Source organism: Perca flavescens, chromosome 5 (assembly GCF_004354835.1).
Source record: "Perca flavescens isolate YP-PL-M2 chromosome 5, PFLA_1.0, whole genome shotgun sequence".
In the NCBI taxonomy this organism is placed as follows: Eukaryota; Metazoa; Chordata; class Actinopteri; order Perciformes; family Percidae; genus Perca; species Perca flavescens.
In genome coordinates this window covers 33,802,144-33,929,877 of record NC_041335.1, presented here as the reverse complement: position 1 = coordinate 33,929,877, position 127,734 = coordinate 33,802,144, and the positions used below count along the sequence as shown (strand labels likewise).

The following is a 127,734-nucleotide window of genomic DNA, read 5'->3' as shown; positions in this document are numbered from 1 at the left end:
ACCTATTCTCAGCCTACTGACAATTACTTGTTCTTGTCGGTTAAACCCACTGTAACTCATCCCTCCTTGGCCTACCTTAGCCTGAATCATATGCAATTTCCTCCCCTTATTTCCACCATCCCAATACTGTTGCCACTGTCTGGAAATTTCTTCCCACACAATGCTTTTCCCTTCTGACTTTGATAGTTTAGTATTCAGTTCCACAGCACCCTTCTTAACCGCCTAACTTTGCCAATTTATCCACTCGCTCATTACCTGGTATTCCTGCATGAGCAGGAACCCACATGAACACCACATTCACACCCTGATCAACAAACCTTGAATTTGTAAACAAAATTTCATACACAATTTCTTGGTGATTCCTGGCTGATCCTGACTTGAGACTCGACAGCGCTGACACTGAGTCACTACAAATGAGTACATTGCGCATCATCACCTCTTCCACCCATTGTACAGCTAACAAAAGACCTAACAATTCAACAGCATACACACTTAAATAGTCTGAGGTTTTCCTACTGACTCCAGTCTGATAACTGGGAATCACCACTGCAGCCCCCGTTGCCCCTGTCAGTAAATCTTTCGATCCATCAGTAAAAACCTGTACATACCCACCATAATTTCTATCTCTATAATCGTAATATTCTTGAACTATGTCAACTATCTTATTCTCGCGCTTAATATTCAACAACTCCAGGTCTACACAAGCAATATTCAGCATCCAGGCTGGCATCACAGGCCACAGAACAGTTGAGCAAAATTCAATGTCCTGGACTTTCATCTGCTCTGCTATTTCCTCACCTATCCATCCAAAACTTGCCTTTCTCTCTTTACCCCTCTCCCAGCAATTCTCCTCTTTGTAGGATGCCAGACATCATGGCCTTTTAAATTTATCCAATAATTGGCCATAAGCTACGGAGCCACAACGGCATTTCACCTGCCTCAACTTGCAAAGCACAAACTGGAGCAGTTTTCATTGACCCCAAACAAATCCTCAGTGCACGGGCCTGAATAACATCCAGGTCAGAGAGTACAGATTTAGCTGCAGATCCATATACAATACTGCCATAATCCAACCTAGATCGTATTAAGACTTGATATATATACTTCAGTGATGTAAAATCCGCACTCCAAACCTGCAAGACATCTCATAACATTGATCACCTTTTTACATTTACTAACCACCTGTCTAACATGTTCTTTCCACGTGAGTCTCATATCAAAATACACACCTAAAAAACGAAAAGTATCAACTCTCTCCAACTTATTTCCAAAATAGTGTCAGATTACACTCATGGAGTTTCTTCCTTGTAAAGAACATAGTTTTAGTTTTTTCCACTGAAAATTTAAAACCCCATTGTGTTCCCCAGTCTGCCACTCGCGTAACTGCATCCTCCATTTTCTTAATCAAATAGTCAATATTTCTCCCTCTTTTCCACATAGCTCCGTCATCAGCGAACAGTGATCTACCTATTTCCATCGGAATATTCACATACACATCATTTATCATAATAGAGAAAAGCGTCGGACTCACTACACTCCCCTGAGGCGTCCCATTTTTAACAACAAACATGCTGGATACCTCAGAACCTATCTTCACTCGTATGGTCCTTTTATCCAAAAAAACATTATCCAATTGAACATATTCCCCCCAACTCCAATCTGATGTAACTTTATTAGCAGCCCCTCAGTCCATAACATATCATAAGCTTTCTCCACATCAAAAAACACTGCAACCACTGTCTCTTTATTTACTTGGGCTTGCTGCTGCTGCTGCTGCTGCTGCTGCTGCGGACTGCTGCTGCTCTACTCTGCTGCTCTCGGCGCTGATCCGTAGACATTCAAAATAAAAGTGCGCAGTGTGACCGTTACAGTATGTTGTAATACGCATGCGTTAAAACTAAACTCTTAATTTTGAAAAGCCTGGCCAGCGTTTGCCTTTGTCAAAAACAATGTTTCTGCTCATAAACTATGGAGCAATGAATATGCCAGCACATGTCGTCAACAACAACAACAAAAACAACAACAACAGATTAATAATTCACAAAAAATGACAGGGGGCTGATCTTGGATCTTCTGAAATGTTTTTAAGAAACATAGTAAAATTTAAAGCAAAAACCTTGTCCCCTGAAAAATAATAACTAATTTTTATTAAAAAAATAGACTTTATTATATAAAATAAAATAAAAAGAATAATATATATATATATATATATATATATATATATATATATATATATATATATATATATATTATTCTTTTTTTTTATTCTTCTCTTAGTAAGGTAATACAATTATTACTGTGAAAATCTATAGGCTATCCAGTGGCTTAGGGATATGCTGTTGTAGACCTGCCTGGCCATTCCATTCCATTCCGCCCCACAGAACTGCAGCTGCTTACTTATTTTGTGTGTGTTTTTTTCCCCCGCAATGTGTGATAGATGTGTCAAAGGTAAGAGAGCACTAAAATTCTCAAACCATTCACCAGCAATCTGTCTACAGTTTGATCAGGCCTGTGCCAGCCACAGAACCAGCTCTCCTTACAAGCCTGTCCAACCACGGACATGCCACAGCATACAAGATAATGCTGATGGCAATGCTGTCATGTTGTTTTGCAAGTTTGACTGTAATATTGACTGTATGAATACAGAGCAATCCAGTCTCAGTCGGTCCAAAAAAGATTGAGGCGCATTTCACCTTGTTACAGCACACCTGACTTCTGCTGCTTTCATGTCTACAGTCACAGAGTTATTAAGAAGGAAAATATAGCCTGTAGATTTTAATCAGGGTTTATACCCTGTTTTATTCTGAACTGAGAATGCTTCACATCTCCATGTATCATCATGTCTGTATTTACGTTAATTATGATTATAAATGATAGTCCACCAATGTTTAACTGGGATTTTGATGTTTTTAAGATGCAAACAATAAATGCAACAGAGTTCAGCAGAAAAAAAAACACATCAAAAAACACAGCATTAGAAAGCTGTCTAACCTTTGGCCAGTACTGCTTGAACACCCTTTGTGCTCTAAAAAAAGAGGAAAATGTTTCCCCAATATGTACATGCATCAAATTTGGTTTGTCAACTCTTGGGGCCAAGAGTGGGGTCCGAACTGCAGCCCTTTAAATTTTTACAAAATGTGTGCAAATTTGGGGTGAGCATAACTGTAGAAAATACAAAATAAAATTACTAAAGCAACATGGGCCCCAAATATTATTACCAAGGTCCACCCCATGCCAACTTTGCCCAATTAGGTCCCTTGTGGGGCCCATATAGTAGGCCCACATGGGCTTCCCATGTGGGGCACATGTTAGAGAACCCACATGGGGTCCACATAACTTGCCTACTTCCAGCCAATGCCCACTTAGCCCAATCTTATCCCTTACAGGGCCCACATGGGAAGCCCATGTGGGCCCCCCATGTGGGCCCATGTTGAAGGAACCATATGGGGCCCAAGAAATGATACCCAGTTCCACCTCTTGCCCACCCTGCCCACTTATATCCCCTATGGGGCCCCTAGAGTTGGCCCACATGGGCTTACCATGTTGGGCCCATGTTACTGGAACAACATGGGCCCCAAATAGTATTACCAAGTTCCACCCCATGCTGATTTTGCCCAATTAGGTCCCTTGTGGGGCCCATATAGTAGACCCACATGGGCTTCCCATGTGGGGCACATGTTACAGAACCCAAATGGGGTCCACATAACTTGCCTACTTCCAGCCAATGCCCACTTAGCCCAATCTTATCCCTTACAGGGCCCACATGGGCTTCCCATGTGGGTTGTTGTTGAAGGAACCATATGGGGCCCAAGAAATGATACCCAGTTCCACTCCATGCCCACCCTGCCCACTTATATCCCCTATGGGGCCCTTAGAGTTGGCCCACATGGGCTTTCCATGTGGGGCTCATGTTAGGTAACCCACATGGGGCCAACATAAATTGCCTACTTCCATCCCATGCCCACTTTGCCCGCTCATATCCCATATGGGGCCCAGACAATTTGCCCAGTTCAAGCCCATGCCCACTTGGTACCCATGCAGCCCCTTTGTAACCCATATGGGGCCCACATGTACATTTTTGCTGGGGGGTGAGGCAGTCAAATGCTGATTAGTGTATTTTATTAGATCTAGCAAGTACATTGTTTTCAAAACAATAGCCGAGTTTTAACTTTTTAACTTCAACAGTTGACGACTGGAGTGAAACCTACCTATCCCAAGGAGCTCGGGTACACAAGTTATCCAGAAACTCTCCCCAAAAGTATCCTCAGGAATAAAAGAAAAGGGAGGAAGTCTTGCAGAATAAATCCCTCTCACTGTCTGATAACAGATAAAATACTGTTAAATGAACATGAATAAAAAAATAGATTGCCAGTATACATTGTATCCCTATTGTACACATTAGTCCTGTCTTTGTTTAAATTTAGCACTCTGTACTCTCTGTACTTTATTGTTGTATTTTGGCATGTAACTTTAAAAAAATGTCAGATAAACAAGTTCAGACAAAGTTGCTCAAATAAATGTTTAATCAGCTGTACTTTATGCATGGTGATCTGTTGAGCCAATTTAATTAAACTCTGGTACCAAGAAGGCATGCTGTTGAGTGGATTAGACATATTTTTTATCCAGATATTTAGTAAATCTAAATCAATTACTACCAGATAATTAGTAAATCTGAATTATTTTTGCTCAGATACTCACTAAATCCAACATATATGAACTGTTACTTTTATTATTATGTACTTAATTGTCTTGTTAAAATGTAGTTAATTTATTTAAATTATTTTTAATGAAAGTGGTAGTAATTAAAATCTATTCAATTATATTACGTGTCACTTTGTTGCCATGATTTTTTTAAGTAACTATTGGTCACAGTGTTTGCAGTGTAGATGTCCGTGCATGAGTCACCTCGACCCACTATCCATGAGTCACCTCGACCCACTATCTCACTCTGAATCACAAAGTACTCATAACTGCTGCTGATGCAAGGTTTGCACCCTTGGACTATAGAGGCAAAGAGAGAACGTGGCGAGGCCGACTAAAATAAATACTGGGAGGATAGGACATGTCTAGGTTCGTGCCTGAAAACATTATGGAAAGGATCCCTACAGAGATAGACATTTTTGATAAAGAGTAAAATTTGTGTTTTTTAACCAGAAACCGCTCCAAAATCGCCACCGCCAAACTTTCCGGACTAAATAAAATCAATAAACAACACTTTTAGTGTTTATAGAGCCAGCATATTATCACATGTAAATTTGTGAATTAGGGTTTTATTTCAACCTCGTCTATAGAGATTTAATTTCCAGGATTGTTCAGTTGCTGCCAGAAATTCCGGCAGATGTCCCTAATTTTCGGCCAGATGTCCACCACCTTCCGCTTTCTTTGTGTTGCCGTTCTAAACTCCGGTGGATTTCTGAGGGCTATGGTTAACTGCTCCTCAGATCTCTGCAGGCTAAATCCAGACAGCTAGCTAGACTATCTGTCCAATCTGAGTTTTCTGTTTAACGATTAAAACAACTTAAAGGAACATGCAGACTTATTGGGACTTTAGCTTATTCACCGTATCCCCCAGAGTTAGATAAGTCCATACATACCCTTCTCATTTCCGTGCGTGTTGTAACGCTGTCTGAGGCCCCCACCGCTAACCTAGTTAGCACAGATCCTGGAGGTAACCGGCTCCAACTAGCCTACTGCTCCCAATAACTGACAAAATAATGCCAACATTTTCCTATTTACATGTTGTGATTTGTATAGTCACAGTGTGTACAAATAACAAGGTCACATGAGACACAGCCATCTTCTAACCGTATACATACTGGGAACTATATTCTCAGAAGGCGAAGCCCCAATAAGTTGGTGTGCTCCTTTAATGCAAACGTTCCACCAAAACAATTTTCTTCCCGAGGCTATTTGGAGAGGCACCACTGCTCCGTCCAGTGCTTAGCACCACCCAAGACTCTTGTGCTTGGTTTTAGGAAATGCCAATGAACCAGAGAAAATTTTTCTTCTATCCCAGAATGCTGTGTGGACTAGCCATAAAAGCAAGCCTAATTTTAACCAAACCAAATTGGTGATTGTTAGAGCAGTGGAAAGTGTGTTATCTGATGATAAAATTACTGCTTATTTAAATGGAGCCTGGTAGGTTTGGCCATAGCAATTTTGGGGATGTTTCATGTTAAAGAAAAAGGATCTTACTATTTAACAAAAGGGTCGACCTCTGTAGGGATCCTTTCCACAATGTTGTCAAACACTTATAATATATAATAATAATAATCTGAGTCGGTGGCAAAACAAGCAGTTTTTGTGGATGTAAACAATTAACCATTAATGTAACATTGTACTATAGCTTGTTTCGCCACTTCTGACTGCAGCAGTCTTGCTTAATACTGGACCGATTTTACAGATTATTGTTCCCATAAGTCAGACTCAAAAGCAATGGAAAATAGGTTGCCAGGTTAAAAAAATTACTCTTTAAATTGAAATGACTCTTTAGCATACAATTTGATTGAGGTAACATATATTGGATTAACCCAGGCTGTTAGGGAAGTGTACTGGCAGGTGACAATCCATGATTCACTAAAGTGTTAACATTTAAAAAACAACAGTGTGGGATGTTGTGCCCTTTGATTTGTTGAACAACAGCCAAACAGATGTGATGACATTCATTAAGGTAAGGATCATTATTTATCAAAGAATAGACAGGAACACTGAAGTTCTTCTCAAAGTTAGTTTTTTACTTGTGCAGGAGTCAATTTTACAGCACTCACAGCAAAGTACAGAAACAAAATGACTAATGATAGCTTCAGCAGCAGCTTTTTTATGATGTCATAATACCCACAGAAGGGGGTGTTGATCTCCCAGACATTAGAAAATTCTAACTGAGTACTATAGCTGACTGGCTGTGTAGTGAGGCCACATCTCTCTGGCTGGATGTAGAAAGCTCAATGTCCAGATACCCTTTAAGTAATCTTTTGTTTATTAGGAAAAATACATCTTTGAAGTTTGCTTGTACCAACCCAATTACAATTGCCATTAAAAAATTAGAGGGCAGATCTCGATTCACCTCTGTCTTTACTCCAATATGCGATAACCCTGATTTCCCTCCTGGAGTGATGGACAATGACTTCCGGATTTGAGTAAATAAAGGAATATCTACTTTACACAAACTACTGGAAGGTTCTACCATGATGTCCTTTAATCAGTTGAAAAGGAGATATGACATTCAGCAACAGGACTTCTTTCAATATTTGCAAGTAAGAAACTTCGTTACAAACGATACTACAATCCCTCAGTGTCAAAATATTACACATGTAGAGAGACAGCTCTTTCTACAGAAATCTGGTAAGTCTATCAGTTTATTCTATAATATCCTATATAACACCACAAACACCTATTTTCTGAAAGGCTTATGGGAGAAAGAACTTAATATTAATATAACAGATGATGGTTGGAGTGATACTTGGAAGAGTGCAAAAACGCTGTGTGTTTGTAACTGAGTGAGATGCAACTAAAGCTCCTGGACAGGGCCCATATATATCTCCCTCTCAATGCCATAAATTCAACTCTAATTCATCTCCACTGTGCCCCAAGTGTAAAATAGAAACTGGTAATCTTACACATTGTTTGTGGTATTGTCGAAAAGTGCAGCAGTTCTGGCAGGTCATTGGGCAGGAAATCAATAAGATTCTATCTACTAATAGAAATAATAATCCCTTATGTCTGTTACTTGGCCATTACTGATACATTTAGAAGAAAACTTCATCAAACACTTGCTTTCTGTGCCAGGAAGTGTATTCTCTTGAATTGGATAACAGATAAAGTTCCATCCAAGGTTCAATGGCAAAGGGTGACTCTTGAATATGTTGCTTTGGACTACCTGACGTGTAAACTACAAAGCAAAGATGATGTGTTTTGTAAAACATGGGAACCCTTTTTGTCATATATCAGTTTGAATATTTCTACCATTCTTGCAAGAGGGTTTGTATCATATCTGAGAACGCTTTGCCTCGTAAATGATGTCCCAGCATTTAATTAACATGTTTTTATCTCTGTGTACCTTTCTTTGACTATATGAACGTATTATGCACGGCAATGTACACTTGGTTGATTTTACTTTTATTTTACTTGATAATTTTATTTGTATAGGATGACTCCTGAATCTCTCGTCTGTATAAATTAGAATTTAAATGTACTGTATGTGTGAGCCAAATGTATGTTTATGTTATATGTAGGTTATGTTTGTTTCTGTCATATGTGTTCTTGTTTTACCTTTGAAAATTTAATAAACATATATGAAAAAAACAAAAAAAAAGATATAGTCATAATACAAAAGGCGATGTTGTCTATTATCTCTGGTCAGGCAGGGCATCTAAACCGCATTCTCTGACCTCAGGAGCATTCTGTGCTTTTCACAAGGTCAATATAATCTCGTGAGAACGCCAGAAGTATTTTGGCTTTCTACCATGTAAACAGTTTAATATTAACAGAAAAAAAAAGAGTATCATAAATTGCCTAACAAACATGTATATAAAAGCTAGTTTTTCCACTTCAGTTCAGTATCTCCACAGAGGAAGACCACAGGCTGAATCTGAGAAAGAAGAATTATCTGCATTATCTCCGCCACCAAGATGCTGACTGTGTCTCTACTCGTTTGTGCCATGATGGCTCTGGCTACAGCTGATGGTGAGTATCAGTGTTTAACTTTGTCTGAATAAGAGAAGTTGAGTAAATACAATGCAAAATGTGAGAGCTTGTAGACTTGAGTAGAACCTGGTAAGTTAGAACAAAAACCTGAAGTTGTGTTTCTGAACTTATGGCTATGTTTAAATATTTTTAAATAAATATTCACATGCATCAGCTGAATGCAGGACTTTGCCTTGCGGTGGCTACAGGACATAGAGCTTACCGCCTGCTTCCCTGGAGCCGACACCAAGGTGCTGAAGGCATTGTTTCAGAAAGTACTTAAGAAAACATACTGCTTACCTTATAGTTCTTAATATAGTTAATGTATGCTATAAGGTAAAAGAAAATATGAACATATTGGACTCTCTGTCACAATTCAACCCAATGCAGGGCAATGTTTTATTTAAACCAGGCAAGATGGATGCAGGATTCTAAATATGGCTTAGTACAGTAGGTGAATAGGATTCTAATGACCTCTCTTTTAAATATCTCCAAGTGAGGAACTTTATTTCTTCTATGCAAAACCAATCAGTCAGGATTCCTGCACTTTTATCCTTATTATAACTAGATTTGATCAATATATACAGTAACTGGCTTGCATCTAGCTCTAAAGAAACATCAAATAACCAGACTTTAGACATGGAGGGCGGACTTAAAAGAGGACAGAAAAGCGGTTCAAAGAAAACTTGTGACGCATCAACCGTTTGTTTTAAATGCAATGAGGCTAAAGGAAGATGTATGCACTCTTTCTGGGAGTGTGACAAAATTCAAACATTCTGAAGGGAGGTGATCAATAATCTTGTCTGTGAACATTCCACGTGTAAAAATTAAATAATGTAAATTTAGTAAAAACATTGCCACATCGGGCAATAGCAACCCTGCTTCCCCTGCTCTGTTTGCTCAGAGCTCCACAGCCTAACGTTATGTCCACCATAGATCTATGTCCACAGCTACTAATTAGTTTTGCAGAAATCAAGGTGCGCAGGTTGGCCAAATTGTGATACAGAGAGCACATGTTGCAGTGACTGATTTGTGGGGTTGGAATCACTGAGTTGTGGTCATACTGGAAAATTAACTCCAGTTAAAAAAAAGAGTAAATGTTGCAGCTGAAATTGTATTTGTGTAAATATCAATCTACCCTTTGGTGAATATTTTTGGGGACTTTACATTTAAATAGGCGTGTGAATATTTTATGATTGAAAATTTCAAAATACAAGTTCAGATTTTTGTTCTACAAGTACTCAAATCGTATTCTATAAGTCTATAAACTCTCACGTTTTACACCATTTACCTTCATAACTAAAAGTGAAGGCATATAAACATGTAGATTAAGTGCTGACAAACATATAATTAATAACTCAGTGAAATCAGCTGTTTATGATTCCCTGTCTTCATAGACGTAGATGTCGCTTCCAACAACACAGATGTCACTTCCAGCTACGAAGAGGGCCCTGCTTGTCCTGCTTCTTGGCATAAGTACAATGATCGCTGTTTCCTCTACGTTCCTAGAACAGTGGATTGGTCTGACGCTGAGGTAATCAGAAAGTATATTCTGCTGGTATTGAATAACCTTTCCACCCAATTTCCTTTAAAATAGATTATATAGTATTTGAGAATCTTCCCAACTAACGGACAAACAAGACATGGGCGCGTCAGAAAAGTCACAAGAGTCACCGGGATTCATCATCTGTGAATGTCCGTGCACAAGTACACTGTAAACCCAAATAAATAAGCAGTACTCAAAAAATATGAGGCAATCAGTTGCCACAATTTTTGACAAAGTCTGAGGTTGTTAGAGCTTAAATATCCTGCTCTGCGTTTGAGAAAATGAAAGCTCAGATGGGCCGATCTGGAATCTTCTCCTTATGAGGTCATAAGGAGTAAGGTTACCTCCCCTTTCTCTGCTTTGCCCGCCCAGAGAATTTGGCCCACCCATGAGAGAGAGACATCATGGCTTTGAAATGAGCAAAGTGGCAGTTGGTCAAGCCCACACCCCCACCCTCCACTATCTCTTCCTCAATAGCTACAGACACAGAAATGGCACATACTAAGGAAAGCTCATTGTGGGACTGGCTCTAGTGGCTGTAATTCTGCACCAAGGCTGAATTTCGGGAAAGAGACTTCAGATACAGTATTAGGGGACCATTAAGGTCTATATAAAAGAGACTTCAGATACAGTATTAGGGGACCACTAAGGTCTATATAAAAGAGACTTCAGATACAGTATTAGGGGACCACTAAGGTCTATATAAAAGAGACTTCAGATACAGTATTAGGGGACCACTAAGGTCTATATAAAAGAGACTTCAGATACAGTATTAGGGGACCACTAAGGTCTATATAAAAGATATTTCAGATACAGTATTAGGGGACCACTAAGGTCTATATAAAAGAGACTTCAGATACAGTATTAGGGGACCACTAAGGTCTATATAAAAGAGACTTCAGATACAGTATTAGGGGACCACTAAGGTCTATATAAAAGATATTTCAGATACAGTATTAGGGGACCACTAAGGTCTATATAAAAGAGACTTCAGATACAGTATTAGGGGACCACTAAGGTCTATATAAAAGAGACTTCAGATACAGTATTAGGGGACCACTAAGGTCTATATAAAAGAGACTTCAGATACAGTATTAGGGGACCACTAAGGCCTATATAAAAGAGACTTCAGATACAGTATTAGGGGACCACTAAGGTCTATATAAAAGAGACTTCAGATACAGTATTAGGGGACCACTAAGGTCTATATAAAAGAGACTTCAGATACAGTATTAGGGGACCACTAAGGTCTATATAAAGAGACTTCAGATACAGTATTAGGGGACCACTAAGGCCTATATAAAAGCATCCAAAGAGCACCATGTCATGAGACCTTTAAGTATAAAAACCTCAGTATTTCATGTTCACTAAACTCAATATTTATTAGTTTCTTGTCTATCGTTTTAATTATCCATAACTCAACACTGACTTCATAAAATTCAAAAAATCCTTCACATCAAAACTTCAAATATTTGTTGCAAGTGATTGCCTTAATCATATTGGGTATTACTAACTTAAAAACACCAAGTCAAATTAAAAGTACAAGTCAATCTTTTTTATTAAAAAAAAATATTCAGACCAAGCTGTTTACATGGCAAATAAAAGAGTATATTCCACTAATATTGTAGTTTACATGCAGCCATGCAAAATATGTTTTCCAGCGGTGGTGGACTTGTTCGACCGTGCGAACACAGCGCCCTTCTTTTATTCCTTCAACCACCTTCTTGAATAACCTGTTGACAGTCTTTGATAAAGTTTGTGTTTCTCCTTCTTATCTTTTGGGCATGCATCTTTACCGGGTCTGCAGCTATTTTTTGTTCACAGTCAATGGTCTGCAGCCTTGCAAAGTGGTGGCTGGTTAGTTTGTGTACAGCAACCATAACAACGCACAGAGCTGACCGTAAGCTGTAAACAGGCAAGAGGATGTAAACTGTGGTAAAAACCCAGATTGAGACGCATATTCCGAATGCACAGAATTTATGTCCAAAGAATGCCTCTAAAACCAGAATAATACCGGCATATCCCACGTCTTAATCAGAAAAATACTATATTCGGAAAAAGGCCTTCTTCGGAATATCCAAACGGAATATGCTGTTTACATGACCTGAATCAAATTCTGAATATTGTCATATACGGAATAATAGTGGAATATATGTGCATGTAAACATAGTGAGTGTATAAATCCTTTAACCAGCTAAACTAGCTTACAGGGCCACAAAAACTAGTTTATGGGTGTCCCCAGCCCCCACTCATGCTGACATGTAAATCATTTATCAGATTTGTCATTTGGGATGGTTGTGGGACGGTAAGCAGGTGTAACTGTGAAGACTTTTAGTGGACACAACAATGAAATGTTTTGAAAAAAATTTCAAAACTACTGAAAATTATAGCCTATACAACTAAACACCCTCTAAACAGACAATGTAGACAATAACTGTTTAAATAAATGTTAATTTGAATTCAGCGGTGTTGTCACATTTTTTTTTTTATTCTTATTAATTTGTTGTTATATTGTCAGATGCAAAAAATATGATATCGGCATTACGTATTGGCCATAGGCCGTCCTGCTCTCTAAATATTGGGTTCTGCATTGACCAATGAAAAACCAATATCCGTCAACTAGTCTGAACCACATTTAGTGCCAAAAATAGTAGTAGATGTTGAGATATTTTGCAGTTCAATTGAAATTTTCAACTGCTTGTGGTGCTACAGAAGTACACAGTGTTGGTGAAAATCAAACAAATGCAACCAAAGACAAAACCTCCTAATTAAAGCTGCCAATGTAGCAGAGACCACAGTACAACAGTGACGTTAAACCCTGCAAAACTACCATCACCTCATCAACAAATATTTACTGAAACCAGCTCAATATTTGAGCCAAACCTCCGTCCTCCTGCTGGTGGAGGAGACCACATTAAAATGCAGTTTCACATCTGTCTGTCTGTCTGTCTATCTCCCCTGTAGAAAAACTGCCAGTCCTCGAAAGGAAACCTTGCATCAGTGCACAGTATTGAGGAGTATCAGTTCATTCAGATGATAATCACACAACAGACTCATGCTAATCCAATGACCTGGATTGGAGGCACTGCCTGCCAGAAGGTAATATATCATACAAAAGGTCTGATTAGGGATAAGATGTCACGTTTTAACTTCTACATCTTTTCTACAGCATAGTAATTGGTTCTGGAGTGATGGCAGACCTTTCTCCTTTACATTCTGGTGTGCAGGGGAACCCAACAATGCAGGTGGCAACCAGGGTTGTCTCCGGATGAATTATGGAGGTAAATCACAACAAATGAATTACCAGGATGTCTGTATGGAGTTAAATGACAAAAGTCATAAATAACAATGTTGGAGTTAAACTCTGAAGTGATGCATAATGAATGGGTGATGAACACCGCAAATTGCTCCATTTGCCAACATGTAAATATTTTATACTAACTGTCGTGAAGCTTCCTCTGTTTTGTGAAGAGATTTTGGCCTTTAGTGTCACTGATATTCCTTCTGTTGAGATAGTAAAGCTCTTAATGACTACTGTGTTTCTTGTGTTCACAGAGCACAACTGCTGGGATGATATCCAGTGTTCTGACAAACTTCCATCTGTCTGTGCCAGAAACCCATAAGAATCTCCGGAGCTGACACAGAGATAAATTGTGCCTACCACACACACAAACATCTTCTTAGCGTGTGACAGTGTGGATTTATCTGCGTCATCAGTCTTATGTGTAATCATCTTTAATTCTCTTTTAGGCTGTAACCAAACTTCCTAACTTCCTGTTTGGCCTTTAATAAAAGAAGAATGAATATGTTGTGAAAAGAACACTTTTAGCACAAACTAATCTTTGATGCACTTTGAATTAAAACTCTGGAGCATTGAAACAAGCTAGTCTCAGTCTCTTCTTTTTTTAATCTAATCTTGTTGAATTTCACCTAACAGCAGATTTTGTACTATATGTTAATGTCACAAAACAGAAAGAATCTTCACAGATAGACATCTGACAATAGAGCAGGTTGGTTTCCAATCCCATTTAGTGGAGAACAAGGGTGTGCTCCCTCCCACGCTGTTTGCCATTATTTTTATCAATGATCTAGAAATTAAGCAAAAGCAATTGGGAAAATAAAGGAATAATGAATTAATTACATTATATATAAAACATGTAAAGATTAATAGATATACTATTTATGATTTATTTTATTTTACAATTTATTGTTACATATTTTATTTGAATACTTTTTTAATTCATCCTTTTTTTTAGTGTTCACTATATGCATGTTGAGAGGTCTTATTGTCATGTTCTCTATGCCCTTATATTGTAAATGAATTCCTTTTCAATAAAAAAATAAGTAAACTACAGTACATGCAGATCATGGATGTATTAAGAGATGCAGATGAACAAACGCCACATTTTAGCGTTTAGCTTAGCACAGCACTTACTCCATAGATATAGAACAATAGATATGAAATAACGTGAGGTTTACAATGGATCATAATGGCGGCTCGTTTGGAATACAATCTCATATTTTACGAAGATAGTTCACCGGAACTTGTTTCTGAAAACATTTTAAGTAAATAGGTTAAATAGGCCATACAGTTGCTGAATCTGTCTTCATGTCAGATTGACAAAGATTTAAAGATTTTCGTCCGATTTTGAGTCAGGTTAGTCAGACTCATCCCGCTCGTCATTTCCAGGTTAACGCTCCACCAATCAGATTGGTCATTGAGTCATTGGTGTGTCAGGGCCTTCAGTAACCTCCTGAGCTGACACACAGAGACATGTTGTAGCTACCACACACACACACACACACACACACACACACACAAACATACACACAAACTGTCTTTGTGTGATCACAGCTTTTATTCTGTTTGGCTGGAACGCTGCTGAAGGGATGAAGCAACAAGTAAACAGGAGCTGGACTTCCTCTTTGGCCTTTAATAAGAGAAGACTTGATATTAAAATCTTTTTAAGCACAAACTAATCTTTGATGCACTTTAAATTAAAACTCTAGAGCATTTCAAGCTGGTCTGTTTCTTTTGTTGAATCTAATCTTTTAAAATTTCACCTTTTGTACTAATTTCAATGTCACGAAGTGTTAGAAATATTTTGATTTACATGCTTTTCATCTTGTTATAATTAGTTAATTAGTTTAATTCATGCGCCTTTTATGAAAATGAAATGTATTAACGACCAGCAAAATACACACTGTATTCACACTGCATTAACGTTGTGAGATAGGGCATGCCTTGGCAAAGGTCTGTACTCAAGTTTTTGGCTGACAAAATAGCACTGCTTTCAGTGACATATACTGGATCCCATCTGGCCTGAGATGACCAGATGTCCGTAATGGAGTCACCTCGACCCACTATCTCCCTCTGAATCACAAAGTACTCATAATTGCTGCTGATGCAAGGTTTGCACCCTTGGACTGGAGGTAAAGCGAGAATGTGGCGAGGCCAACTAAAATAAATACTGGGAGGATAGGACACGTTTAGCTTCATGTCTGAAAACATTATGGAAAGGATCCCTACAGAGATAGACATTTTTGTTTATAGAGTAAAATTTGTGTTTTTTAACCAGAAATCGCTCCAAAATCGCCACCGCCAAACTCACCAGACTAAAGAAAATAAATAAACAATTAACAGTCTCACTCCCTACTCGTCAAATGTCTGACGCATGGTCAAGGATCCCTGGCCTCAAGTTCCAACGAAACAAGTGTACCTTTTGCGTTGTTTTTCGACGGGGGGGTCCGTCAGATAAACATTCATGTTAATCTCTCTCCGTCGGATATAGACGAAAGAGAAAACACGGCCCCTTAACTCGAAATCTGTGGCAGTTTTATTATTGGTATTTTTAGCTCAATAACCACTGTTTTAATCAACAGTTATTCATGAGATCTTATCATGGTTTATATGTATTATTATTATGTCGGTCTATTTCGGCCAGGGAAGCTGGGTTGCTTTGTTGTTTATTTATATTTTTAAAACTATAACGCTACATCTATCAACATTTATTTTTTTAATTTTCATTTATTTTATTTTTTTCCTTCTCCATTTTATTCAGAATCTAATACGTACAACAAATTAGGAATTACAAAAAAAGACAAAACAAACCCCCCACCCACCCCTACCACTCCCCCATGCATTCATACCACAATCACAACCACAATCCACTCCACATTCATAGTGTTTTGACAAGAAAGCAAACTATAAATAAAAAGAAGCACAAAGCAAACAAAATTAATAACAAAGAGAATAAAAAATAACATAAATCAATACTACAAAAAAACAATACAATTAGCCAAACATTTATAATATTACATATGGTACTCCTTTAAGAGAGTACACCTAATATTTATATCTCTAAATCAAGTAAACAGACATTCCATTTCTTTTCATGCTCAGTTATTCTGTTGTTATTTGATGCTATAATTGTTTCTATCATATGCTGATGATAAACTCTATTCTTAAAGTGTTTTATACATGAATTTGATGTAGTTTTCGCTTTAAAAATAAACATTTTACCTATCAAAATAATCATATTCAAAAAGTGTTTGCATTTACCCTCAAACACACATAACAAAATATTCTGAGGTGTGATTCGCAGAACAATCTGCCATTTAACCAGAGACTTTTTTGTTGCAATAATTTTATAAAAGATTTTAAATTGAAATATTCTGGAATATGAATCAATTGTAGTTCTGTAGATTGTTTTAAAGTAATCTTTCCACAAAATAGGTTCATTAAATTCATCTTCCCAAAACAGGCAGGTTCTGTGTGGAAAAAGTGCAGTACCTTTGATATTGATATTTATCTTTAAACCAAATAACCATTTTAAACATCTTATTGGTGGGAGACAAACCATTAATTTATTCTTCTTACCATTTTGCAATTTTATTTTCCAAATTTTGGGAATTGCAGAAATTAGCTTGTTTAAATGTAACTGATCGAGAGAAATGCTAAAAAATTTCTTCAGTTTTCATAGGAAATGAAATCTCCAGATAAGTCCAAAAGGTCATTGACAAAAATTAACCCATTTTTGACACATTCCTCCCACAACATCAACATTTATTTAGATGTTATCATGGTATTCATTTCTTTATTTAAATAATATTATTTCGGTCTTATTACCGGTGAAATATTACAGTATGATGTAAAACAGAACACTATAATGTGATCCGAGCGGGGTGCATTTGAAGCCCATATCCCACAATGCAATGTGGGCAGAGAATCGAACAGTGATCAATGGTTTTGTCACCAGCAACAACACGTTGCTCAGCTTTGTTCCAGTAAGTTATACACCATAATAATGTTTAAAAAAATCTAACTAAATCATTAGTTTGAAGTTTTCCCCCAATTAGGAAATAATCAACAATAATCATCAATTCAATCTAATAATCAGGTTGACAAGTAAACGTGTGGCTGAGGGGGCGCCCTAGGATGATCATGTTTAATAAACATTTTATTTCGCTTGTCATTCTAATTCCATTATTAATGGGAAGAAGACCTAAGGGCAACTCGGCGCACAAACACATTTGACGTCTTAGGCAATCGCCTAGTTTGCCTATAGCAATCTCCGGCCCTGTTTATAAGTCAGAAAGCATGGCAATATCTAAAAACATCTCATTTAAAGCTTAATTGTCAGGTTACTTTCATGAAGGTTGTGTAGAGGAATAGAATAGACTCTCCAGGCAAGCACAGGAAATATGGTCCCATTCTATCTTTATTCTCCATGCAAATGAGCTCTTGTCCTCTGGCAGAAGATATAGGGTAGCCCAATGTAAACCAAATATTTCTAAACTATAGGCCTAATTTGGACTTACCTCATTTAAAACTTTAAATAATGTTGCTTGATGCTGCAGTGGTTGTGCAATAGCTTCATTATATGATGCATATAGGGTTGTGTGTAGGTTGCTCTTGTCACTGTTTGTGAAAGATGAGCAATAGATTGTGGCTGTGTGATGTGTTTCAGTCTGGCTACATTTCACTTTGTTTATGTTGTTTTATTGTAAGTAAATGTCAACTGTATGATAAAACAATTTGTCTTATGTGTGAAGCATTTGAACTCGAGGCAGATATCCCTCTGCGGGCAATACAGTATCACCTGCAACGTGGTCTCCATGATATGTAAAAATGAAAACACTGTCGTAGAACTATAGCAAACACATCGTTGGAAAGGTCTCAACCTCGACAGTAACATATGTCAGTCTGAAGAGGATACATTACTCCTGCTTTGAAATATTGACCTCTGAATCTTGAACCCAGTCCATGTTTGAAGGCTTGTCATTTAGCAACAGAAGGTTGTGCTTTCTATACACATAGAACCAGCTGTTATAGAAAGCTCTGGACCTCATCTGTCATGTAGATATGGTCACCAAAGTTTACCCACTGTAAGCACTGTCAAATATGGTAATAAGCTATTTTTACCTATTTAACGGTGGAAGTTTCTATGTAGCAAAGTGAGTACAGATGTCATAAATAATGAAAGATGAGGAAAACCAAACTGTCTTTGTTTGTTTCATTACTTTCAAGCAGAAACACAACTTTCACAAAACATCAGAGTGCAATGTAGAAGAGTCATAAGTATTAATGCTCGCGAGTGGACAGCTGGTTTCACCGCACTGCTGCAGAATGCAGAGAAAGAGCTCTTAAAGTGCATGCAGAATGTCAGCATCCTTTCTACACAGAAAGAAGAACACTCAAAGAGGAATACCCAAATTGGTCACTGATGAGCTGAAACTTTAAGAACAGGAAACTCCTAAGCACTCAATTCAATTCACTTTTATTTATAGTATCAAATCATAACATGAGTTATCTCGAGACACTTTACAGATAGAGTAGGTCTAGACCACACTCTATAATTTACAAAGCCCCAACAATTACAGTAATTCCCCCAAGAGCAAGCAGTGCGACAGTGGCGAGGAAAAAGTCCCTCTTGGGAAGAAACCTCGGACAGACCCAGGCTCTTGGTAGGCGGTGTCTGACAGGCCGGGTGGGGATGTGATGAACAGTGGCAATAATAGTCACATTAATAATGGAAAAGTGACTTCAAATGGTAGTCGTAGTAGTTCATGTCATATCAGGGCGCTGCAGGGCGTTGCAGGGTGTAGTGTGGCCCAGCAGAGCATGGATGGACGTAGCAGGAAGCTGCAGGGTTCAGCAGGAAGCAGCATGACATTGCAGGGCAGAGCTCAGCAGGGAGTGCAGCAGGACCACGGCGACAGCTGCAACCAAGATCTTGGTGCCAACGTTCTCCGAGGAAATACGCTGGTTGAAAAAACATAAGGACTCCGGGGAGTAAACTCCCCAGAAGCTAGGTTAGTAACAAGCATTTCTGGGACGGGATGCACACAAATAGTAATAGAAAGGGAGAGGAGAGAGCAGCTGAGTGTGTCAAAGGAAGGAAGTCCACCGGCAGTCTAGAACTATAACAGCGTAACTAAGAGAGACGGGTCATAAGGAGAGGTAGCCTGTCCCTGCCGGATCGGGCTGTGCCGGATCGGGCCGTGCTCGCCACCATCCTGTTCCTACAACCTAAAAATACTGTCTTCATGACCCTAGCTTAAACCACAATACATGCAGTGTCTGTTATACAGTTGCTGGCGTGATAAGATAACACAAAAATAGTTTCTCGTTTGGCTCTTAGTAACCATTTTCAATACAACAGTGTTCATGTGTTCTTGTTACAAGTAAGAATAATTCATAATTATAAAATTTTCCATTACGCAATTCGATTTTTAAAATCTGATGACAACAGTGTGTAAATTGAAGGTAAACAATTAACCATTAATGTAACATTGTACTATAGCTTGTTTTGCCGCTTCTGACTGCAGCAGTCTTGCTTAATACTGGACCGATTTCACAGAATACTGTTCCCATAAATCAGACTCAAAAGCAATGGAAAATAGGTAGCCAGGTTGAAAAAACTCTTTAAATTGAATTGACTCTTTAGCATACAGTTTGATTGAGGTAACATATATTTGATTAACCCAGGCTGATAGGGAAGTGTACTGGCAGGTGACAATCCATGATTCACTAAAGTGTTAACATTTAAAAAACCAACAGTGTGTGATGTTGTGCCCTTTGATTTGTTGAACAGCCAAACAGATGTGATGACATTCATTAAGGTAAGGATAATTATTTATCAAAGAATAGACTGGAACACTGAAGTTCTTCTCAAAGTTAGTTTTTTACTTCCAAGTGGGAGTCAATTTTAGAGCACTCACAGCAAAGTACAGAAAGAAATGACTAATGATAGCTTCAGCAGCAGCTTTTTTATTTTTAAGATAAAGTCATAATACAAAAGGCTATGTTGTCTCTTATCTCTGGTCAGGCAGTGCATCTCAACCGCATGCTCTGACCTCAGGAGCATTCTGTGTTTATCACAAGGTCAGTATAATCTCATGAGAACGCCAAAAGTATTTTGGCTTTCTACCATGTAAACAGTTTAATATTAACTGAAACAGTGATCATCACTGTTTAAAAGCTTTTTCTGAATAAGGAAGACCACAGGCTGAATCTGAGAAAATATCAATGCAAAAGATGTGAGTGTCTTGTAGATGGCTTGAGTTGAGCCTGTTTAACTTTGTCTGAATAAGAACAAAAACCAATGCAAAAATGTTCCCCTGTTTAGAACAAAAACCTGAAGTTCCGTTTCTGAACTTATGGTTATGTTTAAATATTTTTAAATAAATATTCACATGCATCAGCTGAATGCAGGACTTTGCCTTGCGGTGGCAACAGGACCTAGAGCTTACCGCCTGCTTCCTTGGAGCCGACACCAAGGTGCTGAAGGCAGTGTTTCAGAAAGTACTTAAGAACACATACTGCTTACCCTATAGTTCTTAATATAGTTAATGTATTCTAAAAGGTAAAAGAAAATATGAACATATTGGACTCTCTGTCACAATTCAACCCAATGCAGGGCAATGTTTTATTTAAACCAGGCAAGATGTATGCAGGATTCTAAATATGGCTTAGTACAGTAGGTGAATAGGATTCTAATGACCTCTCTTTTAAATATCTCCAAGTGAGGAACTTTATTTTTTCTATGCAAAACCAATCAGTCAGGATTCCTGCACTCTTATCCTTAGAAGAAATTATAACTAGATTTGATCAATATACAGTATACAGTAACTTGCTTGCATCTAGCTTTAAAGAAACATCAAATAACCAGACTTTAGACATGGAGGGAGGACTTAAAAGAGGACAGAAAAGCAGTTAAAAGAAAACTTGTGACGCATCTCAGAAAAAGAAAAACTCTTTTTTAAAGCTAGTCCAATAAAATTGGCTAATGCAAACATATACAACTCCTGTCAAAGTAAATAAATACAACAGTAATCTACCTGACCTTTGTTTTAAATGCAATGAGGCTAAATGAACATTTATGCACAATGTGTCTGGGAGTGTGACAAAATTCAAACATTCTGAAGGGAGGTGATCAATAATCTTGTCTGTGAACATTCCACTTGTAAAAATAAACTAATGTAAATTTAATAAAAACATTGCCACATCGGGTGATAGCAACACTGCTTCCCCAGCTCTGTTTGCTCAGAGCTCCACAGCCTAACGTTATGTCCACCATAGATCTATGTCCACAGCTACTAATTAGTTTTGCACCACATCGCAAAAAGTGTTGCAAAAGTCAAGGTGCGCAGGTTGGCCAAATTGTGATATAGAGAGCACATGTTGCAGTGACTGATTGGTGTTTTTTTTTATTTCTTTCTTTCATATAACCTGTCTTTAACAAATCAACAGCTTTGTATGTTGTTATACTAAAAACTAAATAAAAAGATTTTGATTTCAAAATACAAGTTCAGAGTTTTGTTCTACAAGTAATCAAATCGTATTATATATACAATAAGCTCTCACGTTTTACACCATTTACCTTCATAACGAACAGTGCAGGCATAGAAACATGTGTAGATTAATGCTGACAAACATATTATTAATAACTCAGTGAAATCCGCTGTTTATGATTCTCTGTCTTCATAAGACGCATATGTCACTTCCAGCAACTCTTCCAGCAACGTTTCCAACAACTCTTCCAGCAACTCTTCCAGCTACGCAGAGGGCCCTGCTTGTCCTGCTTCTTGGCATAAGTACAATGATCGCTGTTTCCTCTTCATTCCTAGAACACTGGATTGGTCTGACGCTGAGGTAATCAGAAAGTATATTCTGCTGGTATTGAATAACCTTTCCACCCAATTTCCTTTAAAATAGATTAAGTAGTATTTGAGATATCTTTGAGATACCAACTAACGGACAAACAAGACTATGAGTCTACTGTCTGGGTCTGCCGAGGTTTCTTCCTAAAAGGGAACAGCCACTGCTAATGCTTTCTCTTGAGGGAATTACTGTAATTGTTGGGGTTTTGGAACTTATAGAGTGTGGTCTAGACCTACTCTATCTGTAAAGTGTCTTGAGATAACTCTGTTATGATTTGATACTATCAATAAAATTGAATTGAATTGAATTGAACTGTCATGCTAGGAGCTTTAATTAGACATGGCAGCTTTGAGCAAAATGCTAACATCAGGATGCTAACATTGACAGTGCTAACCTGTTAGCTGTAGGGGAGAGCCGGGACGATTGAAACGCGGGACAGATGAAACATTCCAGTTTTCTCCGAGTGCAATGATGATAGACAGACTTCCTTAGGTCAAACCATAGAGCATGTTAACCTCCTTCTATCAGCCAAATATCTTCCTGTTATTTCCTTTTATCACAGAGTTACAGGCAATAAAGTGTTTTGATGGTCAAAAGTAAACTTCATCAGCGATAACATTTTTTCAATTATTAATGAGTGTTTTTCATTTAAAGACTACATGCTTTTTCGGCAGACTATTTAGTGTTCTCCACAATCCCAGACTTTCATATTGCATGCTTGTTTACATGGAAAGCAAAACAGGTTATAATGGCATATGTCTATGTCGGGACGGTTGAAACAGCTGTTTCAATCGTCCCGACCTGGCTGTAACTCCATGTATTTTAACTAAATGCACAAATATCTGTGTTTATTCTATAATTTATGGAGGGGAGACATGGAAAAGCAGTTTTAGAAAGATGAAAATATATTTGGGCCCCACCAGGTAGGGGGTCAAGTTCTCCCATGTTATGGGCTGTGGGTCGTTAAGGGCACTTATTTGGATGTGCAGTGACCTGACCCACGTAAAAACCTAGTGATATGCCATTTTCCACAATTGAAACATGATATAAATGCAAAAAACTACTGTTCTAGCTATAAAAATGGTAGAATCATCCACAGTGCATGCTATTTCAAAAACCGCTTCATACACACTTCAAGGTGACGGCAATGAGTTGTTAACAGATATTCACGAAGACGTATAGCCCAGCAACAATTTATCTAAAATAACACCTTTTGGGAGTACCATTCATGATATGTAGTAAAATATTTAAGTTGTGGGAAGTTAGGTTGCTAGTGACAAAATATTAGCTTCATCATCTCTGATTGTCTGAACAAGGGCACTGTAAACCCAAATAAATTGAAACTTTGGCAAAAACATGTCCCACTAAGAAAAGTGCCATTTCTGTTGGAAATTAATAACATTTTCATGAATGAAAAGAATCAAGGTTATAATCAGGGAGTCCTTTGCACATATGTAAGGGTTTTTATAGGATTATTTTTTAATTTGTATTAATTTAATGATTATTTGCTGGCCCATTGCATACAAAATCCATTGTCCTCAGATCATTTCAACTTGATTAAAAAAACAAAAAGAAATAATTGAATTGAATAATATCTTTACCACGTGAAATAGTAAATTGTAATATGTTTTAAAAACTACAAATAGTGAGTTTTTAACAATATTTTTTACAAGTGAAAATTTTAACATACAAGTTCAGATTTTTTGTTCTGCAAGTTCTTCTACAAACTCTCACCTCTTGCACCACATTTAACTTCATATAATACCCGCACATCCCACGTCTTAATCAAAAAATGCTATATTCGGAAAAAGGCCTCATTCGGAATATCCAAACGGAACATGCTGTTTACATGACCTGAATCAAATTCTGAATGTAGAAATGTAGTGTAGAAATCCTTTAACCAGCTAAACTAGCTTACAGGGCTACAAAACCTAGTGTATGAGTGTCCCCAGCCCCCACTCTTACTCAGAACATGTAAGTCATTTATCAGTTTTGTCTTTTGGGATGGTTGTGGGTTATAGCCTATGACTAAACACCCACTAAACACACAATGTAGACAATAACTGTGTTAAATAAATGTTAATTTGAATTCAGCATTGTTGTCACATTTGTTCCATCCATCCATCTTCGTCCGCTTATCCGGTGTCGGGTCGCGGGGGGAGCAGCTCCAGCAGGGGACCCCAAACTTCCCTTTCCCGAGCAACATTAACCAGCTCCGACTGGGGATCCTGAGCGTTCCCAGGCCAGGTTGGAGATATAATCCCTCCACCTAGTCCTGGGTCTTCCCGAGGCCTCCTCCCAGCTGGGCGTGCCTGGAACACCTCCCTAGGGAGGCGCCCAGGGGGCATCCTTACCAGATGCCCGAACCACCTCAACTGGCTCCTTTCGACGCAAAGGAGCAGCGGCTCTACTCCGAGCTCCTCACGGATGACTGAGCTTCTCACCCTATCTCTAAGGGAGACGCCAGCCACCCTCCTGAGGAAACCCATTTCGACCGCTTGTACCCTGGATCTCGTTCTTTCGGTCATGACCCAGCCTTCATGACCATAGGTGAGGGTAGGAACGAAAACTGACCGGTAGATCGAGAGCTTTGCCTTCTGGCTCAGCTCTCTTTTCGTCTGGCGGTGCGATAGATTGAATGCAATACCGCACCCGCTGCGCCCGATTCTCCGACCAATCTCCCGCTCCATTGTCCCTCACTCATGAACAAAACCCCAAGGTACTTGAACTCCTTCACTTGGGGTAAGGACTCATTCCCTACCTGGAGAAGGCATTCCATCGGTTTCCTGCTGAGAACCATGGCCTCCGATTTAGAGGTGCTGATCCTCATCCCAACCGCTTCACACTCGGTTGCGAACCGATCCAGTGAGTGCTGAAGGTCGCAGGCCGATGATGCCATCAGGACCACATCATCTGCAAAGAGCAGCGATGAGATCCCCAGCCCACCAAACTGCAACCCCTCCCCACCCCGACTACGCCTCGATATCCTGTCCATAAATATTACAAACAGGATTGGTGACAAAGCGCAGCCCTGGCGGAGGCCAACCCTCACCTGAAACGAGTCCGACTTACTACCGAGAACCCGGACACAGCTCTCACTTTGGTCATACAGAGATTGGATGGCCCTGAGAGACCCCCTCACCCCATACTCCCGCAGCACCTCCCACAGTATCTCCCGGGGGACCCGGTCATACGCCTTCTCCAAATCCACAAAACACATGTAGACCGGTTGGGCATACTCCCAGGCTCCCTCCAGGATCCTTGCGAGAGTGAAGAGCTGGTCCGTTGTTCCACGACCAGGACGGAATCCGCATTGTTCCTCCTCAACCCGAGGTTCGACTATCGGCCGAACCCTCCTTTCCAGCACCTTGGAGTAGACTTTACCAGGGAGGCTGAGAAGTGTGATACCCCTATAATTGGCACACACCCTCTGGTCCCCCTTTTTAAAAAGAGGAACCACCACCCCTCACATTTGTTATTCTTATTAAATGTCAACTAGTCTGAATCACATTTAGTGCCAAAAATGTAGTAGATGTTGAGATATTTTGCACTTCAACTGCTTGTGGTACTACAACGAGTACACAGTATTGGTGAAAATCAAACAAATGCAACCAAAGACAAAACCTCCTAATTAAAGCTGCCAATGTAGCAGAGACCACAGTACAACAGTGACGTTAAACCCCTGCAAAACTACCATCACCTCATCAACAAATATTTACTGCAAACAGCTCAATATTTGAGCCAATCCTCCACCCTCCTGCTGGTGGAGGAGACCACATTAAAATGCAGTTTCACAACTGTCTGTCTGTCTATCTCCCCTGTAGAAAAACTGCCAGTCCTCGAAAGGAAACCTTGCATCAGTGCACAGTGTTGAGGAGTATCAGTTCATTCAGATGATAATCAAACAACAGACTCATGGTAATCCAATAACCTGGATTGGAGGCCATGACTCCCCGAAGGTAATATATCATACAAAAGCTCTGATTAGGGATAAGATGTCACGTTTTAACTTCTACATCTTTTCTACAGAACAATGTTTGGTTCTGGAGTGATGGCAGACCTTTCTCCTTTACATTCTGGTGTGCAGGGGAACCCAACAATGGATATGGCAACCAGGATTGTATCCAGATGAATTTTGGAGGTAAATCACAACAAATTAATTACCAGGACGTCTGTATGGAGTTAAATGACAAAAGTCATAAATAACAATGTTGGAGTTAAACTCTGAAGTGATGCATAATGAATGGGTGATAAACACCACAAATTGCTCCGTTTTGCAACATGTAAGTAATTTTTAGTAACTGTCGTGAAGCTTCTTCTGTTTTGTGAAGAGATTTTGGCCTTTAGTGTCACTGATATTACTTCTGTTGAGATAGTAAAGCTCTTAATGACTCCTGTGTTTCTTGTGTTCACAGAGCACAACTGCTGGGATGATGTCCAGTGTTCCATCAAACTTCCATCTGTCTGTGCCAGAAACCCATAAGAATCTCCTGAGCTGACACAGAGATAAATTGTACCTACCACACACACAAACATCTTCTTAGCGTGTGACAGTGTGGATTTATCTGTGTCATCAGTCTCATGTGTAATCACATCTTTAATTCCCTGTTTGGCTGTAACCAAACTTCTTGACTTCCTCTTTTGCCTTTAATAAGAGAAGAATGAATATGTTGTGAAAAGAACACTTTTAGCACAAACTAATCTTTGATGCACTTTGAATTAAAACTCTGGAGCATTGAAACAAGCTAGTCTCAGTCTCTTCTTTTTTTAATCTAATCTTGTTGAATTTCACCTAACAGCAGATTTTGTACTATATGTCAATGTCACAAAACAGAAAACATCTTCACAGATAGACATCTGACAATAGAGCAGGTTGGTTTCCAATCCCATTTAGTGGAGAACAAGGGTGTGCTCCCTCCCACGCTGTTTGCCATTATTTTTATCAATGATCTAGAAATTAAGCAAAAGCAATAGGGAAAATAAAGGACTAATGAATTAATTACATTTTATATAAACCATATAATGATTAAGAGACATACTATTTATGATTTATTTTATTATGTCATTTATTGTTGCATATTTTATTTTAATACTTTTTTTAATTTATCCTTTTTTTCAGTGTTCCCTTTATGCATGTTGAGAGGTCTTATTGTCATGTTCTCTATGCCCTTATATTGTAAATTAATTCCTTTTCAATAAAAAACAAAAAGAGATGCAGATGAACGGTTAAGCACATGTTAAGATTTTCTTTTCTCTTTTTGTGACTTTAAATTCAGATCACGTGTGTGAATATTTCATACAAGTTAAGAGTTTCATTCACATCACGTTTAAAAGCTTTCGCATTTGACACCATATTTATCTTTTATAAAGAACAGTGCATAGATACATGTGTAGATACAGGGCTGACAAACAAATTAATAACTCAGTGGAATCAGCTGTCTTCAACTTTGTTTAGTCTATTTGCAAAAATATATAAATTGCATAAACATAAACAAGCAATTACAGTGCAAGAGAGGAAGGAAGTCTTAACAGCTCCCCTTCTCCTCCTCTCTTCATAGAGGCTTCCAGCAAGGCAGGGGTGTCTCAGAAAGAAAGATGGTCGCTGTTTTCCTCTACGTTCCGAGAGAAATGGCTTGTAGCTTCCTCCTCTGTATGTGAGGTATCGGCCTGTAGTGTCACTGATATTCACGGCGGGCAGCAGAAAGAGGAGCCAAACGAGTCCCCCCACCCACCCCGGAAGAACTACAAGTTCTCAAGCTTTGTAACAGCTTCTGTGGCGTTTCTTATGGGAGTTGTAGTTTTAAAGTATATTGTTATATTTCTCATAATTAGAAGTTGGCAGTGTATAATTTTGGATACACCCTGGTTTTTTTTTGGGATGGAGAACACACTGGTGTAATCATATTTTAAAAATCAAATCGCTAAATAGGTGAAAATAGCTTATTAAGATATTTGACAGTGCTCACAGTGGGTAAACTTTGGTGACCATATCTACATGATAGCTGAGGTCCAGAGCTATCTAGGACAGCTGGTCTTATGTGTGTAGCACCTTCTGTTGCTAAATGACAAGCCTTCAAACATGTGCTGGGTTCAAGGTGTCAATATATCAAAGAAGGAGTAATGTATCCTCTTCATACTGACATATGTTACTCTCCAGGTTGAGACCTTTCCAACGATGTGACAACGTTTACTCTTTTACACATCATGGATACCACTTTGCAGGCAATACTTTATCGTCCCCATGAATAACCATAATAAAGTTTAAACAAATCCGCAGAAGTGACATTGTAATTCCACACCTCATCTGTGAAAGAATGTTGCACGTTGTACATGAGAATTTACACAATAAAATACTAATAATGAAAAAATGGTGTTTGATGTTTAGCACTTTGATTTGCCTTATAGGGCCTACTATATAAAAAAACCTACAGTTGAGTGTTTAGAAATACAGCCTAATGGCTTGTTTGACTAATTTGCATTTGTTTTGACTTGTACTGTTGTGAAAAACAATAAAGAGAAGCATTTTTTAAAACATGACTATATTTATGTGAGGAACTGAGTTTGATTTAAAATCACACTGCATTAAATGACTTTTTTGAAATATCAATTTATGGTAGGCCTAACATATTAATTATTATATTCAGAATATGATCCTCATATCAAACACCGTGGTTACAGCTTGTAGCCATCCTAACCTATAGCCTTTACTGAGACTATATCAAAATTAAGAAGGGACTAGTTTTAGGAAGCATTTCCAGGAAATGAAAAGGATAAGCAGATTCACAGAGTAAGATGTATGTAGCTTTGTTTGGGTATGTGTACATATACAACATGTTTTGGCATTTTTGGCACACTTCTACCTTAGCTGAGAAAAGGGTCATGACACGGGCCAGAGCAGTGGTTCTCAACCTTTTTTCCTTGGTGCCCACCCTACTCATAAGAAAAGAAGCTGAGCCACCACCCCCCCAAGTACGAGCTATCCTCTGGCAGAAGATATGGGCAAACTTAACATTTCTAAACTATAGGCCTTATTTGGACCTACCTCAATTAAAACTTTGGGGACAATAAAGTATTGCCTGCAAAGTGGTCTCCATGATGTGTAAAAATTAAAACGTTGTCATAGGACTATAGCAATCACATCGTTGGAAAGGTCTCAACCTGGAGAGTAACATATGTCAGTATGAAGAGGATACATTACTCCTTCTTTGATATATTGCCCTATTGACACCTTGAACCCAGCACATGTTTGAAGGCTTGTCATTTAGCAACAGAAGGTGCTACACACATAAGACCAGCTGTCCTAGAAAGCTCTGGACCTCAGCTATCATGTAGATATGGTCACCAAAGTTTACCCACTGTAAGCACTGTCAAATATGGTAATAAACTATTTTCACCTATTTAGCGATTCGATTTTTAAAATCTGATTACACCAGTGTGTTCTCCATCCCAAAAAACCCCAGGGTGTATCCAAAATTATACACTGCCAACTTCTAATTATGAGAAATATAACAATATACTTTAAAACTACAACTCCCATAAGAAACGCCACAGAAGCTGTTACAAAGCTTGAGCACTTGTAGTTCTTCCGGGGTGGGTGGGGGGACTCGTTCGGCTCCTCTTTCTGCTGCCCGCCGTGAAATGGCTTGATTCCATTTCAGATTGAGGCCGCCGGCCGGCCGGCCGAGCACACAATACATGAGACAAACACATGAAACTGTATTTTATTATTATTGCTGTCTTTATTGTTTAACTCCTCAAATGCAACGTTAGAAAAAAACATCAGTATTACGAATATTGTATATTTTTATCTTCATATCTGCTGAGCGGGACGTACAACGTCACTTCCGGAGTTTTCCGCGGATTCGTTTAAACGTTATTATGGTTCATAACTTACTGGAACAAAACTGAGCGACGTGTTGTTGCTGGTGACACAATCACTGACTGTATACATGTATATTGCAGCGATCCTGGCATTAAATACCCGCTGATCGCTGCCCGATTCTTTGAAATGAATGGCCGCATTGCATTGGGGGATATCGGCTTTGAATGCGTCCAGCTCGGGTCATATCGTAATGTTCTATATTACAGCATATACTGTAATATTTCACCTGTAATACGACCGAAATAATATTATTAAAATAAAGAAATGAATACCATGATAACATCTAAATAAATGTTGATAGATGTAGCGTTATAGTTTAAAAAATATAAATAAACAAAAAAGCAACCCAGCTTCCCTGACCAAAATAGACCGAAATAATAACATTAAAAGAAATACATATAAACCATGATGATATCTCGTGAATAATGTTGATTAAAACAGCGGTTATTGGGCTAAAAATACGGAAATACGGACCCCCTCGTCGAAAAATAACGTCAAGGGTACACCTATTTCGTTGAAACTTGACGCCAGGGTTCTTGACCATACGTCATACATTTGACGAGTAGGGAGTGAGACTGTGTTGTCTTATCTGCCGAGCGGTACATACAGCAGCAGCTTTTTTATGTTTTAAAGATGAAGTCATAATACAAAAGGCTATGTTGTCTCTTATCTCTGGTCAGGCAGGGCATCTCAACCGCATGCTCTGACCTCAGGAGCATTCTGTGTTTATCACAAGGTCAGTATAATCTCCTGAGAACGCCAGAAGTATTTTGGCTTTCTACCATGTAAACAGTTTAATATTAACAGAAAAGAGAAGAGTATCATTCTTTTCTAACAGACGTGTATATAAAAGCTAGTTTTTGTTCACTATCTCCACACAGGAAGACCACAGGCTGAATCTGAGAAAGAAGAATTATCTGCATTATCTCCGCCACCAAGATGCTGACTGTGTCTCTACTCGTTTGTGCCATGATGGCTCTGGCTACAGCTGATGGTGAGTATCAGTGTTTAACTTTGTCTGAATAAGAGAAGTTGAGTAAATACAATGCAAAAATGTGAGAGCTTGTAGACTTGAGTTGAGCCCTGGTAAGTTAGAACAAAAACCTGAAGTTCCATTTCTGAACTTATGGCTATGTTTATTTATTTTTAAATAAATATTCACACACATCAGCTAAATGCAGGACTTTGCCTTGCGGTGGCAACAGGACCTAGAGCTTACCACCTGCTTCCTTGGAGCCGACACCAAGGTGCTGTTTCGGAAAGTACTTAAGAGAACATACTGCTTACCTTATAGTTCTTAATAAAGTTAATGTATGGCAATAAAGGTAAAAGAAAATATAAACATATTGGACTCTCTGTCACAATTCAACCCAATGCAGGGCAATGTTTTATTTAAACCAGGCAAGATGGATGCAGGATTCTAAATATGGCTTAGTACAGTAGGTGAATAGGATTCTAATGACCTCTCTTTTAAATATCTCCATGTGAGGAACTTTTTGTTCCTCTATTTTTTGTATGCAAAACCAATCAGTCAGGATTCCTGCACTCTTATCCTTAGAAGAAATTATAACTAGATTTGATCAATATATACAGTAACTGGCTTGCATCTAGCTCTAAAGAAACATCAAATAACCAGACTTTAGACATGGAGGGAGGACTTAAAAGAGGACAGAAAAGCAGTTAAAAGAAAACTTGTGACGCATCTCAGAAAAAAAAAACTAATTTAAAGCTAGTCCAATAAAATTGGCTGATGCAGACATATACAACTCCTGTCAAAGTAAATAAATACAACAGTAATCTACCTGACCTTTATTTTAAATGCAATGAGGCTAAATGAACATTTATGCACAATGTATCTGGGAGTGTGACAAAATTCAAACACTCTGAAGGGAGGTGATCAATAATCTTGTCTGTGAACATTCCACTTGTAAAAATAAACTAATGTAAATTTAATAAAAACATTGCCACATCGGGTGATAGCAACCCTGCTTCCCCAGCTCTGTTTGCTCAGAGCTCCACAGCCTAACGTTATGTCCACCATAGATCTATGTCCACAGCTACTAATTTGTTTTGCACCACATTTATCGCAAGAAGTGTTGCAAAAGTCAGTGTGCGCAGGTTGGCCAAATTGTGATGCAGAGAGCACAAGTTGCAGTGACGGATTTTTAATTTTTTAATTTATTTATTTCATATAACCTGTCTTTAACAAATCAACAGCTTTGTACGTTGTTATACTGAAAACTAAATAAAAAGATTTTGATTTAAAAAAGAAAATTTCAAAAAGTTCTGAGTTTTGTTCTACGAGTAATCAAATCGTATTCTACAATAAGCTCTCACGTTTTACACCATTTACCTTTATAACGAACAGTGCAGGCATAGAAACATGTGTAGATTAATGCTGACAAACATATTATTAACAACTCAGTGAAATCCGCTGTTTATGATTCTCTGTCTTCATAGACGCATATGTCACTTCCAGCAACTCTTCCAGCAACGTTTCCAACAACTCTTCCAGCAACTCTTCCAGCTACGCAGAGGGCCCTGCTTGTCCTGCTTCTTGGCATAAGTACAATGATCGCTGTTTCCTCTTCATTCCTAGAACACTGGATTGGTCTGAGGCTGAGGTAATCAGAAAGTATATTCTGCTGGTATTGAATAACCTTTCCACCCAATTTCCTTTAAAATAGATTAAGTAGTATTTGAGATATCTTTGAGATACCAACTAACGGACAAACAAGACTATGAGTCTACTGTCTGGGTCTTCCGAGGTTTCTTCCTAAAAGGGAACAGCCACTGCTAATGCTTTCTCTTGAGGGAATTACTGTAATTGTTGGGGTTTTGGAACTTATAGAGTGTGGTCTAGACCTACTCTATCTGTAAAGTGTCTCGAGATAACTCTGTTATGATTTGATATTATCAATAAAATTGAATTGAATTGAATTGAACTGTCATGCTAGGAGCTTTAATTAGACATGGCAGCTTTGAGCAAAATGCTAACATCAGGATGCTAACATTGACAGTGCTAACCTGTTGATGCAAATACTGTAGGGGAGAGCCGGGACGATTGAAACGCGGGACAGATGAAACATTCCAGTTTTCTCCGAGTGCAATGATGATAGACAGACTTCCTTAGGTCAAACCATAGAGCATGTTAACCTCCTTCTATCAGCCAAATATCTTCCTGTTATTTCCTTTTATCACAGAGTTACAGGCGATAGTGTTTTGATGGTCAAAAGTAAACTTCATCAGCGGTAACATTTTTTCAATTATTAATGAGTGTTTTTCATTTAAAGACTACATGCTTTTTCGGCAGACTATTTAGTGTTCTCCACAATCCCAGACTTTCATATTGCATGCTTGTTTACATGGAAAGCAAAACAGGTTATAATGGCATATGTCTATGTCAGGACGGTTGAAACAGCTGTTTCAACTGTCCCGATCTGGCTGTAACTCCATGTTCAGCATGGTGGCCCAGTGGTTAGCACTTAGCCTTGGCTGTATGAAGCTACCCGCACTGCAAGACAGGATTGTCGAAGAGCTGAACGAAAGTGGAAAAAGGACAAATTGCAAGTGTCTTTTCAAATATTGACGGATCGCTGGCGTCATTACCAATCCACAGTGAAAGAGGCTAAAAGAAAATATTTCTCTGACATTGTTCTTTCTAAACTGTTGTAAACCTCGCGTGTTGTTTAAAGTTATTAACTCTGCTTTAAATGCACCACAGAATGTCATTGAGGCATCTCCTGCTGTGTGTGAGAATTTTCTTCACTATTTTATTGATAAAGTCACGTCTACCAGATCACTTAGTTCACCTGCTTTTCTGATCCTTCGGTGTTTGTCCCCTGCCCTGCTGTGTTTGACACACTTCAGCCTGTGACCCTGCCTTTTGTGCAGGAGATTGTGGGTCATCTGAAGCCCTTGGGTTCTCTGGATGATACTGTCCCGCGCCAATTTTTTAAGGAGGTTTTTTCTACTGTTGGGCCATCTTGTCTCACGGTTATTAATAGCAGTCTGTCGTCTGGAGTAGTTCCTGTAATTCTTAAACATGCAGTTGTACTGCCTTTATTAAAAAAACCTGGGCTGGATCCTACTATTTTGGCAAACTTTAGGTCTATCTCCAAATTGCCATTCTTCTCTAAAATCTTAGAGAAGATTGTATATTCCCAGCTCATGGACTTTTTAAATGAACAAAGTATTCTGGAAATTTTCCAATCCGGTTTTAAAACATTGCACAGCACAGAATCAGCGCTTTTAAGAGTTTTTAATGATATATTTTTAGCTACTGACTCTGGTCACTGTGTTATCCTTGTACTTTTAGATTTGACTGCAGCATTTGATACAGTCGACCATGATATCGTCATTGCTCGTTTGGAGCAGTGGGTGGGCGTCAGTGGCACAGCACTGGAATGGTTCAGGTCCTACCTGTCACATCGGACTTTCTGTGTCGGCCTTGATGACTGGGTATCCTCCACTGCTCCTCTTTCATGTGGGGCTCTGTGCTCGGCCCTCTTTTATTTTCTATTTATCTACTCCCTCTTGGTTCCATTATTAGGAAACATGGGATTTCCTTTCACTGTTATGCTGATGACAGCCAGCTCTACGTCCCCCTCAAAAAGACAGAGTCCTACTCTGTTAACCCACTGCTAGAGTGTTTACACGACATTAAAGCTTGGATGTCTTTGAATTTTCTAAATTTTAATGAAGAAAAGACAGAAGTCATGGTCTTTGGTGGTACTTCTGTGACCACTCCTCTAGTTGATCTGGGTTCTCTGGCACAGTATCGCAAGCCAATTATAAAAAATTTCGGGGTTAAAGTGGACTGTGATCTCAAATTTGACAGCCAGATTAAAGCTGTGGTGAAGTCTAGCTTTTTTCAGTTAAGGCAGCTGGCAAAAATAAAACCAATCCTTCAGAGACAAGATTTTGAGACAGTAATCCATGCCTTTGTGACTACTCGGCTGGATTACTGTAATGCACTTTACATACAGTAGGGGCTAGTGGGTCCTCCATTGCTCGTCTTCAACTGGTTCAAAATGCTGCTGCACGTCTTTTAACTGGCAATAGAAAGTATGAGCACATTTCACCTATTTTAGCTTCACTCCACTGGTTGCCTGTCCATTTCAGGATTCATTTTAAAATTCTTTTATTTGTTTTTAAAGCCTTGAATGGCCTTGCCCCATCTTACCTCTCTGTGCTGCTGCACCCCTACACCCCTAGCCGATCTCTCAGGTCAGCTGACCAGCTGCTCCTGATGGTGCCTAAAGCTAGGCTCAAGCTCAGAGGGGATCGAGCGTTTGCCGTTGCAGCTCCAAAACTTTGGAACGGACTGCCTCTGCTCATTAGACAGGCCTCCTCTCTGTCTAATTTTAAAACTCTTCTTAAAACCTACCTCTTTTCTTTGGCTTTTAACACCAATTTGCATATTTTAATTGATGTTTACTTATTTAATTCAATTTAAATTGTTTTTTATTGCATTTATTTTATAGTGGGTACCTTTGCTTTTATTGTGTTATCTATTTACTTTGTTTTATCTTTTGTGCAGCACTTTGGAAACCTTGTGTTTGTTAAAATCGTGCTATATAAATAAAGTGGATTGGATTGGATTGGATTAGCACTGTGGCCTCACAGCAAGAAGGTTCTGTGTTCAAATCCAGGTCGTTCCGGGGCCTTTCTGTGTGGAGTTTGCATGTTCTCCCCATGTTTGCGCGGGTTTCCTCCGGGTGCTCTGGTTTCGCCCACCATCAAAAACATGTACTAGGTTCTCCAGGCAGTGCCCTTGATCAAGGCACTGGCTCCGATCTGGAGTTGGTCCCCGGGCGCTGTCATTGGCTGCCCACTGCTCCCTTGAGGGATGGGTTAAATGCAGAGAATGAATTTCGCTAAAGCAGTTTTAGAAAGATGAAAATATATTTGGGCCCCACCAGGTAGGGGGTCAAGTTTTCCCATGTTATGGGCTGTGGGTCGTTAAGGGCACTTATTTGGATGTGCAGTGACCTGACCCACGTAAAAACCTAGTGAAATGCCATTTTCCACAATTGAAACATGATATGAATGCAAAAAACTACTGTTCTAGCTATAAAAATGGTAGAATCATCCACAGTGCATGCTATTTCAAAAACCGCTTCACGCTTCAAGGTGACGGCAAGTAGTTGTTAACAGATATTCACGAAGACGTATAGCCCAGCAACAATTTATCTAAAATAACACCTTTTTGGATTACCATTCATGATATGTAGTAAAATATTTAAGTTGTGGGAAGTTTATATGGTTTAAACTGTATGTTTCATCCGTCCCCCCATGTTGTTTCAATCGTCCCGACCAGGACGGACGAATGAAATATTATGCACGCCCCACTTTTCTTGTAATAATTCCTGAACGGTTTTGTTCAAAGCTGAAAATGCATCTGTATTTGACAGATGACAGGTGTAGGTTGCTAGTGACAGAATATTAGCTTTCAGTGCAATATGATCGCTTTCTAAATTACGTTTAATTGAAAAGTGTTTCAGCTGTCCTGGCTCTCCCAATGCTTGTTCACTCTTTGTTTGAAGCTTATATGTTGCTAACATTTGCTAATTAGCACCAAACACACAGAACAGGAATGTCTTTAGTTCTGCAGATATTTGGTCATAAACCAAAGTAGCCTATTGGACACATTAAAATTTTACTTGATTATGGCGCTAGATGGCCAGAGGGAACTCCAGGGTTTCACTCAGTGGTGTTCTGATAATTTTCTTGAAATAAATGTGAAGAAAACAAAAGAGATGGTCATAGATTTTAGCAAAAACAGAATTATAGTCCCCCCTTCTAAGATCAATGGTGAACTTGTAGAGAGAGTCTCAACCTACAAATATTTGGGAGTTGAATTTGACTCTAAATTAATTTTTAATTTATTAATTAGTAATTAAAACTAAGAAAATGCACCAGCGGATGTTTTTCCTTAGGAAACTAAACACTTTTAGACTAGACAGACACATCCTTGTAATGTTTTATAAAAGTATTCTCCAGAGTGTTCTGTCTTTTGGCCTTATCTGCGTGTTTGGTAACATGCATGTTAAGGACAAAAGAGACTGCAGCATATGATCAAGATGGCCAGTGGGATCATAGGACTTGATCAGGTGTCAGCAACTCAGCTGTACAATGAGCTTATCCTAAAAAAGACCGACCAAGTTCTTAATGACCCCACTCACCCTCTTCATCATAAATTTATGAGAAGCAATAGGTCAACTGGTAGAATTTTACAACAGAGAATCAAAACGGAAAGGTACAATAAATCATTTGTGCCCACAGCGATCAGACTGTATAATGACCATGCACATCGCAAGTACTTTTATCCTGCACTGGCACTTTAACTGGATCGTAGATCCAATTTTCCTTTTTTGACAAGCACTCCTAGTTATTTTTATATATATACGTTTTTTATTTTTAGCTACTTTAATGTTTCGTAAACGTTAGATGTCAGATTGTCTTTGTCATTTCTGTAGTATTGTTTATTTTTTGTATTGTGATTGTTGACTTCTGTTATTGTCATTCCCATTGTACTGTTACTTTTTTGTTATATACATGTTTATTGGTCTGTCTGTGGTGTCTATATGTTTAGAGAATATGTTGTGACAAGAGTGCAAAATGAATGACCACATGAATTTCCCAATGAAGTTTACCTTGACCTTCACCTTGATGAAAAGTCAGAGATCACCAAAGTTGTTAGTTAATCCTGAGGGGAACATAAATGATAAACCACATATCATCACAATCTATCCAATAGTTTGTTCAATTTTATTCATAGACACAAACTTGAACCTTGTGGTGGCGCTTCAGAAAAGTCACAAGAGTCACTGGGATTCATCATCTCTGATTGTCTGAACAAGGGCACTGTAAACCCAAATAAATTGAAACTTTGGCAAAAACATGTCCCACTAAGAAAAGTGCCATTTCTGTTGGAAATTAATAACATTTCAAAGGGAGTCCTTTGCACATATGTAAGGGTTTTTATAGGTTTATTTTTTTATTTGTAGTAATTTAATGATCATTTGCTGGCCCATTGCCTACAATATCAGTTGTCCTCAGATATGAGATAATCATTTCAACTTGATTAAAAACACAAAAAGAAATAATTGAATTGAATAATATCCTTACCACATGAAATAGTACATTGTATTATGTTTTAAAAACTACAAATAGTGAGTTTTTAACAAATATTTTTTACAAGTGAAAATTTTAACATACAAGTTTAGATTTTTTGTTCTGCAAGTTCTCACATTGTCTTCTACAAACTCTCACCTCTTGCACCACATTTACCTTCATATAATACCGGCATATCCCACGTCTTAATCGGAAAATGCTATATTCGGAAAAAGGCCTCATTCGGAATATCCAAACGGAACATGCTGTTTACATGACCTGAATCAAATTCTGAATGTAGAAATGTAGTGTAGAAATCCTTTAACCAGCTAAACTAGCTTACAGGGCTACAAAACCTAGTGTATGAGTGTCCCCAGCCCCCACTCTTACTCAGAAAATGTAAATCCTTTAACAGATTTGTCATTTGGGATGGTTGTGGGTTATAGCCTATGACTAAACACCCACTAAACACACAATGTAGACAATAACTGTGTTAAATAAATGTTAATTTGAATTCAGCATTGTTGTCACATTTGTTATTCTTATCAAATGTCAACTAGTCTGAATCACATTTAGTGCCAAAAATGTAGTAGATGTTGAGATATTTTGCACTTCAACTGCTTGTGGTACTACAACGAGTACACAGTGTTGGTGAAAATCAAACAAATGCAACCAAAGACAAAACCTTCTAATTAAAGCTGCCAATGTAGCAGAGACCACAGTACAACAGTGACGTTAAACCCCTGCAAAACTACCATCACCTCATCAACAAATATTTACTGCAAACAGCTCAATATTTGAGCCAATCCTCCACCCTCCTGCTGGTGGAGGAGACCACATTAAAATGAAGTTTCACAACTGTCTGTCTGTCTATCTCCCCTGTAGAAAAACTGCCAGTCCTTGCAAGGAAACCTTGCATCAGTGCACAGTGTTGAGGAGTATCAGTTCATTCAGATGATAATCAAACAACAGACTCATGCTAATCCAATAACCTGGATTGGAGGCCATGATTCCCCGAAGGTAATATATCATACAAAAGATCTGATTAGGGATAAGATGTCACGTTTTAACTTCTACATCTTTTCTACAGAACAATGTTTGGTTCTGGAGTGATGGCAGACCTTTCTCCTTTACATTCTGGTGTGCAGGGGAACCCAACAATGGATATGGCAACCAGGATTGTATCCAGATGAATTTTGGAGGTAAATCACAACAAATGAATTACCAGGACGTCTGTATGGAGTTAAATGACAAAAGTCATAAATAACAATGTTGGAGTTAAACTCTGAAGTGATGCATAATGAATGGGTGATAAACACCACAAATTGCTCCGTTTCGCAACATGTAAATATTTTTTAGTAACTGTCGTGAAGCTTCCTCTGTTTTGTGAAGAGATTTTGGCCTTTAGTGTCACTGATATTACTTCTGTTGAGATATTAAAGCTCTTAATGACTCCTGTGTTTCTTGTGTTCACAGCGCACCAATGCTGGGATGATGTCCAGTGTTCCATCCAACTTCCATCTGTCTGTGCCAGAAACCCATAAGAATCTCCTGAGCTGACACAGAGATAAATTGTACCTACCACACACACAAACATCTTCTTAGCGTGTGACAGTGTGGATTTCTCTGTGTCATCAGTCTCATGTGTAATCACATCTTTAATTCCCTGTTTGGCTGTAACCAAACTTCTTGACTTCCTCTTTTGCCTTTAATAAGAGAAGAATGAATATGTTGTGAAAAGAACGCTTTTAGCCCAAACTAATCTTTGATGCACTTTGAATTAAAACTCTGGAGCATTGAAACAAGCTAGTCTCAGTCTCTTCTTTTTTAATCTAATCTTGTTGAATTTCACCTAACAGCAGATTTTGTACTATATGTCAATGTCACAAAACAGAAAACATCTTCACAGATAGACATCTGACAATAGAGCAGGTTGGTTTCCAATCCCATTTAGTGGAGAACAAGGGTGTGCTCCCTCCCACGCTGTTTGCCATTATTTTTATCAATGATCTAGAAATTAAGCAAAAGCAATAGGGAAACTTAAGGATTAATGAATCAATTGCATTATATATAAACCATGTAAAGATTAAGAGATATACTATTCATGATTTATTTTATTATATCATTTATTGTTAAATTTTTTTTTTAATACTTTTTTTAATTTATCCTTTCTTTCAGTGTTCCCTTTATGCATTTTGAGAGGTCTTATTGTCATGTTCTCTATGCCTTGATATTATATATGAATTCCTTTTCAATAAAAAAAAACAAAAAGAGATGCAGATGAAGTTGAAAATTGCCATATTTTAGCATTTAGCTCAGCACAGCACAAACTCCATAGATATAGAACAATAGATATGACATGACGTGATGTTCTATATCTATGGCGAACTCATACACGACCACACTTTTATTAGCCGCCGCATGACCGCATCATCATTCCCAGCTCCGCTTGTTACAAAATACCAAGATGGCGACAGCTGAAACGTAAACTGCTGGCTTCAAAACGGCAGACCACAAACTAATGGGCGACGTCGCTGATGCTACGTCCTGCTCGCTTTACTTCAGTGTCTTTTAGGATTATTAACCTGTTTTTTTCCCCTCTTCAACATCTGCATTTTCTCCGCCACCGTATGGTGACTTTTTCTCTAAAGGCTCTGACACACCAACCCGACGGCCGACCGTCGGCAGAAAAGGAAGTCGGACTGATCAGTCTCCCAGAGTCAAAAAAGTGCCTTGGAACACACTGAAGCGACGCCGATTTGAGCGTACGTTCTGCGCGTGCGCAAGACGTAATACGTCTCCATAACAGCAGGCGCCGCTAATCTGTTTTGTCGCCCAAAAAATGAAAACCGGCAACTGATTGGACAAACGCGTCACGTGGGTCTGGCTGCTCCTGGATTTTACAACAGAGCATAATGGTAGCTTGTTCGGAATACAATCTCATATTTTACTAAGATAGTTCACCGAAACGTGTTTCTGAAAACATTTTAAGCAAGAAATAGGCCGTGCAGTTGCTGAATCTGTCTTCATTTCAGATCGACAAAGGTCAGATTAAAAGATTTTTGTCAGATTTTGAGAAGCGTTAGTCAGGCTCATCCGCTCATTATTTCCGGGTTAGCGCTCCACCAATCAGATTGGCCATTGAGTGATGTGCTTTCCTACGCTAAAAGCAGTCCAAGCTCAGGTGCTATGTCAAGTTTTGCATGCCTGTCGAAGTTTGCATTCGGAAAGAAAAACAAATCTATTTTGTAGGTTAAATTTAATCAGTGGTGATAAATGGTTTAAAGTGTAATTGTTGAACGTTTAGAATCAATGTTTTATTAGACTGATTAGTAATGTTAGCATTTCCTTGCTACCCGCGACGTGGATGTAACTCGGCCGCAGCCATAGCCTGACTAGCCAGGCTATGGCTGCACACATCAAGATGTTGGGTCTGGGAACTCACCATTGACAGGGCTCAATCCAAGGGGTGGGATAAATGGTTGTCTTTCAAATTCTCTCTGCACGTAATAGGATAGCACTACAACCAACCAGAGTAACGAAGAAGGTAGCGAAGCTAGTTGATAGATTAAACTTTTGCCATATCCTTTTTCTCAAAGAAAAACTGAACTCCAAGTCTTCCAGAAGACCGCTGTTCCCAGCAGCAGCAGCCATAAGCCCCACCACCGATTCTATACACGGTGTGAGTGGCCTGACCAAAATTAATTTTTTCCAGCTCGCAAGTAAATGGAGAGTGCCTAGACCCCCCTGGCTGCAAAATAAATTTGCTGCCACTAGGTGCGTCTAGATTTCTAGGCTACCGCAGCCATGCAAAACTCGGCACAAAACCGGCTGGCTGACAAGTTAAATGATGCTACCCTAATCTGGCGGTGGCAACTTTGCTCGCAGCTCCACTTAACTTTATGTCCACCATAGCTCTATGTCTACAGATACATATCTGTTTTAATCCACATTTATCGCATTTATGCCGTGTGTCTGGGAGTGTGACAAAATTCAAACATTCTGAAGGGAGGTGATCAATAATCTTGTGAACATTCCACTTGTAAAAATGAACTAATGAAAATTTAATAAAAACATTGCCACATTGGGCGATAGCAACCCTGCTTCCCCGCTCTGTTTGCTCAGAGCTCCACAGACTAGCGTTATGTCCACCATAGATCTATGTACACAGCTACAAAAAATTTTTGCACCACATTTATAGCAAGAAGTCTTGCAAAAGTCAAGGCGCACAGGTTCGCCAAATTGGTGATGCAGAGAGCACATGTTGCAGTGACCGATTTGTGGGGTTGGAATCACTGAGTTGTGGTACTGGAAAATGAACTCCAGTAAACAAATCAAGTATATGTTGTGTTAGGGCTGTGGAGATAGGTGTGGCAATGCGAGACAACAAGTTTTCAGCTGCAATTGTATTTAGGCTCTGTTCCGTGACTTTACATTCACAACAGGTGTTAAGTTAAGAGTTTTATTCACATCACGTTTAAAAGCTCTCACATTTGACACCATATTTATCTTTTATAAAGAACACTGCAGGCATAGATACATGTGTAGATACAGGGCTGACAAACAAATTAATAACTCAGTGGAATCAGCTGTGAAATATTACAGACCCATTTAGTTATGTCCACTTATTTCTTATTTTTAACTGAACGAGCTTATACAAGTTGTGGATTTTGAACTCAACTCTATGAGTTTTTGAAAGTTAAACTTGCATTTATTCATTGGGTTGACTATTTACAAAAATGTATGTGTTGATTGAACTTGGGTATGTAAGTTAAGTTATCAGTTGAAAATAAAGCGTGTGTGTGTGTGTTGCAACAAAAAAGAGCTGCCTTTTGAGTTTAAAATAACCTGTCTTCTTCCACGGCAAAGTTAAAGCATGGACACAATAAATTAATTATACACCGCAGATAAGTGATGTAGCCTATTCAAATTTCTACTAAAATATAACATGTGTTATATATAACACAAACAAGAAAGCACTGGAGCCCGGCGGAGGGAGTACCTGTCAACGGCTTGTGAATTTCACTCTTCTCAAATTGAAATGGAAAGTTCTCTTCAAAAGTCAAACGTTTAGCTCCGCCCACATTTAGCCCAACCCCGATCTGAGTACTGCAGTCAGGACTGCAATTGGTTCATTGGTTGGCCAATTCCCATGATGCAAGGCGGTAAATAGAGTTGTGTTAAAATTTGCTGAAAAGTTTGCAGTTTGTTCGAAATACAAATGTAACTTTATGAATTCCGTTTATTAAACGTGTCTGCTTAGAATGTAGTGTTTTGTTGCCTGGTAATTGTCATTGTTGTGCTGGTTTACATTTGTAACCATGAGTTAAGTGATGTTACGTTTGATAAGAAGAGGTGGAGTATTACAGTGTTGAGTGGTAATACGTTTCTTTCAGCCGTTAATGTGTAGCGTGTCACTTGACTGTTGGCCATTTTGTGCCAAGTGACGCAAGATCAGCAGAGGGACCCCTATTTTTCACGGGACCCTGGGGTGGACCCACCAAAGCACCTGCGCTGTCTCTGCTATAACTGTGGTTATGTTGTTTTAACTTGAAATTGTGAGTTGAATAAAGCAGAAAGTTATGTCTGTTAAACTAACATGAGATTTATTACAGTGCTGTCTTCAATTCTGTTTAGTGTATTTGCACAAATATATAAAGTACATAAACATAAACAAGCAATTACAATGCAAGAGAGGAAGGAAGCCTTAACAGCTCCCCTTCTCATTACATGTCATTTTCGTCCTCCTCTCTTCATAGTGTCTCAGCCCATCCTGCCTCCTCTTGTCCTGTTCATTGGAGAAAGAAAGATGGTCGTTGTTTCGTATACGTTCCGAGAGAAATGGCTTGTAGCTTCCTCCTCTGTATGTGAAGTATCGGCCTGTAGTGTCACTGATATTCCTTCTGTTGAGATATTGAAGCTCTGAATGACTCCTGTGTTTCTTGTGTTCAGTGGAAAACGGCTGGGATGATACAAATTCTGCTGACTCACTTCCATCAGTCTGCGCCACCAACCTGTAGTAACCTCATGAGCTGACACACAGAGACATGTTGTAGCTACAACAAACAAACACACACACACACACACACACACACACACACACACACACACACACACACACACACACAAACATCTGCTGGATGTGTGACTGTCTTTGTGTGATCACATCTTTAATTCTGTTTGGCTGGAACGCTGCTGAAGGGATGAAGCAACAAGTAAACAGGAGCTGGACTTCCTCTTTGGCCTTTAATAAGAGAAGACTTGATATAAAAATCTTTTTAAGCACAAGCTAATCTTTGATCCATTTTAAATTAAAACTCTAGAGCTTTTCAACCTGGTCTGTTTCTTTTGTTAAATCTAATCTTTTAAAATGTCACCTTTTGTACTAATTTCAATGTCACTATAGAACCAGTTGGTTTCAAACTCATATGATGGCATTTTCTCCCACGCTGTTTTCCATCTATATGGCTAGTACTAAATTATGCAAAAGCAATAGGGGGAAAAAATATATATAATTAAAAAATATATATATACAGAAACCCATAGCCTATATTAAATAAATGAAAAATGAAAATAACGATTTCACTGTACAATAAATGATTTTACTTTTAATACTTTAACTAGTTTTGCTGATAACACTTTCATACTTTTTCCTAAGTTTTGAATACAGGACTTTTACTTTTAGCGGAGTATAGTCAGTGTAGTATTAGTACTTTTACCACAAACCTACATCACAACTCTGCCCTCTGCTGTGTATAAACTCTGTCACACATGTTTCCTTTTCCCAGAGAAATTTCTTATTAATGAAGATTATATAACTTTCATTTATAAGAGAAGACTAGGAGACTAACCTCACTGTAAAAGTATGTATAACAGCCTGAAATAAAATGACTTCTATTTGTGACTTCGATGTGATCTATTCTTATGATTTTTTTTTTTTAATTCAAATTCTAAAATGATTGTATTAAAGAAATACATAGTGTACATGTGGAACGTTGTGCACTATAAGCAGTAGGCCGCTGGAGCAAGAACACACTTTTTATTCCAGGTGACCGGAAGCAGCAACCCTCCTCTTTTTTTTGGACTTTGGCCGTGTAGCTCCTACCCATGGATGTATTAAGAGAACGCTCCTCGGGGAGATTTCCAGAAACACACAACAGGTATGCAAACGTTTTAATAAATGTGTATGATGTGTTCATGTGTTTTGGTTTGGACTTTATCTCATTTATGAAATAGTTTTTTTGATTTAAATAAAAAAAAGGGTTAGCCATCCACCATGTGGTCTCTTCTAACAAGTTCAAGTTCAAGTTTCAAGTTTCAAGTTTATTGTCATATGCATATTAGTACAAAGTACCACAGCAATGAAATACAATGTGCCTTAGCACTCTCTCAGCACCAATCAATAATAACAATTTTAAAAAACATAATAGCATTAAAAACATAAAATATTCAACATAATATACATAAGTGACTAAGTTCAGACCACAGCCCTTCTTACTGTTGTGCTATCATTCAATAACCTTATTACCTGGGGGTAAAAACTATCCCTAAAACGTGTTGTGCGCGTTTGGATGCTCTGCAAACGTCTCTCCGATGGAAGATGGGAGAAGAGATTGTGTGCAGGATGACTGGAATCCTGTATAATACCTTGTTTCTTTTTAGTGCTGTGTTTCCAGTAAATTTGTTGGAGCGATTCAAGGGGGACCCCGATGATTTTAGATGCAGTCCTGACCACTTTTGTCAGTAGATTAAGGTCATGTGAAGTAGCCCTACCAAACCACACTACAATATTACCTGTCAGTATACTCTCAATTGTACAGCGGTAGAAGTTCAGTAACCACATATACAGTATGTTCCCCCCCTAGGCTCTAACGTCAAATCAAATAATGCAGTGAGTGCTCGCTTTATGTTTTATATGATTTTTGTAGTGTTATAAACATCAGCTCACCCCATGTTCACGCTCGGAGTCACGCTCCATAATGAGTTTCATTCATGCGCCTTTTATGAAAATGAAATGTATTAACGACCAGCAGACACTGCGCCGCTCTGCTGCCACACACTGACGATGTTTAGGAATATTAATATCATAAATCCAAAGGTTGAAAAGTGACAAACTTCCCTGTGTCTTCTGTACCTACATTAATTTTTTTAAATTTTTTTTTATTTCAGAAGCTTTGCTGAACTTGTGAAGATATATATAAAGAGTAGAAATCTCTGCATTTATATTTCAACTAGGGCTGCATGATATGAGGAAAATATCTGATTGCGACTGTTTTGACTGATACTACGATTGCGATTTGGGAATGACAAGTTTTGTCTCATTCTCATTTTCATTGAAAAATATTAAAATGAAAATGATTATAGTGTGATTTTTGCGAGGATCTGTACCAAACAAAGATTTTTTTATTTATCTTTTAAGATAATCTTTGGGGGGCTTTTCCCTTTCGATAGTGACAGTGGATAGACAGGAAAGGGGGAGAGAGAGAGAAAGGGGATGACACGCAGGTCGGATTCGAACCCAGGCCACTGCAAAGGACTCAGCTTACATGGGGCTTAGGCTCTACTGGGTGAGCTAGAGTTCACCCCACAAAGACGCTTTTCTTTAGTGTGTAGGATAGGGCTGGGCAATATGGAGAAAATCAAATATCACAATATTTTTTACCAAATACTTTGATATCGATATTGCAAAGATATTGTAGAGTTGACAATTATTGCTTTCCCAAAATATTTACACAATGAGGTGTGGGATAAATAATCATCAGTAATGTGGATATAATGATTAAGTGGGTAAAGAACAGCTAGAACAGTCTGGTAGGTTCAGAAAATGACATCACCGTACTGTAATGCAGCTCATAAAACCAGGAAAAGACAACACTTAAGCGATTTACAATATAACGATATCCAAAATCTAAGACGGTATCTAGTCTCATATCACAATATTGATATATTGCCCAGCCCTATTGTAGGATAGGATTTGTAGGCTGGGACGTCTCTGCAGCACCACACTACTTCATTCAGAATGGTTTGACACATATTTTGCCTTAAAGGAACATGCCGACTTATTGGGAATTTAGCTTATTCACCGTAACCCCCAGAGTAAGACAAGTCCATACATATCCTTCTCATCTCCGTGTGCTGTAACGCTGTCTGACGGTTCCAGCATTAGCTTAGCCTAGCACAGATCCTGCAGGTAACCGGTTCCAACTAGCCTACTGCTCCGAATTGTGACAAAAGTGACAAAATAACGCCAACATGTTCCTATTTACATGTTGTGATTTGTATAGTCACAGCGTGTACAAAAACTACTATATTCTTCCGCCTGAGAATATAGTTCCCGGTTTGTTTACAGTTAGAAGACGGCTGTGTCTCATGTTATGTTGTTTTTTGTACACGCTGTGACTCTATAAATCACAACATGTAAATAGGAACATGTTGGCGTTATTTTGTCACTTATTCGGAGCAGTAGGATTACTGGAACCAGTCACCTGCATGTTCTGTGCTGGGCTGATGCCGCTGGAGCCGTCAGACAGCGTTACAGCACGCACGGAGATGAGAAGGGTATGTATGGACTTGTCTTACTCTGGGGGTTACGGTGAATAAGCTAAATTCCCAATAAGTCGGCGTGTTCCTTTAACAAATGTGCCCACCCTGCGATTTGGATATTGCAGTAGTTCATATTGCGATTTCAATAAAATTGCGATTAATTGTGCAGCCCTAATTTCAACTCAATTTAAATTGAATATACTTATTGTTTGGGGTCCCACAGACCACATTACATTCACTCAAGTACTGTAAGTACACATTTAAGGTTCTCGTATTTTACTTTTGAATTTCCATGTCATGCAAGTTTATACTTATACAATTTTCATGAACTTTAAACAACATAATGAAGCTAACAGTTAAAACAGTGTTAGTATATTTTTGAGCTGTTAACCAGAACAATGGGTTCTTAAGTTAAGTTAAGAGTTAAGTGCATGAAATATTTTCTTTCTTTTTTAAATTACTTTTCATACAGCTTTATTTGTATTTTTATTTTAGAGCTCCAGGATGCTTAATGAGAAGGACAGACTGTCCCAGTGTGGTGCCTTCACTGTCCTGGTTTTTCACACTGTTGTCTTCCTCACCCTGATACACTCATGTAGAGGTGAACTACACACATCACTAACAGTCTATTTGATGTTAACCTGATTGTTTGTTTATTAAGATCCCCATTAGCTTCTGTCTGTCTTAAACAGAAGCTACTCTTCCCGGGGTCTATTATTTCATAAGAATATAAGATAAGCTGGAATACATCCATCTGTAACATTTATACTCACAATACATCTAAAGAACAACAAAATCAAAGGTACAACAAAACATAAACTTATGTACATAACATTCATACTCACAACATCAAAAATCAACAATACATCGGACAACACTCAACACAAGCCCAAAACCTGTCCAGTACATACAGTTGCTCACATAATCATTTAATCATTACATAACATGTAAAGTTAGTGGATACATGTTATGCTGAAGAATGTCATCTAAATGCATGCACAATTGTCTCTATGTTGCAGAAATGACAATCAGAAACCTGTTTGTTTTCAGGACAGTCTGAGGTGATTGGTCCATCTCAGCCAATAGTGGCATTCATTGATGAGGACATAATTCTGCCGTGTCACCTGGAACCGGCCATGAATGCCTTCGACATCACCATGGATTGGGCGAGGTCTGACCTGGACCCCAGGTTTGTCCATGTGCGGCGTGACGGCGTGAAACTAGAGAGTAAAAAACATCCGTCCTACAGAGGTCGAACATCTCTGACTACGTTTACAAGCTGTCAATTTTCGGGTTATGGTCGGGTTAAGGTCACTATTCGGGTTTCTGAAACATTCGGAATAACCCGTTTACACGCGTGAGCATAGAGAGTTACTCCTGTATACATGGAATTTGTAATCAATTGGCAATATCCCGATGTAAACAACGACGCACGGTTAGCGTCTGGACGTACGGACAACCTTAAGACGCAATAACTTTTCGGTCACCTTCTTATAAATCTCACTATCTCGGTACTTTCTGCCGTCAACAAAAGACATTATATTCATGGTTTTCACCACACTAATAAAGAAATTGGTTTATATATATATATATATATATATATATATATAACTATATTATTATAGTATATAATTATTATTATAACTATGTTTTCTGGCGCATACAAGAAGTTCCTCTACTCAAAAGACCAAGATTCCTTGCGAATAGAACATGCACAGAACACAAATCAATGTTCCTTTTGATGGGGATATGCCGATACGCGTTTACATGACCAAAATTTCGGGTTAGAAAAGGGGTAACCCAGGTAGCGTATTTGGGTTTTTAGAAAGCACTCGACGGAGACTGCTCTCCTCAGAGTGTCTAATGATGTTCAGATGGCTACTGACTCGGGAAGATACTCAGTATTGGTTTTATTGGATTTATCAGCAGCTTTCGATACAGTGGACCACAAAATACTGTTACATGGATTGGAAAAAGAGTTTGATGTGGTTGGGCCCGATTTAAAATGGTTTTCCTCTTACTTGAGTGATAGAACTTTTTCTGTATATGGTATACTGTCTGAAGCCACTCCATTCTTGAATGGTGTTCCTCAGGGCAGCTTTACTTACTTACTTACTTACTTACTACTCACTACAACCTCTCATATACAACCAAGTGAAATTAATTTCTAACGCGTTTCAAATTAACCTAACAGAAATTATTAAACATGTTAAGTTTGACTGCACTAAATGGCACGATCATTTTCATAATCATGATGCACACTCATGTTGAGCTGACTATGCAATTCGCTAAGATAGGGATGAAGGCAGCCTATTATAATGTGTCCTGCTCCTGGCACTTATCAGTACTTCTTGCTGATGTGAAATTAACTCTGCTGTCTGTCCCTCATCATGACCATCTGTGGATTGGTGATAGCCAGACTAGTAGGCCTACTCTTCTTCCTCAGTTATTTTACATGTAGCATATGCAGAAAGCAAGACTTCAAACGTGTATTGAGGATATAAAATCCTGGATGACCCACAATTTCCTAATGTTAAACTCAGACAAAACTGAAGTTATTGTGATAGGACCAACGCACCGCCGAACTTCGTTTTCGAAAGATATAGTTACTCTGGATGGTATTACCCTGGCCTCCAGCACTGCTGTCAGAAATCTAGGAGTTATTTTTGATCAGGATATATCCTTCAACGCCCACTTAAAACAAACCTCAAGAATAGCCTTTTTCCATCTTCGTAACATTGCCAAAATTAGGAATATCCTGTCTCAAAACGATGCTGAAAAACTAGTCCATGCATTCGTTACTTCTAGACTAGATTACTGCAATTCCTTATTATCAGGTTGCCCAAATAAGTCCATTAAGACTCTCCAACTGATCCAGAATGCTGCAGCACGTGTTCTGACGAGAACTAAGAGAAGAGATCATATTTCTCCTGTATTAGCTTCTCTGCATAGGCTTCCAGTGAAATATAGGATTGAATTTAAAATCCTCCTCCTGACTTACAAAGCTCTAAATGGTCAAGCACCATCATACTTAGAAGAGCTCATAGTACCTTATTGTCCCACTAGAGCACTGCGCTCCCAGAATGCGGGGCTACTTATGGTTCCTAGAGTCTCTGGAAGTAGACTGGGGGCCAGGGCCTTCAGCTATCAGGCTCCAGTATTATGGAACCAGCTCCCAGTCGGGGTTCGAGAGGCAGACACCGTCACCACATTTAAGAGTAAACTGAAAACCCTCCTCTTTGATAAAGCTTATAGTTAGGGACGAGGAGTTGAAGCGTCCACCTAACCCGGCCACCTGCTTCTCCTCGTAGTCATCAGTTTTTTATACTGTATAATTAATAATCGAGCGAGAGTAGAGGGAGTAAGTCCAGTACAGCCCGATCCGGTTGGGGGGAGTTCTAGCCCGACCAGGCACCTCTCTTTAACCTGCCTCTCTTAAGTTATGCTATTACAATTCTAGACTGCCGGGGAGGCTGTTCCTCCCTAAGACACACTGAGCTGCTCTCTCATCTCTACTTGTTACTTTTGTATGCATCCTGTCCCAGAAATGCTTGTTACTAATCTAGCTCTGGGGAGTTTACTATGCTCTGCGATTCTCTGCATTTCCCGGCCGCATCCTGCTGCGTCCTGCTGCATCCGCAGCCTCCACCCGTGCTCTGCAGCGCCACGTTACATCCCGCAACGCCCTGCTGTGATGTTCATACGCACAGAGTAGTCAGGATCCGGTATAGGAGACTGCACTACTCAGTATGACACGATGTGCCCTGCTATGACATGAACTTCCACGATAACCTTCGAAGTCAATGTGACTTCTAATGTGACTGTTATCACCACTGTTCATCACGCCCCCAACCGGCCCGTCAGACACCGCCTACCAAGAGTCTGGGTCTGCTGAGGTTTCTTCCTAAAAGGGAGTTTTTTCTTGCCACTGTCGCAATAGCCACTGCTAATGCTTGCTCTTGAGGGAATTACTGTAATTGTTGGGGTTTTGGAATTTATAGAGTGTGGTCTAGACCTACTCTATCTGTAAAGTGTCTCGAGATAACTTTTGTTATGATTTGATACTATAAATAAAATTGAATTGAATTGAAATCGTATTAGCGCCCCCTGATGTTGGCTGTTATTTATTGCTTTATTAGACTTTTTTTGGGCCATTCTGGACTTTTCCCAAACGCACAGATTGTCAGTCCTTCCCTGTACATGGGTCGCTTTGACCCACTATCTCCCTCTGAATCACAAAGTACTCATAATTGCTGCTGATGCAAGGTTTGCACCCTTGGACTGGAGGTAAAGAGAGAACGTGGCGAGGCCAACTAAAATAAATACTGGGAGGATAGGACATGTTTAGATTCATGTCTGAAAACATTATGTAAAGGATCCCTATAGAGATAGACATTTTTGTTAAAGAGTAAAATTTGTGTTTTCTAACCAGAAACCGCTCCAAAATCGCCACCGCCAAACTCACCAGACTAAATAAAATAAATAAAAAATCAACACAGTCTCACTCCCTATTCATCAAATGTCTGACGTATGGTCAAGGATCCCTGGCCTCAAGTTCCAACAAAAGAAGTGTACCTTTTGCATTGTTTTTTGACGGGGGGGACCGTCAGATAAACATTCATGTTAATCCCTCATTGTCTGATATAGAGATAAGAGAAAACACGGCCCTTTAACTCGAAATCTGTGGCAGTTTTACTATTGGTATTTTTAGCCCAATAACCGCTGTTTTAATCAACATTTATTCACAAGATCTTATCATGGTTTATATATTTCTTTTAATGGTATTATGTCGGTCTATTTCGGCCACAGAAGCTGGATTGCTTTGTTATTTATTTATATTTTTAAAAGTATAACACTACATCTATCAGCGTTTGTTTAGATGTTATCATGGTATTCATTTCTTTATTTTAATAATATTATTTCGGTCTTATTACCAGTGAAATATTACAGTATGATGTAAAACAGAACACAAGCGGGGTCCATTCGAAGCCAATATCCCATAATGCAATGCGGGCAGACAATCGTATATATATATATATATATATATATATATATATATTACCGCTCCTCTTCTGTGAAAGAATGTTGCACGTTGTACGTGAGAATTTACACAATAGAAACACCAATAATGAAAAAGTTGTTTTTTATGCCAAGAACTTTGATTTGCCTTATATATACTATATAAAAAAACTACAGTTGAGTGTTTAGATATACAGCCTAATGGCATTGTTTGACTAATTTGCATTTGTTTTGACTGTTGTAAAAAACAACAAATACACCATATACAAAGAGAAGCATTTTTTATTTTATTTTCCATGCATCCCTCGTTATTTAAAACACATTTTTCTATTTTTGCGGTTGATGAATGTTAATAGCAAAGACTAAAGGGAAAAGAAACGAGCATATTTATGTGTGGGACTTAGTTTGATTTAAAATCACACTGCATTATTAGTTGTTTTAAATAAATGACTTTTTTGAAATATCAATTTATGGTAGGCCTAACATATTAATTATTATATTCAGAAGATATATTTCCTCATATCAATCACCGTGGTTACAGTAGTTTTAGGATGCATTTTCAGGAAATTAAAAGGATAAGCAGATTGTTGTCGAGGTTATTGTTCACAGAGTAAGATGTATATAGCTTTGTTTGGGTACATTTGTACATGTACAACATGTGTTTTGGCATTTTTGTCATACTTCTACCTCAGCCTATTCTGCACACAGACACAAGTACAAGCATATTCTGCTGCCAACAATGTCATTCAACCATTTCACAAACTGAGGAAAGGGTCGTGACATGGGTCAGAGGGTATCAGAGGTCATAAATGATGAATTTGATGATGAATCATTTAGAGCAGACACTCACGGTGAATCAGAGGGTTTATGTTACTCAGGGCTGCATTAAAGAGCATATTAATATGCAGGGCCGGCTCTAGCCCTTTGGTTGCCCTAAGCGAGATTGAGTTTTGCCAACACAGTCTCACTCCCTACTCGTCAAATGTATGACGCATGGTCAAGGACCCTGGCGTCAAGTTTCAACGAAATAGGGGTACCCTTGACGTTATTTTTCGACGAGGGGGGTCCCTCAGATAGACATTCATGTTATTCCCTCACCGTCGGATATCGACGAAAGAAAAAAACACGTCCCCCGCCCCTTAACTCGAAATCTGTGACAGTTATTGGTATTTTTAGCCCAATAACCGCTGTTTTAATCAACAATATTCACGAGATAGTATCATGGTTTATATGTATTTCTTTTTATGTTATTATTTCGGTATATTTCGGCCAGGGAAGCTGGATTGCTTTTTTGTTGATTTATATTTTTTAAACTATAACGCTACATCTATCAACATTTATTTAGATGTTATCATTGTATTCATTTCTTTACTTTAATAATATTATTTCGGTCGGCGGGCGGCCTCAATCTGAAATGGAATCAAGCCATTTCACGGCAGACAGCAGAAAGAGGAGCCGAACGAGTCCCCCCACCCACCCCGGAAAAACTACAAGTGCTCAAGCTTTGTAACAGCTTCTGTGGCGTTTCTTATGGGAGTTGTAGTTTTAAAGTATATTGGTATATTTCTCATAAGTAGAAGTTGGCAGTGTATAATTTTGGATACACCCTGGGGTTTTTTGGGATGGAGAACACACTGGTGTCATCAGATTTTAAAAATCGAATCGTTAAATAGGTGAAAATAGCTTATTACCATATTTGACAGTGCTTACAGTAGGTAATTTGGTGACCATATCTACATGATAGCTGAGGTCCAGAGCTTTCTATAACAGCTGGTTTTATGTGTGTAGAACCTTCTGTTGCTAAATGACAAGCCTTCATACATGTACTGGGTTCAAGGTTCAGAGGTCAATATTTCAAAGCAGGAGTAATGTATCCTCTTCAGACTGACATATGTTACTCTCCAGGTTGAGACCTTTCCAACGATGTGTTTGCTATAGTCCTACGACAACGTTTTAATTTTTACACATCATGGAGACCACTTAGCAGGAGATACTTTATTGTCCCCAGAGGGATATTTGCCTTGAGTTCAAATGCTTCACAAATAAGACTTGACATATTGTTTTATCATACAGCTGACATACTTAAAATAAAAAACAATATGAACAAAGTGATATAGGCTAGACTGAAGCACATCACACAGCAAAAATCTATTGCTCATCTTTCACAAACAGTGACAAGAGCAACACAACCATGCTTCATATCATGAAGCTATTGCACACCCTCAATCTCAAGCAACATTATTTAAAGTTTTAATTGAGGTAGGTCCAAATTAGGCCTATATCATCATCAACGTTTTTATAGTTTAGAAATGTTAAGTTTACCCATATCTTCTGCCAGAGGATAAGAGCTCATACTTGGCATGGAGAATAAAGATAGAGCAGACCATATTCTGTGTGCTTGCCTGGAGAGACTGGTTTCTATTCCTTACACAACCTTCATGAGAGTCATAATAAAATTCTCTGTAATGCAGCCTTGTATAACATAAACCATCTGATTCACCGTGGGTGTCTGCTCTAAATGATAACACACACTTTCAACACGGGCCTTCCAGCCAAAGGTGCATGTTGTCCATATGAACACCATTGGGCCTATAGGAGCAGAGCCGATGATTGGTTCATCATTTATGACCTCTGATATCCTCTGACCCAGCTCTATCTCCAGAGTTACCTCAACTTCAGTTTCAAAGGTGTGTGTGTGTGTGTGTGTGTGTGTGTGTGTGTGTGTGGGGGGGGGGGGTCAGCTTTTCTTAGACATGAGTGTGTGTGTGTGTGTGTGGGGGGGGGGGGGGCACCAAGGAAAAAAGGTTGGGAACCACTGCTCTGACCCATGTCATGACCCTTTTCTCAGCTTGTGAAATGGTTGAATGAGATGTGTGAGTTTTGTCTTTGTGCAGTAGTGCTGAGGTAGAAGTGTGCCAAAAATGCCATATATATATATACAAATGTTGTATATGTACACATACCCAAACAAAGCTATATACATCTAACTCAGTGAACAAAAACCTCGGTAACAATCTGCTTATCCTTTTAATTTCCTGAAAATGCTTCTTAAAACTAGTCCCTTCTTAATTTTGAAAAGGTAGTCTCAGTAAAGGCTACAAAGGTTAGGATGGCTACAAGCTGTAACCACGGTGATTGATATGAGGATCATCTTCTGAATATAATAATTAATATGTTAGGCCTACCATAAATTGATATTTCAAAAAAGTAATTTATTTAACACACCTAATAATGCAGTGTGATTTTAAATCAAACTAAGTCCCACACATAAATATACTTATGTTTTTCCCCTTTAGTCTTTGCTATTAATATTCATCAACTGCAAAATTAGAAAATTGCGTTTTTAAATAACTATGTATGGAAAATAAAATAAAAAAATGCTTCTCTTTATTGTTTTTCACAACAGTACAATTCAAAACAAATGCAAATTAGTCAAACAAACCATTAGGCTGTATTTCTAAACACTCAACTGTAGGTTTTTTATATAGTATATATAAGGCAAATCAAAGTGCTAAATATGTGTAAATTCTCACGTACAACGTGGAACATTCTTTCACAGACGAGATGTGGAATTTCCACGTCACTTCTGCGGATTCGTTTAAACGTAGACAAATACATGAAACTGTATTTTAATATTATAACTATCTTTATTGTTTAACTCCTCAAATACAACATTAGAAAAAAACATTAATATTATGAATGTTAGGCCTATATATTTTTATCTTCGTATCCGCTGAGCGGGACGTACTACGTCACTTCCGGAGTTTTCCGCGGATTCGTTTAAACGTTATTATGGTTCATAACTTACTGGAACAAAACTGAGCAACGTGTTGTTGCTGGTGACACAATCACTGACTGTATACATGTATATTGAAGTGATACTGACCACTGACTGTATATATGTATATTGAAGCGATCCTGGCGTTAAAGACCAGCTGATCGCTGCTCGATTCTTTGAAATGAATGGCCGCATTGCATTGGGGGATAGGCCTATCGGCTTTGAATGCTTCCTGCTCGGATCATATCGTAATGTTCTATATTACAGCATATACTGTAATATTTCACCGGTAATAAGACCGAAATAATATTATTAAAGTAAAGAAATGAATACAATGATAACATCTAAATAAATGTTGATAGATGTAGCATTATAGTTTAAAAAATATAAATCAACAAAAAAGCAATCCAGCTTCCCTGGCCGAAATATACCGAAATAATAACATAAAAAGAAATACATATAAACCATGATACTATCTCGTGAATATTGTTGATTAAAACAGCGGTTATTGGGCTAAAAATACCAATAACTGTCACAGATTTCGAGTTAAGGGGCGGGGGACGTGTTTTTTTCTTTCGTCGATATCCGACGGTGAGGGAATAACATGAATGTCTATCTGAGGGACCCCCCTCGTCGAAAAATAACGTCAAGGGTACCCCTATTTCGTTGAAACTTGACGCCAGGGTCCTTGACCATGCGTCATACATTTGACGAGTAGGGAGTGAGACTGTGTTGGTTTTGCACCCCCCCTCCCAATCATAACTGGTGTAATCATAACTGGCTTGGCAACCCAAAGGCCAGTGTTTTGTTTCCAGATTTGTGTGCACGGTGAGTTATAATGGGGGGGATCTGGGGGTCCACCCCCTGAAAATGTTGAGCATTAAACACTTCATTTTCTGCATTCTGGTGAATTTTTATGCACCTATTTCTACCTTTTTCTGAATCAATTTATGCTGTAAATATCTTTATGTAAAGAGAAACATAGATTACAATCCAAAAATAGAAACATAATGGAATATTTGGCAGTAAGGCTCTTAGGCATTCTGTATTGCTTTCATCTATTTATTCTCCGGTAGATCGACTTTTCTAAGTCAGCCCACATGTAGCCTAGCATCATTTACTCTTCCCTCCTCTTTTGCGTCTTTTGTTGAGAAAGTAACTTCCTTAAATGTGTACATGACAATTATTCACCTCAATGATACATTAATTCATTTTAATGAATTAATAAACCCCTGGACTGTAATATTTCAGATGTGTTTGAGCAAGCAAGATTTCTGCTCATGTTCAAAACTTTGTGCACATTCAAAATATATCTCATCTGTTCTCTCTGAGATTTGGAGGAGTCGTGATATTTTGAGAAAAATAAAGTGATAATAGGTTATTACAAGAATAAAGTCACAATATTTCAGAAAATAATCTACCTGCACTGTAGTCTGCTATGCAATACATGATTGCTCTACTGATATGGTAGATCTCAGGCCTTCTGACAGACTCAGTGCCCCGTTTGAGACTCTGGTCTCTGAATGACACAAAAGTTTAGGGAAGTGGCTGTACGCTGCTATACATCGGAGGTGGAAAACCGACATACACGGGGTGGAAAACCGAAATACACGGGGTGGAAAACCGAAATACACGGGGTGGAAAACCGACATACACGGGGTGGAAAACCGAAATACACGGGGTGGAAACCGAAATACACGGAGCACAAACGGGACACATCTGCCACAGCATGCCCACAGCAGAGCGCGTCCATTCGAAACCCTGAAGTTGCACAGACCATGGAAGGCGCTACAGCAGCTCCGTGGGCTGTGCCGCTGCAAAAGTGGACACTAAGGTCTGCTTCAGAGCTCCGTGTGTTTGAGTCTGAGCCATAGACTGGAAACTTCACGTCACAGGAACTTCAAACTAAATCATTAGTTTGAAGTTTTCCCCCAATTAGGAAATGATCGACAATAATCATCAATTCAATCTAATAATCAGGTTGACAAGTACACGTGTGGCTGAGGGGGCGCCCTAGGATGATCATGTTTAATAAACATGTTTTATTTCGCTTGTCATTCTAATTCCCATTATTAATGGGAAGAAGACCTAAGGGCACCACGGCGCCCCCAACACATTTGACGTCTTAGGCAATCGCCTAGTTTGCCTATAGCAATCTCCGGCCCTGTTTATAAGTCAGAAAGCATGGCAATATCTAAAAACATCTCATTTAAAGCTTGCTTGTCAGATTACTGTCATGAAGGTTGTGTAGAGGAATAGAAACCAGTCTCTCCAGGCAAGCACAGGAAATATGGTCCCATTCTATCTTTATTCTCCATGCCAATGAGCTCTTGTCCTCTGGCAGAAGATATAGGGTAGCCCAATGTAAACCAAATATTTCTAAACTATAGGCCTAATTTGGACTTACCTCATTTAAAACTTTAAATAATGTTGCTTGATGCTGCAGGGGTTGTGCAATAGCTTCATGATATGATGCATATAGGGTTGTGTGTAGGTTGCTCTTGTCACTGTTTGTGAAAGATGAGCAATAGATTGTGGCTGTGTGATGTGTTTCAGTCTGGCTACATTTCACTTTGTTTATGTTGTTTTTTATTGTAAGTAAATGTCAACTGTATGATAAAACAATTTGTCTTATGTGTGAAGCATTTGAACTCAAGGCAGATATCCCTCTGCAGGCAATACAGTATCACCTGAAACGTGGTCTCCATGATATGTAAAAATGAAAACACTGTCGTAGAACTATAGCAAACACATCGTTGGAAAGGTCTCAACCTCGACAGTAACATATGTCAGTCTGAAGAGGATACATTACTCCTGCTCTGAATCTTGAACCCAGTCCACGTTTGAAGGCTTTTAATTTAGCAACAGAAGGTTGTGCTTTCTATACACATAGAACCACCTGTTATAGAAAGCTCTGGACCTCAGCTGTCATGTAGATATGGTCTCCAAAGTTTACCCACTATAAGCACTGTCAAATATGGTAATAAGCTATTTTTACCTATTTAACGGTGGAAGTTTCTATGTAGCAAAGTGAGTACAGATGTCTTAAATAATAAAAGATGAGGAAAACCAAACTGTCTTTGTTTGTTTCATTACTTTCAAGCAGAAACACAACTTTCACAAAACATCAGAGTGCAATGTAGAAAAGTCATAAGTATTAATGCTCGCGAGTGGACAGCTGGTTTCACCGCACTGCTGCAGAATCCAGAGAAAGAGCTCTTAAAGTGCATGCAGAATGTCAGCATCCTTTCTACACAGAAAGAAGAACACTCAAAGAGGAATACCAAAATCGGTCACTGATGAGCTGAAACTTTAAGAACATGAAACTCCTAAGCGTGCTTGTGTCTAGGTGTGATAATGTCTCGCCGCCATCCTGTTCCTACAGCCTGAAAATACCGTCTTCATGACCTTAGGTCAAACCACAATACATGCAGTGTCTGTTATACAGAAGCTGGCGCAATAAGATAACACACAAATAGTTTCCCGTTTGCTCTTAGTAACCATTTTCAATACAACAGTGTTCATGTGTTCTTGTTTCAAGTAAGCATAATTCATAATTATAAAATGTTCCATTACACGATTCGATTTTTAAAATCTGATGACAACAGTGTTTTCCCCATCCCAAAAAAACCCAGGGTGTATCCAAAATTCTACACTGCCAAGTTCTACTTATGAGAAATATAACAATATATTTTAAAACTACAACTCCCACTAGAGACGCGCCCCAGAACCTGTTACAAAGCTAGTGCACTTGTAGTTCTTCTGGGAAGGGTGGGTGGACATGTTCGACTCCTGTTTGTCTGCTGTCGGCCATGAATGGGCTTCATTCCATTTCGAGCGAGCAAACAGTACATGAGACAAATACATGTAACTATATTTTATTATTTTTATTGTTATCTTTATTGTTTAAATCCTCAAATACAACTTTAGACAATTTCCGGAGTATTCACGTTTTTTTTCACCAGCACAAAAACACTGATTATTACTACATTATTACATACATTATTAGTACACTGAAGTGCTCCTGCCGTTAAAGACCTGCGGATCACTGTCCGATTCTCTGATATTAATGCCCTCATTGCATTGTGGTTTTAGTAAATGCCAATGAACCAGAGCACATTTTTCTTCCATCCCAGAATGCTGTGTGGACTAGCCAGACAAGGTCTGGCAATGCAAGCCTAATTTTAACCAAACCAAACTGGTGATTGTTAGAGCAGTGGACAGACGAAACAAGATGGCTTTTAATAGTTTTATTTAGTTTCTGTCGACTTTGAATGTGTTATCTGATGATGAAATTACTGTTTATTTAAATGAAGTCTGGTAGGTTTGGCGATAGTAATTTTGGGGATGTTTCATGGTAAAGAAAGAGGATCTTACTATTTAACAAAAAGGTCGACCTCTGTAGGGATCCTTTCCATAATGTTGTCAAACACTTAGAATAATAATCTGAGTCATTGGCAAAACAAGCAGTTTTTGTACATGTAAATTAAAGGTAAACAATTAACCATTACCGTAACATTGCGCTCCCAGGGGCGGTTCAGTGAAAAGAGAAAACGTGTTCTGGCGCAAACGTTCCCTGGTGCTATTTTGCAGTTTCAGAAAACAATTCCGGCACTGACCAGGAAAAACCTGGTCTAAAGTCAGTGACACTAGTCAGTAGCGCGTTATTCAGATGCTATTTTAGGGGCGCATGTTAGGCCATAATGTAGCGTGGGCACAACGCGCATACACTTTGCTTCTCTCATCTACACGGAGGCAGCAGGTCCCATTTTTGCAAACCATACATAATTACAAAGGAAAATATTACTGAAAATGCGCTTCAGGTGTTTGGATAGATCAGGAGGCACTTTACAGTACAGTCCTCAAAAAGTCGCAGCATTCTTTGTGGCTTGTTGTGTTTTACACATTTCCATGAATGATGGATGTGTTGATGACATAAATGAGGAAATATTAGAGGACTTAAGGAGACGTGATGTTGAACTATGGTGGGATTGGACACTCCGGCGGGATCTGCTCCGGGATGCGCTCCTGGTGGAGCGGGTGGACGGAGATGGAGTGGACGGAGGAGGAAGGGGCACAACAGGTGCAGGTGGTGCGTTTGGAGGCCCGCGCTCCATGGCTGCAGTAATCCTCTCCAGACTGTGGAGCAGGCAGGCGCCAGGATTCCAGTTTTGGATGGGCCAGACCAATTGTGGGTGGGCTTTAAATTAAAAACGTTATCAAATCCCTGTTTAACCTAATACAAATGACTGGCTAATATACTGTTATATTATATATATTATTTGTGCTTACATAATAAAGATTGTAATAGCTTGATGCTATTTATATGTTGTTGCATTGTAAAAAGTTTCGGTGCAAAGGACGGACCTATTCGAGATCGCTCTCCTTGGTTCTGACCAAAAGAAGAGTGCTTTGGACTCTCCATTACGCACCATACCTGGCTGGGCTATAGCGCATCTCTCCTAACCTAAGGCCTATCGACTGTAAAAGTGGTCAGGAATGTAATATTTCCCCAAAACATAGTTTAGTTCTAACATGAGGCCGAATATTTCACAATTCTTTTCAATTGTTTTAAGTTTTCAACAATATACAGATCAACAACACTGCCCGACAGTTTCAATCAATACTCGACCACAGACTGTAAAACAAGACTCAAGTTATTTCCTTACTTTAGTGTGATGATTCATGTTATAAACATGTGTAGCGCTCCCCTCAGTATTTATATCGATGAGGGCAGGGCTTTTGGGTTCTTTTAAGATATCATCAAATGTGTTTTAACCCTGATCAACTCAGTTTTAAATTTTATCTTGGATCTCTCTTTTGTTTTTTTAGTACACCATGAAATGTTTTTTCCAATCTATGAATTCACCTTTTATAAGTTTTAATAAAGATTTTAACCATATGTGTTCACATGTCTCTCTTAGAATAAAAGATAACCTCTTTCCAGGTAAATAATAAAGTAACACAACACAAGGTTTTAGAAAATATATCTCAATTATTTACTCACTAAAGAAATGATTATCTCCAATGAAATAAGAAAATGAAATAAAGATGATTGTTTTTCCTTATAAACCTTCAACACAAAATGTCCCTCTATTTCAAAAGGATAATACTGCAATTAAATTGTCCCTCTATTTATGGCAACGGTAAATGAATTATCCCTCTTTTAAGACAACTGTAAATACTGTACCACATATCAACAATACATGCAACAATTTAAACACTATTAACCTGCAATTCAGCAGACCTCAATGTACAAACTTCAAAGTCACTTAAACCAATATAATTTGTGGGCCCACACACACCTTAACGCAGTCTAAAGCCGGCAACCAAAATTATTATAAAACAAAAATACCGTAGCAGGCCTGATGCGGTGCTTGTGTTCGTTGCAGCCCAAACTTACTGGCCGTTTCCCTCGTCGGCGAGCAAACAAAATGAAGGATACCTTGAGTTAATGTTTCTGTCTGTCCTTTCTCCAACAGTCACAGGAGCAGGCTCAGCATCCGATCAGCATTTCAACACGAACTCCGTCGGTTTCTCTTTTCTCCTCCACGTTTCAGTAAAACTCACGAGTGAAATCCTGGTTGCTCCAAGCTCTGTCTGAGTCTCTTCCCGTCTTCAGGTCGAAAACAACAGATAAACCCCTCAATCAGTTCAACTGAGGGAGTCAAAAGTTAACTAGAAAATGCCGTTCACTTGTAATAAACGGACTCCAGCCTATACTTCAAAGTGTCTAAGCGTTATCGTTAGCGTTAGCAGTATCGTTAGCATTAGCACAAAAGTAAACAGTCTCTGAACATCGTGTAGAAATTCCTCCTGTTTCGCAATATGCAGCTTGTCACTCTTCTCAGTGGTTGTTGTGCAAACAATCATAAGATACAAGTTACACATTGGTTTGTGCACTATTAGCTACTTCACAATTTAACTCAGAAAATCTCTGTGTCACGCTCACTCTTCTTTTTTCACTCTCCCCTCTCTCGTTCGTGCTAAAAAAAAAAACCCACCAAGACCTGACTTTCCGGCCGATCGTCATTAACCCCATAAATGCTGGTTTAGACATGTTTCAGAAATACATTATCTTTTACATAAAACAACAAACATAGAATACATTTTAAACTGCTTTTAACATTTTTATCATAACTTTTTAAATTAATTTTAACCTTTTTAATTACACTATTTATATGCTCTGTTTTTTAAATGATATTACAAGCATCACTTATTACATGCTTTTTTTAACCAGGTTACACATGTTTAACAAAAATAAATAAATCGCATTAACAAGCCCTAAAGCATCATTGACCATAACAAGAGAAAACCATGAGGGAACAACAACTTGACAACAGTAACAAGCTGTTATAGAAATAGAACTGCGCCTGCAGCTTCTGTAGCGGGTTATGAATTGATTATTTTAATCCATATATCTCATATAACGACATAATACAATACAGGCAGAGTAGCCTTCACATACCTTACTGTTATCCTCTGGCGGTCCCACACAATTAAACTCCCTAAAGCAGAAGAAGTGACCGGATACTTTAGCACTGGTTGAGTTGCGGGCTCATCCACGGAAGACCGATCCACAGGGCTATATCCATAGGGGCTATATCATCCACTCGCGAGGCAGAGGCAAAGGCACTATAGCACCGGCGCTGGTCGCGCCGGTCGCGCTGGCCGCGCTAACCTCGCAATCATCCTGCAGTGGCCGAGACAAAGATGTGCTCGGCGTTGTGGATCTCAGCTCTCCTTCATCTCCTGGTTGCAGCGATGACTCCGAGACCGTTCGTGCACGTTTAAGGTACCTAAACAACGACTGTTGCCACCTTGTCCTTTACTGGAAATGATTTTCACACTCTCAGATCACTTTGAGCTAGCCTAGCATACCGACAAGCTACATCTGATCCGAACCTCACTGTATGCTGAACTTGCGCAGAAACATAAAAATAGACATTTAAAAATGTAAAATAGTTTTTGAAAACTAAACATTTAGACAATTTTAGCACAAATTATGAGATTATTTGCCGATTTTTAATAATTCTTCACCAAATTATAATATATTAATTAATTAATGTTTTTGAGGAAATGTTTTGGGTGGGCCTGTTGAAAAGTGGGTGGGCCTAGGCCCGTCAGGCCCACCCATAACGCCGTGCCTGCTGTGGAAATGCGCCCGAGAGGCCGCAGCAACATCGCCACCCGGCCAAGACGGGCATTTATTTCTTTTCCGCATCCCGGACAGCTCCCGCTGGAGTGCGCCAGGCAAATCCGCCGTTATAATAGCAATCCACCATGGAACAAGCGCGCCTGCTCTTAAAGGGAATGTGAGATGACGCTCTGGATGGTATATTGCATGTTACGCCCAAACCACACCCAGCTACTTCAGACCAACCCATTTTAGATTTGCGTCGGGCGCAAGACTCATTTATCCCGTATAATAGCAACAGCGCCCGAGATCCGCCCACAAAGCTACTTGCTTTTGATACTTGCGTTTCAGATCGTTAAAATAGGGCCCTATAGGTTGCCAGGTTGAAAAAACTCTTTAAATTGAATTGACTCTTTAGCATATAATTTGATTGAGGTAACACATATTGGATTAACCCAGGCTGATAGGGAAGTGTACTGGCAGGTGACAATCCATGATTCACTAAAGTGTTACCATATAAAAAACCAACAGTGTGTGATGTTGTGCCCTTTGATTTGTTGAACAACAGCCAAACAGATGTGATGACATTCATTAAGGTAAGGATAATTATTTATCAAAGAATAAGAATAAAAGTTCTTCTCAAAGTTAGTTTTTTACTTCCAAGTGGGAGTCAATTTTACAGCACTCACAGCAAAGTACAGAAAGAAATGACTAATGATAGCTTCAGCAGCAGCTTTTTTATTTTTAAGATGAAGTCATAATACAAAAGGCTATGTTGTCTCTTATCTCTGGTCAGGCAGGGCATCTCAACCGCATTCTCTGACCTCAGGAGCATTCTGTGTTTATCACAAGGTCAGTATAATCTCCTGAGAACGCCAAAAGTATTTTGGCTTTCTACCATGCAAACAGTTTAATATTAACAGAAAAGAGAAGAGTATCCTAATTTTCTAACAGACGTGTATATAAAAGCTAGTTTTTCCTCTTGTTCACTATCTCCACACAGGAAGACCACAGGCTGAATCTGAGAAAGAAGAATTATCTGCATTATCTCCACCACCAAGATGCTGACTGTGTCTCTACTCGTTTGTGCCATGATGGCTCTGGCTACAGCTGATGGTGAGTATCAGTGTTTAACTTTGTCTGAATAAGAGAAGTTGAGTAAAGAGTTGAGCCCTGGTAAGTTAGAACAAAAACCTGAAGTTCCGTTTCTGAATTTATGTTTAAATATTTTTAAATAAATATTCACATACATCAGCTGAATGCAGGACTTTGCTTTGCGGTGGCAACAGGACCTAGAGCTTACCGCCTGCTTCCCTGGAGCCGACACCAAGGTGCTGAAGGCAGTGTTTCAGAAAGTACTTAAGAACACATACAGCTTACCCTATAGTTCTTAATATAGTTAATGTATTCTAAAAGGTAAAAGAAAATATGAACATATTGGACTCTCTGTCACAATTCAGCCTAGTGCAGGGCAATGTTTTATTTAAACCAGGCAAGATGGATGCAGGATTCTAAATATGGCTTAGTACAGTAGGTGAATAGGATTCTAATGACCTCTCTTTTAAATATCTCCAAGTGAGGAACTTTATTTTTTCTATACAAAACCAATCAGTCAGGATTCCTGCACTCTTATCCTTAGAAGAAATTATAACTAGATTTGATCAATATATACAGTAACTTGCTTGCATCTAGCTTTAAAGAAACATCAAATAACCAGACTTTAGACATGGAGGGAGGACTTAAAAGAGGACAGAAAAGCAGTTAAAAGAAAACTTGTGACGCATCTCAGAAAAAAAAACTCTAATTTAAAGCTTCTCCAATATAATTGGCTGATATATATATATATATATATATATATATATATATATATATATATATATGACATATAGCCTACAACTCCTGTCAAAGTAAATAAATACAGTAATCTACCTGACCTTTGTTTTAAATGCAATGAGGCTAAAGGAAGATGTATGCCCTGTGTCTGGGAGTGTGACAAAATTCAAACATTCTGAAGGGAGGTGATCAATAATCTTGTCTGTGAACATTCCACTTGTAAAAATTAACTAATGTAAATTTAATAAAAACATTGCCACATTGGGCAATAGCAACCCTGCTTCCCCCGCTCTGTTTGCTCAGAGCTCCACAGACTAACGTTATGTCCACCATAGATCTATGTCCACAGCTACTAATTAGTTTGGCACCACATTTATTGTAAGAAGTGTTGCAAAAGTCAAGATGCACGGGTTTGCCAAATTGTGATACAGAGAGCACATGTTGCAGTGACTGATTTGTGGGGTTGGAATCACTGAGTTGTGGTCATACTGGAAAATTAAGTAAATGTTATTGAAATTGTATTTGTGGAAATATCAATCTAACCTTTTGTGAATATTTTTTGGGACTTAACATTTAAATAGGTGTGTGAATATTTTCTGATTGAAAATTTCAAAATACAAGTTCAGATTTTACTACTCAAATCATATTCTACAAGTCTATAAACTCTCACGTTTTACACCATTTACCTTCATAACGAACAGTGAAGGCATATACACATGTAGATTAAGTGCTGACAAACATATAATTAATAACCCAGTGAAATCAGCTGTTTATGATTCTCTGTCTTCATAGACGCAGATGTCACTTCCAGCAACTCTACCAGCAACGCTTCCAACAACTCTTCCAGCACCACAGAGGGCCCTGCTTGTCCTGCTTCTTGGACTAAGTACAATGATCGCTGTTTCCTCTTCGTTCCTAGAGGACTGGATTGGGTTGACGCTGAGGTAATCAAAAAGTATATTCTGCGGGTATTGAATAACCTTTCCACCCAATTTCCTTTAAAATAGATTAAGTAGTATTTGAGATTTCTTACCAACTAACGGACAAACAAGACTATGAGTCTACTGTCATAGGAGCTTGAATTACACATGACAGCTTTGAACAAAATGCTAACATCAGGATGCTAACATTGACAGTGCTAACCTGTTGATGCAAACACTGTATAATGCTTGTTCACTCTTTGTTTAAAGCTTATATGTTGCTAACATTTGCTAATTAGCACCAAACACAGAACAGGAATGTCTTTAGTTCTGCAGATATTTGGTCATAAACCAAAGTAGCCTATTGGACACATTAAAATGTTGACCTGATTATGACGCTAGATGAAAAGTCAGAAATCACCAAAGTTATCACAGTTAGTCCTGAGGGGAACATAAATGATGAATCACTTATCATCACAATCCATCCAATAGTTTGTTCAATGTTATTCATAGACACAAACTTGAACCTTGTGGTGGCGCATCAGAAAAGTCACAAGAGTCACCGGGATTCATCATCTCTGATTGTCTGAACAAGGGCACTGTAAACCCGAATAAATAAGCAGTATACACTGATTCTTGAAACTTTGGCAAAAACATGTCCCACTAAGAAAAGTGCCAATTCTTTTGGAAATTAATATCATTTTCATTAATAAAAAGAATTAAGGTTATAATCAGGGGGTCCTTTGCACATAAGTAAGGTTCTTTTATAGGTTTATTTTTTATTAAATTATTGATTATTTGCTGGCCCATTGCCTACAAAGTCAGTTGTCCTCGGATAGGAGATAATCATTTCAACTTGATTAAAAAAAAATTTTTTTTCAAACCTTCATCTCTACTGCATGCTTCAAGATCACTCAAGCTCCCTTAAGTTTGCTATTTTCTCTTAAACTTGTTCATATTTTTTGACAATGCTACTGTCGCAACCATAACATGTCAACACCGTCTCTTTTGTATGAAAAATATTAGATTATTACATAAATGTATACTTTTTAAGAAGAGGTCTGAAGTAGCTAGAAATAGAGGGGAAACAAGATGGCTAAAGTGAACAACTCATGCGTATCATGTGAAAGATTAGGTTTTTGTCACCACCGTCAGACGTCACCACCATCAGGTTTTCGTGGATATCCTCACACCTTGAGGCTGTGGCCGAACCACAGCCGTGAAGCCGTATTTATTGTGATCAACAATTATATTCTAGCCTCCGTTAAGGATTATTTGGAGGTTTCTGTCACCACCGTCAAGACTGTACGTCACAGAAAACCTGACAGTGGTGACAAAAAACTAGTCTTTCACATGATATGCATGCTTAGGATTGTTATTTTTTTGGACCCAATAGTTAAATGAAGTTGTTAAGCAAGAAGCCATCTTGGGTGGTATACATTTTGGAATTGTATGTTGTTATGAGGCCACTGTCACCAGATTAGTGTCACCACCGTCAGTTCTAAAGTCACCACCGTCAGAGGGAGTTTTATTTGTTTAAATGAATATGCTTACAATATGTTTCTTCAGTGCTGTTGAGTTGTTAAAGTAATAGTCTCTTTTAAGACAAATATATGTTTGTTAAATAAAAAAAACATTACTTAACATTCAACATTTACAGCATATGTGTACTACGAATGCCAGATAATATCTATCATATCGATCTTAATACATATTAGACCAAATAAATAAAACATAATTTGCTTTTTATTGTGTCTGACGGTGTTGACAAAAACAAAGTAATAAGTGGAAAAATGTCTATTTTATGAAAGAAATACAAAATTAGGAGGTTGCACCAGTACAATGCTGAACAGCCACTAATCTTCAATCACTAATTTTATCAAAATTCCCAAGAATCAGTGAGTACTCAAAAAATATGAGGCAATCAGTTGCCACAATTTTTTTTAGTTTATAAACTCAAGGTTGTTACAGCTTAAATATTAAAAGTAACGTGAACTTGCATTTTTTGATTACCATTAAATTAAAATACTAATTAAGCCAACTCAAATATTATCAGTATATGTAACTAAAAAAAAAATTACGACATTAACATAACTGAATAGTTTTAAATATAAAAACTCAGTATTTAATGTTCACTAAACTAAATATTTATTAGTTTCTTGTCAATCGTTTTAATTATCCATAACTCAACACTGAATTCATAAAAAAATCCTTCACCTCAAAACATTTGTTGCAAGTGATTGCCTTAATCACATTAGGTATTACTAACTTAAAAACACCAAGTCAAATTAAAAGTACAAGTCAATCTTTTTTATTCAAAAATTGGGTATAGAAACTTTCACATGCTTACTAAACTAATCTATCAGTCAGGATATTCATCCCATTTTGAGATCGGCTGATGCCTGTGCTCACAAGACCGATTAACAAAAAATGTCTGCAGACACTTCTGCAGAGAGCCTTGTCAGTTGCTATAGAACCAAGTTAGCTCTCTCTTAATTTGACCATTCTACAGGCAGACATCACGACTATGTTTATATGCACATAATATGCCGGTTTTTGACCATTTTCCTTAAAAGAAAATATTCTGACTAAGCTGTTTACATGGCCAATAAAAGAGTATAATCCACTAATATTCCCTTTTACATGCAGCCATGCAAAATATGTTTTTTTCAAAGTTTTCCAGCTGTGGTGGACTTGTTTGACCGTGAAAACACAGCGTCACTCTTTTATTCCTTCAACCACCTTCTTGAAAAACCTTTGATAAAGTTTGTGTTTCTCCTTCTTATCTTTTGGGCATGCATCTCTACCGGGTCTGCAGCTAATTTTTGCTTACAGTCAATGGTCTGCAGCCTTGCAAAGTGGTGGCTACGCACAGAGCTGACCGTAAGCCGTAAACAGGCAAGAGGATGTAAACTGTGGTAAAAATCCAGATTGAGACCGAATGTGCTGTATTTATGTCCAAAGAATGCCTCTAAAACCAGAATAATACCGGCATATCCCACGTCTTAATCGGGAAATGCTATATTCGGAAAAAGGCCTTATTCGGAATATTCAAATGGAATATGCTGTTTACATGACCTGAATCAAATTCCAAATATTGCCATATATGGAATAATAGTGAAATATATGTGCATGTAAACATACTGAGGGTAGAAATCCTTTAACCAAAAGAGCAAAAGAGGAACGATTGAAAGTCAGCGCTCAGCTTCAAACGACAATGTTAAAAACAACAGACAAAGCAAGAAATCTTGGTTTAGTCATGGACTCAGACCTAAATTTTAAAAGCCACATTAACATAATTAAAAAATCAGCCTATTATCACCTTAAAAATATATCAAGGGTTAAAGGACTTATGTCTCAGCAGGATCTGGAAAAACTTGTCCATGCTTTTATCTTCAGTAGACTTGACTACTGTAACGGTGTCTTTACAGGTCTCCCTAAAAAATCAATCAGACAGCTGCAGCTGATTCAGAACGCTGCTGCTCAAGTCCTCACTAAAACCAAGAAAGTGGATCACATCACTCCAGTACTGAAGTCTCTACACTGGCTTCCAGTGCCTCAAAGAATTGATTTCAAAATACTTTTCCTGGTTTATAAATCACTAAACGGTTTAGGGCCAAAATACATTTCTGATCTGCTACTACGCTATGACCCACCCAGACCTCTCAGGTGGTCTGGGACAGGTCTACTTGTTGTCCCCAGAGTCAGAACTAAACAGGGGGAAGCAGCATTCAGTTTTTATGCTCCAAATATCTGGAACAAACTCCCAGAAACCTGTAGGTCCGCTGCAACTCTGAGTTCTTTTAAATCTAAGCTAAAGACTTATCTTTTTGATGTTGCTTTTCTTTAAATAATCTATTTTATTAACTTTAATTTCTTATACTGCACTGTAACTTTTATTCTTATACTGCACTATCAATTTTATTCTTGTCTTTTAATGTTTTTAATTTGTTTATTATTGTTTTTTAATTGTTTTCTAACTGCTCTTTAATGTTTTATGTAAAGCACTTTGAATTGCCCTGTTGCTGAAATGTGCTATATAAATAAAGCTGCCTTGCCTTGCCTTGCCTTGCCTTGCCTTGCCTTGCCTTTAACCAGCTAAACTAGCTTACAGGGCTAAAAAAGCTAGTTTATGGGTGTCCCCAGCCCCCACTCTTACTCCGGACATGTAAATCATTTATCAGATTTGTCATTTGGGATGGTTGTGGGACGGTAAGCAGGTGTAACTGTGAAGACTTTTTGGGGACACAACAATGAAATGTTTTGAAAACATTTTCAAAACTGCTGAAAGTTATAGCCTATGACTAAACACTCACTAAACAAATAATGTAGACAATAACTGTTTAAATAAATGTTAATTTGAATTCAGCAGTGTTGTCACATTTGTTATTCTTATTCTTATTCATTTGTTGTATATTGTCAGATGCAAAAAAAGGGCAACAACATGATATCGGCATTATGTATCGGCAATAGGCCGTCCTGCTCTCTAAATATTGGGTTCTGCATCGACCAATAAAAAACCCATATCCCTCAACTATAGTGAACCACATTTAGTGCCAAAATTGTAGTAGATGTTGGGATATTTTGCAGTTCAATTGGAATTTTCAACTGCTTGTGGTGCTACAGAAGTGAAATCAAACAAATGCAACCAAAGACAAAACCTCCTAATTAAAGCTGCCAATGTAGCAGAGACCACAGTACAACAGTGACGTTAAACCCCTGCAAAACTACCATCACCTCATCAACAAATATTTACTGCAAACAGCTCAATATTTGAGCCAAACCTCCTGCTGGTGGAGGAGACCACATTAAAATGTCTGTCTGTCTATCTCCCCTGCAGAAAAACTGCCAGTCCTCGAAAGGAAACCTTGCATCAGTGCACAGTGTTGAGGAGTATCAGTTCATTCAGATGATAATCAAACAACAGACTCATGCTAATCCAATGACCTGGATTGGAGGCCAGGACGCCCTGAAGGTAATATATCATACAAAAGGTCTGATTAGGGATAAGATGTCACGTTTTAACTTCTACATCTTTTCTACAGAACAATGTTTGGTTCTGGAGTGATGGCAGACCTTTCTACTTTACATTCTGGTGTGCAGGGGAACCCAACAATGGAAGTGGCAACCAGCATTGTATCGAGATGAATTTCGGTGGTAAATCACAACAAATGAATTACCAGGACGTCTGTATGGAGTTAAATGACAAAAGTCATAAATAACAATGTTGGAGTTAAACTCTGAAGTGATGCATAATGAATGAGTGATAAACACCGCAAATTGATCTGTTACGCAACATTTTTTTAGTAACTGTCGTGAAGCTTCCTCTGTTTTGTGAAGAGATTTTGGCCTTTAGTGTCACTGATATTCCTTCTGTTGAGATAGTAAAGCTCTTAATGACTCCTGTGTTTCTTGTGTTCACAGAGCACAACTGCTGGGATGATGTCCAGTGTTCCATCAAACTTCCATCTGTCTGTGCCAGAAACCCATAAGAATCTCCTGAGCTGACACAGAGATAAATTGTACCTACCACACACACAAACATCTTCTTAGCGTGTGACAGTGTGGATTTCTCTGTGTCATCAGTCTCATGTGTAATCACATCTTTAATTCCCTGTTTGGCTGTAACCAAACTTCTTGACTTCCTCTTTGGCCTTTAATAAGAGAAGAATGAATATGTTGTGAAAAGAACGCTTTTAGCCCAAACTAATCTTTGATGCACTTTGAATTAAATCTCTGGAGCATTGAAACAAGCTAGTCTCAGTCTCTTCTTTTTTAATCTAATCTTGTTGAATTTCACTTAACAGCAGATTTTGTACTATATGTCAATGTCGCAAAACAGAAAACATCTTCACAGATAGAAATCTGACAATAGAGCAGGTTGGTTTCCAATCCCATTTAGTGGAGAACAAGGGTGTGCTCCCTCCCACGCTGTTTGCCATTTTCTTTATCAATGATCTAGAAATTAAGCAAAAGCAATTGGGAAAATAAAGGAATAATGAATCAATTACATTATATATAAAATATATAAAGATTAAGAGATATACTATTCATGATTTATTTTATTATATCATTTATTGTTACATATTTTAATACTTTTATTTAAATACTTTTAATACTTTTTTTAATTAATTCCTTTTCAATAAAAAAAAGAGATGCAGATAAACGGTTAGCCACATGTTAAGATTTTCTTTTATAAACGCTTGGGTTTTCTTTTTGTGACTTTGAATTTAGATCACGTGTGTGAATATTTCATACAAGTTAAGTTGAGTTAAGAGTTTTATTCACATCACGTTTAAAAGCTCTCGCATTTGACACCATATTTATCTTTTATAAAGAACAGTGCAGGCATAGATACATGTGTAGATACAGGGCTGACAAACAAATTAATAAGCACTCAGTGGAATCAGCTGTCTTCAATTCAGTTTAGTCTATTTGCACAAATATATAAAGTACATAAACATAAACAAGCAATTACAGTGCAAGAGAGGAAGGAAGTCTTAACAGCTCCCCTTCTCCTCCTCTCTTCATAGAGGCTTCCAGCAAGGCAGGTGGTGTCTCAGCCCATCCTGCCTCCTCTTGTCCTGCTCATTGGAGAAAGAAAGATGGTCGCGGTTTCCTCTACGTTCAAAGAGAAATGGCTTGTAGCTTCCTCCTCTGTATGTGAAGTATCGGCCTCTAGTGTCACTGATATTCCTTCTGTTGAGATATTGAAGCTCTGAACGACTCCTGTGTTTCTTGAAAAACGGCTGGGATGATACAAATTGTGCCGACTCACTTCCATCAGTCTGTGCCACCAACCTGTAGTAACCTCCTGAGCTGACACACAGAGACATGTTGTAGCCAGTGTTGGGAGTAACGCGTTACAAAAGTAATGCAATTACAGTAATGTATTCCTTTCTGCTGTAACGCAGTAATATAACACATTACTAATCAGGCATGAAATCAGGTCAGGGGTGAAAAAGGTGAGAAGGATATTACCCCTCTAGGGGGTTCCGGGGGCATGCTCCCCCGGAAGAAAATTTTAAATATTCCATATTTTAAAGCATCAATCTGATACATTTTGAGATGCATTTTTTGCCAACTAACAGTGTAATATTTCAATATGCACTCATTAAAGTTAATTTGACTGGCAACACAGTTAAAGTCCTTCTGACATTACACAATAATAAAAAAGCCATAATTTTTAAAAACTAAAACGTTTTGGATCAATTTTTACTTCTTCCCACCATATGTTAAATAAAGAGTCAATGTGGATTTACATATTGCAATAATATCATAATCCTAAAATGAATCATTGTGAATACTAAACTTTACTACTTTGGCCAGGTCATCATCAAAAGAGCGAATTAGTACATTCAAGATTTGTCCATGTTGATATATAGCTGCTTTATTTACATTTATTAAAAACATTGCATTGTTTATCTTTTCATATAGCTAGATGTCTAGACACTGGGACAAGGCCGTTATGTTTAAATACCTGCCATGCTGATTCCAAACAGACAGCTTTGTCAAGGTGGGCTTCACATAGCTTTTACAAATCATGTTCCGCTATGAACGTGCACACACGTATTGTTTGTATCACGGTCGGTCAGTAAAGAAAAAGTCGCAGTCTTAACGGTAGAGGTCGTTTCCGGTAACATACTCGTATGGCACGGACCGAAGCTTTGTGACTAGCATTTAGCACGGTTTCCTTTTCTTAGAGAAATAACTTTCATTACAGTTTCTCGATTGCTAAGACACATTTCTTGAAAGCTGCTCTCCTTTTCTCTAAACTGTGAACACAAAACCCAATTTTCAAGCTACATTCACAAAACCTCAGACTCTTCTTGCAAAACCAAACTTTCACCTCAAAACAGTTCATTCGGTGCTCAAAACTGAACCATGTTGTCAAATCGTGCCCCGAGTCAATCAAAATTAAAAACACTACTGAACAGTCAAACATTTCGTAGAAAAATAGAAAACAATGCTCAGGACATGAAGCTGGAGAAATAAATGTTTGTTCACTGTAGGCTAAATGCAGGTTGCAAAAAAAAAAAAAAAAAAAAAAGTGCATTTAGCATTGAGCAAAAACAAATCTCGTGCATTTACACGTAGCACTTGTAAAAACAAACAGAAATCTTATGCGTTTGCCACTTGTGTACAGTAAGCCCATGTAAAAATAAAGTACAAAAATAGACAAATCAGTGCATTACTAAGCCACAGCATCATGTCTCCGTACTGGGTCAGGCCACAGGACTTCATCCACATGCCGTATCCAGGCTTGGCATGCCTCCACAGGCAAGTCCCATGGCTTGCAGGAGATTTACCCTGGTGTAAGGTTGGCGTTCATATACCTTCCACCGCCATGAGGAGAAGAATTCCTCAATGGGGTATAGGAAAGGGGAGTACGGTGGAAGGCAAAGATTGATAAAGCCTTGGTTCATATTGAACCACTCTCTAACCTGGAGGGCTCCGTGAAAACTCACATTGTCCCAAACAACAACATAGATGGGCTGCTCATCCTGCTGCCCTAACAGAGCATCTTGCATGTGATTGAGGAAAATGAGGAGCTGGTGAGTGTTGTAGGGCCCCAGGTTGGCATGATGGTGGACAACTCCATGATTGCTGATGGCAGCACATAATGGGACATTGCCACCACGCTGCCCAGGAACACCAACAATGGCCAATCACATTGCATCCAGTTGAAAAACCCTCTGTAGAAATAGATATAGTTTTGTAAGTGATACGGAAGAAGTGATTTAGGCCACTACAGTAAATCACTACTTAGAGTAATCAACATTGAATGTGTCTGGATATATGCCAACCTGTACATACTGGAATCTTTGCTCTTTAACTCTGAGTTGCAGTCTGTTGCGCTTGACGACACGATCAACAGTAGAGAGGCTGACACTGTTGATACCCTCAAAATTTACATGGTCCTCAATGATCTTCTGCTGAATTTCACTCAGTTTAATGGCATTGTTCTCACGGACCATATCAACAATTAGGGTCTCTTGGTGTGGGGAGAACATACCTGTCCTCCCACCCCCATGTGGCAGTCTTTCAATTTTACAAAAAGAGAACATGGAGTTACAAAAAATTATACATGGAATACTAGGCCTACAAACCCTCCATTACAATACTACAGTACATTGGTACAGTGATGTACTGAAACTTATACTGTGTACAGTATACTGTGGTACAGTATATATAGTATGTGATACAGTAATTGCTGTCAACATTTACATACTGTACTATAATGTCAAAAAAAAGGTAATTACCTGTTCTCTTCTCTAAATCTTTGGATTATGGTGGACACAGTGAATCTACTGATGTTTGGTTGTACCCTTTGTCCAGCCTCCCTCATGCTCATACCATGGACAAGAACATAGTCAATCACAGTAGCTCTGATTGCATCAGATATTACTGTTCTTTGTCTTCGCTGACCACCTCGACCACCTCGACCACCTCGACCACCTCGACCACCTCGACCACCTCGACCACCTCGACCACCTCAACCACCTCAACCACCTCAACCACCTCAACCACCTCAACCACCTCGACCTCGTCTCACACGAACTCTTCCTCTCAGATTTCTTTCCATTGTAGGGCCTCACAAACCAGTGTTCTCTGAACTGGCTTATATGTTCCCTCACATCATTAGCTACAAGTGTGATCAATTTTGAGTTGTTGTTTTCAAGTGGTGACACCTGTGCTTTAATTGTATTTGACTTTTGTCACCTGTGCTCACCATTATGCAGCACGGGTGCATCACAATGAAAATGTGTTGGCAAGTTGTGTCTAAACAGGTGAAAAGTGCTTATGGTTTTGCCAAAAGAGTGATTGATTCAATCAGTGGGTTCAGGCAACTGAGCATTTGGTTCAGACAACAGGGTTTAGTGTTTTAGCAATTGAGAAAAACTGTAATAGGAGACTAAACTCACTGTTAAAGTAAAAATCCCTTTCATCACATCAACAGCCTGAAATAAAATGACTTCTATTTGTGACTTTGAGGTGATCTATTATTATGAAATTTTTTTTAAATTAAAATTCTAAAAAGATTGTATTAAAAACATAGATAGTGTAGGACATGTGGATATTAGCATCGTTGTGCACTGTAAGCACTAGGTCGCAGGAGGAGAGCACACCTTTAATGCTGCGTTCATGCCAACTCGGAATAACAGGCACCGCCCCCCCTGGTTACATTGTTTTTCCGACTGGCAGCGTTCACATGGTCGGGATGCGTGTTCTTCTTCTGTTATATTGGCGTTTGGCATAACAACTTTTTGCATGACTGCCACCAACGGTTGGCCGTAGTCTAGAGCATCAGGTGTGTGAAAACATGGAGGCCACAATAACAAAAGATTCTCTGCTGTTTTCTTCTTCTTCTTTCTCAAACAGCACATCGCCAGGTGTTTGCTTGTGTTATCTGCAGGACAACAAACGTGAAAGGACACGGATAATGTGTTGTTGTTTTATACATAGGCCTATTTATGAATAATTTCAAACATGTTATGTCTGTGCATGTTTCTTGGCAGAGGCATTTGTCCACAATAAACAGTTTATTGTTACTGAAATATGTTCAGTTCACCAAAGTCGCCTCCATCAAACGTCAGTTGTCAACAACGCGTCACCAACTGGGGAACTCGGTTAGCAAAATTCAGCCCGAGTTTCCCACCTCTGATTCCCACAGGACGTTACGTGAATGGTTTTTCCGATGTCCATGAACGCACGGTTATTCCAGGTGACCGGAAGCAGCAACGTACCCTCCTCTTTTTTATTGGACTTTGGCCGTGTGTAGCTCCTCGGGGAGATTTCCAGAAACACACAACAGGTACGCAGACATTTTAATAAATGCGTATGATGTGTTCATGTGTTTTGGTGTGGACTTTATCTCATTTATGAAATATTGTTTTTTAGATTTAAAGAAAAAAAGGGTTAACCGTCCACCGTGGTCTCTTCTAACCACATATACAGTATGCCCCCCCAGCTCAGGGAGTGGCGTAACCACGTTTATCAAAATTACACTGTGTAGGAAATTATACAGAACGTATAATGAATTGAATAACTATATATTGCAACTGGATAGCTCCGACCTTTAGAGCATGTACGTTACTTTGAGTTTAACATAAATAGCCTCTTTTTATTCAAAATGAAAAATGTCACAAATGAAAGTGAAAGTACCCTCTAATAATAATAATTAATTTATATAGCGCTTTTCATAGACTCAAAGTCGCTCTAACTCTCTAATGTTTTATATGATTGTTGTAGTGTTATAAACATCAACTCACCCCAATGTTCACGCTCGGATTCACGCTCCAAAATTAGTTTCATTCACGCGCATTTTTATGAAAATGAAATGTATTAACGACCAGCAGCCACTGCGCGGCTCTGCTGCCCCACACTCACGATGTTTAGGAATTTTAATATCATAAATCCGAAGTTTGAAAAGTGACAAACTTCCCTCTGTGTCTTGTTCTGTACCTGCACATTCATTTTTATTTATTTATTATTATTTCAGACGTTTTGCTGAACTTGGATAAAGATAGATATAAAGAGTAGAAATGTCGACATTGATTGTTGATATTTCATCTAGGGCTGCACGATATGAGGAAAATATCGATTGATGATACTGCAATTGCGATTTGATTCACGATATTGGAGGGAATGATCATTTTTGTCTCATTATTCTCATTTTCATTGAAAAATATTAAAATGAAAAGGATTATAGTGTGATTTTTGCGAGGATCTGTACCAAAAAAAGATTATTATTAATTTTTTTAAAGATAATTTTTTTGGGGGGCTTTTCCCTTTCGATAGTGACAGCAGATAGAGACGGGGGATGACACGCAGCAAAGGGCTGCAGGTCGGATTCGAACCTGGGCCGCTGCAAAGAACTCAGCCTACATGGGGCGCAGTACTGGGTGAGCTAGAGGTCACCCCACAAAGAGGTTCATCTTTAGTCTGTAGGAGAGGATTTGTAGGCTGGGACGTCTCTGCAGCACCACAATACTTCATTCAGAATGGTTAGACACATATTTTGCCTTTAACAAATATTGATTTGGATATTGCACTAGTCCATATTGCGATTTCAATAAAATTTTGACTAATTGTGCAGCCCTAATTTCAACTCATTTAAATTGACTATACTTATTGCTTGGGGTCCCACAGACCACATTACATTCACTCAAGTACTGCACTAAAGTACACATTTAAGGTTCTCGTATTTTACTTTTCAATTTCTATTTTATGTAACTTTATACTTATACAATCTATCTATAAATTGCAGGAACGTCTGTGTGTGTGTGTGTGTGTGTGTGTGTGTGTGTGTGTGTGTGTGGTGGGTGTGTGTGTGGGTGTTAAGCGCATATCTCTTGAAACGTTAGTCCGATGGATTTCAAACTTGACAGGTGTCTTGCTACGGGCACGAGTAAGTTTGACGTTGTTTAGATAAGAAACGCAAAAGATATCGTTAAATATAAAAGGTAAAAGAAGCACACATTGGCTTTTGCCGCTCTAGCCGCTCTACACCGTCTCTCTCGCTCTCTCTACACACACACACACACACACACACACACACACACACACACATACACACGTTCTGGTGGTGATTAACGCAGATATGTGCTGTTTAGCTCTCATAACGGGCCAGGTGGGTAGCGCACTGCCATGAGTCCATGAGCCTAATGTCTGATTACTCCACATTTTCATTGTGATATTTTGTGATTACATTCTGAATCTGCAACGTTCTGTGTCAGGTAAATCAGTAAGTTAGTAGTAGGGTATACAGGGGGATTGCATTTGAAGTGGTTTAGGGTCCTTCTGTAAGTAATTTTGGGGTAGGCTACAATTTGTTTTTGATGAATTCTACAAGCAGCAATACCACAGGCCAAGTAATCGCCCGTTCCAAACAGGCACATTTTCAACGGGCACTGCACTAGTTCTCATGAACTTTAAAAAAAAAACATAATGAAGGTAACAGTTAAAACAGTGTTAGTATATTTTTGAGCTGTTAACCAGAACATTGGAGTTAAGTGAATGAAATATTTTCTTTCTTTTTTTTTCACACAGCTTCATTTCTTTTTTTTTTTTTTTTTTTTAGAGCTCCAGGATGCTTCATGAGAAGGACAGACTGTCCCAGTGTGGTGCCTTCACTGTCCTGGTTTTTCACACCGTTGTCTTCCTGACCCTGATACACTCATGTAGAGGTGAACTACACACATCACTAACAGTCTATTTGATGTTAACCTGATTGTTTGTTTATTAAGATCCCCATTAGCTTCTGTCTGTCTTAAACAGAAGCTACTCTTCCCGGGGTCTATTATTTCATAAGAATATTAGATAAGATGGAATACATCCATCTGTAACATTCATACTCACAATACATCTAAAGAACAACAAAATCATACATCAAAGGTACAACAAAACATAAACTTGTGTACATAACATTCATACTCACAACATTACAAAAATAAACAATACATCGGACAAAACTTAACACAAGCCCAAAACCTGTCCAATACATACAGTTGCTCACATAATCATTTAATCATTACATAACATGTAAAGTTAGTGGATACTAAAGAATGCTGAAGAATGTCATCTAAATGCATGCACAATTGTCTCTATGCTGCAGAGATGACAATCAGAAACCTGTTTGTTTTCAGGTCAGTCTGAGGTGATTGATCCATCTCAGCCAATAGTGGCATTCATTGGTGAGGACATCATTCTGCCGTGTCACCTGGAACCGGCCATGAATGCCTTCGACATCACCGTGGAGTGGGCGAGGTCTGACCTGGACCCAAGGTTTGTCCTGGTGTGGCGTGACGGCGTGGAACTGGAGAGTAAAAAACATCCGTCCTACAGAGGACGAACATCTCTGTTCACTGAGGAACTGAAACACGGAAACGTGTCCCTGAAACTCTCCAAAGTGAAAATATCTGATGAGGGAACATACAGATGCTTAATTCCGGTACCAGCCAGAACCTCTACCGTTCAGCTTGTTGTAGGTAAGTGATCTTTGATGCTCTTAAGTTGTAGAAAGTACTCTTTACAAATATATGTTATTTGGATTTGTAACATTGAAAACAAAACGCTGTACAATGGTTCAACGAGGCTGACAGCTGAAAGGGCAGAAAGAAACAAAGATCCCTCTGAGCAACAGCTGAATAAGAAGAGAAGAAATCAGCAGTCATCGGTAAAAGAAACTGGAAGCTTAGCATCAACATGTATGGGGGAAAAAAAGTACAGTGCAGTGTAAGAAATGAACAATTATGCAAAAAAAAGGCAGCATTAAAAAAGTCTGCAGCCTTGATTTAAAAGAACTGAGAGTTGCAGTGGACCTGTAGTTTTCTGGGAGTTTGTTCCAGATATGTGGAGCATACAAACTGAACGCTGCTTCTCCAAGTTTAGTTCAGACTCTGGGGACAGAAAGCAGACCTGACCATAGACGACCCGAGAGCTCTGGATTAGATTAGATTAGATTATTCAACTTTATTGTCATTGTGCAGTGTACAAGTACAAAGACAGCGAAATGCAGTTTGTGTCCAACCAGAAGTGCAAAAAAAAAAGCAGAAAAGTGCAATACGATATTCAAGTATAGACAGATGGTGCATAGGCAGGACAATGATGCTTTTTAATGTAGCAGCAGGTCAGAAATAAACCATTCAGTGCCTTAGAAACCAACCGTAGGGTTTTGAAATCCATTCTTTGAGAGACAGGAAGCCAGTGTAGAGACCTCAGAACTGGAGTGATGTGATCCACTTTCATGGGCCACGTTCAGCCCCGACAAAACATAGCAACATGTTTTTTTAAACTGAAACGGGGCGCGTTGAACACCCTGCTGTGTGCGCAAGCGGTCTGCCTTTTTATTACCACAAGTTTACAGACATGTCTCTTCTGATTGGGTATCACCTGTGACACAGCCAATATAACGAGAGACACACCCACCAAACAGGAGAAGACATACCTCAAACAGTTATATATGTAACCAAAACAATTATCCTAGAATTCATTTAAAACTTTAATTTGTTTGAAAAAGTAATAAATACATTTGACTGAAAGAGACAATTGTATCGTTAATCACAATTAATCCTGAGACAGTTAATTGTACAGCAAAATTTGGAATTGTGACAGCCCCCCTCTATATTCTAGCTACACTATATATAAACACTTGGCTATAGTAATCCACTATGGTGTGTCATGATAGCGTTTTTAAGGCGTGCAGTCCTTCACAGAAATCATATTTGTTAATTCACTAAGTTTGTATTTCCTTTATAATTGTCTGTATTGTTAATACTTTCTTATTTGGTCCAGTCGGGGTGGGATGGGGTGGGCCGGGAGGGGGTTGTTTTGTATGTAAGAAAAAGAAAAACTCATGTACCTGTACTGATATGTCTCTGTTTATAATCTATATTTCTCAATTAAAAAGTGGTTTTAAAAAAAAAGCTCTAACGAGCCCCCTGTCTTAGTGAGGACTTGAGCAGCAGCGTTCTGAATCGGCTGCAGCTGGCAAATTCATTTTTTACTACAGTGCTGTAGGTAGAACCATAGTTAGTCATTAGCATGTCTCATCTAAAGACTCTTATCTTTAGGAGCCGTCTCCCCACCTGTAATCCAGAGCAGTAAAAACCTCAGTGCAGTGGTTCTCCAGTGTGAGTCTGAAGGCTGGTACCCAGAGCCTGAGGTGCTGTGGCTGGACGGTGAGGGGAACCTCCTCCCTGCCGGACCCACAGAGACTCTCCGAGGTCCTGAAGGACTCTACACTGTCAGCAGCAGAGTGGCTGTGGAGAAGAGACACGGCAACAGCTTCACCTGTAGAGTCCATCAGCAGCACATCAACCAGACCAGAGAGACACACGTCCACGTTCCAGGTTAATATAGTTTAATATACAGTATGTTTAATATATGGTAAATATAGTTATAGTTTATATGTTCACTTAGAGAGACACGTTGGTTCTTTTTCAAAAAATTAAGAAAAAGGAAGATTCCCTGCACACACTTGTCTCCTCTGCATTGCATTTTCAACCTTTATTTATACTCGAGAGATCATTGAGGGGCGACCCTCATTTACAATCACATCAAGTCAATTACATAGACAGAGAATAGAAAACCAAGAAAAGGAGCTGCACCATCATAAGAACAATTGAATGCTTCTAAAACTTTCTGAATTGGAAAAAGAATTTTGATAGATAAATTAGGGTATTTGGGCTCTAAAAGAAAATACAATTATGGAAATCAATTACAATTAGAAATCTAATTCCCTGCAACACAAAGGAGAAAAGTGGTGTTGAAATTGTTTTCTACTCTTATATGTTCTGTGGTTTACCATTTCAGATGAGTTCTTCATGGTCCCCAGTACTCCCAGTACTCCCAGTAGTCCCAGTACTGCTGGTAGTCCAGGTGTTATTACTGGCTCAGTTATCAGCTGTGCTCTTCTGTTGTTAATAGCTGCGCTTGTCTTTGTTGTGTGGAAATGGAGACAAAAGAAATTCAGTAAGTACCAAACTGATTTCCCTCATTTCTAAATGTTCTGCTATTGCAGCCTTTTGATGATGCAGTTTTGACTGATTTGAGTTTCAATTTAAATTGCATTATTTTAATGTATAATCCATGGTGGAAGAAATATTCAGATCCTTTACTTTAGTAAAAGTACTTAAGTAAAAGTCCTCCATTTAAAACATTACTTAAGTTAAAGTATGTGAATATTATCAGCAAAATATACTTAAAGGCATACTATGTAACTTTTCCCTCTTCGGTCCCCCTACAGTTTGTCTCATTGGAAATACAGTGCGCATAGTAGTAGTATGCCTTTTAAGACTTTATTTAGCTTAGGAAGTAGGATAATTTTCTCAACACATAAAAGAACACTTCATCCTTCAGTTCATCACAAACATTCAACATAAACACATCTGGAGATTTAAGTAAGTACATTTGTAATTTGTACTTAGATATTCAGTTTGATGGCGTTATATAATAATTATTACTATAAATAAATAAACACTATACTAACAACAGGCTGAAAAAAAATGTATCTCCCCTTGTAGGATCTATAAAGTATATCTTAATCTTATATAAGGAAACACTAACACAGAAAATCTCAATACAGACGTCATCTTAATCTTATGCGAGGAAATACTAACACAGAAAAACTCAATACAGACGTGATCTTAATCTTATGTAAGGAAATACTAACACAGAAAAACTCAATACAGACGTCATCAGTTTCTCCTGCTTCTCTGTTCACACAGAAAACAAGAGGAGGAGCCTCGAGGACGGAGCTGAACACACCGAGGAAGAGAAGAAGGTCACATCTAAAGGTGATAACACAGGAGTCCAGGTCCTGATGGAGCGAGAAGGAGAAAGTGCTCCGCTGATGGCAGGAGGAGAAGAAGAGAATAATGGGATGAGAGCAGAGGACGAGGACGGATCTCAAAGTGAACATAAAGATGAAACACAACAAAACCAGCTGGAGACCAAACCAGATATGGGCAGGGCAGAAGGAGAGAGGGACGTTACATCTAGAAAGAATGAAAACGTACCTCTGATTCCAACAGAAGTAGAAAAACACCAAAAACAGGACATGACAGGAAGAGAAGTAAAAGATGATGGGGACCAGGGTGAAGGAGAGCAGACGATGAAACCAGTAGAAGAAGATTCAGGACGTTCACTGGTGCTGCTGGCAGAAGGACCAAAAGAGAGGCTGCAAAAAGTCCTCGCTGATCAGGAGGAAGAGAAAGAAGAAGAGACACGGCAAGAGCCAATGACTGATGCGCGCAAGAAAGAGCCAAACATTAAGAAAAAGAGAGAAAAGAAAGAGAACGTGAAGAATCTCCAGGAGAATCAGAGAGAAGGAAGGCAGCAGGAGGTAGAAAGACAGAAGCAGATTCAACCAGAGGAGCAGAAAAGAAAAGAGAGAGAGAAAGGTGAGATCAAACCACAGACAGAAAAGGACAACCAACATGTTTTACAAGACAGAAAGCAGGACACGAGTAAGGCAGGACATGAGGATAAGAAAGGAAAAGATCAGGAGGGAAACCAGAGTTACATTACGGCAACGACACAAAGAAAGGCAGAAAACCAAAAGGAGCAAATGAATGAGAGTTTGGAGAAGAGAGAGGAAGAGAAGATGGAGAAAGAGAGGAAGCTGCAGTCAGAGGAGCAGGACCATTTACAGAGGGATAAGGAGAAGATAGAGACCAAAACACAGAAAGGAGATGTCAACCAGCAAGTTTTAGATACCAGCAAACAAGAGGCAGAACATGAGGATAAGAAAGGTAAAGATCAGGAGGGAGAGCAGAGTAATATTACCACAATGACAGGATGGCCAGAAAGCCAAAATGTGCAAACAAATGAGAAATCAAAGGAGAGAGAGATAAAGAGTGATCAGAGTGAGAATAAGATTCCATCAGTCAGTACTAGTGAAGTTACAGAGAAGCCAGACCTCAAAACACATCAAGAAACAGCCGGGAGACAAAAGCAAGAGCTCCAAGAGGAGAATCAGCTCCAGACAGAGAACCAACAGCCGAGAAATAAGGAAGAAACATCTGAGAGAAATCAGAAAGGAAACAAAGAACAGCCAGAGGAATCCAGCCAGGTGGTAAAGGTAGAGGGGAAAGAAAGAGGGAAAGGAGGGATGGAAAGTGACGAAGGAGCGGACATCGATGAAAATCAAAAGACGTCCAAGAAAATCATACGAGAAGGACAGCTGCAGGCAGAGCAACATCTGGATGTAAAGGAAGGAATCCCAGAGAAGAGAGAAGTCTTCACGTTTACCGCAGAGAGAGGAGGTGAGTGTCAGGGAGTACAGCAACAGGAGCTGATAGAGAATAACAGAAGACCTAAATTAAAAGCCAGGAGAAGAGGAAAACAACATAACAGAGAGGAAGAGCCCAATGAGGCTCAGCAACAGACAGTCTGTAGGAAAAGGCGTCAGGAAGAAGACAGTGAGCAGACACAGGAATGCTCCAAAAAGCTAAAACCGCAAAATGGCGATGAGAGAAAGTGTGAAGACGAAGCTAACAAAGTACAAGACGTAGAAATGGATGATGTGAGTTATCAACAGGATCAAGCATTTTTGTGTCAGGAAGGCCAACAGGAGGAGGACATGGACCTTTAGAAAACAGCAGGAAACTTAAAGAAGCAATAATCCAGTTACAACATTTACACTGTGCAGCTATTGACAGCCAGTTTCTGACAGTTTCATTTTTCATTTAAACCACAAGAAAATATCGCTGAATGTTATTATCATTTTTCTCAGGAGCAGAGGATAAAGATCAGATTCAGATTCATTTTATTTAAACAGGGACAATGCACAAGTTAACATTGAGAGATGCATTGTGCCAGGTTGTAGCACAAGTGCTAAAAATGTTACAACCACAGTCACACCTAATTTATAATTAAAACTATCATGTGCTCAATTGTTCCCCCTAAAACCAACCCCACCCCACACCAACAAAGCTATGCAATCAAAATCCTTACCTCTCCCAATACAAACACACACACACACACACACACACACACACACACACACACACACACACACACTCATAAATGTGTACAATTTTGTTGTGACAGTAACCATGCTTTTGTCAAACTCAAAAAGGTTTGAGGATTTGTACATGTAATAACGTCAGCAAACTAGAGATTCACTAATATCTCTTTCACCAATTGTTTTTATATTGTGATGTGTGCAAGAGAATGTACAGGACTCTCATGCATCAAATTGTAAATGTGCAGGATGAGTTTGAATTAGTATTGTAAGTTAAAACTTCAAAGCATTAAAAAACACTATATATTGTATATATACGTGGAGTATGTTAGGTTTTGGATTGTCTTGTATATTATAAATCTGTTCATGCTCTTAGTAAGGCCTTTGGCTGAGACACATCATCAGTATGTTGATGAAATATGAAGCTGCACAGACACTGACAGCTCTGATTGTTTTCTTTTAAAGCGGATTTATATATTTGAGCACTGTTATTCTGATGCACATGTAGATCATACTTTTTCATTCGAATCAAGCAGGGAAAGGTTACATGATGATATAGCCCCAAAACAATATAAAAATATCTATTGTTTAAATTATTCTATATTGTTTTTATTAAAATGTCGCCGAAGTGCTCTATGGCCATATTTACATCATTTGGAGGACGCTTTACGTTCTAAACATTGCACATTATGTCCATTTTGCATTAAAGTTCTGAATAAAATGCGAAAATACTCCAGTACTTTTTATTTTTCAAGTATTTTTTTTTTATTTATTTTGTTTTGTTTGTTTAATTATTTGATTAGGACACTGCACATTAATGAACATTTCTGTAAATACACCAGTGTTAGCCAGTGGGCTAATTTTCAACTGTAGTCCTAGTTGCTGGCTTTACCATGGGATAGAAGATTTATATATATATATATATATATATATATATATATATATATATATATATATATATATATATATATATATATATATATATATAGCATATAGAAGCCACTGTGTTGAGAGGAGTAAACCTGTATGGGCACCTGCCCTACCAACTGAGCTATCCGGGCACCCAATGAACTATATATTTCATAACAGTCAGAGAATGCTTTTACTAAAGCAGAGCAATTTTTAAAACTATAGATCAGCTTTAACTTATTATAAAACAAGTGCCAGTTCTCCTTCCATTAATGAGTCTGTTTAACAGTTTCAGAGTGTGCCACTAGATGGAACTAAAGCTACATACACACTGAGCTGATGAATGTTCGACTCCGCTGGCCCACAGCAGAGGTCCAGAGGCTGTTATTATGGAAACACGGAGGACGTTTATAGACTCGTCTGTGGTGCAGCTTCTGTGTTTTCCCCTTTCTGACAGACTACAACTTATGTAACCACATGCATGACGTCAAATGTCTGATTTTGGAGGATGAATGAAGCCTCCTGACACTCAAACTAATGTTAAGATATGAATACAGTCAAATAAATAAAGAATCATACACATAGCAACTATATTTAGGATTAAAATAACAAGTTTTCGACAATTAAATACACTTAGAGTTCTCCAAAAGGCTCTACAAGAAGTTATGAAAGCAAATAAGTTTGATTTTAATATATTCAACATTTAAAGAATATGAATTACAATCTAGGTGGTTTATTTGTATATAACTTTAATCATTTTAATTGTCCTGGCCAGATGTTAACACCATAAAACATAATAGAAGTGGTTAAAAAAAAGAAATACATAGGCTTATAATTCAGAAAAAATAAAACATTATGCTTAAAATCCCACTCATTTCAGAAAACATGCATGTGTTAGTGAGAAAAATAAATCCTCATCAGAAGCGAAGTTTTATTCTAAGGATAACGGACCGATGTAGCGGCTCCACTTCCTCTCTCTGAGCGGCTGTTCTCGGCAAAGATCGTCTATTGAAACGATGAATCAGCAGGAAACAAAAAAAGGAAAATCTGCTTCACCTTCCACAGAACAGCAATAAATATCGATAAATGTTGTAGCTTATATTATCAAAATAGGCTCATTAAGATACCCGACTTTAAAAACTATTAATATTGTAGCCTACTTTAACATGCACATACATAACATAAACACTACATTTGTCTGACAGAGTTACTTCTCAGATTACAGTTTTTTATCCCCTTCACGTCCACTGAAAAACCATGTATTTCCAGATGTGTTGATTTTGAATAGTTTTGATAAACTAAATGTGTTGAGAACATCCTTCTACTCTCTAAGCTAAATAAAGCCTTCAAAAAGCCTCCTGGATCAGCTGGAAAATACGTTGCCGCAAACAAAGAGGGCACAGAGCTGAAAGCAGGGCTGTTTTTCTGACCCCATGAAACGTTGACAGTTTAAATTCAGGACTTTTACTGTAGCCTACTACTTGTCACAGAATATGTTTACACTGTGGTAGGCTATTACTACTAGCCTACTTAAAGTAAAATATCTTCCATACACACATACTGCAAAACAGAAACCAATATACATAAAGCCTATTTGAACTGACTACAGTAAAAGTGTAGTTATCCCTCTTCTTTCTGACTAATATGGGACTCAGAAACGTGCTCAGAGTGAGCCCTCTTCTCATTTCCTCCCCTCTGTGTTTCCCATATGTCAAAGTCTTTGTGCTTTTCAAGACAGCGAGGCGACACAAGGAAAAAAAAAACAGCTGGATCCAAGGATCAGTCCTGCTAGCGGCTCGGCTAGCTGTAACAGCCCTTCCAGCTAGCGCTTTCTCCTCGGCTGCCTGACTTCCATAAGGTACCGTATCATACAACTGTCCCTCATTTGGGAGAACACAGCTCTTTATCAATGGCGGGCTCGTTTTTACCTGCGCTCTCTGTTCTGACCTATTTTTCCAAGTGCCTGCCCGGCTAGGCAGCTAGCTTCCACATTAGCTTCTCTGGATGCTGATTAGCCAGCTAGCTTAAGCTAAGTAGCCTCCTGCTGCTTCATGAGCAGGTATCAAAGGATTAAATGAGCTGTTAAGACTGAAGAGAGGACAAACCACCTAAACTCACTCCACTTTCATTGTTTTCTTTTGCAAAACACGTTTTATCTGCTTTATTAGCCACTTTAAGTCTGTCTCATGCTCATTCTTATCGTAACTGTATCATCCTTTTAATTACTGGGAAATGAAGCAATAATCACACACGTTGGTCTCAAATGCTATTTTATTTCACAAAATGTAATGTTCCTCACATCCTGGTCAGAAAAACATAAATTACAAATTGTCATTTGAAAGCTTTTGTTAATACAAACACCGAGCTAGGTGATCTAGTAGGAATCAATATCATCATTTCAATACAAACATTGTTTTATGTCATTGATTTATATTATGATATGGCAAATATAGCCCTACCCATTGGTGGAATGTAACTAAGTACATCAACTAAAGTACTGTCCTATATAACAAAGTCGAGGTACTTTACTTGAGTCTTTTCTTTTTATGTTACTTTGTACTTCAACTCCTCTAAATTTATCTGACAGGTTTATTTACTTTACAGATGAAGATTTTTTGCACATAAAACATATAAAGAGTTTATAATATATGATGTTTTGTTGTACACTGTTTATACGAGTACAGCTGAAAAGATTTATCAATTAGACGGTTGACAGAAAATGAATTAGAAACTATTCTGATAATCGTTTAAATCAAAGTCATGGAGACGTTTTTATTCTGCAGTGAGTTCTTTTACTTTGAAATACTTTTACGTCGATGATATTTTAGCTAAAGTAACATTTTCAATGCAGGACTTGTACCATTGTAACAGAGTATTTAACAAGTGTGGTAATAGTACTTTTACTTGTGTAGCTAAAGGATCAGATACTTTCTCCTCCCCTGAATATACCTGATCAAATATGAAGTAATCAAATTTAATGTCAAATGCAGTGAATTGTGTCCTGCTTTAAAACTACGAAGGTGCAACAACCAAAACCTTCAACAGCTCGCTTTGTTAGTTTTTAAACACATTTTGTATTGAAATATACATTTTGACGACACAATTTAATAAAATGATAAAAGCACTACCATCATATCCAGAGGAAATGACTCTTGAACAAAATCAGCCTAATAAAACTTCTGTAATGTTTCTAAGAAGTGTAATTTTTATGAAGTTGAGGTCTTTGTCTGACGTTAACACTGCTTTAAAACACTGCAGGAAAGCATAGTATTACAGACAATAAATTATTATTTAGAATTATCCCCCAGCCCTTTATAACTTGGTGTAAAGTTATTACAAATAACATGATCTGAATGTATCCTAAGGTCTTTTTATGTTGATGCAAAACAAATGTTACATCTTGAGTTTACTATCAGTCCTTCATGGCAGTTTTACTAGAAAATGTGGATTCAAATAGTGACAACTGACTGAGTGTAATAAGCGAGTGAACCCTCAGCACTGTGAGAGCAACACTAATGCGATTTAAACTGGCCACCGTCCAGTCTGCAGGTCGTAATGCCTGTAATCAGGGCTCCATGTCATCTGAATTAGAGAGACAGTGACGATGGATGTTTAAGACTTAGAGAAAGTTCTATTCAGAGAGGTTTTTCTTTGTTTATTTAGACTCGTTTTGCACTGCTTTTTGCCTCGAGTTAAGGGGTTATTTTCTGTAACTGTGCTCATACTGTACATCTAAAACCATTTGCTGTATTGGTACCTGGCTTGTTACCGATTACACTGTTTCTTCAGTCTGAAGTAGAGCTGGGCAATATATCGATATTATATTGATATCGTGATATGAGACTAGATATCCTCTTAGATTTTGGATATCGTAATATCGTAATATGGCATAAGTGTTGTCTTTTCCTGGTTTTAAAGGCTGCTTTACAGTAAAGTGATGTCATTTTCTGAACTTACCAGACTGTTGTAACTGTTGTATTATTTGCCTTTACCCACTTAGACATTATATCCACATTACTGATGATTATTGATAAAAAATTTCACATATTTCATATTTTGTGAAAACACTAATAGTCAACATTACAATATCATTGCGGTATCAATATCGAGGTATTTGGTCAAAAATATCGTGATATTTTCTCCATATCGCCCAGCCCTAGTCTGAAGCACAATTTACTTTAATGCAGTCCAAGAAAACATCATATTTATAAAAGCAGATAACTCATTTGTAAGACACCATAATCATATTGTTATTGTCTTTTCTGATCACATTCTGGTTGGCTTCATGTTTGTCTTCTTGGTTTAAGTCCAGCTCATTTAGACTTTTGTTTTAAAATTGTTGCATGTCAAGTACTATATTGACTAAGATATGCTAATTAAAAAGAACTTAAAGCACTTTAAAGTGCTCATATTATGCTTTTTGGCTTTTCCCCTTTCCTTTATTGTGTTATATATCTTTTTGTGCACGTTTTAGGTTTACAAAGTGAAAAAGCCCAAAGTCCACCCCAAAGGGACTTACCATCTCCAACAGAAAACACCGTTCACAAACTGCTCCAAACAGCTCTATTGTAGTCCAGCCTTTACTTCCGAGACACACGTGGTCACTTTGTAACACACGTTATAATGCTCGCCTAGCTGCTAGCGTGGCACGCCCTCATACTCTGCTTCTGACTAACTAGCAGTACTTACTGTGCATGTGTGACTCCCAACAAAGATGGAACAGAAGTGCGATGCCTCACTCTGTAGCTATATGGTGTTTTTTGAAAAATTAAACCATGTAAACCTATTCTGATATAACCTCTAAATACAATTATGAACCTGAAAACGAGCATAATATGAGCACTTTAAGTAATGTTGGTCATCAGGATGTGATGAGGGAACTGGTAGAGGGGCTACTGTGTAATCATGCAGATAGTTTTGGTGTTATTTGTCCAGGTTTTTAGGTATTTGTCTTCTGTTCGGTGCAATGGAGGGAGGTGAATGGAACGTGTTTGTCAGCTTTGAAAAACTACAAACAATTCAACAGCAGAAACCATGTAACATTTCCCTGTTACTCTTTATAGTCCACAGTCTTCACTGTAAAATGATTTTCATTGAAAAAAAATCCTTCCTACTTAAGAAATGGTCCTGATGGGAACGGTTGACAGAGAGGTTTATGGATTGTCGATAAGAACGGGCACTGGTTTTAGAAAGAGATGTTGCTTTTTAATTTTTCTGAGTGTCATGTTTTATTGTTTTAAAGCAAATTCTATTCACCTCCACTGACATTAGGGGGAGACACAGATCTCAGAGACAGATATCGTAAAACCTGGACAGATAAAACCAAAAGTACTCGATGGAGAGACACCACGAGAGGCAAGTGAAGAAATGTGTTGTGATTTGGATAAAGTGTCCCTTTTAAAGGAAAGTACATTTTGGAATATAGATGTGTCTTTAGAATTTACCCTGAGTCAGATAAGAAGATCGATATCAGTTTTATTTCTGTGCGTCTAGGACTTGTATGATTACTTGTTTTATCATGTTAGCCAACAAGCTAGTCATCAGTCCATCCAGACAGCGGAGTCAGGACAGATCTCAGACCTGGCAACACCACAATAGAGCTGCTGCATACTGTCACGGCATCCAGACTAGAGTTGGGTATCGTTTGGGTTTTTTCCGATAGCGGTGCTAAAGCGATAATTTCAAAACGGTGCCGTTGACTGAACCAATACTTAAAAAATAATAATAATAAACTCTAGCTAACAGTAGGCTAACAGTAGGCTAATGTTACCTGCTGCCAAGTGTGATGTTAATGTTAACTAGCGTGACATGCAGCGATGTTTCCGTCTCTAACGTCCGTTTCTGAGCACCAGAGAACAGCGCAGGCATTTAAAGGTGCACTATGAGTCCCTGCATGGTTTGAGCACAATTTCATTTTTGTCCAAAATCGTAGGCATTTTTCCTGGACCCGCTAGCTGCCTGCTCCCTGAATACACTGTGAAAACGCCCGGTCTCGGGAGACAACACAGGGGGCGTAAACGTCAAACACAAAATACAACAAACCACGTTCCAGCCAATCACCGACAAGATGGTTGAGGGAGGGGGTGGGGGTTAGTGACAGTCAGTTAGTCATGACAATTACGAAAGCATGGGGGGAGGGCCGAGCTTGCTCTGTTTTGTTTGGAATTTACTTTACTACAACAGAAGTGACCATGCAGGAACTCATAGTGCACATTTAAGTGGCACCGAAATGAGGCCCCTAAATCGCTATTCGGTTCCGGTAGATACCGGTCATTTTGGCACCTGCGCCATATTAGACCCGGATTTCGGTACCCAACACTAATCCTGTTTGGTTGGGTTATTGGTCAAGAAAATAGCTCCAACGTTAAGTGCTGCAATAATTCCTTTTCCCAGTTCTACTTGTAGAAGAGACGGGATGTTTCAGACCAGGAGCTGTTGGAAGCTGGATTCACTCAGCTCTCAGTTTAATCTGACCTCTGAGAGAAATGTAAAGAAACATATATCTCATTTTTACTTTGTAGAAAGAGTAACCAAATCCCTTTCAGACTCCTCCTGAAAACTCCCATCCCTGTTTCTTGACTTTGCTCCAAAACAACGATTCATCTCTCCGACTGTTTTCGTGTCTCGCTGCCTGGAAGGATTCAGACTCGTCAGCTGTTCACATAAACACAGGAAAGCTGACGACCTCTTCTCTTTTTTTTGTTGATACATTCTTATTTTTGATGTCGGCTTTCAGACCTACACTGTTGTTATCAAGGATGTTCGGCTCGAATGTTTCTCAAAGCTGCAATCAGAGGTCTTATTCTGACCAGTTTAGTTCTGCGGTCGCTCCCACACAGTCTGAAAACAACTCCACTCTTACATGAAAACCCCACAGTTTGCTGCTTCCTGAACATCCTGTGACTGTGAATGGACATTTGCTTATTTCAAAACATAAAGAAGGCTCTTTAGAATGTATTTAATGTGGTGAAAATAACAGAAACACCTTACAACGCAGTCTGAAAAATGGCTGAGTTAATGCAGAATTGCAGAATTATAGCTGTTATTTTGTCATTGATTACTGTAGGGATAGATCTCAGGTCAGTATTCATTTCTTACCAAAGAAAAGGTCCAAAGTAACTAAAAGCCCCCTGAACTAGGGCTGGGCGATATGGAAAAAATCAGATATCAAAATATTCTTGACCAAATACCTTGATATCGATATTGCGGCGATATTCTAGGGTTGACAATTGGTGCTTTAACAAAATATCTTCACACTTAGATTTTAGATAAATAATCATCAGTAATATGTACATAATTTCTAAGTGGGTAAAGGCAAATAATAGAACAGCTAGAACAGTCTGGTAAGTTCAGAAAAGTACATAACTTTACTGTAATGCAGCCTTTAAAACCAGGATAATGATCATGATATTACGATATCGAAAATCTGAGACGATATCTAGTCTCATATCACAATATCGATATAATATCGATATATTGCCCAGCCCTACCCTGAACACATCTGGATCGTATTGCAGGTACACCACCTGATGACGTGAGAGGCCTGACTGGACTGTAGTCAGCTGGGGCGGCACTTAAAGCCCCTTCTTGTAATCCTCTCAAAGCTGCCATTGATTAATCCGTGGATTATCTTTTCAGAAAATAGTGAAAACTAGGATTACTGCCTGGCGGTCATATGCCTCCGCCAACCAGTCACATCCAAGTTACATCCAAGTCTTTCCAGAGCATGAACGTATAATAAGACCTGGATACAGCGTTCATTCTTATGAGAGTTGCTAAGTGCCGCGTGAAGCTGACATGGAGCCAAAAATGAGCCATGGCGATCGGCACTGCTTCCGCGTTATTCGGCCCATAGAGCAGAGGCACTAGTGACCTTCGCCGGCCAATTCCGGTTTAGCGCTCCGCTAGCATATCGACGACGTTTCATTTACGGGATAGTTCCGGTGCCGCAGGAGGTTCTGAATGTCCCTCATTTTTGGCCGGATGCCACTCACCTGTAAATTAGCCATTCTAAACTCTTGTCGATTCGGGAAACGTCCTCCGAACTAGAACCGACAATCAATTCGTAGACTTTCAAAATGTCATCGGACCGAATGGAACGAGTTGTTTGCCAGGGGTTTTTGCCGCTCAAAGAAAATGAACCACTAATTTACAGACGTTTCTTTCGCTATGTAAGTCTGTGGGGAAAAGTATTTTTGGGCCAGAGGGCATCAAGGGACGGGCCGGGAGTTGCAATTTCTGTCTTTGGCCACTATGTTCAATTTGCTTCACAGCCCGGCCCACTTCCTGGGGTTTGGTCCATACTCTTATGTAGTAAAGGTAATAAGTGGATCTTTTGGCAAGACGTGGATGCTTCACACACATCTTCAACCCGCCAGCACAGATCTCTCTATACAATCACCACAGTTTTAAGATTAGTGCCACCAATTCAGTTCCGAAGTTATGGCGTAGAAAAATGGCCAGAACAGCATTTTTGCAGAACAGTATGATGTCCCAGCGAGGTTGTCCTTTGGGTATAAAAATGTCATCACTTCATCATTTTATCCTATTAAAGATGTGTGTGAAATGTTGTCATAATTAGCGAATGAATTCTTGAATAATAGCCCCAAAACGTGTGTTGAGTCCAAGGGGACGTTGGTGCCAAATTTGAAGAAATTACCTCAAGGCGTTCCTGAACTATTGTGTACACAAGAATGTAACGCACAACCCGAAAACATAATTATTCCGGCCACAGCTATTCCTGGCGCGGAGGCATAAAAAAAAAAAAAAAAAAAAACAGCACAATTTCCCAGAACCAAACATGACGTCTTCAGAAGCCTGGTTTTGTTTGACTAATAGTCCAAAATTCAGTTATTATGTCAAGCAAAGAAAAGGAGCACAGATGTTTTGCATTGCTGCTTGATTAAACAACTTCAACATGTATGCGATCATCATAAATTATTGTTGATTAATGGGGCTATTTTTTTGTGACCGTTATGTTATATTTCGTGTTATTACGAAACAGAAGCTCACTAGTCTTAGTTGTCCTTACTCGGTGTTATTTGACAAACTTAGCAGGCTGTTCTTGCTCTGCTGTTGGTTCAGGTTGCGTACTGCGTCTTTAAATCTTTGTTTGGGCTCTGCGAGTCCCGCCGCTCTCTGATCAGTCCTGATTATCTCGCCGTTCGTCGCCTTTGATCACAACAGCTCAGGCAGTTTGTGCAGTTGACAGTTTAAAACCTCCGGTATTACTGAGCAAAAAAGTTGTTCGTTCAGCCTTTTGTTACAGTAGTTGGTAAATCCTCCTTTTAGAATAGAAGTCCGCTTTGTTTTTTTTTCTACAGCTTCCTTTTTATTCACTGAGCAGCAGTTTGTCATCTCAGTTAGGAAAATAAACTTTAACACAAGTTTTCAACAGGACTGTTCTCAGTTTCCTGCAGCTACTTCCTGTGTTTTATTCCTGCTGATCATATCACCGCAACATTTTGTGTTTTTCTTTATCATATTTATGGAAATGATGCTGCTACACAGAAGAACAAAGAGTCTTATAGCTTTACCAGTACAGAGTATGTGACGGATTCTCTCCAAGGTCCCAATCTTCAAATAACTTAGAAAAACAGAAGAATAAAAAAAATGAGTAATTTTTTTCATATAAAATGTTCCCACAGTTTGAAAAGTGTCCCTATAATAGGGCTGCAACTAACAATTATTTTCATAGTCGATTAATGTGCAGGGTTCATACGTTTTGAAAAAACCTGAAAAAGTTATGGAATTTGAAAAATGAAAATTCCAGGCCTGGGAAGGTTTTGGTAAAATAAAAAGACCCTGAACGTTTTGGAAAAGTCATGGATTTTTTTTTTAACACAGCATAATAATATGTGATTAATTTCAAAAAATTATTTAATAAAGAATGTATTTCACGTCGTCTTAACCTTAACGTTCTATTCGGGGCGCGATATTACGAAACCCACTATAAACCACGTACATTGTCATTCATTTCAAAGTTCAACCTCTGAGGGTAAACTTTAACACAGATTTTTATTCTTATTGTATAATGTCGACTGACATTTTCAGGAATACATAGTCATGGAAATTTGCCAAAAAGTCATGGAAAAGTATTGATTAAAATGCGTATGAACCCTGAATGTGTTGATTATTATCTTGATTTATCGATTAGTTGTTTGGTCTGTAAAATGTCAGAAAATAGTAAAAAAAAAAAGTCGATCAGTGTTTCCCAAAGCCCAGGATGACGTCCTCAAATGTCTTGTTTTATCCACAACTCAAAGACATTCAGTTCAATGTCACAGAGGAGTGAAGAGACTAGGGCTGCACGATATGAGGAACATATATAATTGCAATTATTTTGACTGATATTGCAATATGATTCACGATATATATATTTTTTTACGAGGATCTGTACCAAACAAAGATGTTTTTCTTTAGTCTGTAGGATAGGATTTGTAGGCCGGGACATCTCTGCAGCACCACAATGCTTTATTTTAGAATGCTTTGACACATAGTTTGCCTTTAACAAATATTGCGCCCCCCTGCGATTTGGATATTGCACTAGTTCATATTGCGATTTTGATAAAATTGCGATTAATTGTGCAGCCCTACACAAAACTACAAAATAATCACATTTATGAAATAGTTGCCGATTAATTTAATAGTTTGACAACTAATCGATTAATCGGTTACTCTTTGCAACTCTGCTCTGTACTGTATATGCCAGTGTCCTACTAAGATGTGTGTGTTGCTGTCTGCAGCTGGTGGTGAGGCTGATGATGAGGTGTGAACATGGAGGCTCCTGAATACCTGGACCTGGATGAGATCGACTTCTCTGATGATTCAGCGGTGAGTGGGATGTCGCCTGAACAAGCTAACAGCTGCTAACTACACCTACCTACCTGATAATCCATAGGCGTAGATTTTGGGGGTTGGGGGAGATGCAGGGGATTTGTTCCCCCCAATATTTAGAAGAGGTAGATTCTTCCTCAAGAAATATAAAAGACAACCCACTTCCCAAAAGAGGTAAAAAATAACCGTTCAGGGGGACCCAATACATGTATGTATGTACATGTACTGTATGTATCCTTACCTGTAACTATATGTTTCTCAACGATTTGAGACACACAAAATGAAGTGTTTAACGCCTACAATTGTTGCTGGGGGGCCTTGGCAATAAACCCTGAAGGTTCTAAGGTTTTTGTTGGAAATGGAAATTCATATATTTTCCACCCCGTTTTAAATCAACAAGGACTAAATATTAGGAAATACTTCATGATGTTTAAGGTGACCGAGAGATTCAATAGGCGAATAGCACAGGAGCATTTTCTTTGAGAATTACACGGTGTATTGTCTTTATTTGTGCAGGTTTAGTGGCGGCAAAAGCCGTGCGATCCTTTTTGTGAATTCGCCTGTCAGTGTTTAATTCCACCGCTGTAACCTACAGCTGCCTAAATGCTTCATATTAAAATCTGTCTGTACTTAGTTGACACCACAAATAACTAATATCTAAATGTAACTGCTTTGCACAGCTGCTGAACTACTGTCCACAATTTTTCTGACTTTCTTTTTGACCCTGCAGTATTCTGTGACGTCTCTGAAGAGCATCCCAGAGTTGTCCAGGAGGAGTGATGGCACAGCCGAGGAGAGACCAGGTAACTAATTATTATAGAAGCATACCTTAGTTAGTATTTCTTTTTTTTTTTTTTTTAACTAAAACTGTATAGCAGACTCGTATCTACTGAGTGTACTGTTCGGGAAATAGTTTTAAAAGTAATTCCAGATGTCAACAAAATACAATTTGATGTTGTTGGGTGTTTTTTTTTACGCATTTAAAGCTATAGTGTGTAGTTTTTGTCTCCTCCATGAGGGGATTCTAAGTAATGACAATAAAACTGTCAGCGCGTCCACATGATACGAGCCTTTTGTGATCGCACCCCCACCACCCCCTCCTCCACACAGTTGCTAGTAGACAAGGAGGACACGGAGGATTAAAAAAACATGATGGACTCTTCAGAAAAGATAATTATCTTCACTCTTTTCTCGCGAAAGTCGCAGGACAACTTCTGAACATAACCATACTGAGAAATACAGAGAGAGTTGTGTAGAGGTGATAGTCTTAATTAGCTTTGAAGGCACTCATAGGGCAATGGCTTGAATGTAACGGACGTCCATTACTATCAAAAGTTACGCACTAAAGCTTTAAAGGCACACTATGCAAGATTTGTACCTTAATACAACAGCTTCAAAGTAATTTCGACGGTAAACGAACTCGTAGTAGTGCGAATCATCCCGATAGCAAAGCAGGGGTGGACGCCGTGAGTGCAGAGACGGCTCTGCATACGACCGTAACGTAATCGTCTGATCGCCGATTGCAATTAGTTCAAAATGCAGCTGCACGCCTGCTGACAGGGAAAAAGCGCTTTGACCACATCACCCCAGTACTATCGTCTCTCCACTGGTTGCCTGTTGCTCTCAGAATCCATTTAAAGATTTCATTATTTGTTTTTAAATCTTTAAATGGATTGGCACCTTCCTATTTAGCTGATATGTTGATTTCGCATACCCCAGTCAGAGCACGTAGGTCAAATGAGCAGCTTCATTTGGACTGTCCTAGATCCAGACTGAAAACCAGAGGGGACAGAGCTTTTTCAGTTGCAGGTCCTGAGCTCTGGAATGCTCTTCCCCTCAATATTAAAGCAGCTAGCTCTATTGAGTCATTTAAATCACTTTTAAAAACTCATCTCTTTGAAATGGCTTTTAACACAAGCTGAGCTGTGACATTGTTAATATTGTTTGTAATCATGTTTTTCATGTGTTTTAATTATTATTATTATTTCGGGGATACTATGTTTTTAATGGGTTTTTACTTTTTCTTCTTGGCTAATTAGTATGCTTTTATGCTGTTACCGGTATTAATATCTGTACAGCACTTTGGGGCAGGAGTGACTGTTTGTAAATGTGATGTATAAATAAACTTGACCTTGACTTGACCTTGACCTTAAATACAAGTACTCCACAGCGACTCTAGGGGTCGCTGTTTGACAAAAATAGCATGCCTTTAAACTTCTATCTAATGAAATCTCTAAACTAAACTACCATCTTTTTTTAAAACTCTCCTCTCCTCGTCCTGCAGCTCCAGCCATCAACTGGAGTCGCAGCGTTTCCTCCCACACCGGCGGGGGAATCAAACCCACGGGGCTCGCTGAGGTCCACAGCAAGTTCCGGCCCGTGAAGAGGGTCTCCCCTCTCAAACACCAACCAGAGACCACCGACTCTGACTCAGAGGGTAAAGTCCAGGGCCTGGGCTTGGGGGAGCCGGGGGAGGCCAGTAAGGATGACCCCAGCTCGGACAAACCGACTCCTGCCTCCACCTCCTCTGACGGGCCGGGAGGGAAGGCGAAGGGCCTGGGCGGCGGCGTTGGAGGGATCAACCCCCCGGCTCTGTTCGGGGAGCTGGAGCACTATGATCTGGACATGGACGAGATCCTGGACGTGCCTTATATCAAGTCCAGTCAGCAGATGTCCACGCTGCCTCGGGTCCCCCACGACAAGCGCTCGGTGACGGGGAGCAACCTGGGCGGAGGGACCCTGGAGAGGACCCGGAGAGGGGGGCTGAAGAGCTCCGCTTTAGCCCACAACGAGCCTCTGAGCCTGGGCAGCGGCAACTCACAGACTCAGGTGCTTCTAACAACTTCTTTAATCGTTTTTATTTGTGAAGCCATCTACAGTCCACAGGACTACATTTTTGCGTTATTTAGTCAAAAAATGTGGTCTGATATTCTTCAACGTCACAATAATGTGTCTGAAATAGTAACATAAAAACAATTATTTGTTTTTGCTGTATTTGTAGCTTGAACATTCAAAGTCAGGTTGGAAAAATGAAGTGAAGCCTTGGTTTTAGTAACTAGTTCAACCTTATTTTACAGTGGCCTCGACCAAATGTTTCCCACAATGGAAATCGGCCGGGAGGAATCTTAGAGGGTTTCCTCGAACGAAACTGTTCATGAATGGCTCTCTTCAGTTCTTGTCACAGAATCCTAATTGATTTGAGTTCAGGAGTGACCTTGACCATTCTGTCACTATTCTGCATTCTGACATGTTGTAGATGACGTTTCCCTGTTACATCTCCCAACTTCTATAAAGCATCAGATGACTGATGGCTACCCTGAACCCTAAACTTGTAAAAAAAAAAATTGTATACGTTTTAATGCATTGTTGAATGTAATGCAGTAATGGCTGCCGAGGGCCAGCAAAACAACTATGAAACATTGGGATCTCTTCACAGGGTTCAAAATGCATTTTTCTGTGTGCATGCACTGGTGCTAAAATGTATGGGAAACTGTGAAGTATATTTATAGTATATTCATGCAGCCATTTCCTTTTTCTTTTCAGTGCAAAATGTTTGCTAGTTAGTCTCCAAGAAATGCAGAAATGCAGCAATGCACCAGCAAAGGCAAGGAAGAAGACGCTAGCTGCTGTAGTAAACATAGTTGTAAACAAAGCTGGATTTTAGGGCTGCAGCTATCGATTATTTTAGTAATCGAGTATTCTACCAGTTATTCCATCGATTAATCGAGTAATCGGATAAGAAATACTTTTGTTGTTTTGTGCCTATAAGTATACGTAAGTTATACTCAACCTATTTTCATTTATATATTTGATTACAATGTCACACAGCTCTGTTACACTTATGCTAGTAGATCGTTGATCAGCTGTTTCTCTGTGAAAATGGTGAGCAACAGATCAGCTATTTTTCCGAAGGGATAGTCAACAAGTCGGCTCTTTAGATCAGATTGTGGTCACCACTACTTATTTTCTGATTTCGTTAGTTGTTGTGTTTGGTGTAGTTTCATCGTCCATACGACTCTGTGATTTACTTTTTTCGTGGAATGGATGATTAAGTTAGTGTTTTCTGTTGAGATGCTGAAGCTCTGACGTCGTGCTATTATCGTGGTAAGCTGTACAGAGATTTTGTTTTAATTACTCTTGAACTGATTCCAAACTTTGGACACTTTCTGTCGTTTTCTCCAGTCTGACTCTTCTCTCAGCCCCTCACTATTTACGCTCTCTTTCTTCATTTTGTATCATTCTTCATGACATGTGTTGCCAGCAGCGCCAGCCCGGTGTGCAACAGTAATAATCCTCCGTGCGGAAAAACCGTGAGCGATACAATGTTGGTAGCATTGAAATCATTTTGCATTGAGTTTTTTTAGTAATCAAATTATTCGAGTTACTCAAGGAATCGTTTCAGCCCTACTGGATTTAAAATACTTTTAAAAAAATCTGCTTTGCAAATGTTGTATGTTTTAATACGCTGGACATGTTTGTTAGAGCTGAAGGATTCACACAATTTGGTGAGAACTTTCGTTTGTTTACAAGGAAAATCCACAGTACTGCTTTTAACCTTTATCTAATAATCAATTCACAGTATTCCATTAAGCAGTCCCTCCAGGAAAATACAATTATACAATCGCCAAATTGTGTGAATCCTTCAGCTCTAACAAACATGTCCAGCGTATTAAAACATACAACATTTGCAAAGCTGATTTTTATGCAGGGCTTGCATGATTTCATAATCCCCGCATTTTCTTTGCAAAAAAAAGTCACATATATCTTAGCAGAAAGTTGAAAAATGTTGCGTTTACTTCACACAAGAGCAGCCATTTTCCCCCTGTTGCCATGGGAACGTTACGAAGTGACGTAATTACGCTACGTGAACATCATCAAAAAGCAGAGTGTTGGGGGGATCACTTTTTTCTCTTTTTCATCAAACCGCCGTTTTTGCAAGTTCCCGCAATTTTTGCAAGTTCCCGCAATTTGATCGCATAAAATTGCATAAATATTCGGCATATTCCATTGCATTTTTTAAGAAAACGTGCTGCATAATCAGCAAAAAATCACAAAAAAACTCCGCATTTTTCTGGAAGGCTTCTGTTTCACCAAGTTATGTGTTTAATGGCATGAAATATCAGCTTTTGTAATGAATTATTTAATAAACTGTAATGTTGGTATTTATGTGTTTCCTGCAGTATTGTGTTCTGTCTCCGCTGAAGTGGTCAGACCTGAAGAAGTCCAAGTCGATGGATCCAGACCTCCACCACCTCCACCGCTCCCCAGCTGGAGGAGGCTACCAGTCGGAGCTGCTCTCCTCCGTCTCTTCTTTCTCTGATGCAGGTGCGAACCTTTCTTCTGCTCTGTCTTACCCTTTCTTGTTGGAGAAAAACACTGTCATGATATACCTTTCTTTGAATAATGACTTCCAGACAAGCTGCTGTCTGCGCGGGTCTACCCAGACTCTCAGAACCAGAGGCCAGGCGTGGAGCCACTGGGGGGGGGCCCGGGGATGATGTTCCCCCTGCCCGGGTGCAGCGTCGGCAGGCAGGAGGCCTCCAAGCCCAGGGCTCCTGGTCCAGGAGGAGGAGGAGGAGGAGGAGGAGGAGGAGGAGGGACCGGAGGCAGCAGTGGGCCCAGGGGGTTCGGAGGAGGTGGAGGAGCAGGAGCGGAGGTGGACGAGGAGACCAAGAAGAACCAGAACATCATCAACATCGTCAGAGAGGGACAGATGTCTTTGCTGGTGAGTGGGAGGCGTCATGCTTCTGATTAGTGGAAGAGAATCTAACACAGGGTTTCTGCAGTGTCTAAGTCTAAATTGTATGCCTTTTAAAAGTCTTTTTGCACAATTTGCTGATTGTGTTCTAGGTCTTAAATAATTTCAAACGGGTCTTAATTTTTCTCATGTCAGTGTAACGCTACCTCTAATGCTCATTGAATTTTTTTTATTTTTTTATTCTGTGGTGTTGTAGTTCTTCTGTCTCTTGTCTAGGGCTGGGCAATAGGGAGAAAATCAGATATCACGATATTCTTGACCACAAACCTCGATATAGATATTGCGGCGATATTCTAGGGTTGACAATTGGGGCTTTAACAAAATATCTTCACACTTAGATTTTAGATAGATAATCATCAGTAATGTGGACATAATGTCTCAGTGGGGAAAAGGCAAATAATAGAACAGCTAGAACACTCTGGCAAGTTCAGAAAAGTACATCCCTTTACTGTAATGCAGCCTTTAAAACCAGGAAAAGACAACACTTATGTTATATCACGATATTACGATATCCAAAATCTGAGACAATATCTAGTCTCATATCACATTATCGATATAATATCGATTTATTGCCCAGCCCTAGGCTTGTCATATATAATATATATATAAAAAGTCTTACATTTGACTTGAACCTGTTACATTTGCAAACCACATCTGATGTTGTATCCTATTTGTTTTCTCCTTACCCTTTTCTCTTTCCTCTCCTATCCCTCCCCGACCCTTTCTTTCTCCTCCCCCCTCCTGCAGCCTCACCTGGCAGCAGACAACCTGGAGCTGATCAGAGACGAGGACGGGAACAACCTGCTGCACATCTCGGCCTGTCAGGGCCACGCTGACTGTCTGCAGCATCTCACCTCTCTGATGGGGGAGGACGGCCTCAACGAACGCAACACCCAGCAGCTCACTCCCGCTGGTCTGGGAGTTAAGGTCAGTGTATGAAGGAAACTGTTAAAAGATGTTGATTAGTGAATACTTGGTGTTTTCTTTTTTTTTTTAAAGGCATGAATACAAATGAGAAAAATCAAGCAGACCAAATTTCCTGAAAAAAAACTCAGGCTGCTCTACTTTATACTCTTTCTTCAATGTATATGTGTGTGTGTGTGTGTGTGTGTGTGTGTGTGTGTGTGTGTGTGTGTGTGTGTGTGTGTGTGTGTGTGTGTGTGTGTGTGTGTGTGTGTGTGTGTGTGTGTGTGTGTGTGTGTGTGTGTGTGTGTGTGTGTGTGTGTGTGTGTGTGTGTGTGTGTGTGTGTGTGTGTGTGTGTGTGTGTGTGTGTGTGTGTGTGTGTGTGTGTGTGTGTGTGTGTGTGTGTAAGGTGTAGAGAACTACTAAGCTTAAAGTGGTTCAAAAAATCAAAGAGATTTGATATCTTTAAGAAAATGTGAATAGATGTTGTGCAGCTTCATCCTCTACCTTATTATCACCCTGATGTAGATTCATTTTCTCATTTTACAGCTTAAAATGCAGAAAACCTGCTGAAAATATAAAAAAACAACAACAAAGAAAACATCTACACTATAAGCTAACAAGGACATGCAGACATTTAATTGTCTGTCGGCAGCTGGTCAATGAGGTCAACAGGTCCGTCAGTGTTAAGATGGAGGTTTTGGATAAAAAAAGTTCAACATTGGCTCGGTTGGCCCGCTGCAGGATGTTATAAAAATGAGTCCCTGGAATGAACACTATAACTACTGCGAAAGTTTTGTTCGCCCTGCTGTGGAAACCAGGCTCTTGATTGGCTGCCAGAAAGGAAGTGTGTTATCTAGAGACAAGCCGGGCAGCTGAGTCCTGATTGGCTCTTATCAACAAGCCTCTGTTTTATTCACTTAGATTAATGGGTTGACGGATTTAAACCCACCTGGTCCTCACTGAAACGTGTGTGTGTGTGTGTGTGTGTGTGTGTGTGTGTGTGTGTGTGTGTGTGTGTGTGTGTGTGTGTGTGTGTGTGTGTGTGTGTGTGTGTGTGTGTGTGTGTGTGTGTGTGTGTGTGTGTGTGTGTGTGTGTGTGTGTGTGTGTGTGTGTGTGTGTGTGTGTGTGTGTGTGTGTTGCAGAACGGTCATCTAGAGTGCGTGAGGTGGATGGTGAGTGAGACGGAGGCCATCGCAGAGCTGAGCTGCACCAGAGAACATCCCAGCCTGATCCACTACGCTGCCCGCTATGGACAGGTAACATAAAGAAACACATTCACATTAATACATACCTTTCCAAACAGTTTCCAATGAAGGCTTCCCAGGTGGTGCTGTGTAACAAACCATCCGGCTTGTCAGGTTAGCGCTGATGCAGAATGACATCACTAAAGCTATCCAATCAAGTCGGTAACCTGTTTGGCCGGACCACATAAAGTGAACAGGTCTGAAAGCACCCTGAGATGTCTTTAAAGGCCAGCGTACAGAGGATAAACCTTTTTATCTAAGTGAAGACAAAGCAAAACCCTCACGGCAACATTTCCACTTCATTCCCCACATGAAGTATTCCCACTATTTTATAATTTAGCAACTACATTGTGTTTAAGGTTCAAACAAGATGAGGAAAGAGTGTTAAAGGGAAAAGTCCCATTTTATGTTGGGATGGGTATGTATATGTGCGTGCGTGCATGTGTGTGTGTGTTGGGGAAGATTTTAAGTGTGTTTGGTTGACTTAAGGGTAAAAAGTCTCTCTCTTTTTCTCTCCTCTCTCTCTCCGTCTGCCTCTCCAGGAGAAGGTCTTGTTGTGGTTGCTTCAGTTCATGCAGGAACAGGCGATCTCGCTGGACGAAGTCGACCAGAACGGGAACACTGCCGTCCACGTGGCAGCCCAGTACGGACACCTCACCTGCATACAGGTGTGTACTGCTGGAAAGTTACAATTACTACCAACTATCACTCTCTCCTCTGTTTTCTCTTGGACAGCTGCACTTGGTCTTGTGGTTTGATTCGATTATTTAACATCCACTCCATCAATTAACTTTCTTAACCTACAGCTCAGTAATAGTAATAGTAATGATTCAAATCAACTCTAGATTTTATTATTACAATATTTAAACAATGAAAATGTCAACATTAAACCCCACATTTTTTGAAATTCTGTCATACAATGTGAGGCGCATGTTCCTGCAGTGGAAGCTGAGTGTTTTTATTCACCATGCTTAAGGAGAGGCGGATGTTATCAGTCTTGTCTGCTTCCTGTTGGCTAGCCGGGCCGACTAAATACTGATAGTTAATGATCTGTTTTTGATCAAATAGCTGCTTTTTCTCAGCAGAGCCGAGTAGATCTGTGCTGTGGGGAAAGCTAAAGGCAGTATTAATGGGAGTATTAATGAAAAGAGCTAAAACTGGAAGTAGTAATGTTTCTAATTTCAGATACTGACTTAGAAACGAGCGTCAACGTGTGTGAGATGTTTCTCAGGAGCCAGAAGTCAAAGCAGTAACGGTTTGTGTCTCTGTGTCTGTGTCCAGACTCTGGTGGAGTACGGCTCCAACGTGACGGTCCAGAACCAGCAGGGGGAGCGGCCTTCCCAGAGTGCCGAGCGGCAGGGACACACCACCTGCGCTCGGTACCTGGTCGTCGTGGAAACCTGCATGTCGTTGGCCTCCCAGGTTGTTAAACTCACCAAACAGCTCAATGAGTAAGTCACAGGGTTTGTACCGTTGTTTTCAGTTACAGTTGCTGTATCAAATTGTTCATAGTTTCTCAGTTATTGCTATTCTATTGGCCATTCTAGATGTGTGAAATGGGCTCAGGTGTTGTCTAGAGACTGTCACACACGCTTAAATTTACTCTTGTTTAGACCAGTGGTCGTTCACATTTTTTAGGCCAGGGACCCCAAAGCTGAAAGAGAGACCGAGTAGGGACCCCCTACTGCATATATTGTATGCTGTTGAGTTGCATATTAAACTGGGCTTGGGGAGGAAAATAAATGAATGAGTGAATCTTTAAGCTTAACTGTACACAACTGGGCATATTTATCTTAGCTATTAATATGTTTGATTCTTATAAATGTATATTTTCAGACATTTTAATTTTTGAAAAAAGAAACTTTAAATAATTTGGCAGCCCCCCTGCACTCACTCTGAGGACCCGCTAGGGGTCACGGACTCTCTGTTGAAGATCTCTGCTTTTTGACTCTCTCTACACGTGTGAGTGAACAGGGATTACACAAATTACAGCTTGTCCAAAATGCAGCAGCCAGACAGAGAGCACATTAATCCTATCAGAATTGATTTTAAGATATTTTTGATCACTTTTAAGTGAAGTCCCGCTCTGGACTCGCACCTAACTACATCTCAGAATCCCGACAGCGTACGTACGCGGTCACAACTAGGGCTGTCAACGAATATTCAAAATTTGAATATATATATCAGAATTGTAAAAAATAAAAACAATTTAAAAAAACTTGTCCATAAAAAATGCATACAAAGAATTCATAGCGAGCGAGTGGGTGTGTTGATGAAGTTTTCTATCATGTGTCTGGCACTACCGGAAGTAAACAAACAGCGAGGGTGAAGAAGATGCTACAAAGACGTCAACAAAAATGTTTAACTGGAGAGACGACTACATACTTGAACATTCTTGAAACTCGTCAGACAAATTCAACGGCAAGAGACTTTATGACCAAATCATAAAACCTTATGGACATAATGCGGACCAATAGATATCCAAATATATTTGAACATATATGTTTTTTTAGAAGGAATATTCAACACACCTGAGGTTCCCCAGCAAAGGCTCTACTACACTGTAAATAGTGAATGTAGAATTTACAGTAATTTGTTACAGTGTAGCCATTTAACAATCTAGGGCCTCCCTCTCTAGAACAACATCCCTGAGGAGCTCCTTATCCTCTTTTAAATCCCTGTTAAAAACTTCTAAGTGTGCTTTCACAGCCTTTGTGGCCTACATTTACTTGTATCTGTTATGTCACTTCTTAAAACCTATTTGTATACAAAGGCATTTTCTTAACTTTTATTTTTATTGATATTGTTTTATGTGTAGCTCACTTTGCTCAATGCTGTATAACTTTTAAAACGGGTTTTAACTTGTTTCCTTATTGTTTGTCTTCCATTTGTATCATGTTAATCCTGTTGTTGTGTGTTTGTCATGCAGACAGGCAGCAGACAGGATTACTCTACAGAAACAACTGCAGAGACTGATGGACCCCACAGAGGGGACACCTTCCAGATCACCCAGGTAACACACACACACACAACTATGTCCCCCATGAATCTGGAGTTGTATTATTTTATACTGTTGGGAATGTAGATATTTTAAAACCATGGTAAGCGGTGGCTACAAAATCACAGAATAAGACATGAAGTCAGGGGGCCCTATCTTGCACCCGGCACACCGCAAAGTCCGACGCAAGTGTCTTTGCTAGTTTAAGACTGACGCAGTTTTCCGTCCAGCGCCCGCGTCGTTTAAAAAGCAAATGCACCTGCGACCATCTTTGCGCCCATGGGCGTGCTGGTCTTACAGGGAGGTGTGTTCAGGCGAATTCTTGCCGTATTGCTATCTTATGGCAGCGGGAAGTGATCACGCCATTGACCAACAAAAACCTGGTCTAAAGTCAATAATGCAGCATTTCATTGTTATTTTAACAGCAAGTTAGTAAAATGCGGCTAGGCTCGTGCACAGCGCGTGCACACTGTGCTTGTTACACACACCGTGAAGCGCAGCAGCACACAAACATGCAAAAGATTACAAATAAAAATATTACGGTGCAAATCCGCCATCATAATAGCAATGCGCCAAGGTCCAAACGCGCCTGGCTTTTAAAGGGAATGGGAGATGACACTCTGATTGGTTTATTGCATGTTACTCCCAAAACACACCCATGATTAATTAAGTCACAAAGTACAACCCTTTTGAACCATGGGCCCGGCGCACGAGCAAAAGTGGATTTGGACAAACGTACCTGCTCCATGCGCTTCACGCCGTGCGCTAAGATCGTTAAAATAGGTCCCCTAGTGTGAGAGTGGAGGAAGTGAGTCTGGAAAACAGCAATAGTTGTCACTCCCCACATGAATAAACAAGTCAGCACAGCAGAGATTGGGGAGTGATGATGGTAACCTCCACCGAGAAGAACTTTAACTCCGAGCCACAGATATGAGCGATGCTGGCGGCGGCAGCAGTGAAAGCAAGTGATCGCAGCATTTATAGTCCAGCAGTTTTCAGATCAGATGGCTTAAATACACCACCTGAAGCAGCTCTCAGGGTTGAGGCAAGTGGAAAACCTCAGGTCTACTCTATATTAGTTATTACAATTTTGCAGTTTTAAATGTAATTATTTTATTCAATATAAAACTTTGAACTGCAGATAATGCTATTTCAGAGCTGAAATTAGTTACTTAATTAACCAGACCCCATGTGTTTTCACTGTATTGGTGATAGTAGCAGATGGTATAATATAGCAATATCAGTTGTAGTAGTTATAGAAGTGGTAGCATCAGCAGGTGTAGCAGCTAGAATAGTTGCTGTAGTTTTTTAATGAAAACCAATCGTGGTAAAAGTAATTCTTATAGAAAAGCAAGTACTACTATTATAAATAGTGGTATGTAGTAATGGTAGTAGAAGTAGCAGTATAATAGGGTGTTGGTTTTTAGTAGTAGTAGTAGTTGTAATGATTTAAAGGCATCAACAATATACACACCTATACATTGTAAAAGTAAAGAATCATTTCTTCTCCCTGTCTGGACTCCAGCTCCCATCAGCCCTCAGTGGAGGCGTGGCCGGAGATGATGTTGACAGCGGAGGGGACTCCAGGTGACGGTTGGTTGGTTCGTCAGGGAGGGGTGGGTCCAGACCCGGTGCTGCGGCAGCTGCTGGGGAAGGACATGTCGGACACGCTGTGTCCCAGGGAGAGGTTGCCCCCGGCGGGCGGCCCCGGGGCCCCCGGGGCCCCCGGGGCCCGCAGGATCGGGCTGGTGGAGAGGAGAGAGCTCAAACTAGCAAGACTCAAGCAGATCATGCAGCGCTCTCTGAGCGAATCCGATTCGGACGGTTATCCGCCAGAGGAGGGTAAAAGTCAAGGAGCCTCAGCCTCCAACACACTGCGACCTGATAGGCCGTCCCATTTGCCAATCGCAGAGGAGGAGCCAGCGTCAAACCACCTTAACCTGGTGATGAGGAAGCACCTCCCTTCCTCCTCTTCCTCCTCATGCATAGCTGAGAGAAAGCTGGCGTTTTCTCTCAGCGGGTCAAAGTCGGCGGACAGCGTCGGTGTTAACCCCTCCCCGACCTCCAGCGACCCCGAGGCGGCAGACGGTAAAACACCAGACGCTTCCGGCGACCTCCAAGACGCCGCCAACGGCCAGAAAGTGGCCACCAGCCCCAAGAGCGCCCTGAAGTCGCCCTCGTCTCGCAGGAAGACATCCCAAAATCTCAAACTGAGGGTCACCTTCGATGAGCAGGTCCACAAGAGCTCCAATCAGGAGGCGGAGCCGACCAAAGGGCATCATGGGAAGGAGAGGACTCCATCGGGAAGCTCTGAAAGCAAGCGGCCGTTCGGGGCGTTCCGCTCCATCATGGAAACGCTGAGCGGCAACACAAACCACAACAACAACAACAGTGGTGGTCAGTCAGGCTCCACCTGTCACAACTCGCCTGGCAGGAAGTCTGAGAGTAAAAGCAGCCCAGGAGGAGGAGGAGGGGGGGCTAAGGGCAAGAGCAAAACCAGTAACGTTTAACCAACGAATGCCTACTGAAGGCAGAGAGCACATAACAAACGGACCGACAAAGCAAACGGCAAGAGGCAGCCAACATGAGAAATTTCTATTCCAATGGTAGCAGAGATATCGCAGACATCCATCGAGAATAAACCTCCATAACAATCCACTCAATGCAAACAAATACAGGCTCAAAACAGTGTTAAGATGTATTCCTCAAGCTAAGTCACTGACTCCATGGCAACATCATACACCCTGTTTACATTATCCAAAGTATCATGGGAACTGCAGTTCCAAAACTCTAAACATATTAATCCCAAAACATCATATCATATCATATCATATATATATATATATATACACACTATGATGAATACATGTTCTAGGATAACATGAATAATGGCATTTCCAAGTGGGTTAATGTATCCTGAAAAAAATAATTTATGACATCAAGTAACTATGCCATACGCAACCAAACATAGCCAAGGGTTCAAAGGGTTAACGCGTATTTTTTAAATGACAGTAAATTACAGCAGCATATGAAAAACACCAGACACTTAATATAAAATTGGACTTCAAGTGACCAAATCAAAAGTGCGATTTTGTCACTCAAGATATAAGATAAGACTAAAGTTGTATCTTCAGCTACAGATTGTTTGGTCCAAACCACAGTGGGGGGGAAAAGCTGACTTTGCTTTATTTTAGGGCATACCAGCTGATTACAAGCAGATCTGGACTTGTTAAACACACCTGTCATCCTGCCAGCTTACCCTCTTAAACACAGGAGTCTTCATGTGTTGGCTCATAGTAAAATGGTAAAAGGGACTTTCAGACAGAGCCAATAAAAAGTCTGTCTTACTCTGGGTGAGAAAAGTCAACATCTGCTCTCTTTTTACCCATAATCCCTAGTTCACATTACTACCACAAACACTCTTGGTTACATACTGAATTAGGCAGCAAAATAAAAGTACCAGTCAAAGTCTATTATTTTTTCACAAAATAATCTTTACTCATCTTGTCCATTTAGCAGCTTTTTCTGGAGCTTTAAACAGTATCTCATGGCTTCTTCTTTTATCAGTGGATGGAGTTTGAGAGTGTGTCAGCTCCAAAAAAAAAAAAAAACAGTGAACTGTGTGTTAAGATTATTTTCTCAAACTACCATTCCCAAATTCAAGATTGATCTTTTTAATACTCCAGTGACCAGTTTAATTTTTAACAGTTATTTCCTCACACATCTGTTTTCATAATTTCTAATCATTAAGTTTCTAATGTTCTTTGCCTCTGACGTTTGACTTTTGATGGTTTTTCTACAGATGAAGGACAGAAACTCTGTTAAAGCTGTTCACATGTATTTGACATCGTTCTCCAGAGACAGGAATCCCTTCAGAGTGAATGAGAAGAACCTGTGTGTTTAATGTGTTTACTGATATTGAAGCAATTGTTTATATTGACCGACTGAAGGAAATGTGTGTTGTGTATTAATCAGCATCCTACAGAAACCTCACGTGTCCATAATGCCACTTTTCGTACATTTTTTTTCAGTTTTGTCACATTTAGTTTAATGTCAGATTACACAGAGTTCACTGGTCTGTTAAACTAAAACGTGTCTTCTAAATGAAAGACGGTTTGTGGTTCTCTGCCACTCTGTTACTGAACTAAACACTAAAGATGAAGTATTAATATTTATGTTTATGCACACAGTTAAATGATTTGAAATTTTAAAAAAAAGTGGTTATAATCATGCACGTGGTTAACGTGCACCAGCACAACAAATAGTTTTAAAACCACTGTATATATAGTCGTATTTAATTATTATTTTTTCTTTTTACATAATATTCCACACATTTTCTTTATTTTCATTTCCATGGTTATCTATGCAGTATTTTTGGCATGAAGTAGACTTTAGTTGTGTGATGTGTTTGAGACGGGGAGGTTTAAGAATGCACCTTCTACAGCGGCTGACAAACCGGCCCACCGTATGAACTTTAAGAGAAAAAAGTTTAAAGTGCTCATATTATGCTTTTTGGCTTTTTCCCTTTCCGTTATTGTGTTTTATATCTTTTTGTGCACGTCATAGGTTTACAAAGTGAAAAAGCCCAAAGTCCACCCCAAAGGGACTTTCCAACAGAAAACACTGTTCACAAACTGCTCCAAACAGCTCTATTGTAGTCCAGCCTTTACTTCAGAGACAAATGTGCGCCACTTTGTAAAACACGTTATAATGCTCGCCTAGCTGCTAGCGCGCCACGCCTTCATACTCTGCTTCTGACTGGCTAGTAGTCCTTACCTAGGTACTGGGGCTGTCCCCGACTAAAGAAATTCTTAGTCGACTAACACTTATAGGATTTTGTCGACTAATCGATTAGTTGATTTAATTGACAGAGCTGTGCGCTTTGAGAGGTGGTTAAGACTAGAAAAGCACAATATAAATGTAGTTAATTAACCATCTGTAAAACTGAGTTTCTCCACAATTAATCCTGCAAAAGCACCACTTTAAATCTTGTGTTTACCATAAAATGTGCTCAGAAGTTTCTTGGAAATAAGTAATTAAGCATGAATAAGCATAAAAAATGACTAATCAACTAAAGAAATCTTAGTCGACTAAGACAAAAACGACAGATTAGTCGACTAATCGACTAAGAGGTGGCAGCCCTACTAGGTACTGCGCGTGTGCGACTCCCAACAAAGATGGAACAGAAGTGAGATGTCTTACTCTGTAGCTAAAACAGAGAGCTCAACACACAGGGTGAAAAGAGGAGCTGTAGCAATCTGCAGTACAACAAAAATATGTTTTATGGAAATTAAACCATGTTAACCTATTCTGATATAACCTCTAAATACAATTATGAACATGAAAATGAGCATAATATGGGCACTTTAAACTTCTGACAAACTTGAAATTCAATGACTGAGGCATATATCTGATGCTCTTATCCAGTGGTTAAATTTCAATGTGGCAGTATTTGGTAGTGGGAATTAGGTTATGCATTGAAATCTAACAAAAACATACAGTATATAGCAGAATGTTTTTTAAAGTTGTTTGCTTTGCCTCATGTTTACAGATGAACTCTCCGTAGGTTCAAGCATTTAATTCAAGTTCAATGTGTCAGAACCATGGATGGCGTCACTGATGAGGGGAAATAGACTTAATTAGGCTGTCTCCACCTCTTACTATTACCAACCAACTAGAATTAGAAAGATAAAATAATTTAATTCACCACTTAGTGAGATATTCGGGGCCGCTGACCCTTGTAGGGGACCCGTTCTTGTCAGATTGGCTCACATTTTTGTGGCTCGTTGCTACATGTTTACAGCTCGGTTATTCAGAATGACTGATCCAATTAGCCACACGTAATTACACATGGACACATAAAACAAATACAAAAGCAGCACACAGTCAAGTCATGGCTTAAGATAAAGTCAAATAAGTGCACGGAGTGACAGGAAATTCTTATTCCTTGATCACATCTCATATCATTTTAGCTTCCACATCGATGCGGATCAGTTTTAATCAAGTGATCAGTTTGAACAGTTGATTGATCCTTGCTCCTCTGCAATTTCAAAACTTTTCTGGACTTGTGATGGTGAATTCAGACACTGAAGCCTCACTAGCAGCCCCAAGAGGCTGCAGTGTTCATTTCACCTCAAATTGTAAAACTTCACAGTATTGCAGATACAAATGTAATGTTTTTTTCCCCTGAGGGTGGCGCTAGAGGGAAGGTCAAGGGGTTCAACAAAATCCCTCGGAATCATGTTAGAAGTCGAGATAGCGGCTGGATGAAATCACTAGGAAATATCCACATCCAACATAAAAACATCTGGCCAGAAGTTGTCCGCACATCTCTTTGCTCCAAAGTGTCGGATTGGCCGACTGCTATTGCCATTCTTAAAAGAAAACTTAAAATTTTGATAAGATGATGTATTCACATCATCGGTTTCATGTCTGTTCAGTTTTTATGAAGCCAAAAATCCTCCTTCTACTGGCTGTTTTGCTTTAATCGTATGTCGCTGGTGTTTAAAAAGAACACTCCTGATAGAAACAGCGATTTCAGCCTCGGCTCTCTACTTTGTAGCTTTGGGACAAAGTGGATCACACCCGTCGCGTTTCTGATGCATGTTTACTCTGATACAAATACTGTTTGTGGTTCTGATGCAGCAGAATATTTCTAATCCAACCGGATTATTGTTGGTCTGTAGAGTTGTTCTGTCACATTCCTGAACGTTGTATCCATCTGTCATTTGGATCAGTGAGATTCTGCTGTGCTGTTTACTCATCTGGTTTACAAAGACTTATTTTTTTTAGGTTTCCACACTCTGGCTGTTGTGGTTCTTGATGGTGGATGTTTTTGAGGCAGTGGATGGCAGAGCATTTGCCTGCATCCAGTCTTTTGTTAAAGGAAGAGTCCAACATGTTAAGAGTCTTCCCCTGAGTCGGATGAGAAGGAGATTAGAAATTGAAATCTCTTTTGTACACGTGCACTACTTTTGCAAAAGGGCCGTCTTGTTTCATTCAAACGTCATTGTGTGATTGTGTTGATGAGATTGTTTTGGAAATGCAGTTTATTTTATTTGAAGTGTCTTCGCCGTTCAAGCGTTCCTTCAGGACAAAGGAAAAGAGCCATGCGTCGTTGACGTGGACTGAACTCTTTCTGTTTGTTGTCTTTTTTTTAATAACCTCTTCGGATGGACGGTGTGGCTGCATCGACTCGGACGTTTACTCTCAACGCACACAAAACAAACAAAATGAGACGCAATATCAGTGAATGTTGGAGGAGACGGTCTGATCTGAATTTGATGTTTTTTTTTTACCCAAATAAACTGTTTATAAACTGAAGATTGTTGAAAAAGAGCTTCATGGTCGGGGCAATATTTCATAAATATTACAATCAAGATTTTTAAATCACATTGACTTTTCTTGAACACCCACAGACATTTTTTGTACACAGTGGCTTTCTTTTGTTATTTGACATTAAAGCACCTTACAGGTGTTTTTGCATGTTTGAACTCATTTTCAGTGGAGCACTTCTTATGCATGACTTCATTCTCCTACTCTCCTGTCTACCACGTGTTCATTACACAATATTCACTTTAACCGGTGTACCTAAAATCACTTCATACTTTACATTTTTGACCAATTTCAAAAACATACCATGCTTTCAATGCATTCTTTATTCCTCCGAGAAGCCATTGGTTTTTAGTTTATTTCTTTGAAAAACAACTAGCAAATACTTGAAACTTTCTTCTGTCTGCTGCCTCACCACACAACAGTATTGCAGTATCAGACTCAGTTTTACTTCAGTAGTATTTTGAGTCAAAACTCAGCAGATCTGCTTGATGAAGATGTTATGAATCGCGCTGCTGATTCGAATTGTTTAGTTCAGTTCAAAGATTTATAGTCACTACGGTGAACTTTTATGTTAAGCCCCTTTACACAACATGCAGTATATCCCTGAAATGTTTATGGACCATTTCCTGCATGGGGCCCTTAGTGAATGGGAGCAGGGATCGCTATTCAGGGGAATCTGTTCCCCCATTTTCTCACCTCATGACCATGTACGTCTGTGTTGTGAATAAAAGCAGTAACACTGCAGGGACGAGCACACAAAGGGTTACGTCCGTCTGAGGATAGAAGACGTCACACTCCGATTCTAGTCAGAATATGAGTCTGATACTGCTCCACTGGGCTGTGATTATGGGGAGTGTTTCAACCGAACCAGGAAAGAAAATGCCTCTGCACTCAATTGGATAGAGCTCCAACCAATCAGAGCAATGGAGTATGTGACGTATGCGCCCCATCTTCTTAGTGACCATCGGGGCCAGCTGATAAGTTCAACTTTTGCTGAATCCCGTAGGAAGGACGGCAAAAACATCTTTCCGATCGACAAATGCCTCGATCGCGGTTCTCTGTTCCTCTTTTAAAATGAATGCGCTGTCGATTTCTTCTGGCGGGATCTACACATCTCAATTCTCCAGCCGCAGCCATCTTTGTTGTAAACAAATTCAACCCAAACGCTCTTTGGTGACGTGGTTGATTACGTTGCTGTTGATAATCTGTCCATCATCGTATAAAGCCCGCCCTGACAATTTGATTGGTCCGAACAGCTTTGGTTCGAGCATAGTTGCTCCACAACGGATCACCGAACTTCCTGACCTCAGATGTTGTGGGCGGGGCTAAGTTTGGCTGGCATCCAGACTACTGATCACGTACAGTATTTGAATCCACAACTTTTTTTTAGAATTTAGCATTTACGCCAAGGCTTTTGCGGATAATTTGATAACTAACAAGCAATACAGTAACATTACAAGAACATTGGCAGAGACCACTTCTGTCGCGTACACGTACATCCGGGCTCGCCCCATCTTATTTTGGCAGTTGGTATCCATCCAAGTGTTGCTATTCCAGCATTGCCATTGCATGCGTGCAAAGGTGCAAAACCAAAATGATCCTTAATGTAGTGCACAGAATTATCACATCACGTGTGTCTTTCAGTAGTCTTGTAACCAAAGAGTAACTTCCTGTGTATTACATCTTAGCTAGTCTATATCCACGACGTTCCACTTCCGAGATTGCTCCGTTGCCGCCGAAATTCCGCCGGATGTCCCTCTTTTCGGCCAGATGTCCGTTAACCTTCCTCTTTCTTTGTGTTGACCTTCTAAACTCCGGTGGATTTCTGAGGACTATGGTTAACTGCTCCTCAGATCTCTGCAGGCTAAATCCAGACAGCTAGCTAGCTAGACTATCTGTCCATTCTGAGTTTTCTGTTGCACGACTAAAGCCCTATTCGTACGGGATAAGAATTATCTAGGGACCTCGTGTGAATTATAAATTACCCACCCACGTCTGATTTTCATCTGGCACATTCAAACGGGATAAGCGAAGCCTGTGATTTTACTCGAATTTACTGACATTAAGCAACAGTAGAAACATGGGTGTGGGTAGCTCTGCTACGTGTGTTTGTGTGTGGTCAGATCTCGAGGACACACACGCACACAATCTCATACGGGTAGTCAGTCATCGTCCGAACTGCAACCTCTCCTTTTTCTTTCTCTCACTTTTTTCTCCGGGGGTGGTGTCAAGCAGGGTCTGGTTAGATGGATAAAACAAAACATTTCACCAGGTTAAAATCTATTAGCTCAAGCTTTACGCTTGATTTATTTGTAACATTAACCTCTAATTATGAAGTGAGCCCCCTCGCTTGATTGTGCATTATTTTTGATAAGCTATTGCTTGGAGATGTCTTGTCGTTATCTCTAGATTTATGATACAAACATAAAAAATATACTTACCGCATGCTGCTATACATGTCATCCATCGCCATCTAATCATTCTTTTTGTCTTCGCACTTGTGGTGGTTTTCATCTTTCTCTTTCTGCAAATTGTATATGATGTATAGCGACATGACCCAGCACCCAAAACACTGTCAAAACACTCCAACGCACCCTCCATTCTTTGCGAAAGATGGATAAAAAGGCGCAAAAGAAGGAAATAGGTACCTTGAAAAAACAAAAAAGCCCCGCCAAATCCTGGACAAATCAGAGATGCCGATTCGCACGGGACTAATATTATCACAGGACCTCCGTTTTTGGCGAAATATGGTAGGTCATTTGTGGGGGAATTATTACTTTACAAATGACCGATTCGTACGGGATTAAGATAACAGACAACCTCCGCAATTATTACAAATGACTGGAGGTCACCAGGTCATACTTATTCTGTGCGAATAGGGCTTAAAACAACCTTTGAATGTACACGTTCCGCCAAAACAAGTTCCTTCCCGAGGCTATTTTGCAGCGGCACCGTGCCTCCGTCTGGCGCATAGCCCCGCCCAAATGGAACTGGTTTAAAGAAATGCCAATAAACCAGAGCACGCTTTTCCCCCATCTCAGAATGCTGTGTGGACTAGCCAGAATCTCCTCCGCAGCGCTATGGAGGCAACGCGAGAGACTACATCTGAATTGACAGCAGTGCGTTCAGTCACCAGGTTGGCCAGCTCCGAAGCTAAAAGCTAATTAGCATTGGAGCTCAGCTGAGAACACCAGACCTTGACACCTGCTACACATTGAGCAGCTTTAACCTCAGGTCAGCTTGATGAGTTGCTGTTAAAGACTTGTTTGCATATCCAACACCTTTTACTAGTCGGGTAAAGTCAGAAGTTGTCTGTGTAAAACTCACCTTGTTAAAGTCAGACGCCATGTTGAAGCCAGCTGAGCGGCATCAGACAAGATAGGAGTTAAATCCAAAATTAGAAATGAACGATCAACCCAAAAAAAAATCTGATCGGAGATTTGATTGATTACAAAGTTCAAAGCCAAGTTTTGCGGACTTCAAGCTCCTTCAGTAATGACTGAAGCCGTCTCTAAGCTCACCGAGACCTCCTCCGACACTGTCAGAGGCCCTCTGCGGGTCCTTGGATCCCACTTTTGACCACAGCTGATCGAGATCGATGTCGTGTGTGAATTGTGCTCTCTGGTAATTTAATGGACAATACATAAAGGAGCGTGTATTTATTTCAGCGCGCTTCAGCGGCCTCAAAAACAGTCACTTAACGGGGCAGGATTTATGGTGTTTGTGTAGCAAATTGGCCTTTGATGGTTCCCACGCAGGGTCGGCTGCCTCCCCACGGAGACTAATGGGGTTTGCTCTAATAGCGTCCTTCAATCATCGCCGCGAATGTGAAACATGAGCTCACCGGCTCACAATTAGCAAAACAACACAGAGAGAAACGAGGCAGAAAATGTGAAGAAAGCGGGATTTATCGGGAACGCTCCTCGCCAGTTCATGTAACAAAAAACAAGAGCTATTTGTTTTGTTTTTTTTTCCACCCTCTCTCTCTTCCTCTTTCCTCCCTTTCTTTCAGGGGGGGGGGAGGGAGGGGGGGGGGGGGGGGGGGGGGGGTGAAGTTAAACTGATAAATTAGACCTCATTTATTGGACAACAGTTTGAGTCGATACCCAGGGGCCTCTGCTCTGCAGCGTGGACAAGACTCCAGAGCCGCTAATTGGTTCTCTGTGTGTGTGGATGGAGGTGGTGTTTGTGAGGGGGGTGTTGTTTAAGGGGGCTTCCGAGGCGGGCGGGGCACGGGAGAAGAGAGGTGCGTTTGGCCAGCGCTGATGCTCACACACACACACGGGCGGTTGTCTGGCGGCGGACGTCCGCGGCACACGCCACGAAAACGGACGAGACAAGCGCTTGATTTGACAGCCGGGGCGGAGGGGCGGGGGGCAGGGGGTGGGTGGGTGGGGTGGAGGAGTCATGTATAGATTTTTGTGTCTGTTGTTTTGGCTTATTTGTGTGCTTCTTTTACTCAGTCAATCAAATTTAATTGACACCGCTGGGCTGGGGCCCGGGGGCCCCGCGGCATGCTGGGATGACAGGCCTTTAATGCCAAAGAGAGGAGAGGAGGTTCTTCTGCCTGTGAAGGATGGAGGGGGGGTGAGGAGGACAGGGGTGGGGGGTGACAATTCCTCAGCCCGTCAACAGCATTAATTGATATAACAACAGCGATGATGGATACTAATAAATACAACCTTTAAGAAAAAAAAAGGTAATTAGACGGCGTCCTGTGTGATTTCAGACAGTAAACACCATTCATCTTCCACAGAGGCTTCAGACGGACACGAGGCCTTCGTTTACATGCAGATCAAACGCACAATTTGCATTTTGGCCTCAACAAGAAGACGACAGACAGTTTGTCGTCCTACTAGAAACCAAATTCGGCCTTCAGTGTTCTTCATCACGGCCCAAAACTTCCAAACACCAGATCTTCTCTGCGTCCTTCAGTCATTATCCGTCTTCTTTCGTGCAAACATGTCAACCTGTTGGCATCACACAGTGTGGATTTTACTGACTTTTAAAGGGAGTCTAAGCGATGTCACCCATTTTTTAGGCTACGGTCTCTGTAGACAGCCCAGGCTCCACAAACGCCAACAATAACAAACTGGCCAACCTGCACCACCAAACATAACAAACAGTCTTCCAGCATTCCAGCCAATATGAGACAAGAAGGATTTGGGGGTGGGGGTTGGGGGGGGTTAGTGCGCGGAAGCACGGAAGGGAGGGAGAGGGGATGGGATGAGGAGGAATCGCACTCGTCTTGGGCGGTGCTGTACGGAGCAACGGTGCCGCTGCAAAATAGCCTCGGGAAGGAACTTGTTTTGGTGGAACATTCAAAAGTAGTTTTAGTCGTGCAACAGAAAACTCCGATTGGACAGATAGTCTAGCTAGCTGTCTGGATTTACCCTGCAGAGAACTGAGGAGCAGTTAACCATAGTCCTCAGAAATCCACCGGAGTTTAAAATTCTAACACAAAGAAATCCCAAGGCTGTGGCTGGGTTAGCTCAGTTGGTAGAGCAGGCGCGCATATGTAGAGGTTTACTCCTTGACGCAGAGGCTGCGGGTTCGACTCTAACTTGTGGCTCTTTGCTGCATGTCATTCCCTCGCTCTCTCCCCTTTCATGTCTTATCTGTCCTGTGTAAAAAAAAAAAAAAAAAAAAAAGGCCCAAAAATGCCCCAAAAATAATCTTCAGAAAGCCCAAGGTAACGGACATCCGGCCTAAATGAGGGACTTTCGGCAGAATTTTCGGCAGCACCTGAGCCATCCCAGAAGTATAACGTTGTGTGTATAGACTACAGCTAGCAAGAGCATTTCTGCGGCCATCTTGTGAATCATTCATCAGCATTGGGAAATCAACTCCCCAGTCTCTGACGCTGCTAGCCTGGCCGTGCAAAGTTTTTAACATAAACGGTAAGACTGTAACGAATGTTTTTTTTTACATTCGGAACTTCTTTTGAGGTTTTTCGAATGAAGCGTTGAACGTCTGTCGACATGTAACACTCATTTCAGCCACAAGAGGCTGAAGTGCACCGCCACCCCCATGTTGTAAAGCATTCATGTTTTATTCCAGGTGAGTTTTAATTTATCTGGAAAACTCACCTGAAAACATGAATGCTTTTAGTCATATTTATAACAGAACATGGGGTGGTGGTGGTGCACTTCACCCTCTTGTATCTGAAATTAGTATTACAACAACAAAACCTTTATTTCCTCCTGTTTCAGTTTTCTTTTTTCAACTGTTCTTTAGTCCTACACACAGGAGAGAAAACTATTCCGATCAGACTTAGAAAAAAGATCACCAGAATATTTTTTTCTCACTTGCCTCTCACAGCTTCCATATCAAAGACAACAACACAATCATGTATTCCATTAACAGGTTTTATTGGATCTGTTGTTTATCCTATAATGTGACATTTCTGCTTGTTAGTGAAGTTCAGTGTTTATATTATGAAAACAGTATTTATAATTCAGCAGTAATATTGGCAGATGAACAGAGAAAACGGCCTTCTGGTGAAGTTAGATTAAAAGTGATTTAGCTCCGTGAACTTTAAGACAGAAAAGACAAAACTGTTTATCGTCAACGTGAAGGAAAAGTCCATTTATTTTCTTTCCAGAGCTTTCTGATTTCATCCCCTGCATACATGTATAAAACATTACAGCCACTCTTTATTTCAGCCTCCAGCTTTCTGTTTCTGAATTTCTGTTCCAAGATCCACGTCCACTTCTCACAAAGCTTTGCTGTTTGTGAATCTAAAAAACATAAGCATATTTTTTTACTTGTTGGGAGCTAAAAAAAGATTTCCTACGTTTTAATTGAGTATACTGCATAGCAGATCATCTATTGACAGTTATACTGTGCTGTACAGAGAATGGTCATTTTAAATTTCTCTTCATTTGTACTGACATGATACTGATACTGTACTGAGTATATACAGTATACCCCCCCCCAAAAAAAAAACCTACGCCCTTGCATTAGATCAGAGATCTTCAGCAGGGGGTCCGTGACCCCTAGGGGGTCCTCAGACTTACTGCAAGGGGGCTGCCAAATTCTTTAAAAAATATATTTTATGAAAGTTTCTTTTATCAAAAATGAAATATGTCTGAAAATAAACATTGACGTGAATCTAACATATTACGTAATAGCAAAGATATATTGCCGTATTTGAAAAAAAAATATTTGTAAAAAATGACACATTGAAGATAAGCTTACTATAGGTAAGGTAGCTACTATAGCCATACAGTTAGGCTTAAAGATTCACTGTGCCTTCCACATGTATGTTTAACATTAAAACATGATGTATAAATAATATAAATTTTTTTCATCCCTTCGGCCCAGTGTAACATACAATATATGCAGTAGGGGGTCCCTACTCGGTCTGTCTTTGAGCTAAGGGGTCCCTGGCCTAAAAAACGCTGAAGACCCCTGCATTAGATGACATGTTTCCCGATGGAAGTTCAGATGTGTGTCTGTAGTTGCCCTGCAGGGCCAGCAGGGGGCAGCATTGCAGTTGTTAACCTGCTGCAGCAGAAACCAAACAAACAGACCTCCAGCAGCAGTTCTGCTCTTCAGCAGCCGTTTGGCATTTAGCTCTTCTGTCACGCAGTCGATTTGTTGATTCTGAGCATGAAAACAACAGCGGTACCTTGTTAAAGTGTTTGTTTGGCCTTCAGACTATTTGTCCCCGGAGGACTGACTCTCTGGGAGCACACATCATGAATAACCGGCAGCAAACTGGTGTCTTATTTTAATTTGCCTCTGTAATTGACAGTGGGCTCAGTTTCCTTGTTTGTGACCCCGGAGACAAGGACGACTGTTGATAATGTTTCTGGAAAATGTCAGAAACACGCAAGTGTTAAACTCAAAGAGATGATTGATTTTTACTCTCCCCAATGCCTTAAAAGTTGTTGTTTGTGTGGTGGCAGGAGGTCTTTAGCAGAGATGTTCTTTGATAAAGTGCTGCCTCTCTCTCTCTCAAACAGACCTGAAATAACATCTAGTTTACATTTCTGACGTGAGACACAGAAACACTTTGAGTATGTCAAACATTGACTTTGTATTTCTATCAAAGGTCACAGCAAAATCAGACACAAACACACACTTTTCTGTAATCCCCCCTCAGGTGGATGGATACTGATACTGGTGTTCTAGTTTTAAAGCTAAAGTCAGACACTAATGAAGAATAGTCTATTTCATTTTAAAGTTCCCATATGGTGCTCATTTCCAGGTTCATACATGTAATTTGGCTTCCTACTAGAACATGTTTACATGCTTTAATGTTTAAAAAAAAGCATTATTTTTCTCATACTCTCTGTCTGAATATACCTGTATTCACCCTCTGTCTGAAAAGCTCTGTTATAGCGCCTGTCTCTTTAAGGCCCTTTTCTGAAAAAGCACAGCCTGCTCTGATTGGTCAGAATTTCCGGGTCTTCCGCATCTGTGCTATTAGCGTCTTTACACAAACATTGCAGCTGGGGAATGACTTGAACCCGACAGTGTAGCGGCACTTTCTACCTATATATCGTATAGCTGTGACATCACAGCCGTACAGAAGTCATGATGGCTCGTTTAAAGGCACGGTTTCTGAATACGTGCATTTACCCTAACCTGCTTTATAATTTAAAAAAAAGACATGGAAATCTCACTTTTTACAACATGGGATGAGTATAGTTTATTTTATTTGTTGCCACTATATTAACAGAATGAGATGTAAATATGTTTTGTTGTTAACTAAGTATCATCCATATAATTACAATAATAAAATGTTTGCTTTTGCCTTTTTTGGCTTGCCAGCTGCAGCTGAATTAAATATTCTAATTTGACTTAAAACCTTTTCTTTTAAGTTTTGTGAAAAGGAATTGCTCTAATGTCACAACATTGCCAGAAAAATCTCAGTCTTATGAAATCATTTCTGTCTAGAATCAAAACATTATTTCCTAAAACACGTTTTAAAAAAAATCCTGAAACAAGAAAGAATAATGCAGGTTTGCTTTACTGAATCTAGAAAAAGAAAACTAGATTTTTAGTGGAAAGGTTGAAATAATAATGTTCCTGCACTGAGAAACTTTTTGTCACTCAATAACAGAAATTACTTGATAAAAGTAAAAAAAAAAAAGCTGATATGCCAAATCACCACCAGCTGTTTTTTGAGGATGTGTTTTTCCTTTAAATAGACAGTAACGATCACAGCATGGAGCCTTGTGTCATAAAGGAGCAGTTTGGGAGCAGAGAGGATTTGGTCTGTTTTGAGACTCAAACCTCTGATCGCTCATTTTGTTATCTCGTCCTGAATGAAATAATAGTCAAATAAAACCCTCTCATTTCGCTGAGGGGTCCCCCGGGAACCTCTTGAGGGGCCCTCAGGGTCCCCAGACCCCACTTTGGGAACAGTTGGTCAGGCCCACCTTTACAGGCTGCGGTAATGATGCTTGTTTGTCCAGCGGTCTGTAAATCACACCGACATTAGAGCTGTCACAGGATCCACTGGAGACACAGCAGACCATCACTAATACCCCCGAACCCTGGAGACGCGCCTCTCCGGATTTATACCACCAGCCAAACAAACAAAAAAAGACATTCAGTGAGGCTACAGAGGAGACAAAAGTAGTTTTAAACCAATACAGACCATCTTTAACGGGACACTCTGGTGGTACACAGCAGATCATTTAGGGTCAAAATGTCAAAGGAGCTTTAAATGTAATTTCAAACATTTAATTTCATTTTAAATAATTTGCTCTCTCTGGCCTCTGCTGAGGGACGGAAAGATTTTCATAGCTCACATCCTGAGACAAATGAAGATGCTTAATAACAGCGTTACTAATTTAAAGACATTTAAGCCACATTAGCAGCATGACTAAGGCAGCCAACTAGTTTTTTTCCAAAGATTCTCTATAACTAAAGACCATAGACAGTAAAAGAATGGACACAGCGACGCCATGTACTTTGACGTTGACCAGTGAAGTCACTTTTCCGATGAGGGCTGAGCGTTACTGCGCAGCCTCCAACTGAGCTTGAAGACGTAGATGTGACCTGTCTGAAAGTTGTAAGTCTTCTGGTAGCTGTGCCAAGAGAAATCTCAATCATTCCCAATCTTACAGAGACGGAGAGTGTAGGTATATGTAAGGAGATAACATAAGCACAGGCTAATTATTGCTAACTAAAATGCTAGTTAACATTAGTAATTAAACTTAAGCAGGTAATGTAAATCCAAACTGCCTGCAAGCTTCTCCTGTACTATACGGTAATTTATCTACGGTGCAACAGTAAGTCGCTTGGTTATGACACAATCGTTAGCCTATTTTTATAAAACCGTCTGCTACGGAGCCATAACCATAGACAGTATATAAGGGGACCAACAGACCCCGTTGCTCTGGACAGAGACCAGTGAAGGATATTAGAAGTCCCTTTTCCGGTGATCTCTTGCTTTACTGCGCAGCCTCCAACTGACAGAGACAACGTAAATGTGACGTGAGCAACGTGTCTGAAAGTTGTAAGTCTTCTGGTAGCTGTGACAAGAGAAATCTCAATCATTTCCAATCTTACAGAGACGGAGAGTGTAGGTATATGTAAGGAGATAACATAGGCACAGGCTATTGCTAACTAAAATGCTAGTTAACATTAGTAATTAATCCTAAACAGCTCATGTAAGTCGAAACTGCCTGCA

General features: G+C 39.4%; 4 protein-coding genes across 6 annotated transcripts; all 4 read left to right on the top strand.

Moving 5' to 3' along the window:
- The first annotated feature begins 8,568 nt into the window (after window positions 1-8,568).
- Window positions 8,569-27,188, top strand: LOC114555039 (type-2 ice-structuring protein). 2 transcript variants are annotated; one of them, XM_028577119.1, is made up of 5 exons: window positions 8,569-8,682; window positions 22,222-22,385; window positions 26,219-26,353; window positions 26,424-26,535; window positions 26,810-27,188. In XM_028577119.1, exons 1-5 carry the CDS (start codon window positions 8,628-8,630, stop codon window positions 26,875-26,877), a joined length of 534 nt encoding a protein of 177 aa, XP_028432920.1. In that variant the 5' UTR covers window positions 8,569-8,627; the 3' UTR covers window positions 26,878-27,188. The 2 variants fall into 2 exon arrangements, with proteins under 2 accessions (XP_028432920.1, XP_028432921.1); XM_028577120.1 differs by lacking the exons at window positions 22,222-22,385; window positions 26,219-26,353; window positions 26,424-26,535; window positions 26,810-27,188 and adding exons at window positions 10,080-10,216; window positions 13,193-13,327; window positions 13,398-13,509; window positions 13,784-14,425.
- A 3,962-nt stretch (window positions 27,189-31,150) lies between these two features.
- LOC114555038 (type-2 ice-structuring protein) lies at window positions 31,151-73,374 on the top strand. Of its 2 annotated transcripts, none has more exons than XM_028577117.1 (5): window positions 31,151-31,270; window positions 32,737-32,900; window positions 39,280-39,414; window positions 39,485-39,596; window positions 73,049-73,351. In XM_028577117.1, exons 1-5 carry the CDS (start codon window positions 31,216-31,218, stop codon window positions 73,114-73,116), a joined length of 534 nt encoding a protein of 177 aa, XP_028432918.1. In that variant the 5' UTR covers window positions 31,151-31,215; the 3' UTR covers window positions 73,117-73,351. The 2 variants fall into 2 exon arrangements, with proteins under 2 accessions (XP_028432918.1, XP_028432919.1); XM_028577118.1 differs by lacking the exons at window positions 31,151-31,270; window positions 32,737-32,900; window positions 39,280-39,414; window positions 39,485-39,596 and adding exons at window positions 65,786-65,987; window positions 67,497-67,648; window positions 72,465-72,599; window positions 72,670-72,781 and having other exon boundaries at window positions 73,049-73,374.
- A 4,987-nt stretch (window positions 73,375-78,361) lies between these two features.
- On the top strand, window positions 78,362-86,723 carry LOC114556291 (trichohyalin). Its single transcript, XM_028579198.1, has 6 exons — window positions 78,362-78,440; window positions 80,709-80,814; window positions 81,274-81,615; window positions 83,200-83,478; window positions 83,942-84,100; window positions 84,856-86,723. Exons 2-6 carry the CDS (start codon window positions 80,718-80,720, stop codon window positions 86,721-86,723), a joined length of 2,745 nt encoding a protein of 914 aa, XP_028434999.1. The 5' UTR covers window positions 78,362-78,440; window positions 80,709-80,717.
- Window positions 86,724-89,748: 3,025 nt separating this feature from the next.
- On the top strand, window positions 89,749-112,857 carry sncaip (synuclein, alpha interacting protein). The gene is made up of 12 exons (XM_028579197.1): window positions 89,749-89,862; window positions 98,750-98,837; window positions 99,571-99,643; window positions 101,125-101,669; window positions 104,021-104,165; window positions 104,255-104,565; window positions 105,346-105,525; window positions 106,649-106,762; window positions 107,293-107,418; window positions 108,032-108,201; window positions 109,680-109,763; window positions 111,274-112,857. Exons 2-12 carry the CDS (start codon window positions 98,781-98,783, stop codon window positions 112,256-112,258), a joined length of 2,790 nt encoding a protein of 929 aa, XP_028434998.1. The 5' UTR covers window positions 89,749-89,862; window positions 98,750-98,780; the 3' UTR covers window positions 112,259-112,857.
- The last annotated feature ends 14,877 nt before the right edge of the window (window positions 112,858-127,734 follow it).

What these genes read in the sequence shown, in the direction of transcription:
- LOC114555039 (XM_028577119.1), top strand. Translation starts at nt 8,628, where the DNA reads ATGCTGACTGTGTCTCTACTCGTTTGTGCCATGATGGCTCTGGCTACA. An exon ending in GGCTCTGGCTACAGCTGATG is followed by an intron (nt 8,683 to 22,221) that starts GTGAGTATCAGT and finishes TGTCTTCATAAG; the next exon opens with ACGCATATGTCACTTCCAGC. An exon ending in GAGGCCATGACTCCCCGAAG is followed by an intron (nt 26,354 to 26,423) that starts GTAATATATCAT and finishes TCTTTTCTACAG; the next exon opens with AACAATGTTTGGTTCTGGAG.
- LOC114555038 (XM_028577117.1), top strand. Translation starts at nt 31,216, where the DNA reads ATGCTGACTGTGTCTCTACTCGTTTGTGCCATGATGGCTCTGGCTACA. An exon ending in GGCTCTGGCTACAGCTGATG is followed by an intron (nt 31,271 to 32,736) that starts GTGAGTATCAGT and finishes CTGTCTTCATAG; the next exon opens with ACGCATATGTCACTTCCAGC. An exon ending in TATCCAGATGAATTTTGGAG is followed by an intron (nt 39,597 to 73,048) that starts GTAAATCACAAC and finishes TTGTGTTCACAG; the next exon opens with AGCACAACTGCTGGGATGAT.
- LOC114556291 (XM_028579198.1), top strand. Translation starts at nt 80,718, where the DNA reads ATGCTTCATGAGAAGGACAGACTGTCCCAGTGTGGTGCCTTCACTGTC. An exon ending in CCTGATACACTCATGTAGAG is followed by an intron (nt 80,815 to 81,273) that starts GTGAACTACACA and finishes GTTTGTTTTCAG; the next exon opens with GTCAGTCTGAGGTGATTGAT. An exon ending in GACACACGTCCACGTTCCAG is followed by an intron (nt 83,479 to 83,941) that starts GTTAATATAGTT and finishes TTACCATTTCAG; the next exon opens with ATGAGTTCTTCATGGTCCCC.
- sncaip (XM_028579197.1), top strand. Translation starts at nt 98,781, where the DNA reads ATGGAGGCTCCTGAATACCTGGACCTGGATGAGATCGACTTCTCTGAT. An exon ending in GCGGCAACTCACAGACTCAG is followed by an intron (nt 101,670 to 104,020) that starts GTGCTTCTAACA and finishes TGTTTCCTGCAG; the next exon opens with TATTGTGTTCTGTCTCCGCT. An exon ending in GACACCTCACCTGCATACAG is followed by an intron (nt 107,419 to 108,031) that starts GTGTGTACTGCT and finishes GTCTGTGTCCAG; the next exon opens with ACTCTGGTGGAGTACGGCTC.